This window comes from Pisolithus orientalis, assembly GCF_024613125.1.
Source record: "Pisolithus orientalis strain OTSU chromosome Unknown F5J12scaffold_36, whole genome shotgun sequence".
In the NCBI taxonomy this organism is placed as follows: Eukaryota; Fungi; Basidiomycota; class Agaricomycetes; order Boletales; family Pisolithaceae; genus Pisolithus; species Pisolithus orientalis.
Window position 1 is genome coordinate 200,747 of NW_026260817.1, and position 136,754 is coordinate 337,500.

Genomic DNA, 136,754 nt, shown 5'->3' on the forward strand with positions numbered 1-136,754 from the left:
GAAGAAACGATTTTTTAGTGATCAGATATACATACTTACAATATCACCATTTGTTTACTCAGTACTGCTTGACATCAAATAAATGGGGACGGGATGTTTCATTGAGTCTCTGTCATCATTCATGGCTGTGGTCAGTACTCGTACCCTGAAAATACGGGGAATACCTCTTGCCCAGATCGTACTCACGATACACGGGACTCGTGTCCTCGCTGACACATGATTTGGGTGTCAGTCTTTTGGGTCCCTGCAGCTTGGCGTTCCTGGCAAGTGAACCAAAATACCTGGTGCCACTGAATTCTCTACAGATGACTTCATGCACGGCTTCTGAAAGAAACGCGAAATAGAGGAATGGCAGTCTTCGCAAATGTTCCACATCCTATTATGGTCATGAGCTCAAATGCGTCTTTACTAGCATGGTGTCTAGAATAGTGTCAGAGATGCCTTTGGCCAATACGAAGGGACTGCCGGGGGATGATCATGGCACCAGTCCACACACTTGGGAGAGAAATGCGTGGTTAATGCAGGAGTTTTTTTATCAAGGAAACAGAAAAACCTGGGAGGTCGGGGGCGGATATCAACGGAAGTGAAACTAGTAGTGGTGGATGCACCCAGCCGTCCTAAACGTCCTGTTGTACGACCACACCTTTACCACGCACGAGAACCCCGGGGGGAGGCTACATAGACTGATATGGGCTGTGCCGCACTGCTCCATGATAGGATGCATCACGCAGCAGTCACGTCGAGACCATCCGACAATGAAGGCAATGAGTGCATGAGGGTATCCCCAAGTTGCAATAATTTTTTTCACAGTGGAATCAACAGTTAATGGAAAAATGATGCGCAGGAAGGGTCCTCGATTCTGAGCGATTCTGCCTTGTTTACGCGTTGCAGCAAGAGGTGCAGCTATTCATACTACATGACCGTTCGGAGATCTCATTTGACGAAGCTCTGGGAGCCATGCAGGGGACGTCAGCGTAACTTTTTGAATCATCCTCTGTTTGTGGGGTGAACCTAATACGCTCAGTACCTGCACAAAGTTAGAGCGCACCAGCATGGCACAGGCACAAATCCCACAGCTTGTCAACTCCTGCGTGCCTATTCGTCATTTATATAACCTTTTGTCACTAACTATAATCCGGGAAACAGTGATTCAAGTTACGTTCGCACCGAATGGTGCCGGTGGGCTCTGAAGATCTGATTGGTGGTCCCGAGAGACTCGGAGACCTGCCAAGCGGTTTCCAAATGGGTGTGTGGCAATGATAATCGTTCGAGTACCAGTTGAGCGGCTAGGTTTCACTCTGCTATTCAAGACCCGCTAGTAAGCCCAAATGAGTTGGTCTGATCGCTGAGGGTGTTGGGTGACAACGACACGCATCGATAAGTTGGTTCGGAAGCTTTCCGTGACACAGCCACTGGCATTTTCAAATCTTATCAGACAGATCGGAATGCAAGTCAAACTGTACAGTACTTACACCAGCAACATGACCTCCAAGGACGGTATGTCTACATTTTAGGGAGCACTGAGTACTGAAGTCTGAAGACTCGATTCAGTGCTCATCGGCTGTCATCGGCGGGACCGGTCTGTATCATTTGGATAACCTTACTCTTATGTGAGCGCGATGTTTTTGCCCATCACGCATGCCCCGTACTCATCACATGTAGCGAGACAGTGAACCCAGAGACGGTAAGTGTTTCATCACCGATCGATTTCCTCAAGCGCTGCGCCCAACGACGTTCCACATAGCCATGGGGATATCCCTCCTCGCCGATTGCCATCTGCTCCCTGAAATCTGGCACTAAAGTTGCCTTCGTAGCTCGTCATGGAAGGCATCACAATATCTCCCCTTCTGTAGTCCCATCCCGCGCTAACATTGCTGCGCTGAAATCCCTGGGCGTCCGGGCTATCCTTGCATTTAGCTCTGTCGGATCACTCCGGGAAGAGATTGTACCAGGACATTTTGCGATTCCCACTCAAATAATCGACAGGACCAAAGGTATCCGTCCTGCTAGTTTCTTTGAAGGAACTGCCGTTGTGGCACATGCGACGTTTGGCGAACCCTTCAGCTTGAAGCTTGTTCGTTGGCTCGAAGTCGAAGTGGGAAAGGCACTGAAAGCGCATGGGAATGGCGTCGTTCTGCACAAGGATAAATGTATTATTTGCATGGAAGGCCCTCAGTTCTCCACTCGCGCCGAGAGTATGATGTACAGAAGTTGGGGAGGGGACTTGATCAACATGAGTGTCCTTCCAGAAGCAAAGCTGGCACGCGAGGCGGAGATCAGGTAAGGGCTGAGGTCACAAATACTGAGCTTATGAACCTGACTCGTTCGTCTCACAAAGCTACGCTCTGATCGCTACTGCCACCGACTACGATTCCTGGCGTCCACATTCGGAGGTAGTGACGGCTACGCAGGTCGTCCAGACCCTCCGGGCGAACGCTGATACAGCAAAATTTGTTGCAGCCTCCATCCTAGAAGATTTACACGTAGCAGCACTACAGGGTGATATACTCAGCGAAGAGACGGGGAGCATGAAGTATTCTATAATGCCGACGCACACCGAAGAGAGTGAGGAGGATACCAAGAAGCTGGCGTTCATCCTTCCAGAGTACTTTCGATCCAACGAATTGGCGAATTAAGGACTGCGGGCGTTGTATATTGTGAAAAAATAGTCGTGTAATTATTATGCATATTCTGGATCGCCTAACGAGAGGCGTAGGAAATGCCGGTATGTTGAAACAACGGTTTTCACTGTTCCAAAGTCACGGGCTCACCGACTTGCGAAGTTCCCGGAAAAACAAGCCACGGTCGCGGTCTCTACGGAGCACTTTTGTGGATAAAGTTCTGGCGTGTTTGACGGTACCAATCTTGGTCAATTCTGCGTCTCAATTTCACGGAAGGGCGGACAGTCAAGAACTGCAATACAAATACAGTAGAAAAGGTCGTAATACATACGATTGGGACCGCCAAAATCCAGTGCATTATGAGAATTTTGCACTATCAGTATGCAATTTATCTGTTGGGAAATGATACCTGATCAAATTTTCCCTCAAAACGTTGTGCATTATGTGCTATGATATATGCATTATAACCTTTTCAACTGTATAAGAAAAGTTCGATCCTGGTATTATTCGGGGCCGGTCCTGACCGCACGTAGCAACTTGTCGGTGTATATCATTAGGAGAAAAAAGCTGATACGGAGTCCCACCAAACCCTCGTTTGGAATGAGCAGGGGGGTAATCTGAAGTGCATGAAAGGTTGAGAAGGTTTGACCGGAGCTTGGAATTACATAACGCATACTAGTACGCTTGAACCCCATCCCATCACCCCTCCTCGCACTGCAAAGATGTAGTAACGACTTCGAAGGCGGAGCAACCATCGGGAGTGACGTCCTCTACGTAGGAATTCTATGTAGTGATTGAACGCTTGATGGCCATCACCGGCTGATCCTGATACCCCATTGAATATCGCCGTCCTCATAATTGGCCGACAGAGATCGAGACCAAGCGTTCAAAGGACTCTCTTATCACAGGTCTGCTTGTAAAATGTAGCATGCCATCAGGATTACCGCGAGGCAAACACTCACGGAGGTTTCCACTAATTTGCATGCGGGTCAGTTCTGCTGATGTTTCATCCCCACGGAAGACAGAAGTTTCCGACCACACCTGATTGCTCAGGCATTTAAACTGGAATCCGTCGTGAGCGGAACGAGGCGGGGAAATCCTAAGTTCAGGAACTCTGCATTGTGATGTGTTAATCCCATTCAGTCCCAGTGCGGTCTAAACGAAGTTGCCGATCGGGATCCTTTCGTGCAGCCGGTCGGTGTGCTTTTGTTCCAAATGATATTCCTCGTTTCCATGTGCTGGGCTGCGGGTCTGTTACTTAGTACACCTCGCATTCCATTTTTACATCGATGCTATGCTCTCATCTCTCCCTCCTTGAGGTTTCATTAATCATTGCTGTCACTTTGGGATCAGATAGGCGCTCGAGGCCACATGCAGTCCTCAAATCCTGCGAACGCGCCTATTAGCTACAGCGATCTCCGCCGTCCTAAATACAAGAAATGAATGATAGTATCAACAGGCGAGCGCTCGATCTGGCAGTGCAAGCACATGCTCAAGAAACAGGAATAATCATGTGGGCCTAAGTATATTACCAATAGGGTCTTACGAGTACTTATCGCTGCCATATTCGGCTGTTTTGATGAGTTTTCCGACGATCGTGATTTGTCGGATGCGCCGGTGCACAGATAATCCAGACTCCAGCTTGCTCGGATCCGGGGTTGTACTGGAGCCCCATCGGCTTACCACTATCTGCGATAGCCACAGTACCTTACGTGCCTACGCACTATTTCTTTCATTCTCCTCGTCCGACCTGGCAACGTCACGTAAAGAAGCGTTGACTCTTGGGCGCTCCTGACCTTCGATCCTCTCGTCCGGTATATGACCGCCGCCTTACTCATCGACTCATAGCCATCCGCGCTCGTGGAACCACAGTTGTGATGGCATTTCATAAATCCGCTGACATTTAACAGCGTTGGCAAGGCAATTAGGGAAAGTCCTATGTGGAAGACTTGCACTGGAATGCTACATACTGCGATCTATACACGACGAAGGGCAGATGATGATCAAATGGCAAAAATGGTCCCCGCCGTTCGAGGAATCGAAAATGGGCAGATTGTGTGAGTCAGGGCTGTCCAGGGCTGTCCAATGTCCAAGTACAATCAGCTGTTGCCAACAACTTGCTAGCTCGGAAATTCGACCTCGGGTTTGGAAATCACGGGCAAGTTGATGTTTGGTGTTCGCGCATCGCAGACGTCCTAAGTAAGCGAATCCGCGTTCCATCGAGTCGCTGATTAGTGGCCAAAATGAATCTGACAGCATTTCCCCGGGTTGCTTGAATCGTGGTTGCTGTTTCCTGAGATGTGGTACAGTTACGCTACCTTGAGTCCGGCTTATCAACCTCCATCATGGGTGTCGTACACCAACCGTCGGCGTCGTCGGAGGTGCCGTCGGCTCCGCAGATCGCGATGGCACATCAGGGAGCGGACTAGCGGTACCACCGGTGGTGGAACTGTCGATCGCATCCTGCATTTCTGTGATATCGACATTTCGCATACCATGCTTGACGCATCGTACCGCGAGGCATGGCTTCCTAGGCCGCTTTGGGCGTGGGCGTGGGATGCGTGAGAGGTAGGAGATAACACGCGGCTGGCATGAATAGAACAATTATTTCACAAGCTAGAGAAGCGTTATTTGCGGTATCTAAAGTAATCAGGACTAGATAGACGCACGAACCTGTGCTGGTGGTAATGGAGAGCTGTCCATATCGGGATACGCACGTAATGTAGGTCCGGTGTATTTGTTCAAAATGCGGCAACCTGGGCGATCTTCGCCCGGCATGCGGCAGAGAGCGCCTAGTCGGCTTTGCACTCAAATAGGTGGGGGTTCTTCGGAAGTGACTTCAGTGAAATGTGAGTGTTCATCATAAACTCTAACCACGTTTCAGAGTATATTTTGTGCATTGCGGAAAGTGGTTAAGAGAACAACACGGTCGTACGCAGGCGTGCAGTATCACGGGGAAAACCGAATGAAAGTATGCACGGCCTGTTCCGACGCGCTAGACTCGTTGCAGGCTTCGACAGCGACTGCGGGTGGCATTGGAGTGAGTTGACTTTGATAGATAGATATGCAGAGTGGTGAGAAGCTCACTTTGAGACTTTGATAGGCATGTAGATTTGCTGTGGAGGATGAGCTGCGGAGTCCCAGTTCTCAGATCAACATATAAATGATGGGGATGCCCCCATGAGTAACGACAGGACGGAGCATGATCTTGCAAGTGCTGTGTCATCAAGAACAGGCAACGTATCCATGACTGTTGATTGGACGGGTTTGTGTGTCGTGAAGATGGGTCTATCGTCAACTAGGGATGATCTAGTCAAAGAAGGCATTCAAAGTGCCATGAGGGATATGGATATGGCAGGGGGGAATTTGGTTCGTACCGAGCAGTAGCCAAGAAGGAGTGAATGGATTCCTAACTGATGGCGACAGCGTTTATATCCACGGAGGCAGTAGATGGAGCGTAAAGCATAACGCCTCGGGAGGAAGCCCAAAGCAATGTAAGAAAGAACGTAAAAAAAGCGGCAAGGTCAGCCACCGATGGGAGGACGGGTCTCCGGTACGACGGCAACCAGTTCATTGTCGACTTATGATGGACCTGCGGTGGATGGATCTATTACTGGTCGTGGCAGTGGCACCAGGCGCGAGGGCCGCTGGACCGATCTCCTGTTTCCTGACTACTCATCCGCCCGGGCATAGGAGAAAGAGTCGTGAAAGGGTAGAGACGAAAAGGAACAGATACCTTGTACCCAAATACGGATACGATCTGCCTAATCGGAGGGGACGAGAAGATCGGCGGATATGTAAGAACTCGTGACAAGAAAAGAAAAGGAGGGAAAAGGGGGAGTCACAAACCTAAAAGGCAAGGGGATCAACGCCATTCCGGAAAAGGAAAGAATGACTGCGGTGCGTGGTCGAGATATATCTTATTACGCAAGGTTGAGCGGCCGCCGGGTCCAAATCGGGGATAGGCACTTCTGAACGAGAATGATTTTCAGGTCAGGGGAATACTCGGCAGGACAGCAAGCAATCTGCTGCCGAGAGGGGGGTCAGCCAATCCGGGGAGGGGTCGCGTACAGCACATGCAAGCTAAGACGTTTATCCGCTATGTAGCCCTGAACCTGCCGGCAGACTGACATCCAAGGCCTGGTTGCGGGGCCTTATGGAGCGAACCGAGGTGGACAACGTGTTCTGCTGACGTGATGCGCAAGGATTTGCTCTGGCGGGCGGACATCAGTCCCAACGGGTGTAATTTGGACAGCCCAGTTCCATTCCTGGAAGGACGAGCGGGATCTCAATACTAACCAAGCTGCCGTGCGATCCCATCCATTTCAAGCAATTCTTACTTGGGTATATATAAAAAGCAGCCACCATCCCCCTCACAACACCCCCACCCCATCCTATCCCATCCCTCTGCTTCTCCTCTCCCCTCCTCACTGCTAAATCGCTCCCACATGGCTCGTCCTGTCGTGCCTCTTCCCAGCATACGGGACATATTCCCAGGTGCGTCCTTGTAGAGCGATCGTCCGCATCGCCGAACAGGGGCAAATCTATTTTCCATTAGAAATGTCCATCCCTTCTAATCCATTGCATCCACCTTCAAACCTCCGGGCATCTTCCGCCAACTCTTCCGTGCGTACCGTTTCTCTTATTTTGGCGCCTCTTTCAGACCCTGATCTCTGCTTGGCATCTGCCCGCACAGGACCTTCTGGCTACTCATCCTATCTCTCCAACAAGTGGGCGACCCGCAAATTCACCAGACGCCCGCCATCCTAACGCCGCCATCTCGTTCCAACATCCCCAAGTACACTCTTCATCCCCATCCATCAGCCCGAATGAAGTTGCCGCCCGTCCATCGCAACTCCTCGAGCCACACTCACATCCGTCTCCACGCCACATGAATCCACCCAAGTGTCCTCCGAGTTATTCATTCAACGTGCTGCGCGCAGATCCCGTTACGGCATCCCTAGAGCACGTTGCATCCAGCACCACACTTCGTCATCGCGGCGTAACAGGTAATTCTCCTACGGCACAGACAGGTGCAGGCGTCACCAATGGATCTGCACCTGCTTTCCGTGTGGCAATGGCACCCATGGATCAGCGTCCCTCCCATCGCCACAAGCTACCCATGCAACCTATCATAAGAAGCACAAGAAATCCACCCAGTCCAACCAGTCCCCGAGATCCAGACCTTCTCCTCCACATACGTCCTCACCACTCTTCCTCCGTGTTGTCCTTTTCTGTCTCAGACCCCCCTAGTTCCGCTTCCACGATCATGAGTCATGACGGGCGTAGATCATACCTTCGGTCTTCTGAAATCATGACAGCACCTCTCTCAGGAGAAGGCCGAGGGAAAAAACATCAATGTCCTCACTGTGGGAAGCGCTTCAATCGTCCCAGTAGCATGAAAATTCATGTCAATACCCACACGGGTGCCAAACGTGCGTACTTCCTAGACTTTTTTCACACCTCTTGGGCTTTCCGCTGCTCTCTTATGAGGCCTACCCTGTTCACATCCAGCGATATATGACCCTCTGCTTTTGATTTTTATGATCATCTCCGAATCGCCAATCAGGGCTGATGGCACTTCGACAGCATATCGGTGTCCCTTTCCCGGCTGTGGCAGGGAATTTAACGTTAACTCGAATATGCGTCGTCATTGGCGAAACCATTCGAGGAGCGGGGCGGGAGGCTTAACCGATGGCGGTGATATACCATTTGATGCTTATTCCCACACCGCGGTATACCAAACAGGTCAGCCTCGGACACTACAAGGTGGGTCGGGTACACATCCTTCTTTGATGTCTCCGCCAGCAACGAACTCGAGCTTGAGTGAGTCAGAGGAAGACGATGAGGAAAGCGACTCGGATGAGGAGGGCTCACCGCCTGTCACGGATGGTGATGGTGATGTTGTTATGAGTGGACACAGTCGCAGGCGTCATAGTATTGCTGGAGAGGCTCGCTTTGCTGTGCCTGGCATTCCAAACTGGGAACGACCGGTCTCCTCGGAGGTTACTCCTGTATCCACTAGGGCCGCACATGGTCCCTCGTCCCACCCTTCCGCCGCACACGCCAAATCCCCCCCTCACTCTTCGGCACATGCCCTCCATGAAAGTCCTGGCTCGCAGTCAGAATTCATTTACAAGCCATCATTGCCAGCGTATGCGTTGTCGTGTACAGACACGCGGGTATCTACCGTCTTGAGGCCTGCCTTCACGCAGAGTGTTGGCCGTTGGGCCATCCCAACAGACACGCGCGTGCGTGGAGGATGATCATCTTAACCGACAGCAGCGCAGTCATTACGCCGTCAATGACGCGTTGACCCCACAAATGACACAGCGGATTCTCCATCATCTTTTCCCTTCTGGTTAAGGACATCATCCATTCTCTTCACGAACACAACGCATGTTCTCATGACTAGAATTGTATGTCTGCTACTCCCATATCTTGTTTCGCGTCCAGCAGGCTACGCCCATGTACTACTGTATACGTACTCATTTAAATTACTTAATCTAAACACTATGTAGTTCTACATACACACCATGCATACATACCTATATCTATATCCATTGATCGAGTGTGCGTGCACAGGTATACTTTTCATTCATTCATTAGCTTGTGTATGCGATCCGCAATGCTGTCAGCAGGCGACAATCCTGCACAGCTCTTATGACGCATGCATGCAACCGTCCCCGACGCAATGTTGAAACCACGTACCACATACCAGGTGATGGTGGCCAGCGACAGCCCCGTGTTGGCGGTGGTTTGATGGGTAGTATGGGTGCTTTTTCAATAAGTGACTATGAATCGTTCGCAGTCCCCGTCATTAGACGTCAGACAGCCAAGCTGGTGGATATGGAAAGTGCTTCATTGCAAGTGCCATTTCCCAAGGGGGATATCCGTGTTTTCTACCTGCCGCGGAGCCGCCGTGTTCAAATCAGATGGACAAAGACCCATCAACCTACTACCGTATCCACAAAGCCCTCCGGCACTAAAGCCTACCACCATACTACAAGCGCAAAGAGGACAGCTGCCGCTTGTCGTTATTATTGACCGTCAGAGAGCTCTCCTTGGGCGTGGTGCTAGTCTCCGACTCTCCGTGGATCAAACGCCTCGTGTTGAAGCAGATCGAAGCGTGGTCGGCTGCCTGCAGGGAAGAAGCCTTCTTCGTATTCCCGGAAAATTGGAACCAGCCTGATCAGCTGCAGCAGGAGTAAGGATGCTTGGAACGACTCCTTGAGGCCGGTAAGCCATGACGCCACGGCAGCGCCACTGGTAGGATTCCCGCACTTGGCGACAGGGGAGCAAGTGCCAAGGTCTGCTCCTTTCCCCGTGTTTGGTCGGCGACTCTTGGCGTGATGTGAGTTTCTCATGGGCTGCAGTGAGACGTACATGAGCTTCAGAAGCTGTGGAGAACCAGGGCCTCCCGAGGATCATGCCAATGGTGTTGACATATGTAGAAGGGTCTGTCCGTTCATAGCGGCACACTGACCGCCATCTACGATCAAAATCCTCAGCCCTCCAGTAGTCGCGGCGCTGCGAGATGGGTGGATCTTGCATCAATTTTGAGTACTTGGCAGGGTCGGTATGTATGGCCAACCGGATGGAGGTTGCCATTCCACGTATATACATACTCCTATATTCGCACCGACATGCACGTCCCGCAAAGTCAGCTTCGCACGCAACGGATTCCAGTATGTAAGTATGTACAAAGTTATAACAGTACACTGTTACATTCGGCGCTGGGCGGTAGGCTTTGTCGAAATCCGCGGACTCCTGAGCACGGTGTGTGATAGCATCGATAACGGACGAAGCTTGTGATGGTGGGTGAATCCAGGTCACTAAAAATCCCAGGACAAATCCACAGATAAGAGTCCATCCCATTCATCCCATCGCACCAAGGAACATCCATGCACAAGCGGTTATACCAACGAGATCTGCCCGCGCACCTGCGCACCGTGTACCCATTCATTCATCCAAAACGTAAACACCCCATGAAGCAGCGACTACCACTGGGCTGTCCGGACCACTGGTGTCTGGTCCTCGTCCATGAATCCAAGGACATCATCGAACTGCTCTGCTTCATCGACGGCGCGTTTGTCTTCTTCTGCCCAATCCCAACCCCTCCCATCACCATCACTTCCGAACCCACCCTCATCCAAATCGCCATCCACAGCCCTACCTATACCACCATCATGCGTTGACGGAGTAGGGAAGGGATACCCCAGTAAAACCCGATATGCCTGATCCTTCGGATGCACCCTCGAGATCCACTCCAAGATGCCTTCTCCCATCATGTTCTTTCGGAGAGCGGACCCGATGCATCTCCCGGCGTAACCGGTCTAAGCCTTCGCCAACACCCTCCTTGAGCGACTTGATCGGTAATGCTGTTGCACCAAAGGATCGCAGACGACCTGCCGTGCCGTTCGGAAACATTGGGATACTCGGTACGCCAGATGGCCCATCAAGTCCTGACGCAATTGCGTTGGCGAGAGGCTCGTCAAATGAAGACGCAGCACGATGGTCCAATCCACCATGCGTACCCGCGACGAACAGTTCATTGGCACCTCTGATAGTACCTTTACCCATGTTCGAAGCTGTGCCACCCCCAACGTAATTCGGTTCCACCTCGCGACGCACAACTACTTTGTCCCCTTTAACACCGAAGTGGAGTCGTCGGATAAGCGCATGATAATCCTCCCCAAGTGTATAGAACAAGAATTGATGTGAGAGATACACTGAACGAGGAACGCACTCCGAGTGCCGGGAAAACGTGGATAGCTCTGCATGAGCAAGAGAACTACAGCAGAAACCCATCGAACATCAGCGATTCTCTCAATCTAAGGAAAGGAACACGATCTCACTCGGAGACTTCAACCCTCTTCCGCTCACTCATCTCACTCGTCAATTGCTTCACCTCACCCCAATCCTGACGTCTCCTCAATTGCCAAGTTGCAACTGTACGCTCCTTACCCGTGAGTTCCATAGAGGCATCAAGGAGCTGCTGCGTCAGCCCTGACGTCTTTCTTCCCTCTTTGGAAGACTGGGTTGGGGGGGAATTACCTAGCCAACCAGTAGAGCCTGTTCCAGGAAACGAAATGCTCGTGGTAAAATTCGTGATCGGACTCGAGATGCCCGGCTCTTTCGGTCGCTCTTCCATAGTGATACGTCTCAGCGACAGAATGCCGGAAGGTGGATCGAACACCAGGATATCCTTATAATTGCGAGACCGCAATGCAGAGGGAAGATGTCCTAAATCAGAACGTGCCGAGGAGGTACTCGGCGAAGATGCTACTGCTAAGGGAGGTGGAGGAGGAAGTAAATTTCCAGGCAAATGGATGTCTCCGGAGAGGAATATGAAAGAAAGGGACCCGTGTGGGATGGATCCAGGCGCAGGGTTTGGTCTTGGAAATCGCAAACGCGCAATTGGGAGTAACTCTGTCGACAACGGCTGCTGTGCCGAAAAAAATGAACATGAATTCAGCTCGCGACACACCAAATGCACACCAGTAACAAGACTGCGACAGGGGGGTTTACAACTTACGGGTTTATCCACATTCCAAATCCTTGCGTCGACATGGCTCCTGTGATCAGGCCGTCCTCCATATGGGTTAATCGGAAAAACGTGCACGGTGCGTTTCCCACTTCCGACTGCGACCCATCTTCCGTCCGGAGATATGTCGATCCCTTCAATGATGCCGGGTGTATGACCACGACGGAGGTTGTATATGTGCCATGGCGCGCCGTCTCCAGCTGTCCAGGATGATAGATCAGTGGGACATCCTCCACCACCTGTGTCTTCTTGTGTTCTCGTTCCCGTCGCATCCGCGGTGGCTCTATTACTATCACGCCTCCCCAACTTCGGCACTGGCCTCAACTGAAACATTCTTATGACCTGCCCATCTATTGGAGTTACCGCCACCGAATTCCCATCTCGGGTAAATGCCAAATGTCTTATCCCCTGTCGTTTCGCAACGACGAACTCAGCGACGGTATCCGGCAGTGCGGATTGGGTACGGTTGAGGAGCGGAGAGAGGTCAAGGACTTTGATGTGGGATGGTTGATCACGTTTGGGTGTCCACCATTTGTCGGCGCTTTGGCCGTGAGATGGGGTGGAATCCTGAGAGAAACCTTCTTCTACACGATGGGGACCTTCATGGGCCTGGCCCGGATGTTCGTGCCCTCCGGCGGGAGCGCTACGGGAAAAGAACAAACTACCAACCCCGCCCGCGACAGACGAAGGGAGAAGAGGTTGGTCCGGTCTAGTCTCGCCCGTGGCACCGCGAGACCCAACTCGAGACCTCGCATACTCAGTTGCAGCACTCAATGCCATACCGCCAAGGGACTTCATTCCACTTAACACCGTGCCTCCCACTTTAAAAGCCGTATTTCCGAAATCCGCCTGCGAAATTTGCGATATTCCGAATGGTAATGTCGACGAGGAAGATGGGAATGAAGAAGAGCGATCGTGAGTACGTGGATGAGATGGTGTACCGTGTCCGTGTCTATGAGGTGCGTCTGGTCGAGGAGGCTGAGAGGCGAACGCGAGAAGACGATGGGAGAGAGCATAAACTGGGACAGGATCGCTCGCTTCCGCTTCTTCCTCTCTTGTCTCCGTCCTTATAGGCTCGTCTGTTTGCCGGTGATGACTAGGAGGGTCTATGTTTGATAATGATACAGTTCGTAATTGGTTGTTGGTATTCTGTTGGTTTTGTACTGCAACTGACGTCATCGACTTCAAGCGATTATAAACCAAGGAAGAAGAAGGAATAGTATGTAAAATGGTGTATGACGCTGAAGATAGAACATGTAAATTGATTGGATTTATTGTGCTCTGGAACAAGAACGTTGCACGTCGGCGCGTCAGCGAGTGGGAGAGGAAAGTAGCGGAGGGCTTACGATGACAGTGAAATGAGTTCCAGAATCGAAGGATGAGACATTGCGAAAGGGAAGGCGCTTCACAATTTGGTGGGATCGTAACGAATAAATAACCATAAAGGATTTCGCTTTAACGTGGCATCTATCCACCACCATCACCCCGTCAGATAACGAAATGCGCGGCGGTCCATAGGAGAAAGACGAACGCACATGACGCCAATGAGAGGACGCAGGCCTTTGAAATGGACGTCGTCAATCCCAGAAGGAGAAGCCAGCACGCCAGCGAATGAGATGCGTCCCCAGGACGAATCTGTCAAGTTCAGTATTTCCGAGACGGATCCTAGATCTGTACAGTCCCATATCTGACATCCGCAGTGATACCCGAGGAACAGGATGCATCTGGACCAAAGTTAGCGAGGAAAAATAATAAGTTGGGGCGGTCTTGCCGAGGGGTGCCCTCTTGTATCAACGTATCCCAACGAGACCATAGTACGGGGTCGCCTTCGCCGACAGTAGGGTACGCTGTAGAAGGTGATGTCGGTTTGGAAAGTGCTACAATATCCTCATCCTCCTCGGATCCGAATAGTGTGTCAGATTCGATGAAGTCGCCACTATAGATCCTTGTCAACCCAGAAGAATGCTGTACCCCGGAAGTGCCACTAGGGCGTCGTCTATGAGGGGGGATTTGAATGTGGCGTTCTCCAGACGGAGCGGCGGAGAATCCAGGGAGAGCGTCAAAGCTACCGAACGAAACGGGCCTCGAGACGCGAGGTGGGGAAGGGGCGGCAGTGGGGATAGAGATGGAAGATGGGACGTAGTTGCGGACCGCGCGGGAGAAGGTTTCTAACATCGTAGGTTCACTGGGGTGGAGAACGTTAGCAGGAACGAAGGCGAGACTAGATGGAGGTCGTGCACGTGAAGCGGACTGGTGTACGCTACAGTGTTGCAGCGCACCAGTTGCAAGGACGAGTAGAATGGACCAAACAAAGGACCACTTGGCGAGCACGTTGCGCCCGCGTTGCACACAGGATGTGATCGACTCACCGAGCAAGGACAGGAGACCTCGTATGACCCTGAGCCGAAGCTCCCGGTTGGGAAGATGATGGGAGGACAACTACGAGTGGCGCAGGTGAAAGTGAGTCACCCTCATGTTTGACGAGGTGCTCATCGTCGTCTAGCACTTTGGCTGCCTCACCAGGAGGGAGGGGCTGATCAGAGTGAGGATGGCTTTCTAGATGAAGATCCGAAGCAGACAAGGGAGAATTATCGAGTTGTATGAGAGGAGTGGTAGGTGTATAGGCAATATGGTCGTGGTCTGGCATGGACTGACGTTGTACATGGCGGTTCCTCCTTGATGGCATCAAAGACAGTCGATAAGGATAAGTTCGGTCGCACAGAAATAAGAAAGAAAAGCCCTGAGAGTGAGACCTTGTAAATAAATACAAGTCTACCCAAAATGATGCGAGTCAGTGGCTGCAGACAGAACAGGAGACCAGCAGCGTCATTCAACCACTCGTCGGCGAGCGAGTCATACTACGATAACGCACGGTGCCGCATTAGGTCGTTCTGGGGTTAGGGTTAACACCCCATCAGCGTGAAGGCTGCGAAACTCATTGCCATTGATAATCGATATTCTGCCGGTCAATCAGCTCAGCTTCCATTCGTTCGTGGGAGTACTTGACTCGTAGTTCAGTGATCATCAGAATGACAGCTTTGCCTCAGCGGTATGGCTGGCACCAGACCAGTACTCGAGCGCCGTCACTCACGTCGCCAAGCCTTGCACAGCAAGATACTACCAACATGGTATCTTTGCTCAGACAGTGAGCCCGATCCATGGATATGGATACCTACGCTCATAGCTGCTACGTCTGACCACAGCAGGTGACCACAGCCTGTCGCACGCTGCAGCATCAAAGTGGGAGCTCACTACTGTACGTGAGACCGGACCATGTACTGGTCTACTCAGCGAGCTGAGACAGGATCTCAAGACCTCACTAGTTCATTGACGGGAGGCTAGGTGATGGAACATTCCAATTGCGCCAGTCAGAATCATGTCCGCACCTCGTCGCCCGAGATATGCCACCTGCACGCGCAAACACAAAGTAAGGGGGAGCCATTGTCGGGATGCTTGGAGCAAGTGTGGTAGCCACTCGGACCTGTGCCTTTACTGTAACAGATGACTACTCGCTGTAACAGTACCTGTTCCTGTGTCGATTCTTTATGGAACCCCTGAGCACTCCAACCCGTTCGGCATTCCGGTTGTGCATACCGGCCTCATTTTTCAATTTTTCAACCCACTTACAACACATCCAGTCACACCCTGAGATTCTGGCTTGGTCCTTGGACTAATAAAAGCAAGCATGAGTTGCTGAGAACATGCAGCAGTGCCTCTGTGACAAACACACATACTAGCCGTGAAGCTTTGGAGCTTGAGCTTGAAATGCCGCAGCTGGGCTTGTGACATGTTGGTGTGTACAGCCAATAATGATGAGAAGGCGTGCATTCAACCCTAAACCTAACCTATTACTGGTATCATGCGGACTACTTTCTACGCCATGCTTTATACCAGGTGTCTAAAATAATACGACATGAGTGCTACTATAGGCATAAGTCCGTGCTTGCAGGATGTACACCATAGTACTGTGAGTTGGCATGGTTCAGATCTGTGAGAGTTCCATATGTACGCACGGATCGTAGAATAGTCCGAGTCGCGCTCCTCAGAATTCACCGACGGCCCGACGGGCCTTCTCACGTGTGAAATACGATGCCGAATCTTCATGCTTCCTGCCAGAACTTGTGCCAGCGAGATCAAGATAGAGGGCAATTAAATAAATATTTTAGCTCCGCGGAACCAAATGGCGACCTGAGGATGCACTCGCCCGCCAGGGACCAATCAACGTCCTATAGCCCTCTTCGCATCGAACTGATGCAGAAATATAACGACTCGATACATACGCTGTGACGCTCCCATGGAGTGCTGAGCTGATATGCTGTGGCTATCAAGTGGTCGATTTGGACTCCATTTAAAATTGGATGAGGACAGCTAATTCACTTATTGCGATACCTTTGACGTATCACCGGAGTGGAATGGGGTCCGGCAGCCCTGGGAATGACATCGGCGCTCGTTTGTTCCCTTGGCGAACTTGTGTCTTTAGGTGCCTTCATGGATCCGTGTTCGTTCACGTCTTCACTGGGTAGAGATTTATCTGGTCTAACATTAATATATATCGGGACAAAGACCCGATACAATGCAGAGACACAAGGACTCTGCTAGTCAAGTTGCCGTGCGTGTTTCAGTCGCTGGGGGTTCGCGACCGGCAGTATTTGAGCTGTGCAAGCACATATGCATGGTATGTGCAGGGCAAGACAAAGATCATCGATCACCTTGTCATTTTATCATTATTGCTGTGTTCCTACCTGTACGTTATTTTGATCAGACTTATGACGCTTTGTCATACACGGGCCAAGAGGAACCTGAGGAATCCCGTGAACATATTTTTATCTTAACTGGATACCATGATCCACTTCAGTTTCAGGTACGGAAGACACTGGATATCCTTGCGCTCATCAGGCGGATATAAAGCGTTCTCTCGAAACACGAACGCATCTCACATCCCCCCTTACATCCCACTCACTATTACCCCGTCATCGATACTATGTCTCATCACTGCCAGGGTTCGATTAGCAGCTCGGATACCGTCACGGCTCACCACGAGCACTCAGGCCGGTTTTGTCCAGTCGTAGGGGACACCCATGCTTACTGCCCCCATCATAAGGGGGATGCAAGGTCCCCCTGTCCGGCGTTAAACACCCTCGCGAATCACGGGTATCTGTGAGTGCCGTATCTGTATATCTATATCTCGTCACGGGTGGAAGGACGTACTGACGTTGTCGATAGGCCGCGCGATGGTAAAAATATCACCATCTTCGGCCTCATACGCGCTCTTAGAGAAGGTTACGGCCTCTCAACCGCCCTCGCTGCAATACTCTCCATCGGCGCCGTGTTGATGCTGGGCCAATTCCGTCAAATTTCGCTCGCAGACCTGGCACGACATAACCTGATTGAACACAATGCGTCTTTGTTCCATCGGAACGCGCGTGACGGGGAGGAATATGCACCGCGGTGTCCAGATTGCAGTCTATTGAAGGCAGTGGTGCGTCAAGGGGGACATTACAAACCCGGCCGAATCACACTGGAGGATGTCGCGAACATTCGGGCTAAAAGGGAGATGAATGATATTCTAGATTTCACCCATGCCGAAATCGCACGTGGAGAGATGGCGATCGCAATTGGGGTGTTGGGGGGTCCAAACGCGGACAAGGAAGGGCTGGATTTTGAGGTGTTGAAAACATGGGTGAAGTATGAACGTCTGCCAGATGGATGGAAACCAGACCATACCCAGGGCTTGTACCACGCTTACAAGATGGCCACGGTCATCAGGAACAGGATGAATGACATCAAGAATGGGAAGCTGGTGAACGTCCTAGAAGAGGAGGACGCGACAGCAGCAGCGTTCGTGATGTCGGCAGCACACGAACCCCAGGTTGCACCGAGTTCCGAGTGATAGGATATTTATTTAATTCGCTCTCGCATCTATCGTTATAACTTGATATGTATTCTGCTACCCTATTACGTATATGTTAGTTACAATCTGTTTTGATTATTAAGTAGCAACCAAAGTGACGAACCAGGGTGATGACTAAGCACATAACCCCCTAGCTCCCTATCTACACCGCGCAGATAGCAGTGACAGAGTCGATGTCTGCTTCACTCAACGGCGTCCAGCCGACGCTCTCCGCTCTCCTAATCGACATCTCCGGCACGTTGCTCATTGGATCGGCGCCGACGCCCGGCGCCGCCCGTGCACTTGCCCGTCTCCGTGCCGCACGCGTCCCCTTCCGATTCTGCAGCAACACAAGCAAGGAGTCCACGCAGGAGATATGTCGGCGCTTGGCGGAATTATCGATGCACGTCCTCCCAGGTGAGGTGTGGACAAGCATCGGCGCTCTCAAGGGGGTTTTGAGGGACACCGGCGTGCGGAGGCCAGCATACCTGTCTGCCAGTGACGGACCATTAGAGTATTGACAAATGTATCGTGACAGGCCTTACACGCTACTCTCGCAATCCGCACGCGCAGAATGTCTGGGTATCGATTCCGGAATGACAAACCATCATTCACAAGATGACACTATAGAGCCATATGACGCTGTCGTCGTTGGGCTGGCACCCTCAGTGTTCGACTACGAGCATCTCAACACCGCATTTCGCATTCTCGTCAGAGAGCATCAAAATGACAAACAGCTTCTCGAGGCGTCGCTGTCGTCGCCTACGTCTAAACCGCCACTCATCGCACTACACAAAGCACGTTACATTCAGGCCTTCGATCGCGCACTGTCTCTTGGGCCAGGCCCATTCGTGGCTGCTCTCGAAGAAGCCTCAGGCACCCGCGCACTGGTCGTAGGTAAACCGACAAAATTGTTTTTCGAGACTGTCATCAAAAGTTTTCGTGACGGCACGGCCGCAGAGATGACCAAGGACGCTGCAATGACTGACGGTGGAGAGGGAGGTAACATTGGTGATGGTGGTGGTGGGAGGATCGCTGTGATAGGGGACGATGTTTCTGCGGACTTAGGCGAGGGTGCCATCGAGCTTGGGTTGTGGAGGGTCCTAGGTGAGTGCTCCGTCCACCCATCATTCATATCGCCCTTCATTTGCCTATTCATCCCTTCCATTCTTTCCACGCGTGCTCGTGTGTGCCAAATAATGTCCACATACTCCACTTGTTTTGCCTGCATGCCTGTCGGCTTTCATTGTACAGTCAAGACGGGAAAGTATCGTGCAGGCGATGAATCACGCGAGGGGGCATATCCCCCAGATGAAGTATGCGAGTCCTTCGCAGACTTCGTCGATCGGTTCCTCGATCAGGATCGTTTTCTCCAATCCACGTTTTTCAACTGCTCCAGGGACGAGACTGAGGTTGGGGCTGTCGGCCGAGGGAGTCCTTTGGAGTAGTGGCTAGGACGGAAATAGAGATACACGTTGAGAGTCTGTATTTGCGAATATTGGCGCCTTTCAATTAGTCTCGATGGACCCACTTTGCAAGCTTATCGGGGGAACATGACTTGTTTGCCGTCGACAAATTGGACAGTTCATTTGACACGAGATTGACACGTTCCGTCCGGTTATATTCGGAGCTTCTGGGCGTGGAGATGCAGTGGAGTAACGTACTAAACAATTTTTCTGCACAGCAATAGGAACAAGGCGTTTCCCGATCGAATAGGTACGAGGCTCTGCTCCCCCGAGCAAGGGAATTTGAAGAGTATACATAGGTATTCAAACACGGCCTATATCCCATCACCACCCGCATGGCAAGCGTACTGCATCGATGATCCATCCATGTTTTCTGGCCCCCAGTGCCAGTCTTTTTTCGGCGCAGGACGAATATGAATGGAGAACGAATCCCTGGCACCAGGTGGAAGCGAAGAAGAAAATAGCTACAGCCCATGCTCGGCGATATATCGCATAATCGTCAAACTAGCTAGTATATCTTCAACAGCCACGCCACATCAGATGAGACCTGAGAGCACATCAAGGAACTGTGACAGCTCACCGACACAGAGGTTTGAATAGGCCTCATGGATAGTGAGAGTGTTCCCTGAGACACCATATACGGCAATGCTTGGTGGCCGAAGGTCGTAATGTGCTACCATGTACCCTTCTGCCGACAAGCACTGGAGAACCAGGGGTCATATGTCAGTGTCTGTAAGCAGAAATGGGACCAGGAAACAGGCGTATGAAATATTAGGAACCCACCGTCCACTCATGTCCATCGATAGACTTATGCTGCCACTTATATTCACGCCCGTCGGAAGCTCTAAATTTTCTCGAAAGTGATCTGGTGAAAAAGGAAGTCCATCATCAACACCCTCATCCTCATGAGCGCTTTTGCATTCCAAACCGTTCACACGCACACGTGCGACGGGATGTTGCTTCTGAACAGCGTCATATATAGGACTCACCCTCCAAAGAACGTGGTTTTCCTCAGATAAGTGTGCATAGGTATCGGAATACTTGACGATGGCGATTGGGTGAAGTAGATAGTCCCTAGTCCAGGACGTGTTTCGCCGAATTCAAGAACGACGGAAGGATGGCGGTCGAGGTGGCGAGTGTCTTTGCGGCGCGTGGAACGGCAGCCCATCACGTAGACGGCTAGTGTGTTCTTGTTTCCTGATGTAACATGAGGGTAGGGTGTGATGCGGAAGAACATGCGATCATATATATCATCGAAATCAGAACGGTGGAGGTCGCCAGTGCGGTCTTCGAAGGTGAAAGGCATCATCTGTGTGTTCCTCGAGTTCGACATGACGGCAGTGGGTTTAGGATTCGAGACAAAGCGGGAATACTGATCACACTGACGGTCCTGGTATGCGAAAGGAATGACCCTTTTATATGGCATGAGTATTGGTGCTTAGACATTTAGGGACTTGTAAGGTTCTCCTTCCTCCCTGGCAAAAGTGCACAGAAGTCCCCGTCAGATTTCGCCATGGTGAAAAGAAGCAAGCAAAGACGAGGAGCTCACCAATTTGGGTCGCGGAGTTGCAAACGGAAGCGGGTGTGAAGTGATGGAACAAAGCGGTCCCAAGAAGTCGATGGTGTCTTATTGCCCTCCTGTTGCTCATTTTCGCAGTGCGTTCGCATCATGTTGTGCAAGGTTCCATGTGAAATGTGAACGTGAAGCAATCGAGAGTTGAATGAGAAAATGCGGATCGCGGCGGGCTTATTGTTGAGTGCGCTGAACTCACAGCTTCAGTATGCCAAACCCGGCCTGTGCGTCGTGCTTAGTGTCAACGCCACTGTCAAATCACAAATCATAACAGCCCTTAGATTCCGGAGTGTTCTACAAGGGCCCACTTTGTCAGTATAACACAGGAGGTAAGGTCGGAGTTCCATGCTCTGATTCAGGATAGTGAGGTGGTACCGCACATGTTTGCCTATGGTGGAGCGTGTGCTGCACGTTGATCTATGGAGAAGGTCACAGATCAAAATAGTTTTGTGGGGATGCAACCTCCCTGAAGTTCGACGAGACAGCAGCGGTAAAAGCCGAACGAGGCGCCTTCTTATTATGGCCAATCCCATAGTAGGTAAACGTGGGGGGTGTCAAGCGACAACGAGTAGCAAGTCGTCGATGACGACAATTGCTGATCATGCTGATACACGAATATGACTCATGGTTATGGGGTAGTGCTGTGCGGCGTGGCCGCTACGCTCAGACCTCGGGCGAGCGTAGGGTGTTAAGTTGTTGGACCTTGGACGTGACTGAGACTGAGAGCGCTGGATCCCAACGTTGTACTCATACTGGTACCTGACAACTGATAGTTCGACGTTTCGATCTGTCATCGGATATGATAAGCATGGGCCATGGTGGAGCCTGTTGGAGCCAACAGTTCCGTCTAGGAGACCCGAGATCATGCACTAGCGACAAAATGGAAGGATAATGTGAAGAATAGAAGGCGACCTGTTAGTAGAAGTGTCTGACTGGCAGGTGTGCGAATATATCCCCAACTTTGGCCGACTCGGACAAATATCATTTCATCGAGGTCATGGGCATTGGTCCGCCCAACTATGATGGACCTATCATTGAAAATGCGCTTATCATTCTGGTGAACGTGGAGCGTAATCAAGGCAGAAGTGGAGCTGGCCGAGGTTGGGAAGAGATTAGATGGACTCACCACCTGTAGCGTTCGTGATACCAATACAGGGAACCTTGTGCAACCATGTATGTGCAAGGGGCCACCCGTGGAAAAAAAAGACTGGAGTAGCAGTTAGATCGGTACATTTAAGGCACTTTGGTATGGCCATGCGGCAGAATCGGTAGCAGCAGAGCACACGCTAACAATCGCAGATATCTCGGACATGTGGCGGGTCAGGGGGTCAACATATTGTCTCAAATTATCAGTGCAGCGACGGATCTACACACATCTTGAGTGGAAAAAAAAAGTTTGCAAACGAAACAAAAGTAGACGGACACATACCATAGCACACTACATCCTACTGCCATCAAATCCGCCCTCTGAGCCTATATTCCTAGCAGATGTTTTTGCATCGAGGAACAACTCGTTCATCTCCCCAATATCTTCCACCTCGATTTGGTTTCTTCCGGAAAGGCCAGCGAGAATGGATGCAGGGGTGAGTAACTGGAGGGCATATCTGGCGAATCGCAGATAGCGCTCAATGTCATCTCAGTGAGGGAATTCCTTGTGACTCACCGCATTGACCCTCTCTCCCCTTCTTCTGCTAACCGATCCAGCACACCTGGGCCGAGCTTGAGTCCCTCAACGTTGGCGCGCAGTTGGACTACTTTGGCAATCTGCTCCCGATTGTATGTATCAGTCTTGACGATCAAACACCTATCATGCGGGTGAGACCTGTTCTTGTTGAAAAGTTAAGAGGAACGGACCGATCGAGCAAATCCACAGGTATACCATGTGGCGAGATAACATCGGTTGTTCCACGGACAACAGCGTTGCCCCTGTTGGTAGCAAGTATGACTGTCGGTGCCATGGGCGACTCGAGAAGCGCATTTAGATACGTAAAGCACTCGATATCCAACATGTGCACCTATCCAGCACGACGTCAAGCTTCCCACAACAAAAGTCCAACAAATTGTACTGCACACCTCGTCGACGAACACGACACCTGGTATCACCTCTGCAACGCCTTGGTCAACGTAACCTTTCACAACTTTGTTCACCTCTTTCCGCAGTTTTTCCGTGACCTCCGTGCGACCGCTTTTCATGAGGCTACCCATAACACTCATGATATCCTGACCGCCCTGCGGTCTTGCGTTAGCCGCATCGAGGTCACCCAGCGTGACATCCTGGACTAATTCTTTCCGCTTATGCACGTCGCCCTTCGGTAGTGGGACATATGTCTCCGATTCAAGGTCGTAGGATGATGCATATGCGTCTGATCGGCCAACACGCTGCACGGCCTCAGATACGAATTCGGATCTGATCCGGGAGAACGCACCTTGACAGCACCTGTATTGGCTTCTATGTAGATAACGTCGCCCACAACGATCTTCTCTTTGAGCATCGCTTCATAGATAGTAGGATCAAGCCGAAGTTGCTTCGTTCCCTTGACCGTTTTCAGACCAACTATGACGTGTGACACGGTTTTTCCATATCCGCTGAGAGGGTTTTCAGCTTCGGCCGGAGTCAGCTCTGTGACTTCGCCTTCATAAACCTCTTTTGTCTCTTTAATCCTCAGACCTGTGAAAATACGGGTGTGAAACTTCATCGAAAATGGCAGTGGATGAATGATTGCTCACCTATTGCTCGTCTGAAAGCCTCCGCAAGGACTTCTGTCTTCTTCACTTCTGCACTGTACACCTCTGACCCGACCATCGGACAAAATGGTACCTTGACTCCAAGTTCGTGGGACACGGCTAACGCAAGCGCAGTCTTTCCCGTCCCAGGTGCACCAGCGAGGAGTAAGGCACGTCCAGAGAATTTGCGTGACTTGATGAGTTCGACGACGACACCACACGCCTAGGATAACTCGTGCTATTATGTATAGCGAATGTCAGACCCATGGCGTCCTGCTCACCTCCCGTGCGTTCATCTGTCCGATAAAACCACCACCATCGGACAACGCAAGCCCTTCTGGGGTCAGTCCAAGACCCTTGATATGTGAATGGGGTGCAACGCGAGATGAACGCGCGCTTGAAACGGCTGATGGCGGTGGCATAGCATTGTGTGCAACGGTCGACGGTGTTGTCGTAGTTTTCATTTTCGACAGTAAATCTTGAAGGAGATGGATTACGTGAGCCGGTGGTTGTTTGTTTCCGAGGCCGCTGCCAAACAAACTTGGCGCGTTACGCTACATACTTACTTCCAAAGTCACCAAGTAGACGACAAAACAGGTCATTAAGTTTCAACAAGTGCCAACGCTTTCATCAAGACGTCAGCAGTCGAGCCATCGTTTGCTAGGACTCTTGTCTCATCCATCCTTCTCTCTATATCCATGAGGTACTCTGCCGCTCCAGACATCCAAGCCACCTCACAGCAAAGCGCGTGAAGCGCAAGAAGAGCGGGGTGGGGAAGAGGGTATGCAGTTGTCGTGGAGAAAGTCACCTTATCGGGAATGCCTTTGACCGTCTTCAGTCCTTGAAAAGCTTCGTGTACACTATATGTGTCCTGTATACCCTGTAGACAGATATTAGGAAAAGCGGACGAGGAACAAGATCCGGTGAACGAACCTCCACAGGTTTAAGCCACAGTATGAGATCATCGAAAGCGGCGTGACAATCGTGCTGCAGCGTCATGATGTTCTCGAGTCGATGGATCAGTCCGTCCGACAGGAGCTCAGGAAGGTCGATCTCGGCGAGCATCGACAAGACCGTCCGGACACCCGCAGAATGGAACTGCTATACAGGTTATTCTTGAGTCGGCAGAAGGAAGACGTCGCAAAAACCCACCTTGTTGCCTTCTTCTCCGATATTTCTATTAGTTGCCTGTGGGATAATGTGCGCAGCTTCTATGTGCCGCCAGCCACCGCCTCGAAAGTCGCTCTCTCCAGTGAGCATGCAGCGGTTGTCGCCACGACACATTGCCTTTTCGAGACATCACATCCAGATGAAATGGTCTGGAGAATTTGCATGGGAACCTACAGTCGTCCAAGCCGTGCCATAATCTATGCCGCCCTCTTGCATTATAACCATGGTATTTTCACGAGCACCTTCCAATGACGGGGGTGAAGGGCGCCCAGACTGTGCGGGCGTTGATCCGCGGCTACCCCTAACTGTGAAAGGACCATGCTGTAAGTGATTCCACAAGGCAAAAACGCTGAGACTCACAAGCCTTGATGAAATTACTCACAAAATGCTTGGCTAACTTCATAAGATTTGCATCGTCCGTCGCTAACGTGATTTCGCGTTCAACCTGTCCTTGGGGATTACCAGCGGGGGCCAAGCGCAACAAGTGCCCGAGAAGACGAACGCACACAATTGGAGGAGGGGAGTCGGGGAGAGCTTGAAGATGTGGTGCCGCAGCCTCGAGGGCGAGGCATCGTTGGTAGGCAACATGGAAGGCGTTTGGCGGAAAGGGATTGGGAGGGAGCGGGCTAGGCATGGAATACCTTGTGCCAATCATTTCACACCGGGGATGGTAGTCATTAATCATTGCTGGTTGACGACCTCAACGAGAATTCACCTCCGGGGCGGGCTCAGGGGCCGTGCGAGTGAGTCCCCACGCGAGCTGTCCCCTAAGAGTAACCCAAGATTATCGCCCGTAGAATAGAATGAAAGTATACGCTAACAGCTGTCCGCTCTTCCTCGAGGTCTGATGTAAACGTCAGATTATCGTAAATTGTTGCTGCCTTTTTTGCAGTTGACAGCAATATAATTGCAAGTGTCCTCGGGACCATATTTACACACGCAAGGGCGCAGTCTCGCTTCCTTGTAAGTAACCCCACTCGCCTCATGGTAAGCTTGCTGTCCTCGTTGCCCTTGCCTGCATCCGACTCGTTGAGCTACCTGTCATCCTTGAAGCCAAACGTTATTTGGCATAGCAAATCCCACGTCATGGCTGAGGAGGCACAACCCGGTTCACTTACAAGGGTAAGGAAATTCAAGGACTGGGTTCATGACTACGGTGGGTGGACGTCGCTTTCCTCGAGACGCCCACTCACCATATCCACGCACACCAGTCTCGTTTTCACCATGGATATGCTCCTTTATCGATACGTGAGTACTTCAGTTTCCCTCTCGCTCTCGGCGATTCGCCACGCCTGTCTGATATGCATCACCTAGCAAACATTTCCAGCGATTGAGATACATCAAACAGCTGGGTGTCTCATACTTCGTCTTCCCTGGAGCTGCCCACAACCGGTTTGAGCACTGCCTGGGTAGATCTCTCTCTCACTTTTCCTCTATATCACTCCTTCTGACCAGCGTGCGTCGAATTCTGATTTGGATACGACCGCAACTTCGGCTACGACAAAGACAGGTGTCGGACACCTTGCAAGGCTCATGGCGGTACACCTCAAGGACTCCCAGCCCCAGCTCGGCATCACAGATCAACATGTGAAATGTGTCGAACTTGCAGGGCTCTGTCATGACCTTGGACATGGACCATGGTCTCATCTCTGGGATAGCATCTTCATCCCGACAGCTCTGTGAGAATGCGCGTCTTGTTGTTGTCTGCTTTTCGTTCATCCATCTTTTCTGACAGCCCTGGAAAACGCTGGAAGCATGAAGATGCCTCAGAAATGATGTTCGACGACTTGGTCGAGACGTATAGGCCAGAAATTACTCCAGAAGAAGTCGTTATCGTCAAAGCACTTATCGCAGGGGACAGAACGCGTTGTCCGTGCGTAGCATACACTCCGACGGATCACATCCACCATGTTTCCACTGACGCCTCACTTGCACTACTCAGTCTAGGGACCGAGAAGCCCTTCCTTTTCGAAATTGTAGCAAACACACGCAACGGCTTAGATGTTGACAAGTGAGCGACAAGCCCATGCTCGCTAGTGCGTTGTTTTATGTTTCCTAGGTTCGATTATATCGCGCGAGATTGCCATGCTGTAGGCGATAGAGGGAATTTGTCCATTTCGAGGTAAGGGCATTCTCTACCACAACAATGTGGACACCTTCATTTCCGTCCATATCAAACAGACTCATCTCGTCTGCGCGCGTGATCGATAATAAGATATGCTATGACATCAAAGACGCCAACCAAATATACGAGCTGTACTACACTCGTTTTTCTCTGCACAAGCGCGTATACAACCACAAGACCAGTAGGTTCAAACCCCATGCATCAGTAACCAGAATGTTCACATACCGTCCAGTCAAAGCCATCGAGTATATGGTCATCGACGCCCTCCTTGCTGCAGAGCCCTACCTGAAAGTCGCCTGCCTGGTCGATAAACCCGATAGATACGTCTTCCTCACCGATAACCTTCTCAACAAAATCGAGGAATCCACCAAAAAAGTAGGCCTTTCCGTAGCGTTTTCCTTGCCGCCCCAAGTGATGAATCCACCTTTAATACAACCAAACAGGAGCTCGAACCCGCACGCGCTATCATAGAACGTCTACGTACACGTGATCTCTATCGACTTGTCGATTACAAAGTTTTCTCATACGCAGACCATGACATGGTGCGCCAAAACGTTACCCCTGCTCGCATCGTCGAAGTCGCAAAATCCGGATTGCTGGAAGGTGTCGACGAAGAATTAGTGTCACAGCTCACGCAGGAATGTGTAGCAGTGAACGTGTCAGTGCTGCACTATGGAAAGGGTCCAAGTAACCCGTTAGACGATGTGACATTTTACTCGAAGCAACAGCCTGATGGTGAGTATGCGTTCCCGCGCTCTTCCGATGATAACCGTCAGTGACCGCGCCCCATGGTACGTATGCACGCACAGTTGGTCGCAAGGCAGACCGTAGCGACATCTCCCTTCTTATGCCTTCCACGTTTGCGGAGGTATGGCTCCGGGTATACACCAAAGACTGCCAGTTCTTCGGGCTAATTCAAGCTGCCTACCGGCAAATTCTAAAAATGCTCCAACCGTCCGAAGGCGTAGTTGCTTCTGACGAGCAGCAGCATGAGGACGAAGTTGCACCCGAGGACCCCGAAGTGATGGTAAAATTGTGGACACCTTCAACTTCTCTTGACTCACCCTTATCAACACCCCGTACGTCTTCGCGGAAGGCAAGTGCCAGCTCATTGGCTGAACATCGTCCCGGCCCTGGCGCGGGCCCATCTCCAAGCATAGGCTCTCCTTCGGCTCCCGGTGCAGGCCCAGGCAGTGACCAACTCCGTCGTCCATCCACGCCTCTCTCATCCAACACTATGGGCAACAATCGTCGTGGTCGCGCGTTTGGCCGGACCCCAAGTTTTTCCGACAACGCGTTCACGACTGTGCCTCCGAATTTCAGGGACGTATCGCCTTCGAGGAAGCCAAGAAGTAAACGTGCGAGGGAGGGTGAAGAAGGTGGGCATGCGCCTACGAAAAAGAGTCGTATTGATGGCGTGGGTTCGTCCTGAATCGGAGAGTGCCATTCCCGAATGAATACTTGGACCGAATGGCTGGCTATTTTCTCGCTGCCTCGTTCTGTTCTGTTCTGTTTTCTCTGCATTTCATACCCGCCTGACTGAGAAGGTTACTTACTAATACGCATGTGATGGATACCATGTCGCATACTTTGGAATGATCTCATTCATGCTGCTGACGTATGTCTTTCGCATCTTATGTCAGGGGTCCAGCTTACATAGGAGCCCAATTCCACATGAGTTCCACCTCCGAATCGTCACATTTGCAGGTGCCCATCAGCAGCCTAAAACTGTATCACGCCCCCTTGGATTATGCCACTTGAACTCGAAGGAAGTTGTCACTGTGGAATTGTCCGTTTCAAAGTATTGAGCAGCACACCTGTGCCATACCAGGTCTGTTTCCACTCTCGTTGACAATAGGAAGTCTTATCTTCTTGTCCGATGCGCGCTATCGCTCTTTGGAATATCCGTAGCTTTGTGTCTGCTCTATATGCCGCAAAGTTGGGGGTGTAGGCGGTTCCATCAATCTGGGTGCCTATGCGAAGACGTTGAATATAGCTCAGGGGAGAGGGCATATCGGGTAAGCTCAGTTCGTCAAGACCCCGCCAGAAATCTCCTTGCACTGTCTTGAATTTGGAAGTCGGAGAACCGACAAGTCTGTTCGAAACAGTGTTTACAAAGCCGTTTTGGACCGCGACACTCCCCACGAATCCATCGCCTCATCTGAGCGTCATTTTTGCACGAAATGTTCGGCCATGCTCTGGCTTTACGACGAGAACTGGTAGGTGTGTTGATTCTAATCCTCCTTCATTAGGGTGGTTCTACTCGGTCAACGCCTGTGACGCTGTAACACCCGCCTTCAGGCCGGATCTCTTACACCCCTTCGCGTCTGCGATTGACAAACCAGAGCTCGAAGCACCCGAAGAGATGGTTCGTACGCCCTTTCCACGATAATACTTTCCGTACCAAGCGGTTCTGACGAATCGACACTAGGTCGTTGTCAAACTCGACTCGAAGCCCGAGTGCGTAAGGTTACCTGAGGGTCCCAGACAGACGTACCAACACTACGGACCCGATTCGATCAAGGAATGGCATAAGAAGCATGGAAAATACTTGGATTAAAGTTGAGAAGTAATGATTCGAGGTTGCATCTGCGTCTTTTGAGAAGGTAGGGGTATAATCCAGTAATTGTTGAACGCCAAGCTTTCAGCATGCCTTTTTAAAGACTGTTCGCCATGCATATTTTATGATGTATAAACTTCAGGGACATTTACGTACCTGAGCGGAGAATCTGCAACGATCAATCATAGTGCTTGCGACTCGCGCGACTCTCGTGGCAGACCAGGACGGACACCTAAACGACTAACCAGGGCCAAGAGTAAAACAAATACGACTCATCATGATGCCAACCTCAGTCCCATTTGGACACTAGGACGCAAAGTGGAGTAGGGAAAAACATGACCTGATTGGTATTCGATCACAGGAGGAAACTATGGATGAAGCAATATAAAATATGCAAACGGAAGGTTCATACTGAGCAGGTTAGCATAGTAGTTGTCCGTGTGTGCGAAGCTCCGCGAATGCAGCATTGCAGTAATGCGGAACGAGTCAGATAGGCTGCGGAATTCAAGCGCTTTGACGTCGCTATCCATGGATAAAACCCGCACCTCGAGGAAGCTATCATACAATGGTTCGAGCAGCTCACCAGGCTTGACTTTACGATGATCATTATTTCCGACACGAAGCAGGAGCCCAGTGCTGGAAACCAAGTTTCCAATGCTACCACAGCAGCAGGTGCCGGTGCCGCAGCCAGCATCCAGAACCCCGCCACGCAGATAAGGGAAGCAGCTGACGCCTTCTCGAGTCATCCAGTACCAGGTGCACCGCAGCCTCCTCCGACGTACAGATCGTACCCACGTCACCAAAGTCGTAGTCTGTTTAGCGCTACAACCACGCCAGCGTACCGTCGGTCACCCTTCTGTCGATTTGCGAAGGCATTCTCCATTGCCTTCGCTCTTTATCTCTTGATTATCACAGCAGCGAGAAGCACCATACACATGGCCTTCCGTTCGGTAGGTGGTCATTCGCCAGACCATTTGTACCATGACCGATATGCATCGTACCAGCATCGGTGCTCAGGACCAATGGTAGGGATACCCAATCCTGAAGATGGCACAATCCTTCATCGCATCGACTCGGCGAATTGGGCACACTACGAATCCAATCCAACATGGCCAACGCCGCCGAGGCCGCAATTCAACTACCCATATGGCGCTCAGACCACGTTCATGCTCCCCGTTGATGCCGATTCCTTGTACCTCATCGCGAGGGGTGCTTATCAGCATGGAAAGGTGAAGTTGAGGCAGTCAGACAGCGTTGAATCGGGAAGCGTTCGAGTGGACGTGAGGGCAGCGTATTACGATCAGAGAGCTCTCGCCCGTGTGACCTTGTGTAAGTTCAGCCGAACGGACAATGAGCATGGTATCGGTATCTACGTGAGTATCCATCTCTCGTCCTTTGTTACCTATCCAGACTCGCCAGGGGCAAGTGGACTAATGGGATTTGGTCGTAGACACCGCAATTAGGTTGGACGGATAATTACAAGGACCAGGTGCAGTTCCTTGTCACGTTCACATTCCCAGTTGCTCCCGTTCCCGGAGTACCGCTGCATATCAGACGTTTCGATGCGGATACAAGCCAGTTTTCGTACTCGGTGGGGGATCTATGGGAGTCGATGTTATTCGATGATGTCGTACTGGGGACCTCGAATTCCCATATAAACGTCACGGTAAGTCGTCCTTCGACGTCCCGCCTGCAGGAGCTGATGGCGTATTCTTTACATGCAGTCTATTGCGCTAAAGAACGGATCCTTTAGGTCGAGCAACGGCTATATCGCCGGTCACTACAATGCGTCAGGCTCGTTGAAGCTGACGACCTCTAACGGCAAAATCAAAGCAACGGTCTCCCTCTTGAATGAACGCACTCTAGCAACAGAATTAGACATGCAGACAACTAATAGGTATGCAGCTGCCCATTGACCGTCCACTACCCGCTCTCGGAACCTCGCTGACTTTATCGTAGCCTCATCCAGTCAGAAGTAACACTGAACACGCCATCAAATACAGGTGGTGCATTCGAAGTTTTTGCACGCACATCCAACTCTCCCATTTCCCTCCGATACGCCGACTCGCCTTTTGACTCTTTCCTTGCTTCGAGTGCCATCACCTCCAATAGTGACGCATGCGTCAAAATGCATAATACATTTGAAGGCTCATTCGAGCTGACCACTTCGAATTCTTCGACTTCGCTGAAGGTGAGACGTGGAGACGTGGACCCCACAGGGCGCGGACGACAGCGCATGGTCGCGCAGCATAAGATTGGGAACATAACTTCCGGAACGGTGTTTTGGGGTTCGGGAGTGCGGTACCCTCGCGGGTCGACGTCTGTAAGGTCGAGTAATGGCCGGGTTTCGTTGGAGGTGTGATGTTTGGTGTGAGGTGTTGGCCGTATGATATGTTCTTTGGCTTTCTTTCACTTGTTGGATGTGTACATTGAATCACTTCTACTCTCCCCGCGATATACTATTCACATTGATTGAAATAGGAATGAAGGCATTTGCTATGAACCCCCGATGTACTTGGGGAGCATCAGACATGCTGGAACGTGTATGGGCTAGGGGAGAGGCAAGGCCTATGCTTTTTCGTACGCCACAGCCTCGTGCCCTCTCTCTCCCACAAACGTCCACCAACCATTGGTCTACTGGTAAGCGCCTCCCGAGTTCTTCAAGCTGTGTGACTCACTCAAGCAGCAAAGCCCGATTTCCTCTCGCCTTTCCAGTCAACTTGCACCTTTCGTATTTATTGGTGAGTTCCTATCGGACCATCGTTGCGTTATATGCATTGAACTGCGTATAACCATTATCCACAGTTTGTGCTTCGTGCCAACACCCAAAATTACCTGCTCGAGACATCGTGTCTTTACCGTGGGATCTTTTGCGCTGCTCGGCTGTGACGAAAGCGGCTTCGTTTAAGTCACACGGGGTTAACACCTCAGAATAATACTGCTTTATTTCCCTTTTCTTTCTCTTTCTTTTATTCTCCCTTTTTTAGTTACTTGTTTGTCTCTCGCCGCACTCTGAACGTATATAAACCGTAGTTACTGATGTACTTGCTCCCTAGTCTACCTCGAACAGAGAATCTTCGGCCAGTTCTTCCTGAGCGACTGTAAGAAACACTCCTACGAGAACGGACTAGAAGGCGCCGTTCACCCTCCAAAGTCGAAGTCGAAAACTTCGACTTCGACTTCGGCAATGTAGTCACGTGATAATTATATAAGCTGTGCACGCCCGCGCGAATCACTGCGGAAACAGGTTTTTAATCAGGTTCGGGGATAGTCGGGTTAGTAATAATAGTTGTGCTATATGTCGAGGGAAGCCAAAGTTAATAATACCTTTGACTATAAGGTGTGCTCAATTGCAGTTGTCGTCCAAAATGTTGTCGGGTCTGTCAAACTTATATTGAGGTTTCTGTCACTTGAAGCGAGACAGGCAGGGCTATGTGAGTGCATGTGAGGTAATGCTGTCTCTGGCTGCTCTGGCATGGGAATGACCAATTAGGCAAGTGGGGAGCTAGTCTCCGATGCCTCTGTGACAAGCTACTGGACTCCGGCTCTGTAGTGAAATTCGTACTAGGAACAACAGATGGACTACAACTTCTACTTAGAATGTGATACTCCAGCTCTTAGTCTCACTCCAGCACACAGCTTCCAGCAACTCTATTCTTGTGATGCTATAACATCAGCTGAAAACAGGCAGCCAACAAGCACGTTCAGCCTCAAAAAGAGGTGAGACTCGTAGATCATTTTCTTACAACTTGCCATCTTGTCTGCCTTCGAGATCTTGCTGAATTTGAGCTCGTTCTCGCCTTGATTCTGCCAGCATGCATGCATGTGCAGAATACAACGCAAGCAGGTCACTGGCGTCCTGTTGTCGTAGTCACCTCGCGCACGGCAGGTGGTGAGCATTGAATGTTGAGATAGGCCTTCAGCGCTTCAGCGCTCGAGTCTTCGTCGATAAGCATTGCCACATCAGTGTTCTTGCCTAAATGGGACTCAGAGCGGCTGGACCCAGCATGACCTCACCTGCACTCGCATAGTCCTGCCTGTCTCGCTTCGAGTGACAGAAACCTCAATATAAGTTTGACAAACTCAATGGCTTTTTGGACAACAACTGCAATTGAGCACGCCTATAGTAGCTAAGTGTTCTTGTTTCCAAGCGTTGTCCCAACTCGATTCACAAACTTATCACCATGGTAATCCTGACAATGCAGATAATATTCAGATCGGATTTGAGTGTGGTTATAGACTATGATATTGAGTTGCATCATATTAATATTGATGATCCTCTTGACTTCAGTTGTGCTTTTCAGAATAGTAACATCAGATTATATTTGGTGTGCTCGCTATGATGACTGCTTCGAAAATGCTTTCCTGCCCCTTGCCCCTGGCACCCCCCGAAAAAAAAGTGTCCCACCTGTGTGCTTACTTGCGCTCACCTCCTTTATACAGCCCCTGGGGGAATTATAATTACAAATTCCCGACCATAATTTGGGGGAAATAATGCTGGGAGTCGATAGATATGTCCATTGGGATGTCCCAGGTGAAATTTGAATGAAATTGGTGGTCGGAAAAAAAATCTACAGGGGGTAGAAGGATGGTCAGACCACAAAATGGTATCTCTTTGGAAATACTTCTGGGAGGCTGGAAATCATTTCCATTGTCTTCAGTGGCATTGATAACACCCAGGACATCCATCCCTGGCAAGCTGGCACCCCCTCCTGATGTTACTAGATCACCATCCCTGGGGTATGAGGAGGGGATCAGGTATGTGGATGAAACAAATATGGGGACCTTTGTAACACAATTCTGATGGTCTTGTAATGTCATACCCATGGGTTAGACATGATTCAGATAGCTAGATCAATCTCTGAAATTGTTTTGATGGAGTGAACATGGGGAGAGCGGGGTAACATATCTTACATAGATATTCTGACACCTAGAAATGCTGCAACCATTGTCATCATCCATTGTGACTTTCAGGCCCTCCAGGACAACCATTCCTGACAAGCTTTCATGCTTGCTAAACTTTACAGGATTAGCACCCCCAGGATAAGAGGAGGGGAATGACACATAGGGTCCTTTCTGGCATGATCCAAATGGTCCTGCCATGTCATTCAAGTGGCACAGACATGGTATGGACAGCTGGATTGATCTGGAATTGTTTTGATGGAGCAAAGCTGAAGAGGGGGGTTCACATTTGGGCCAGGTATCATCCCAAGATGCCAAACATGTTGCTACCTGATCAGACTACACTAGGCAACACTGGGATTCAGTTCCACAGGAATGGGAACCACAATCTACATCAACAAAGGTCTGGTTCAGAGTCCAACTCTGAATGGCATCTTCCAAAGATGTTGGCTCTGGTTTTCCCTCTGAACCTCTCAGCCTAATAATCTACTTTCCCAACCCTGCCCCAGGGTCCGAGTGCACAGAGTGTGTAGGGAGTGCATAGACCAAGTGTGCAGAGTGCACAGAGTGTGTAGGGGGTGCATAGACCAAGTGCACAGAGTGCATAGGGAGTGCATAGACTGAGTGCACAGAGTGTGCAGAGTGCATAGGGAGTGCATAGACCGAGTGTGCAGAGTACACAGGGAGTGCATAGACCGAGTGCGCAGAGTGCACAGAGTGTGTAGGGAGTGCATAGACCGAGTGTGCAGAGTGCACAGAGTGTGTAGGGAGTGCATAGACCGAGTGCACAGAGTGCATAGGGAGTGCATAGACTGAGTGCACAGAGTGTGCAGAGTGCATAGGGAGTGCATAGACCAAGTGCGCAGAGTGTGCAGTGAGTGCATAGACTGAGTGCACAGAGTGCACAGTGAGTGTGTAGTCCAAGTGCACAGAGTGCGTAGACCAAGTGCATAGACCAAGTGCATAGACCAAGTCCACAGAGTGCACAGTGAGTGCATAGACCAAGTGTGCAGAGTGCACAGTGAGTGGTGTGCAGTGAGTGCATAGACTGAGCATGTGACAAGCATAGTGAGACTGAGTGACTAGTGGTGACTGACTAGAGACAATATGCAACTGGTTGATTATCTGGGGCAGAATGGGTGAAAAGCAAAAAAGGGGACAAGAGCCTAGTGATTAACTAGCAAAAGGTGAACTGCCATATTCATTAGGCTAAGTTTAGAGTAGACTACCAATCAGAGGATCCAAGTGAAACCCAACAGTGCATACATATTGTTCTCTTCATGCAAAAATAAGCAACTGGTTGCTTATCTGCATGTAGCACTGAATGTGCTTGAGGGGATGCTTATGCAAATGACCTCCAACTATCTGACCCATGGTTGCAATCAAAGTTGAAGTCACATCTAGCCTAGGTCACTACATGGAGCCTGGCCCTCACACAAAATAAGCGACTGGTTGCTTATCCCACCCATGGTTGTGAAATGAAGAAGCTTAGTCACCATATAGAGCAATCCATATGGGGTTATACTGTATATGGATTAATCCAAATGGGGATGTACTGTATATGGAAAGTATCTGCCACATATATATAGGTATCACTGTGGGAAACCAGCCACATTGCATCTTGAACTCCTACCACCACCATCATGCCTATCTGCCCTACCTGCCAAGAGAGCTTTGCCAGTAGAAAGGAATACAGCTCCCATGCCAAGAAGTGTGTCCAAGAGGCCACCATTAGGCTGCCTCACATCAACCAGACCATCAACCTGAAAAGGGATGAGGAGGGGAATTTCATTTGTCATTGTTCTGCCATGGGGTGTCCCAAACCCTTCAAGTATGCTAACAGTATGAGAACTCACATCATCAAGGCTGGCAGTAGGTGGAAGGGACAGGTCAGTTGTGGGAAAACATTTCCACATTTGGAAGTATCTCTGACCATGTCAGCAGGGCAATCCATCCATAGGAAAACTTGACTTGGTGAGTAACTTTATCAACCAGAAAAATAAGCAACCAGTCACTTATCTTCCCATCACAGACCCATGGACAAGGAATTGTAGCTGGACCCAGGAGGAACTTGGCAAGTGGCTTGCTCAAGCAGAATAAGCAACCAGTTGCTTATCTGCTCAATGTCATTATAGCATGATGAGATCAATGAGAGTAGCAGCAGTGATGAAGGTGAAGGTAAAGCAGGTGGTCCTAGCAGGGCCAGCAAGCACTTGGTAAGTGGCTTTCCCAAGCCAGAATAAGTGACCGGTTGCTTATTCTGCCCAATGTCATTGTAGCACGATGAGATCAGTGAGGGTGACAGTAGTGACAAGGGCAAAGCAGGTGGTCCCAGCAGGGCTAGAAAGCACTTGGTAAGTGGCTTGCCCAAGCCAGAATAGGCTACTGGTTGCTTATTCTACCCAATATCATTACAGCATGATGATATCAGTGAGAGTGACAGCAGAGATGTGAGTATCGTGCATATAGCTATTGGTGACAAGAGAATGATGGATGGTCATGGTATACCAGTTCCATCAAGCATCCATTGGATCACCAGTAAGTAGATGGGGGTGCATCTGTCTGTCCTTACCCTGCAGTGCTAAGCAGTGAAACAGATAGCAGAGGATTTGGGTCAGATCCCATCTCCTAACTGGTCAATGCCACAAGATGGAATCATGCATTCACCACCACCAGCAGTGAGTGTCAGTGCTTCCCCACAATAAGTGACCAGTCACTTATCCATGGACTGCAAGATCATCCAGGGTGATGTGAGGATGGTGTCACCTACAGCCCACAAGTCAGTCCCTCCTCAAAAATCCCCTCAAGCACCAGCACCACAATTGCCATCTCTCATGGTGAGTCTATCAGAGTCAACCTGTGAACAACCAGACTCAAGTTCTCTCAGTCAGAAATCCAAGCCCACAACCAGAACACTGGCAATGTTGTGCCCTCTTTAGCACAAAGGTCATGGCAGCCAAACTTGCCATTGACCACAGCCCCAGGACTCATCTCTGACAAGTTTCTGGATTCATTGAACCTTGCAGTGAATGCAGAGTTCCACTTCCTGACATGCCAAGTCTGTGAAATGGCATTAAGAGCAGGAGAAGTCAAGAGCCATCTGGCAAAGATCCATGGCAGACAGGCAACCTACAGTGACATGACCTTGAAGCTTGCCATGGCATCACTGGAGGTGACAGAACAGCTGCCCACTGGTATTACTGGGCCTAGAACCATTGTCCATGGTCTAAAAGTCATTGAGGCCATGGCTTGCAGTCACTGTGATTTCTTGTCCAGGTCAACAGAGCATCTGCAGAAACATCACTCCAGAGATCATCCAATGGAAACTAGACCAAAACATTGGAGAGCTTGCAAGGTACAGCATTTGAAAGAAAGCTCAGGGGAACTGCAGGCATTCTGGGAGGTTGAGGATGGAGACAAGCAGAGCCAACCAACAGCCAGACAGGTACTGCTCAAAGAACTGGAGCCCACACTAGAGGTGGTCCAATCACCACCAGATGGTCACATGGTCAGCCCTTGGTTGTTGACAACACAGTGGCATGAACACCTTGCTGGCAAGAACATCAAACAGCAGTGTGGCCTGGTCATGTTACCCAAGGCAGATGATGGTCTCATTCCTGGACTGAAGGAGGTGGTTCAAGCATACTATCAAAAGGCCCTCAGTCTGCTGGAGCACACAGGAGAGATTGTCCAGAAAAGGTTGAATTCCCCCAATCCCATGAAAAGGTAAGCAGCCATGCATGCACAGATAAGCAACTGGTCACTTATTCCTTCCCAGTGGCCTGTCCAACACACCCTTCCACAAGCACCTGTATGAGTCAACCATGAAACAGTACATCATCCCAGTGGTGATTCTGCTGGCAATGTTGATCAGACAACAGTACAGTGGAGGGCCATTCTCTGGTTCAAATCCCAAGCTGTTAGATCTCTTGGCAGTGCTTCGCATCGGTCAAGAAGACACAGAAGCATTGTCACTCATCCATGAGTTGCTGTTCCAGCTCTGGAGCACAGCATGGAAGCATCAAGGAGACAGGGACATTGTGGACCCCACTGAAAGGTGTCTTGCCCTGATGACTCTCAGAGAAGATGGTGCCTTCAAAGAGCCACATCAAGTCACCCCGATCATAGCCAGGTTGGAGTACTGCATGCGACTCACCTTTCTCATGGAGATCCACAGTCACATGGAGTCAGACCCACAGAAGGATGAAGAGGAGCACTGTTCAGACCTGGAGAGCTTCTTTGTGGAGAATACCCGATATACTTTCTCCCATCTGTGTTCCCTGCAACACAGAGCAACTTCCCTGGCCTTGGACACCATGAGCCTTCCTTGAGTGTGGTGGACAGACACCAAGACCTGGAAGACCATGTTGTACAGAGGGGAGCAGGTGGACTTTGCTGATCTCTGCAAGGTCTTTGAAGGGACAGAGGTCAAGCTGGTAGAGGCATGGGAACAGGGGATCCTGATGGGCCATGACATCAGAGCAGACTATGACAGGATTGCAGAGGACTTGGTCAACAAAGATGTTGGCTACTCCTTCCTTTCTGATGTCAGAAATCCACAGCTTGCAGGTAGGGATAGGCTGGTGAAGCACTTCCTAGAAGATGAGGACACATTTGCCCACTTTGCCATGATCAGGCAGGGAGCCATCATATGGAACACTGGTGCCCTTCAAGCATGGTTGAAGAAGTATGCAGAGCTGCAAAGCTTGCTACTTTTGCGAGCCCAGATGCTCAGTGGGGCTCCAAGTCATGGCACAGAACTAACTGCCATGACCTATCGCAACACCCAGACCCTGGCCAACTCGGAACCTGGCAGTACTGGGAAACCATGTCTCTCTCCTTTGTCAATACCTCAAGACAACAGCATTGACAGGGAAAGACAAGCTGATCCCTCATGCCCTGGATGGCATCACCAGTGACATCTTGGTCTTGGCACAGTGCAAATACCCTAATACAGAATCTAATCCAGGGTCTGGTACAGATGATATGGCTTCAGAGTGTGGTACAGGATCGGATGCAGAGTCAGAATAGAGTGCAGCAGGACTGGTGTGTATCTGGGATGCTGGGTAACTGATGAGCCACACAGGAGGTGTGGGAAAATGATCACATGATCATGTACAGTTGTTATGTAAGCAGCAGGAATAAGATATCAATGTGACAACTGAGATGGAGTGTGATGATTGCCTCTTAACCTGCAACCACTACCTTCCTGATTAAGGGCTGAAACAAACAAAACCAAACAAGATGAACACTCAGGTGAGATTGGGTTGGGCTGTTGAGAAGTGACCGGTTGCTTATTTGCATGGTTGGTGACAGAGCATTGGCAAGATGACCTTTGTGTCACATGCAAGTCATTTGAACTTGAGATGGAAAGTAGTGGAGTTGACTGAAGGCCTTATGGAACTATCATCACCCACACCACAGCCACTAGGACCACAAAGAAGACAAGGAAAGGGAAGGGAAAGGCCAAGTCCAATAAGGGTAAGGACAAGGTAAGGCATCTTGCATGGACAAGCAACCAGGTCACTTATCTGTGAGTGACATAGGCAGAGGACCGAGTGCCATTGCCACAGGGTTTTGATGATGGGGGATGTCATGAGGAGGTGGTGGGTACTGGATCATATGTATTTGTGGATTCTGACAGAAGCCAGAATGGTACAGGCTATGACCAAGAAGGCACCTGACCCCTCCCCCCCTTTCTATATTTCACTAGACCATGTTCCTTGTTGTTCAGCATGTCCCACCCACCTTTACTGATGTAATTAAGGCCATCTAAATCACTTGGATCTAGTTTGCTGCTTTCGTCCATGATGTGTTCTGCCTATTATGCCTACATGTGTTTTCCATGTCATAATCCATGTAGAGGGGCCAGGTGCTATGGTGCTGACAGTCTGAAAAATCTTTGAAATATCACATACTGGTGCATGATCCCACCACTGCTCTTTATTCAGTTCTACCACAGCATCTGACACTACCAATGCAGTATTTAGCCTCCTGATCATCACCCTGACCTCTTCCAATTCCTTTCTTTCTGTTCAGTGGCTGGCATTTGTTCAGGTCAGGGTTCTACAGCCAAGAAAGAGCCTACATCATATATAACACTCTCTGCCTTCTGCAAAACAGAGGGAGCATCAATAATATACATATGACTTCTGTGCCTGTTGGAGCAGGTCACTGGTCATATGATTTTGTAGACCAGTTTCAACCTCCTGTCTCTGCCTGTTCTGTGCTGCTCCAACCTCCTCCCACATACTCATCATAACCTCACCATTGCCCACCACACCACCCTCATTTCTCCTGCATATCGGAATGCACAGGACATGCACCTGAATATCCTGCAGTGAGAGACCTGTCCCATTTAGGACTTCCTTTGTGATGTCCAGGGGTCTGGTGCTTCCCTTTGCGAGTTTCTGTAAACAACTGCAGTGGAACCAATTTTTGCAGGTTTGACAATACCATTGTTGAGCTTTGTCTGGGTTATATGGTTTTTCACAGACAGAGCAAGCATGGAAGGGGCCCTGATGGGGTGTAGTTTATGTCAGGAGTTTTTCAAAAATCAGTGTCATGCCATTCATCCGTACCTGGATGACTTGTTTACCATGTGTGCTCATGGTCCACCATGTATACATATCCTTGGGTCCTATCAGAGGACCAAAACACCTTTCTGCACTGGAAGATGTGATGTCTGCTGGCGCTATGCTCTCTGTGAGCTTCCAAGCTGTATACAAAATTCAGGGATGACTTATACATGATGGCCTCTGGTTCAATGATGCCATTGTGGTCTGATAGAACCAGCTCATTGTTGCCAATGTATTTTCTCATGCTGTTTGTGAGTGAGTCAAAGATACAAGGAAGTTGATCACAGCTGGCTCACTTTTTGTCTCCTATATCGCTCCTGCTGTAGTACCACTGCACTTCAACCCATGCCTTCTGTACTGCATGTCAGAAGGGTGGACACCCATGTGGCACTGGAAGTCTCTTACATTACTTTTCTTCAACTGTTGGACTCTGATGTCCTTGATCACAGCATACCACAGGCTGCCATCATTGCCATTTACAAAGATGCTAATTAAAGCTTCCATCAGCAAATGACATACCTATCCAGTCTTTTCTTACTTATCACCTCTTTGGAAGGTGTGGGTCATGTGTTCTGGAACTTCCTCCCTTCCATCCAGGATGTCTTCACCTGCACTGGTGAGGTTCTTCACTGGCTGGATGAGCTTAAATGACTGCTGGTGTCTAATTGAGACCTACCACTTAGCTTGGAGGATGATGGAAGGGAAAGAAAGGTCTTGTTGGATGGAGGGGCCATGTTGGGTTGGGAGGCGAAAGTAAAAAGTCAGAGGGTAACCCATGATGTCGCTTGCAATTCTTGGTTAGCCAGGGCAGATCCCTAAAAAATTTTCTTTGGATTTGGCGTGGCATTATGTGTTTGGGATCGGCAAAGAACCAACATTCCACTGCCATGGCACCCCAGACACATTCCCAGAGAGCCCTCAGAGCTGCTTCCAATGCATCCTCCACTGATGAAAGTGAAATCAGACTTGCATTTGACAATGTCATGAAGGCCATTTCTCCTCCATCTCATCATTCAGACTCAGCATGCTCTTCTCCTCTGTCCCCATCCTACAGTGTAATAATGGGTGGTCTCCTTGCAAGAGCAATGACTCCTCCAGAAGATCCAGAATCCTCTGTTGATGAGGATGAACTAAACCAGATATTTGAGAAGTGCCAGGCCATGGTAAACCACTTGAGTGGGTCAGAAGAGGAGCATCAAAGCAATGCCTCTGACGATTCCTTTGTGAATGTGCATGGCCCATCAGTTGCACCATTGCATCCACCCCATCAGGACTTGAGTCAGGAGTCAGGGGTGGCTTCTGTATGTGATATCATCAGTGAGTCTCTTCTGTACTCTTTCTCTCCATCCACTTATGATCACTTCTGAAAGTGTGTTCCATGGCCAGGCCTACCACATGGGCAATGGCCTACCAGACCCTAGGGACACTCTGGTATGAAACTTGGATTGATGCCAACATCCTCAACTTTCATCTCCTGTCCCAATGGTATGCTGTCCAGGGCAGGACGCATGTCTGCTATGCCGACTTGTTCTCTGTCATTCCATCTGTCAGTGGGGGCACCCATGCCTTACCAGATGCACAGGAGATTCAATTTTTTTGTCAATGCCATCTCTTCAATTCCCATCCTGCCAATCCATCTGTTCCCATTGCCTTTGCAGTCATGCACAACAGTCACTTCTTTGTTGCAGTCTTTGACTATTGGTTGAACCTTGCATTCATCCTTGGAAGGTGCATCAAACGTGTCCTGGAAACCCCCCATCCCTACTATGACCCACTGCATAATGACTGGAACACATGGAATGGCCCTTTCTACTGGACATGCATAGCATCTCTTCATGGATTTGATGCTGTCAACCCAACCCAAGTTGATGTGCAGGTGTACAATTGGTCACAGAATGGTTTTGACTGTGGGCCCATTGCATACTTTGTCATGGAGTCACTCATGAGAGGAGGGCTATCTGGTGATTGCAGGCCTACCACCCACATCCCTCCAATTCCTTGTGGTCATTGTCTCTGCCTTGGAATGCTTGTCATGGTGAAGGAGGGCTGTCAAAGGTGCTGGGAAGACTATTGTTACTTGTCTACAACCACCCTTCCCCCTGGCCACATATGGACACAGTGGGATGACACTGAAGCCATCAGTGAAGACATCCTCATGGATGTGGAAAACCAATCATCTGGAGAGCAACATGCTACCATCATCCATGAGTTGAATGTCATTGGGGCCAACTGCCTTCACTTCCAAAGGGGGGATGACTCTGGTGATGTAGTGAACCCCAATGTGCACTCTGATGGTGACTTTCCAACTGACACTGAAGATGAAGGTGAAGACCATTGTTTGCCTCTGGACACCAAGTCTCAGCATCTCAGGGATCTCCTTCAGCACTACCCTTATGTGAGCAGGGCCAGAGCCAGGGATCAACTTCCTCCTTGGGCTGCCCATGGTCACCAAGTTGAAGGGGAATCCACTCCAGATGATCCCCTTGAGATCATCCAGTGATGCAAGGAAGTCAAGGACTGGTCAGCTGGAATGATGTATTATTTCCCACATCCAACTCCACCAGTCATTCCCTACAGTTCAACACGCCACTGCCCATCCACCTTGGTCCCATCATCAAGGAAAAGGCTCCTATGCACAAGCACAATCATGTGTATGTCAACATCCTTGTGCCTCAGTCAGAGGCAGATTCCAGTGCCATCAGAAGCTGTACCAAATGGTTGACCATGGCATTTCCTCTGTGTGGAGTACCTCACACAGTGTTTGGTGCCTTGAGCAATGCTGCTGGCACCATGAATGTCTGTTGGAGTTTATCACTTTTACCTTACTTGTGGTTCACCAAGCACAGCATTACATAATCCAAAAGCGGACACTTAGCAGTTTGTTTTTTCCTTACTGCACCTCAGCTTCAACCAACTTGAAGTCTGAGGTGGGACTCCTTCCATTCATTATATTGGAACACTTACTTACCTACCTACAGTATATTCCTCTCCATAGGTAGTTAATTGTTCAGCTTCAACCAACTTGAAGTCTGAGTATATTCCTCTCCATAGACTTGACAATCCTGCAGCTTGTCATCCTCCAAAAATGTCTTCATTTGCTTCCCCAGGATGATCCACAGGGATCAGATGACACACAGGCATGCCAATTGCATCCCAAAGGAGGTCCTCAAGTTTTTCTGGGAGCATGTCCAACTTCCAGCAATCTGTGCACATGCAGATGTTTCGAGTGCACCATACATCTCTCTCACTCTGAAGGAAGTGCAGTTCAAGGCACAAAAGGGTGGCAAAACCAAGAAGGCTGGTTGGCCAAAAGCAGTCCCCTTTTCTATGCAAGTGTTGAAGCAGATCCAGAAGACCATGGAGGCAATCATCTGAGAGGACCCTTTACAATTTGCAAACTATGGTTCCTTCTTCTTTGTCCTGGAATGCAAGGGAATCAAGTTGTGGACGACAACCACCCTGTCAGGAGTGGTTCAAATGCTGGTCCAAGCTCTCCTCCATGGACTTCCAGCTCTGGATTGGTCCCACACGGTAGACAGGGCCAATGGGGAGCTCTTGGTCAACTTGGGAATCAGCATTCACCCCACATGTAACGAAAAGCTCATGGGATTGTGGAGACCAGATGCCCTGGAAGCTTCCTTTGGGGCAGGTGGATATTTGCAAGGAAATGCCCACCACACTTGCATGCTTGGACAGTATGGGGGGATTCAAGCAGAGATGTCACAGGAGTGAGCAAGGCAAACTCACATTGCATTCAGAAGTGCTTATAATCTGGCCTATGAGGTGATCCAACCCAATGACAACAGCCCCACCTTTGTCATGGACAAGGATGCTGATGCCCTGAACAATGACTTCATTGGGGAATGCATGCAGGCCATCAACATGTATTCTGGAGATGCAAAGAAGAGGTCATATGGGGTGCAAGACAAGTACAGGATGAGTGGGGCTGCAGTGGAGCAGGCAATACTGGTGGTGCCACAAAGGGTGATGCATTTCCAAGTTCAATCATGCTCATATCTGATGCTTCCATCTTTGCAGATGGAAGAGCTTTTAGCCTCCAATCCCATTCTCTGGATCCTGACCAAAGTCTGGTTGGAATTTATGGCTAGACACATCAGGGCCCTCCAGTTTGCTCAGATCTCTCTCAAGGAACTGGAACCACCCAACCTTGGGATTCTGACCAGCATCATCTGCCACATGATTCAGTGCACGTCCACCACTGAAATAATCCTCAACTTCCATGTGAGAGAGTCCATGGCCCTTCTGCAGGTCTCCAGGGTGTGTGAGCGGTTGGGAATGTTCTTCCTTTTGGACCTGGACTTGCATCATGTCCCCCATCTTCCAGAAGTTCAGGATCATGATGACTTGGAGGTGCTCAAGCTGATGGAGGGAAAGTTGAAGAGGGGTGACAGACAACCTGCCTGGCCAAGGATTCCCCCTCTGGACAAAGTGGAACAATTTCCCATTGGCAGTAGACCAACATGGGCCAAATTGACAAGGACCATCCAACTGCAGCCTTGGTTGATCATGCAGGACTGGAAGTGGTCAGCCCAACTGTCCAGTCTGGGGCCAGTGGTAGGGAAACTTTTTCGTTCTGTTTACCTGTCAGCTTTGGATCCAGTTGGATGCGACTTGGCTGACAGGCTCAGAGGGAAAACCAGAGCCAGCATCTTTGGAAGAAGCCATTCAGAGTTGGACTCTGAACCAGACCTCCAGGACAATACATGCCTGCGAATTCAAGGCCTGCAATGCAGAAATTGCAGGGAGTGGAGGGGCTGGTCGCTGACAGTCAAGCTTTGCAGAGAGGGTCAACCTGTTTTTCCCAGGACCCACAGCAGGACAACCTTCATGGAGGTCACCATGGAATGTCTTCTGGACAAAGCCTGGCTATATTTGGGAGTATCACCAGGTGATGAAGAACAGGATGCCCCTGGAGGAGTTTGAGGTGCTGGACCACCTTGGCAGGATATTTTCTGTCCTTCAGACATTACCTGATGTGACCAAAGGGAGTGAAAAGAGTCCTGGGAAGACATGGTGGGTGGAGGGTGAGAAGGTGGTTCTGGTGACAAATCCCAAGTTCTACAAGATCAAGGGTATCTCCACCAAGAAGGAACAGCAACAGGCCAGGAGATGAGCATCTTGAGTGGTAAAGCCCAGGAATGCACTGCAGATGGAGCTCCTGGAGCATGCTGGATATGATGAAACTGCTGGCTAGCAAGGCCCTCATCTTAGAAAGGCAGAGGCTGAAGAGGCACAGACTAAGAAGTCATGAAAGGCAAAGAATGCTTGAAAGCCTTCAGCAAGAAGAGGCAAGGCCACCTCATAGAGGGAAGCAGAGGGATGGCAAGGGGGAAGGCAAGGGTATGGGTACAGAGGGAGACAGTGATGAATTCTGTTCATCCAGTTCCCCATGTATCAATGATGTGGTGCCAACTTGTGGTGCACTCTGTGCACTCGGTTGATGCACTCTGCGCACTCAGTTGATGCACTTCAAGGGGTCCAGCATGCTCCAAGGAGGAGTGGTCAGATGGGAACATTGGTATGTTATAAGATGGATTGTAGTTGTATTACCAGACATGCAATAGACATAGGAGAGTCAGGGAAAGATGGTTAGTGCACTGGAAACAGGTCTCAGGGTGTCCCAGTCAATGTGGACAGGGGCTTTGGTCCTGGATCAATGTTCATTGGTGTTTGTTGCTGTTTGTTGGTGTTCATTGGTGTTTGATGGGGTTCATCCTGCTGTATGGACCTGTGGATGTCCAAATTAGGTCAATTGAGGTGGTCTGAGGGGGGGCAAACACCACTTCAAGCAATCCAGCATGCTCCAAGGAGGAGTGGTCAGATGGGAACATTGGTATGTCTTAAGATGTATTTTAGTTGTATTACCAGACATGCAATAGACATAGGTGAGTCAGGCAAAGATGGTTAGTACACTCAAAACAGGTCTCCAGGTGTCCCTGTCAATGTGGACAGGGGCTTCGGTTCTGGATCAATGTTCATTGGTGTTTGTCAGTGTTTGTCAGTGTTTGTCCTGCTGTATGGACCTGGGGACGTCCAAATTAGGTCGACTTTGGTGGTCCTAGGGGGGACAAACACCACTTCAAGGGTCCAGGCATGCCATGATGGGGAGTGGTCAGACAGGATCATTGGTATGTTATATCATGTATGTAGGTTGTATTACAAGACATGCAATTGACATAGGAGAGTCAGGCAAAGATGGTTAGCACACTCTAAACAAGTCACAGGGTGTCCCAGTCAATGTGGACAGGGGCTTTTGTTCTGGAACAGTGTTCTTCAGTGTGTGTTGGTGTTTGCCCTGCTGTACAGACCTAGACATGTTCAGAACAGGTCAATTGCAATTGAGCTAGGGGGGATGAACACCATGTCAAGCAGCCCAGCATGCTCCAAGGGGGAGTGGTCAGATGGGAACATCAGAATGTTATAAGATGTATTTTGGTTGTATTACCAGACATGCAATAGACCTAGGAGAGTCTGGGAAAAGTGATTAATGCATTCCACACAAGTCGCAGGGTGTCCCAGTCAATGTGGACAGGGGCATTGCTTCTGGAGTGATGTTCATTGGTGTTCATTGGTGTTTGTCTGGCAGTATGGACCTGTAAATGTCCTAGCAAGGTCAATTGCAATTGATCTAGGAGGGACGAACACCACTTCAAATGGTCCAGCATGCCATGAGGGAGAGTGGTCAGACAGGAACATTGATATGTTATCTGATGTATTTTATTTGTATTACCAGACATGCAATTCGACCTAGGGGAGTCTGGAAAAGCTGATTAATGCATTCCAAACAAGTAAACAAGTGCTCCAGTATGTTTACTCAGGGCCATCCATGCTGGACTGATGTTCACAAATGTTTGCCCATGTTCATCAGTGTTTGTCATGGTGGACGGACCAGGACATGGTACTACAAGACCCATAGCAAGTGGGCCTGTATGGATGAACACCATTCCAAGTGGGCCAGCATGCTCCTGAGGCAGGGTGATCCAGTGGGCATACTGGTATACTATCTGATGTAGATTCTCTATTTCATTGTAATACATGCAGTAATATAGACATACAGGAATCTGGGAATGATGATCAATGTGCTTGAACCAGGTCCCAGGGTCTCCCAGCATTTGGACATGGTCTGGATAGGGGCTTTGGTAAGGGGTTGATGTTGCCTGGTGTTCATCTGTGTTGTCTGTCATTCCCCATATTGTATGGACCTGTACCTATCAACCTGAGAGCAGGGGAAGAGGTTTCCATGGTATGAACACCATTTCAAGTGGTGCAGCATGGTCTCAGCAGGGGTGGTCAGGTGGGCACACTGATAGAATATCCAATGTAATTTATTTGGATTACATGAAAGTCCATTGACCTACCAGAGGCTGCAAATGATGTTCCATCTGCTCCAAAATGAGTGACAGGCTGTCACAGTCAATTTGGACAGAGGCCATGGTGCTGGCTCGATGTTTGCTGGTGTTTGCAAACAATTTCCCATTAGCAGCAGACTGACATGGGCCAAATTGTCAAGGACCATCCAACTGCAGCCTTGGTTGATCATGCAGGACTGGAAGTGGTCAGCCCAACTGTCCAGTCTGGGGCCAGTGGTTGGGAAACTTTTCGTTCTGTTTACCTGTCAGCTTTGGATCCAGTTGGATGCAACTTGGCTGAGAGGTTCAGAGGGAAAACCAGAGCCAACATCTTTGGAAGATGCCATTCAGAGTTGGACTCTGAACCAGACCTTTGTTGATATAGATTGTGGTTCCCATTCCTGTGGAACTGAATCCCAGTGTTGCCTAGTGTAGTCTGATCAGGTAGCAACATGTTTGGCATCTTGGGATGATACCTGGCCCCAAGGTGAACCCCCCTCTTCAGCTTCACTCCATCAAAACAATTCCAGATCAATCCAGCTGTCCATACCATGTCTGTGCCACTTGAATGACATAGCAGGACCATTTGGATCACACCAGACAGGACCCTATGTGTCACTCCCCTCCTCTTATCCTGGGGGTGCTAATTCTGTAATGTTTAGGAAGCATGAAAGCTTGTCAGGAATGGTTGTCCTGGAGGGCCTGAAAGTCACAATGGATGATGACAATGGTAGCAGCATTCCTAGGTGTCAGAATATCCATGAAACATATATTACCCCCCCTCCCCATGTTCACTCCATCAAAACAATTTCAGAGATTGATCTAGCTATCTGAATCATGTCTACTCCATGGGTACTACATTACAAGACCATCAGAATTGCATTACAAAGGTCCCCATATTTGTTTCATCGACATACCTGATCCCCTCCTCATACCCCAGGGATGGAAATCCAGTAACATCAAGTCAGTTGCAGTGTCAGGAGATGGCACCAGGATTGTGTCTGGCTCTCATGACAAAACCGTATGTCTGTGGGACACAGAGACCAGAGCACAGCTGGAAGATGCCCTAGAAGGCCACACTGGCATGGTTTACACAGTCGCTTTTTCACCGGACGGCCACATGGTTGTGTCAGGTTCCAAGGACAATACTCTCTGCTTATGGGATGCACGCGCTGGCATAGCAGTTGGTCATCCTCTGATAGGACACAGTGGGGCAGCGAATTCAGTTGCATTCTCGCCGGATGGAATGTGGGCAGTATCAGGCTCTGTAGACACCAATGTTTTTCTGTGGGATGTTCACACAGGTGTTCGGGTGGGCACAGCTCTGAAGGGGAATGCTGGATCGGTTCATTCCGTTGCGTTTTCACCGTATGCCAGGGAGATTATTGCAGGGACTGAGGATGGGAGTATCTGCCTATGGAATGCAAGAGTACACTAGGTGATTGTAAGCATTCGCTTACCTTACCACTTACCGCTTGCCACTCACACACCATATGCACCATTCATGCTATTGCTTCATGTCGTCACATCTCCTATTCCCTCGGTCGTGCCCTTGTCTGGGCATGCAGATCCCTCCTGCTGTGTTGTACTGTTTGGACCCCAGGGGTATATATACTGGTGCTGCATGTATGCACAGGTCGTCTCTTCTTTTCTCTCTTTCCTCTCACTTGCTCTGTTGAGCATCTTGTATCAGCATATATGCTTGATTGTCTAATCCCCACACGCCTGTCCACGTTCTGTCGTCATTGTGAGCCGTTCTGAGTGTACTCACCCCACAGTGGTGAGTTCCAGTGATCCAATGCTGTCAGAAGATAGGGTTGGAATGAGGTACATATAGTATAAGATATCTGCATGTAGAACCCTAGAATCTTGCAAGTGGCTCATCGGGCTAGTCCACAGACTAGTGAGCAGAGGGCTAGACTAACATGTTCTTCTGCTCCCCTGTTTGCAGCGTCTGCAGGCTATACGAGAAATTGGATCTCCTGTAGCATCAGCTCAGGATTGCCACCTGCCCCATCATCGATCATATCTCTGGTCACCATATCCGCTGATTACATAACTCATTATTTTATCCACTGGCAGCCATCTCTTGGGAAATTTATATTTTCTCACGAAACCCATACACAACATCAATTGTTACACTTCGTGACACATGAGTACAATATCCAACTAGTTCACTTCACTCTTGTGCTAGGTCAAATTTGAATCAACTGCACAGGGTTGATCTTAGCAGGTATAGGGTATGATGGTGGACCAACGATGCTGAGAGGCTGAAGGAGAATCTGGGAACATGTGAGCATGACTGCTCTTGGTGTTGGAGAGCTCCCATCAGGTCATACCTGCAGGGGATGAGGTTTTTCTGGGCCGAGGTTTGGAGCAGTCCATGCCAAACAGCTCTCATCCTTCCTCTCGATGCTAGGTATTGACATATCATTATCCAACCATCCCATTGGTCGCAAACACCAGAGACTTACGTATATGCTCTCTCGTGTCGCCTGAAAGTAATAACCCACTCCGTAGTACTGTCATCATTGAAAGCAACGACGCGGTCATCTAAATCATGGACCATGTTCCTATTGACCTTGATGGTGTAGGTGTTGACCTCGTTGCCTTTTGTGACAGGTAAACTAGACAACATGCAAAGGTCAGTCAACTCATTGTGCATAGCAGAGGAATGAGAGTAACTTTGGGAGGCAGAATATCTTCATAAAAGATGACAATTGGGTAGGGAGGGAGCACACCACCAGCCTGGTCGTCACGAAGGTATTGCTTATATTCCACAGAAGCAATGTGGTACTCACTGGAACTGTTTTGAGTGGGAGTGGAAGACATCTTGTACATCGTGGATAAGAGTTGAACTTTTTGACTGATGGAGGACCGACAACTGGTTGCCTTTTTATCCTCCAGGAACTACATACCTGTGAGGCTCCTCGGAAGCTCGCATGGGCAGGTCATGCAAGTATTTTCATATGACAATATAACTCAGAAAGAGCAAGCTCTGATGGAATGTTCTGTGAGTACCAGTGAAGCAGCTTCCAAGTATAGAACGATCGAGTGACCAGAGCTTTCCATGTCTACACCCCAAGTCCCAATTGGATTGCATCAGTATTATGAAAAGGACAAAGTTAGGGTGCCAACTCGGATTGCATAATTGCGGAACCCTGGAGATTAGACCAAGGATTAAAATCAATCCTTCCAGGTTCAAATCCTACTAGACGCATGCTCTGCACATTTATCAGTAATTTGCTCTGTTCAGATCTATCAACAGTAGGTACTGGAGTTGACCGAATTCTGCTCATATGAGATTTGGTGGTCCCATGCATGCCAAATGCACGGGAACGTACCACAGCAGTCGTGTTACAGCCTCTGAGCCATCTGTGAGAATGCAGAGATAAGGATGTGTGGGCCTAAGTAGGTGACATGAATCCATCGGTTGAAATGGGCCAAGCATTGCTGCGGTGCAGGCACATGCAGGTTGACATATGCTGGTGTCTCTAACTAAGAAAATGTAGTCCATATCAAACCTGTCCAAGCTGCCAGATTTGCCATTTCAGACTAGAGCGGCAGGTCACCATTGCAACTCCAAGGAACACAGGTAGCCTCATTGTGCAGTAGATAGCAAGATGATCGAGATAGTGAAGTCGTCGTGCTAGCGAAGATGCTGAATGTAAACTATCGATAAATGGGTGTAAACAGCAGGTTCGAGGTTACTGTATGTAGTTCAGCACAAGCCTGTCCATGGCCTGCTACATGCGGAATCAAAAACTCAATGACAAAGGTCACTTACACTAATCTCGAGGACGTTAGGATTTGTCACCCTATGTTTAACATCTTCACCGAAGTCTGCTATCTGGGGGACTACCTGGGTGCGCAGGGTTCATCTTCATTTGAAAGGTGTGTATTCCACATCAGATGTAGCAAAGATCTAGAGACGAAATTTTTCTTTGTGTCAACTGGATGGAACTGCCTACGAGCGTCTAATTGTTCGTGTTGGAAATTCGGTTGCCACATTCTGGGCTCTGCGAATCGCACAAATCTACAATATGAAAAGAAGAAAGTTACAGCGCCAATTCGGATTGCAAATGTGCAAACACGAGACACGGTTGAAGATCTGAAGGGGGCATAATCCAATCCTACAGGACGCACGTTCTCCCACGAGCCGGACAGGGGGACAACTATTTAAATATCCACCTGGTACCCTGAAACGTGGTGCAGACATGTAAGGCTAAACTCACCCTCTGGGAGTACATCTTATAGATGCTAATACCATAGGTTTCTGCCTGTTTCTCATGCCCGAGAGATGGTGTGGGCACGAGACTGCCAAATTTCGTACCAGTAACAGGTCAATCATGGTACCTATGATCAGGTTAATGGATCCAAGTGGAAGAACTGGCGCTGAGCAGGATTCTCCAGAGCTGAGGAATGACAGACCACTGATCTCCACATTGAAAACATTGCCAGATGTCCTTGGAAGCACATGCAGACTTGGGGATGTATGTACGAGAACAATCATGTTTGACATCATTCGAATCGGAAATTTCAGAGTGCTGACAGGGATATGGCTGACTTGACAGCGAACGTTCTTTTTATGGGTTTTGAGTTTTCCATGCCAATGAAATCGGGTATCGAGTGCTGGACTGACTCGCCTGCTGACTCACAACTTCCTTTACCTGACTTACATAATTGCTCCCATGTATTGCACCCAAGTCTGAGGGGTGTTGTCAATGACGTGCGAAAATCGACAGTCTGCACTAATTGCTTCGCTGGAATCTTCAAACTAGCACAATCGTCTCGAGCTATGTGGCCGGCCTTTTCCTCGTATGATGTGGCGCAGAATACTGCTAGTCCTCCCTGTGGTGGGTTCTGTAAACCTTTTCCCAATGCCCTGAAGGCTGAAGCGTGTTCTAAACATTTATGGTTGAACTCACCTTACCGTAGAAGCAATCTGAATTGGTGCCCTAATTTTGTCCTTTCCAAAATTACATTACAGAATATCATTTTAACTCCAACATAGGCGAGCTTACAACACTGATGATTGGGGGTGCATCACGAGCACCCAACATAAGAGCTTCCTCCAGCTGGTGTGTTCAATGCGCCAAAGGGGGAATCAAGGTTATGTGAATGACACATCGGATGTCTGGCAGGAGCAGTTGTTAAAGCGCAGGTTACGCGTTATAAGCATATGGGTTGTATGTGGTGGATATCCCTGGCATTACACAAGAATGTGAGGAGGAAGTCATGGAATCCAGCGACATCGACATACCTGTTACTGGTCCACAAATCCAATATCACCATTTATTGGGTTCAGATTCACTCTCAAACACTTTCCCCATGTGTACAGAGGATATCTTCGATGTTCTTGAGTTTCCCGTTTTCGATGGTATCCTTCCGACCAAACAAAACCATGAGCGATAGGATGCCTAGCCATCGTAGATGTTAGTTCGATACACCCTGGCTTTCAGAGAAGAAAGAAGTGCCACACCAATTCTTACACTTGAGACAGTGGATGATCATGATGTCACTAGGGTGGGAAGTGTGCAGAACGATAATTAGGTGATTCTACACGATGGACAACTGCAGTTCAAGTGGGTCAACATCGGACTGTTTTGAAGTCAGTGATGAGGTAGGGCAGAGTTTCGTGGGGTCTGCATTAGGCGCCTGGTAAACAGCGGAGGTTGACCGAATATCTGTGAGTCATAATGTTGGCTGCACAACCACTGATGCCCTGGCCAACACTGCACTGCAGTGTTCTTGAGCCATCTAGAGGCCAGCATCATCGACGGTACATTTGGGTTGTGTTTGGAGTAGAGATCGAAAGGAAGTGCTGCTGCATAAGCTTTACGACTTGCGATGAATGCGCGGCCAAAGTCAAGAGTGCTTTGGAGGTGCCCAAATTGCAGTTCAAACCATTGGCAGAGAAGGTCGAGAGGATGGCGAGGGAAGCCAGGGGCAAGGACAAGGCGATGGATAGTAGAGAGGTTACTCGAGTGCGAACTTGTACCACGCTAGCAATAGGGAGAAATTGGAAGGGTCCGTTATGCCATGGGAGCATGCAGAAAGTATCATGCACAACGAAGGAGTTTAAGTGAGTGGGAAGCTGCAAGTCTGTTAGGGGCCCGATGGAGGCAGGCATGTGGGTGTATGATACATCAATCTCGGCTGCGGAGGTCAACGAACCTCACTCCACTGTGGGAATTACACTTCGACGAGAGGCGACAGACAGGCCCTTTAGTCAAGACCGTCATTAGTGTGGTTGGAAGGAAATCGCGTCCGTGACCCAGTGAGGAGAAAAGTGAGAATTGAGGTTCTTATTCCTCGCGACAAGAAATCACAAAGTTACGTATCTATTTGCCTGGGTGATCAACATTTCTCTCATGCCAGAATGTTCGAAGCATGAGAGAGCTTTCATATGACTGGAAGAATATCCAAGGAAGTGGGAGACCGATAGAATTGGTTGATAATTCGAGTGACTTGTAGTTTGGTCGAGATGGCATGGGTAGGCCCGAAGATCAGTAGGCCAGGTAGCAGTACTGTTGGACCAGTCTTTGTCCCCAGCGTGTGTGGTCGTTATGTGTGAACTTCAGGTGGTCTGTGCTTGCAAACGTTCTTGCCAGGAATATCGATCTCATCAGCTCGAAGGTTTCCCATACTCATGATTTTTTCGAAATATGCAGAGCTGGGGGATTGAAGATCCATGATCACCATCGAACCATTCTTCTCGATTGTCGATGTACTATTCAGGGCTCATGTGGGTCTGTGGTTGAAGCCGGCTTCTGTGCTCCTTTGAGTGATTCATCACATGTAAACTTTGAATCATCATGGTGATCAAAAGCCTGGGACAGTGGTGCGAACTTTGTGAGGACATGCATGGGTACTCAGATGAAGGTGTAGCTTGTTATAGATGTCCAGTCACCTCGCTCACATTCACTTCTTTGATCAAATCACCCTTCTCGTTCCCGCAGCAAGACAAATGTAACCACAAAACACCAGGTACCGCAGGTCTGAGAGCAGAGAATGATTGGCTCAGACTAGGATGGATGGCCCAGAAGAACTTAGGAAAATACAATGGACACTCAGACAACCAACTACAGCTCAATACGACACCTATTGTTACATTTTGCATCAGTACCAAATCCACCTTGTTTGCTTCATGCTTGTACAAGCTCAAATTTGAACAGCTGGGTAGGGATTAATAGAGGAGGATATTGCTCGGTGGGCAGATAGGTGAGAGGCTCAAGGAGAATCTGGAGACATGTCAAGATGATCATCCAAAATGCGAGAGAACTGCCACCGGTCGTACCTGCAAGGGATTAGTAGGTTGTTCCGGTCCACACGTGGGAGCAGTCCATGCCAAACTGCTCTCAGCCCTCCTCTCGATGCTAGGTATAACCATCAGCCAACCATCTCATTGGTCTCAAACACTGCAAACTTACGTATATGCTCTCTCGTGTCGCCTGAACGTGATAACCCACTCCGTAGTAATGTCATCGTTGAAGGAAACAATGCGGTCATCTAAATCATGGACCATGTTCCTATTGACCTTGATGGTGTAGGTGTTGACCTCATCACCCTTTGTGACGGTAAACTAGGCAACATGCAAAGGTCAGTCAACTTATTGTGCACAGCAGAGGAATGAGAGTAACTTTGGGAGGCAGCATATCTTCATAAAAGATGACAATTGGGTAGGGAGGGAGCACGCCGCCAGCCTGGTCATCATGAAGGTATTGCTTATATTCCACAGAAGCAATGTGGTACTTGCTGGAACTGTTTTGAGTGGGAGTGCAAGACATCTTGTACGTTGTGGATAAGAGTCGAACTTTTTGACTGAGGGAGGACCGACAACTGGTTGCCTTTTTATCCTCCGGGAACTACATACCTGTGAGGATCCTCGGAAGCTCGCATGGGCAGGTCATGCAAGTATTTTCATATGACGATATAACTCAGAAAGAGCGAGCTCTGATGGAATGTTCTGTGAGTACCAGTGAAGCAGCTTCCAAGTGTAGAATGATTGAGTGACCAGAGCTTTCCACATCTACACCCCAAGTTCCAATTGGATTGCATCAGTATTATGAAAAGGACAAAGTTAGGGCACCAACTCGGATTGCATAATTGTGGAACCCGGAGATTAGACCAAGGATTAAAATCAATTCTTCTGAGTTGGAATCCTACTAGACACATGCTCAGCACATTTATCAGTAATTTACTCTGTTCAGATCTATCAACAGTAGGTACTGGAGTTGACCGAATTCTGCTCATATGAGATTTGGGGGTCCAAACCATGCCAAATGCACGGGAACATACCAAAGCAGTCGCGTTTGCAGCCTCTGAGCCATTTGTGAGAACGCAGAGATAAGTGTGTGTGGACCAAGGTGACATGGATCCATCGGTTGAGCTGGGCCAGGCATCGCTGCAGTGCAGCCACATGCAGGTTGACGTATGCTGGTGTCTCCAACCAGGAAGGTGTAGTCCAGGCTGTCATATTTGCCATTTCAGACTAGAGTGGTAGGTCACCATTGCAACTCCAAGGAACGAGGGTAGTGGTAGTCTCATTGCACAGCGGATGGCGAGATGATCAGGATATTGAGCATGGTGCTAGTGAAGATGCTGAATATAAAGTATTGACAAATGGGTGTAAACAGCAAGATCGAGGTTACCATATGTGGTCCAGTACAAGCCTGTCCATCGACTGCTGCATACAGAATCAATTACTCAACAATGAAACTGTATGTTTAACGTCTTCACCGAAGGCCGGTATCTTGGGGACTACCTGCATGTGTGGGGTTCACCTAGGTGGGTGTACTCCACTGGTCGAACGTAGTGAAGATCCGGAGACGAAAGCTCCCCTCAGGTCAAGTGCATGGAACGGCCTACGAGCGTCTGATTAATTGTTGTGTTGGAAATTCAGTCGCCACGTCTCGGGCTCTGCAAATCACACAAATCTACAATATGAAAAGAAGAAAGTTACGGCACCAACTCGGATTGCAATTGTGCAAACACGAGGCATGGTCGAAGTTCTGAAGTGGGCATAATTCAATCCTGCATGATGCATGTTCTCCCTCGAGTTGACCGGAGTGGGAGGGCAACTACTCAAATATCCAACTGGCACCCTGGAACGTGTTGTAGACATGTAAGATTACTAGACACACCATCTGGGAGTACATCTTATAGACGCCAAGTCACCACCTTCCAAATGAAGACGAACTCTGTGCATACAAGTAGCCCTCCAGATATCAAACATCAGTGATGAATCCTAGTGTCGTGGAGGTTGCTGTGAGTCCCTGATGTTTGTATTCATCTATCAACACTTTCCATTCAGCGTTTATCATGAGCAGAGATGATTTCACTGTCATGATTATCTCGCCATCTGCCTTGCAACGAGGCTGCCCTCATTCCTGGGAGTTGCACTGGTGGCTTGCGGCTTACATCTGAAATCACGAATTTGACAACTTGAGCTATCAGTACAGGTGGTGCAAGGGGTTGTTCAACATTTCTTCTGGGATATCTCCATATGATAACAGGTGGTTAGACTTGCTGCTGCATCCATGAAGCCGAAATTTTAGGGGTTATTTTCATCGTGCTCCACGCCATCACTTAGTGCCCTGGAATGTGTTTTAGACACTTATCGTTGGACACCCAGAGACTGCCTGTTTAGTTGCTCCACTGAAATCTTGCACCTAGCACATAGCAAATGGGTGGTGACTTTCTGCTAATTTCTGGCATCCATCATAGAGACATTTCACATGTCCTACAGGTGAGTTCAACCGTAAATGTGCCCAGTAGGATTCCATCCCAACATTCGTCCAATCTCCGGATCCCGCAATTATGCAATACAAGTTGGCGCCCTAACTTTATCCTTTTCATAACCGATGAACCTGATTGGGCCTCAAATGTGTGCCTCATCAATCGTGCTTCACTGGTATGCACAGAACATTCTGCCAGGGATTGCCCTATTTGAACATTAACAACTCCATCACCTGCCCACGTGGGCTTCCGAGGATCATTGCAGATATCCTGAAGGATAAAAAGGTGGCCAGTATCGGTCCTCCCCCAGTCAAAGAATTTGACTCTTATCCGTAAGATGCCTCACCCCCTCACTGATGCTCGAAATGGTTCCAGCGATTACCACATTACTTCTGTGCAATACGGGAAATATGTTCGTGATGTCCAGGCCAATGGCGTCCTTCCTGCCTATCCAATTGCCATTCTTCTATCTGGGGATGATGTTAACCCTCCAAAAGTTGTTCTCATCCCTCATACCATGCATGAGTTGACCAACCTTAGTATGTTGCCTAGTTTACTGTCACAGAAGCCAATGGGGACAACACCTACACCATGAAGGTCAATGAGAACACCATCCAGGAACTAGATGACCACGTCTTTTCCTTCGAAGATGGATGTACTGAGGAGTGGGTTATCATTTTCAGGGAAAGCGAGAGAGCATATACGTAAGTTTCTGGTGTTTGAGACCGATGAGATGGTCAGATGATGATATGACAATACCTAGCATCGAGAGGAAGGCTGATAGTCCCAAAGCATGGACTACTCCCTTGCTGCCCATACAGAAGGTGGATCATTATCTGCAGGTATGACTTGATGACACCCCTCTCGCATTTTGGACAATTGTTGTGACATTTGCATAGATTTTCCTTCAGCCCCTCCACGGAGACCCTCCTCATTCCCCTGACCAGCTATTCAAATTTGATCTCGTAGAAGTGTGAAGTGAACAAAGGTGGATTGGTACTGGTACGAAATGTAACCATAGGTGTTGTGTATGAGCAATAGTCAGTTGTCTGAATGTGCATCGTGCTTTGCCGACTTTATGAACATGACATCTCACAATCACAACTGACATCCATCTTGGGAAAGCATACTGTGCGAGGGTTTTCATCTTTGATGTACCGAGGCATTGGATATACCACATTTATAGGCTACTCGTACTTGGCATCATAAGCACTTAGCAAACCAGACAAAGGTGGTCCCCAACGACTCAAGGCAACTTGGCTCGCCTGGTAGAATAGAAGTTAGAGAACTGATTGATGGGGACGAATTTCATCTTACCTCCAACATGGAAAAAACTTTCTCAAGGCGGGCTCTCAACCCTGATGATCAGGGTGGGTCACTGGTTTTTGTCATGAGGACGGGGTGAGGAAGTCAAAGTTGTACAAATGACATATCGCGTATCTGGCGGGAGCAGTTACATATAACGCAGATTACATATTACTGGTATATGTATTGCGTGTATTGGGTGTATGGAGGACATTGATGTTTTTGAGTCTCCCATCTTCCATGGTATCCTTGAACCAACCAAGATCATCAACGATGAGATGCCTAGCCATCGCTGATGTTAGTTTGACACGCTCTTCGGAGCAGAGAGAAGTACCACACCGATTCTTACAATTAGGACACTGGATGATCATGATGCCACTAGCATAGGCACGCTTGGTGAACAAATGTGCAGAATGATGGTTACACCTCTCCACCATACAAGTAAAGGTAGTGAGCAGCTGTGGTTCAGGTAGGTCGACATTGGACTGTTTTGAAGTCACAAGGAGGAGGTGGTGGAGAGTTTCATGGCATCTGTGTTAGGTTGTTCTGGTCTTGCCTTGGAATCATTTGACTGGAAAAGGGACTGGAAGGTGGGCGACATGAACGAGGTTGCTTGTTGATCGATTGACGCATCCCCCATGTTGATGAGGACATCGCATTTTATGACGAGGTTACCGAAGACCAGTGCAAGAGAATTGTTTGGGGAAGACTGCAACTAAGATGACTTCATCGCCAACGATGGCATGAGTGGTCATGTGGACGATGGGATGGATGATTGGGTTCACGACCATGTGGGCAAGGACAAGGAAGACGAAAAGATCACACATGTAAGTGTGCCAATTACACATAATTATTGATCGAGGCATAGTGGGGATTCATCCAGTCACGAAGTCAAAGGTAACATCCAAGGCTCCACTCCCACCTATCTCGTTGACAAAGTGAAAGATAAATCTTGTGGCCATGGGTGTCGACATGTCTTGCTGTTGGCGGTGTGCAACGTAAGTTTCTGTTATTCCCCAAGGCTTACATGTTTGTTCGATAGCTTCCCCATTTTCCTAGCAACCGGTGGTGACTTCCAGGTGATATACTGCAAGATGAAGTACCATGATCAACACTGTTCGCAGATTCATCTGTACTGCTTCTCCTCCTTGCCATTAGGACATACCAGTGGACCGAGGCAAGTTGTGAGTCACTCCTGCACCATCCAATTTGCATCATTGGGTCCTGGAGCACCATCGTGGGGTCTGTCTCGGATATAGGTACCACCTTTTAGCTTCCACTTGAATTTGCAGAAATGCTTGATTTAACCCCAACATCTCTGTCTGGTCCATATGCCAAATGTGCTTCTGAAGCAGCTGAATTGTTTGACATATAGGTATGCGATCCTGCCATCCCAGCAGTATGTTAACGTCTCTACTTGCATGCTGAAGAAGCACCAAGAAGTATTAAATGACGACTTGCTCCTGTCAGTGAGTCAAGTCAAAATTCAAGAGATTTTTGTCTGGAAGAGGATCGCGAAGTTCACATGCTAATCATCGTAATTAATCATGCTAACATGTGGAGTGTGGATTACCTCCTCACTACTCATCAGCAAGCAGACTGATTTGTCCCTGATCGTCCCCCACCTGCTCCGTGATCTGCAGTGCTATCAAGGATCGGATCTCTTGTAGCGTCAATGCAGGATTGCCATCCGCCTGGTCCACGTTCCCGGCTGGTCAATTGATCGTGCTCCACTCAGTAATTCATTTTCCTAATGGTCTGTACTGTATCCTGCTCCAACCGTTTTCTCGAACGACCCTTCAATTTGTGGACCCGTTTTTCTAGATATAGCCTCGGCAATCTTGCTGAGGACTAAATTCCCAGGGCCGAGGGAGGGCAGACTACTGATCTCCACATCAAAATCACTGCTCGACAGTCTGCAGACTTGGGAATTAGTGTGGGAGAAATCATGGTCGATATCATTCAGAAAGTCCAGGTTGTTACCAAGGATATGGCTGGGTTGATGGCAAGTGTTCTTTTCATGTGACTTTGTGCCAGTGAAATCAAGTTTCTTGTGCAGACTTGAATGGCTCCACAACACATCCCCACCTAATTTAATTGCCCTCGTGCATCCTACCCAAGTCTGAGCATGTTTCTGAGGACATGTGAAGATGAATGGTCCTGCACCTCCCCCGAGACTGCTTGTTCAGTTGCTCTACTGAAATCTTCAACCTAGCACATTTGCGGTGTGCATTGTGGCTAGACAGGTAAATAGTGGGCCCATGCTCGCACAGTACATGCTTGCCTTGCAGCGAATCGGTTTTCCAAACCTTCATCCAGTACCCAGGAGGCTGGGTCGTGTTTTAGATATTTATGGTTGAACTCATCCGGCGAAGGGCATGTGAGATGTCCCATAGATGCCAGAGACCTTCTGCAAAAAGGTTGCTGTCCATTTGCTGCGCTCGCGATGTACTATGGGTACCAAACTGGTCTTTGATGCGCCATCCACGATGGAGTAGGATCTCAACTTAGAAGGACTGATTTTAATCCTTGGGCCAATCTCCAGATCGCATAATTATGCAAGCCGATCGAGCTGGCACCCTAACTTTGTCCTTTTCATATTCATTATTGATGAATCCAATTGAAACTTGGGGGCATGGCTCTGGAGGCTCTGGTCATTCGATTGTGCCACATTGAGAAGCTGCTTCACTGGTACTCACAGAACGTTCCATCACAGTTTGCTCTATTTGAGTGACATTCACATTCGAAAATACTTTGCATGACCTGCCTGCTGCAATCCATGGGCTTCTGGGGATCCTTGCAGGTGCGTAGTTCGCAGAGGATTAAAAGGCGACCAGCTGTTGTCCACTGGCCATCCCTCAGCCAAGAATTCGACTCTTCAAATCCACAAGATGACTCAAAATGGTTCCAGCGAATACTACATTACTTCTGTGGAACATCAACAGTTCCTTAGTGACGCCAAAGACAATGGCGTGCTTCCTCCCTACCCGATTGTCCTTCATCTTCCTAAAACTATGCCCCCCATGGCTATTCTCATTCCTTGCATCATGCATGGGGAGTTTACTGACTCTTTGTGCATTGTCTAGTTTACCATCATAAAACACGAGGGGGTCAACACTTACACCATCGAGCTCAATGGGAACACCATCCGGAACTTAGATAATTGTGTCAGTTCCTTCGAAGATGGACATACTGAGGAGTGGATTATCACTTTCAGGGAGGCCCATAGACCATATACATAAGTTTCTGGTGTTTGAGACTGATGAGATGGTTGAAAAATATAACAATACCTAGTGTTGAGAGGAAGGGTGAAGGCGGTTTGGCACGGACTGCTCCCCAGCTCGAGCCAAAAAAACCCTAATCCCTTGCAGGTATGACCCGATGTCAGCTCTCTAGCACTTCGAATGATTATTCTGACATATCTCCAGATTCTCCATGAGCCCCTCATCAGTAATCTATCAGACCCTCCTCAGTTCGACCCTGCCCATCTGTTTAAATTTGAGCTTACAAAAGAGTGAAGTGAACAAAGTGGATTTGGTACTGGTGAGAAATGCGACGATGGGTGTTGTGTATGAGCTATAGCCAGTTGCCTGAATGAGCGTCGTGCTTTGCCAATTTTATGAATGTGACCATCTCACAATCACAATTGACATCCATCTTTTAAAGCGTGCTATGCAAATACTGGTGCAGGTTTTCATCTTGGATGTACCCAAGCATTGGACATACTGCACTTATGGACTACCCATACTTGGCATCTTAAGCACTTGGTCAACCAGACAAAGGTGGTCCTCAACAACTCGACGCAACTCAATTTGTCGGTAGGACAGAGATCAGAGAGCAGTCTACTGGGCGCAAAATCCATCTGACCTCCAACACAAAAAAAACGTTCTCGAGGCGGGCTCTCAACACTGATGATTAAAGTGGGTCACTGGTTCTTGTTACGAGCAGCCAACATATGAGTTTCCTCCAGTTGGCACATTTGATGGATGCGAGGGAATGAGGAAGTCAGGATAGTATGAATGTCACATCATATATCAATGTATGTATTGTATATAGTGGGTGTCTCTGGCTCTGCATAAGAAAGTGAGGCAGACGTCACGGAATTTAAAGACACCGATGTACCTGCAAGTGGTCCACAAATTTGATATCACCATCTGTCGAGTCCAGTTTTGCTTTGCAAATGCTCTCCCCACATACATGGAGGACATTCTCGTTGAGTTCTCGAGTTTCCTGCATTCAATAGGCCCATTGAACTAACCAAGATTATGCCTTGGCCAGTTCCACACGGTACAGCGAATGTGGTTGCATAGCGTTCTTGAGCCACCTTGAGGCCAACATGGTTGTTTGGGTTGTTTTGGGGGCAGAGGTTGAAAGGAAATGGGACATGCGCTCAAGTCACAAGTCACAAGTAAGAGGCGACTGGAGATAGCAGAGAGATCCCACAGAGGTGACAAGCGAGCTTGTCGATCGATTGACGCGTTTCCTAGACTGATGAGGACGTTGCGTTACATATACCACAAGATCAGTGGAACAGCAGGAGGTGGCCCCGCAAGCAAGGAGCTGAGTGATCTGTACTCTTCTCCTGCTTGACTAAGCATCCCTCCCCTCCCTACTCCACCAGTACAAGAGTATCGTGCAGAGTTGATGGCAAACAGTATGTGGGTCTCGACTCTTGAGTACTTCTGGCTCTATGCCCATCCTCTCACTGCATTGAAAACCTTCAAGGGTCCAGAGATCCTTACACACACATGTGAATTGGCAGAAAGTCTGGTCCTACAAAATCACTATATCGGTGACCCCATGGAGTCAGCCAGTCCTGATGGTTTTTCTGGGTCATATACGCAGATACCAATTCCATCTTCATCAATATTTTCCAACGTCACAGAGCTCTTGGAGTGATTTTTTTTGACATTTGGCCGTGTGCTTACCTGTGAAGCAGTGCAAATCATTGATCAATATGTGATGTAGCTTTGGGAACTGCCAACATTACAAGTAAATAAGGACGGTTTGAACTTGGAACATCAGGGCGACACTGGGAAAGTCACGGGACTACTGTCATATCGACGGTTTGCATGCCAGGTTAATCATCGAACTCATCTCACTGCAGCGACCGTGTCACTAGGGACACTGTGACCCTGTGCTCTGGCGATGAAGTTGGCCCTTGCACCAAGGTCATCTAAAAGTATGTTTGACATTGGACTTGTTTTTGGTAGCGCCATGGACTTTCTGAATGATGCTGAATACGATGGTATGTAGATGAATTTCTCAATTCTTACTTGCTGACATCTCCATCTCAGCACACGTACAGGTGTCTACAATCGCAAAGTTCCGAGGACCTTTGAAATGCAAGGATCAGAAGTTCCGTGTTTCCCTCCATTCAAAGATGCCAACCTAGTACAATCGTAGATACCATCGCACTGGGACTAGATGGGCATTTGGTTCGTACGATATAGTAGTTTCGTACCCATTCTATGCCACGGGAAAGGCACTGGTGTGGCAGATCAATCGCTGGTGCCTATACGATCCCCAAGAGGTAAGTTTAAGATCTCCAGGACACGTGCCAAGTCATGTAGTAATTTCTTGGATAGGATGTCCTTCACATTGCAAACTTGTGTGACGGCATGAAACATGATTTGGTTACAACTTACACCGGATCTAGGACAGATTTTGCACCTTCGTTCTGTCTTCGGCTTCCACAATATGCAATACACGTTGGCGCTCAAGTCCTCATGCATGGTGCCGTACTTCTGGCTTCCCATTGATTGCTCTATCTTGGTATGTTGTGAAGATACTTCCTCGGTATGTGCAGAACATTCCATAGCCCTGACGGGGTGGAATCCACTCCCGTTTGTGAATGCATACACATGAGCCACCAGTGCATGACATTCATGAGAGAGTCGGATACTGATACAATGATACCTAGCTCCGAAAGGAGGGTTGGACTTCTTACATGAAGAGCCTGAGCCTGAGCGTCAGGTATGGTCCACTGCTTCTCCCACACGTGGGATGCCTCTGGGAAGACTTTTACGTTGGCGGCACGAATAATGTTTGTTTTCCGTGCTTGTGCAAGTTATACACTCAATGGAAATCAGCATAAACATGGTTGGTCATCCCCATTGCCCAAGCTAAGGTGGCCCATCCCTCGCCCCGACGACACTTCATTGGATGATTTGCTACACCCAATCTCAGACAGATTTTGTGGCTTCGTCCCATCTCTGGCCTCCGCAATGTCCAATGCAAGTTGGCGCTCAAGTCCTCCTGCGTGGTGCTGCACGACTGGCTTATCGATTACTCCACCTTGGTGTGTTGCTTCTTCTGTACTTGCAGAACATTCCATCAGAGCTTGTTCTAATGGAGTAGTTCGAATATGAAAGTAGTCCCATGACCTGATGGGGTCGGATTCAAGGGTTTCCGAAGACCATGAGGGTACCCAGTCCTCAGAGGATAAAAGGGCGACTGACTATCAGTGCTTCCCCCAGTCAACGTACTCGACTATTATTTTCAACATGATGCACAGGCTCCATCCTGGCATGTACCAGATCATCTCTGTGGCATACAAGGAAGACCTTGGTCTTTCCCGATTCACAAACCCCATTTACCCCCCACCTCCTGTTCCAGTTGTAGTCCTTCCCGATGGAGTATTGCCTCCTAAGGTAAATCTGATCCCGGTATTATTTACAAGGAGTTGATTGATCTCGATTCACCCAGTTTATCGTCGAGCTGGGCATAGATGAGCCGGAGACCTATCTCATCAAGGTCCAGGAGGACATGAGTCCAGTAATCAAGAACACCTGCAGTGTTCCCGGTCCAGAGGATCCTCGTCTACTTGATCCTCGCATCTTCGCCTTCGAAAATGAACCTGCTGAGAAGTGAGTTGTCCTCCACAGAGAGGATGATGAGGATGATGACATATACACGTAAGTTATTAGTGCTTAGTATTGACGAGAGAGTGAGATACTGATACAGTAATCCCTAGCATCGAAAGGAAGCCTGGGTATGGAAATCTTGCATGGACTGCTCCGCAGCACGAAGAGCCCAAGCCCAAGCGTCAGGTATGATCCACCGCTTCTCCCACATGTGAGACATTTATCCATAGCATATTTCCAGATTCTCCTCCATGAACTGATCGTCAAACCAACTGACCCTCCTACTTTCGATCCTTTCGAGCTGTTCAACTTCCAATTTGTACGCCCAGTAGTACCCCCAGCATGACGTGCAGATGGCAATTATGTACTCCTGTCCGAAATGTAACAATATGTGACCAGTACTGCCCAAAGAATGCTGTGTGATGACTTGATTGTACTTTGACTCCTGTGTGTGTCGAACCACTAGTGGTCCCTCTTCACGGTGCCTGCCTTTTTGTGATCACTCTCCACCTAGTCTCCCATAATAGGCAGACTACAGACTCGATGGAAGACAATCACTCCCAGCCATTCCCCCATTCTGGAATTCCAAATCATGACGAAGCATAATAACCACGATTGGCATCCATCTGTTGACAGCGTACTGTGCAAATGCTGGTGCAGGTTTTCAACTTTCTGATGTATGCACCCAAGTATTGGACATGGCAGATTTACAGGCCACCCATACCTGGGCCAACATTCTAAGCACTTGGCCTACCAGACGAAGGTGGTCCCCCATGACTCAACACGACTCAGCTCGCATGCTAGAGGACCTCCAACACGAAAAGAACCTTCTCACAGCAGGCTCTCAGCGCTGATGATGAGGGCGGCTCGCTGGTTCTTGCCACGAGCATCCGACATATGAGCTCCTTCCCTCCAGTTGGCGCATTCAATGGATGCAAGGGAGTAAAGGAGTCAAGGTTGTATGAATAATGCATCACGTATCTGGCAGGAATGGTTTTTAAATGCAGATTACATATTATAGCGTATGTATGGTTTGGGGTGAGTGTCTCTGGGCACTGCGAAAGAAAACCAGTCAGAAGTCACGGAATTCTGGGAAACCGATGTACCTGCTAGTGGCCCATGAATTCGATATCACCATCTATTGAGTCCAGTTTCACCTTGCGAATGTTCTCTCCATGTGTACGCAGGATATCCTCGATGTTCTTGAGTTTCCCGGCTTCCATGGTATCCTTGAACCAACCAAGATTATCAGCGATAAGATGCCTAGCCTCGTTGTTGATGTTAATTGGATACGCTCTTCAGAGCAGAGAGAAGTACTGCACTGATTCTTACAGTTAGGACACTGGATGATCACGATGCCACTAGCATAGGCACGCTTCGTGAATGAGTGTGCAGAACAATGGTTACATTTTTCCACTGTACAGGTAAACGCAATGAGCAGCCGTGGTTCAGGTGGGTTGGCATCGGACTGTTTTTGGGTCGGTGAGGAGGTTGTGGAAAGTTTCGTGGTGTCTATGTTAGGCTGTTCTGGTGTTGCTTTGGAAGCAATTGCCCGAATGCTATCTGCAGGCCGTAGTCTTGACTGTGAAGATACTACTGCCCTGGCCGATGCTGCACGGTACAGCGAATGCAGTCGCACAGCGTTCTTGAGCCATCTTGAGGCCAACATGGTTGTTTGAGGTTGTTTTTGGGGGCAGAGGTTGAAAGGAAACGGGACACGCGCTTGTGGCGTGTATCTGTGGCTGTAACTGGCAATATGGCAGAGCGATCACGCTGAACAAAGGGAAATACAGACAAGTTTGCAGCGTACAAACATGCATGAGAAGGTGGGAAAAGGGACTGGAAGGTAGGCGGTGTGAAGGAAAGAGCCTGTCGGTCGATTGATGCATCACCTAGGTCGATGAGGACGTTGCATTATACGACAAGGTTACTGAAGACCAGTACAAGAGTATCGTGCGGGGAAGATTGCAGGAGGACGATTTCGTCGCTGACGATGGCATGAGCGGTTACATGGACAACGGGATGGACGATTGGGGTCACAACAATGTGGACGAGGAGGAACGATCACACTTGACCAGGAGATGTAAGTCTGCTACACGATGTGGTCACTAGCTATTGATCGAAACGTGCATTACAGCCAAGAAGAGAACTGGGGATGCTGTCACCAAGTCAAAGGCGAAATCAAAGGCTCCACCTCCACCCGTCGTGCAGCCTTCGATCAGCATGTATCGTCCAGCTGTATCCACCGAACAGGAAAATGATTTTATGGCGAACCTTCCTGAAGGCATTGAGTCAGATCCAAGTCTCACTCCAAAGAGGACAAAGAAGAGGAAACCCTCGCTGTCGTCTGATTATGACAACGTGAAACCTGTTATTGATTCCTTGCCTGTTCTGTACAGAGAACAGAAGAGTTCTAAGAACTTTAACTACGACCCTTACTCGTCTGATGGTATGCCTGACGACCTAGGTTCATCTAACCCACCCTCCAGTGACCTCATCTCCGAAGACAACATCGTACATGTGCCAGCAGAATTTGCTGCAGTGCTTAAGAACCTCTCAGCAGTCCTTGGGGCATGGGCCCAGGGAGACACTAAGCATGGTCACTGCACGACAACACAACCAATCACTTCAAAATGTGCCACCTCGCAATACCATGTTCAACTCGAAGGAAGTTTCAGTGGAGAAGGAGGAAGTCAAGAGCCATATGTTCCCACTATCGGAACGTTACCCTTTTACTTTCAAGCTTATGCTGCACAAACTTTACGATTTAGACGAGTGGGTGGCCAAAGTCAAGAACGCTTTGGAGGTGTCCAAATCGCAGTTCAAACCATTGGCGGAGAAGGTCGAGAGTGTAATGAGGGAAGCTAGGGGAAAGGAGAAGGCGATGGATCGTAAAGGGGTTACTCGAGCGCGAAGTTGTGCCTTGTTAGCGACTGGGGGGAAGTCGAGGGGCTCTGTTATGCCACGCGAGCATGCGAAGAGTATCGCACACAACGAAGGGGACCGGGCGCTGAATAAAAGGTGTGTGAGGAGACACAAGTTGGTCAGTGGCCCAATGGAGGCGAGCGTGTGGGTATACGATGCAGCGATCTCAGCTGTGGAGGTCAATGGACCTTGTCCCACCATGGAGATTACACTTTCAAAGATGACAAATAGGCCCTCCGGTCAAGATAGTCATATGCGACATCAGTCATTAGCGGGGTTGGAAGGGATTCGTGCTTGTGACACAGTGAGGAGAAAAGTGAGAATTGAAGTTCCTATTCCTCGCAATGAGGATCACAAGGCTGCCTATTCACCCAGGTCACCAATGCAAGACGTGGTCTTGCTCGTGGAACGTTCAAAGTTTGAGAGCGTTCATGTGAAGGATATCCCAAGGAAGTGGAGAGTGATGGAGTTGGTTGACAATTTGGGGGGCATAGTTCGGCCAAGATGGCATGGACATGGACACGGACATGTGGACCTTTCATGAGCTTGTTGGACTCTTCTTTACAGTGTATATCTTCTGTTTTATAACTTACTTCTTTGTTGTAATGCTGTGTAGATAGTACTGTAGATACGTGGGTGTGGCCCTCATGATTGTGGTTGAGAGTGAAGTTTCGCATGTGTATTCGGTTACGGTCAGTTACATGTTCAGTCCATCTGAGTCTCCGAATCACACACAACTTGTCACCACCATCTCCTGCTCAGGTTTTCCAACTCGTTTGGTAGCTTGTAGGTCGCCCCACCTCGCCAGAAGACTTGGAATATTGGATACCATTAGGTACTGCAGTGCCTATACATATGTATTAGTTCAGAAGGACTTCACAGAAAGGTCTTGTCAGTTGGCCTTCTGCACTTTGCACTTCCGTCCAATGGGAAGAATTGGTCGTATACAAACTTTCAGCTCAAGCACCACCAGGCTCATCATTTCAACAGTGTGCGTGTCTTGAACAACATAGCTAAGAACTTGGCCCACTGCAGAGAAATACTATTGGCCTGGGTAAACGAGCGTGAAGATGTACTCGACAGTCGAAAGAATGCGAAAGGACTACCTACTGAGGTTTTGGAAAGCCATTCCACCGTGTCGAAATGTGAAGGTCTACAAGTTCTTGTTAGAAGCGGATCCTTTTGGACTACCTACTCACCAGCGAGAGTTATGGTAACTAACGAGTGGTTTATCTTGGGGGCACATTGGTTCGCCAGAGCGCTTGTTGGCATCCCTGTTCGCATAGTCCCATGATGCCTTATGTCCACGAGGTCCTGGGGCTCTGGGCGACTCGGATTCAGACAGGATTCGAACAGGACACAGCGTGTTCACCCAGTGACCTATCAGAGCAGCACTGTTTCCTTGCTAGCTTTAGGATCGACCTGATGGATCCATCCTCTGCGCTCCAGGAGCTTGCTATTCAGGCAGTCCCGATACAGCATCAATCTAAATGGCGAAATCAGTCTCAATCAGGGCAAGATACCTCTGCGGGGCAAGTACCTGCCATTGTTTACAAAGGTACTTTGACTTCAGGGCAGTATGGAAGTGGCAGTCAAAACCTTCCATGGCACACCCCCTGGGGATCTAGATCCTCTCAAGGTATTGAATGAGTTCAGTGGAGGTTGAGCACCTTCGGATTGACCTTTCTATTGCTATTTAGCATATCCTTCGAGAGGTCCACCTTTGGTCGAAGCTCCATCATGACAATGTTGTCCACATGATTGGGATTTCTATGGAATTCGGCTCCACGATTTCGATAGTATCTGATTGGATGTTGTCGGGCTGATGCCCATTCTTATGTTCAAAATAAGGAGAATGATCCTTCGCCCGTTGGTGAGTCGAGGAGAGCGTTCATTTGCATAGCACTTTACATGTGTTTTTAGCTCATGGATATCGCAAGTGGCCTGTAGTACCTCCATAGCCATCCTCTGGGGCCGATATTCCATGGAGACCTGAAAGGTGCAAGTATGGTCATTCTCAGTACCTGCAGCTGACAAATCTACTTGATAGCTTAATGTACTGGTGTCCAGTGATCGTCGAGCACTACTTAGTGACTTTGGTCTTTCCACCCTCCAAAAATCTACCTTCAGCATGACAGGTTGTTGCTCCTCATGGAGGATTCATACCCTTGGATGGCTCCGGAGCTCCTGGATGACTACAATGCGTCTACAGAAGGGGACGTGTGGGCATTTGGAATGACTGTTTTGGTATGTTTCTATATTCTTGTTCTGCAAGAAGTTCATTGTCTCTGTGATGAAGGAGTTGTTTACTCGACTAATACCTTTCCATGATTGTCCGCATTTTGCCAATGTGATGCATAGGTTAGTGATGGGACGACTGCCACGTTCGTCCCTCTGAGGAATCCACCCTTTCCCGCATGACAGATGCATGGTGGGAAATATGCACATCGTGCTGGCGACGTGAACCTTCAGCACGTCCCTTGATGAAGGACCTGATAGAGACAGGTCAAGGGGAGCTACGGTCTGTGCTTCGGCACAATCAACCAATTTCTTTGCATTCTGACTGAGTTTGCAGTACCAAGCTGGTTCCGTTTTGATGCCTCCGAAAGCCTCTCTCCCCATAGTGCCATTCTCAAAAGATGTCATGGTCTGTCCGCTGCAATCCCTGGAAAATATTATCAGTTCTGACCCATTGCTTCAGCCACATCTGTCACCCCTTCGAGATAGTCAACCTTGGCGATCAACTTCAGTTATGCTTCACGACTTTCTACCATCAGTGTACTGGTGAGTACATTGAGTAAGTAAACCTACTGGCACACCGCTCACACAGTGCTGGGTGCTTTTTTAGGTGCTGAAAGGGCATACTGACAAGGTTTTGTCAGTTGCCTTCTCACCTGATAGAAAACAGCATCGTGTCGGGTTCTGCTGACAACACAATTTGTCTGTGGGATATGCAATCTGCACACACAAATTGGCTCTCCGCTCAAAGGCCATGCAGGGGTGGGTGCGGTCAGTTGCATTCTCGCCAGACGGGGAATGGGTTGTGTCAGGTTCTTATGACAAGACTGTTTGTCTGTGGGGTATGCGCAGGAGCATGCCAACATGCTCACCTCTCTGAGGGCACTCATCGAAGGTCTTGTCAGTTGCAGTTTTCATCGGATGGGAGGATTGTGGTCTCTGGTTCTACTGACAAAACAATTCGTTTATGGGATGTTCACGTTGAAGCCCCATCTGGCTTGCCACTTGAAGGCCATACTGGTGCATGTGCAGTCGGTTGCAGTGTCAGGAGATGGCACCAGGATCGTGTCTGGCTCTCATGACAAAACCAGTTCGTCTGTGGGACACAGAGACCAGAGCACAGCTGGAAGATGCCCTAGAAGGCCACACTGGCATGGTTTACACAGTCGCTTTTTCACCGGACGGCCACATGGTTGTGTCGGGTTCCGAGGACAATACTCTCTGCTTATGGGACGCACGCGCTGAAATAGCAGTTGGTCATCCTCTGATAGGACACAGTGGGGCAGTGAATTCAGTTGCATTCTCGCCGGATGGAATGTGGGTGGTATCAGGTTCTGTAGATACCAATGTTTTTCTGTGGGATGTTCGCACAGGTGTTCAGGTGGGCACAGCTCTGAAGGGGAATGCTGGATGGGTTCGTTGTGTTGCGTTTTCACCTTATGGCAGGGAGATTATTGCAGGGACTGAGGACAGGAGTATCTGCCTATGGAATGCAAGAGTACACTAGATGATCAAATCCAGAAAATACATATGTGGAAGGGTAATAGGTATATATATCCGTGCATGCACATATTCTGCGCATGGGGTTATAAATGTGATTCCAGACGCAGAACTTCTGGGTCATGTTCAACCGTGTCTGCACCTGATAGTGACACCTACATGTATGGCGTGCCACACTATCATTCTTATTGCCCCATCACAGTACGTCCCCATCCGCGCTCGGCTCATATCTCCCCTTGAGCCGAGCATCTTATAAGATGTCTGCATGTAGAACCTGTAGAATTTTGTGAGTTGCTAATCACCAGGCCGGTCACTAGACTAAGCAGGGGTTTATTCTGGATGCCAGCTTGTCTAGTACTGGAGCTTGGGTGGCAAGCTGCTGATGACGGGTTCTGCTAGCAGGCGGTTTCCTCATCCGAGCCAAGCTGTCGCCTCCGCTTAGTCAGCGCCTGCAAACCTGTTTTTTCAAGCTTCTAGATTTTAATCCCGTCAACACTAAGACATCCTATACCTGTGATATTAAGACCCAGACACATGTTAAACCCGTCTTCACATATCAAGCCCTCCAGTGTCTCCCCATTTCCAATAGTTAGAACAATTGCATGCACAAGTGGATGTGGAGGTGGAGTGTAGAGGAACGGGTTCCTGCTGATGCGATCCTCACAGACCTTGTCGAAGTGGGCACTAAGGAACAAGTTCTGGCACTTGCTGTATTGGTAGCAGTCAAATTAGAGCATGGAAACCAAAGTATGTACATACGTATCCATCAAATTGAGTGTGGTTTCGGTTATTTCCCAAGGCTTATATGTTAGTTGTCTAGCTTCCCCATTTTCCCAGCAGCCGATGACTTCCAGATGATGACTCACATACTGCATGAGAAGTGTTGTGGTCCGCACTTACTTTTCACGGATTCATCCCTGCATTTACCATTAGAGTATGCGATTGGACTAGGGCAATTTGTAAGTTACTTCTGCACCATCCAATTCGCATCTTTAGGCTCGAGATGCTGTCGCCGCAGGGGTCCCTTCAGGTACAGACACTCTGACTGACTCCCTCCTCTGGTCTATGGTAAGTATGTTACATAACATCTCCACTTGTACATATGCTAAAGAAGTGCTGAGGACCACTAAACGACTAGTTGTTCCTGTTAAGGGCAGGAGTCAAGTGGGAATGGAATGCGAGAGATAATGTCTAGAAGAGTTCGTTGTCTACTGTGACGCTGTAGTGGAAGTAGGGGAATCGCGAAGTTCATATGTGACCGTAAAACAATCACACTGACATGCTCTCCAGCTCCATGGTCTGTAGTGCCTGCAGGCCATATCTGGAATTGAATCACCTGTGGCGTCATTCGCCGCCTGCCTCATCATCATATCCACTGATTGACTGTTCCGATTTGATCATGCTTCACTTGATAATTCATCCACTGGAAACCATCTCTTGGGAATTTTACAGCTTTGCTAATGGCCCTTACTGAGTCTTGCCCTAACTGTGTGCCCAATTGGGTTTGTAATTCGTGCGCTGGTTCTTCTGGACATAGCCTCAGCAGTAGCTGAGGACCACACTCGCCATCGCAATGCTGGAGTCAGATACTAACATCTAGACTGCAGGAAATATGTAGAGCTGGGGAATCCAAGATTCATGACCACCATTAAATGACTCTTGTCACTTTTTGGGTACTGGTCATTTCATGTTCTACTCATGGCACATGCAGATTCGTGCTCGAAGCAGACTTCCTCGCTCATGCAAACAATTCATTGCATGTAAATTCTGAATGATGATAGTCAAAGGGTCAGGGGTCGGGTCAGTAATGCAAATCTGATTATGGACTTGCATGAGTACTTGGAGAAGGACTCCACATCGTATTTGTAACTTCACATGGATGTCGGGTCACTTTGTCCACATTCACTTCTTTGGTTGCAGTCGAGCATATCATATCACCCTTGCGTTATTCCCCAAGTGGGAGAAATGTAACCACAGAAAGCCAGGTATCATGAGTTCGAGAATGGAGAACAACTGACTCAGACTCTGGATGGAAGGTGCACATGGCAAATTGCAATCCACATTCAAACAACTGACCATAGCTCGACACAACACCTATTGTTACATTTCTCAATAGTGCTGAATCCACCTTTGTTCACTTCACTTTTCTATGACTCAAACTTGAACAGCTGGGAAGGGAGGAACTGGGGAGGGATTGAATATGTACAGACGAGGGGCTTGAGGAGAATCTGGAGACGTGTCAAGATGATCATCTGAGATGCGAGGGAACTGCCACCGGGTCATACCTGCAGGGGATTAGAAGGTCTGTCCGGCTCGAGCTCGGGAGCAGTCCATGCCAAACTGCTTTCAACCTTCCTCTCGATGCTAGGTATAATCATCAGCCAACCATCTCATTGGTCTCAAAGACCAGAAACTTACGTATATGCTCTCTCGTGTTGCCTGAAAATGATAACCCATTCCGTAGTACTTTCATCATTGTAGGAAATGACACGGTCATCTAAATTGTGGACCATGTTCTCATTGACTGTGATGGTGTAGGTGTTGATCTCATTGCTTTTTGTGACGGTAAACTAGGCAACACATAAAGGTCAGTCAACTCATTGTGCATGGTAGAGGAATGGGAATAACTTTGGGAGGCAGAATAGGTGTATCAAGAAGGACAATTGGGTAGGGAGAGAGCACGCCACCAGCCTGGTCATCGCCAAGGTATTTCTCATGTTGCACAGAAGTAATGCAGTACTTCGCTGGAACTGTTTTGAGTGGGAGTGGGAGACATCTTGTACGTCGTGGATAAGAGTTGAATCTTTTGACTGAGGGAGGACCTGACAGCTGGTTGCCTTTTTATCCTCCTGGGAACTACATACCTGTGAGAATCCTTGGAAGCCTGCATGGGCAGGTCATGGAGGTATTTTCATATGACAATATGACTCAAAAAGAGCAAGCTCTGATGGAATGTTCTGTGAGTACATGGTGAAGCAGCTTCCAAGTGTAGAACGATCGAGTGACCAGAGCTTTCCACATCCACACCCCAAGTCCCAATTGGATTGCATCACTATTATGAAAAGGACAAAGTTAGGGCGCCAACTCAGGATTGCATAATTGCGGAACCCAGAGATTAGACCAAGGATTAAAATCAATCCTTCCAGGGTTCAAATCCTACTAGACGCATGCTCTGCACATTTATCAGTATTTTCTCTGTTCAGATCTATCAACAGTAGGTACCGGAGTCAGCTGAATTCTGCTCATATGATATTTGGGGGTCCAAAGTACGCCAAATGCATGGGAACGTACCACAGCAGTCGCATTTACAGCCTCTGAGCCATTTGTGAGAATGCAGAGATAAGTGCATGTGTGGACCAAGGTGACATGGATCCATCAGTTGAGCTGGGCCAGGCATTGCCCGCAGTGCAGGGCACAGTGCAGGTTGACATATGCTGGTGTCTCTAACTAAGAAAATGTAGTCCATATCAAACCCGTCCAAGCTGCCAGATTTGCCATTTCAGACTAGAGCGGCAGGTCACCATTGCAACTCCAAGGAACACAGGTAGCCTCATTGCGCAGTAGATAGCGAGATGATCGAGATAGTGAAATCATCGTGCTAGCGAAGATGCTGAACGTAAACTATTGATAAATTATGGGTGCAAATGGCAGGTTCGAGGTTACCATATGTAGGTTCAGTATAAGCCTGTCCGTAGCCTGCTACATGCGGAATCAAAAACTCAACAACGAAGGTCACTCACACTAATCTCGAGGACATGTTAGGATTTGTCACCCTATGTTTAACATCTTCACCGAAGTGCTGCAGGGTTCATCTTCATTTGAAAGGTGTGTATTCCACATCAGATGTAGCAAAGATCCAAAGACGAAAATTTTCTTTGTGTCAAGTGGATGGAAACTGCCTATGGGCATCTAATTGTTCGTGCTGGAAATTCGGTTGCCATGTCTCAGGCTCTGCAAATCGCACAAATCTACAATATGAAAAGAAGAAAGTTACAGCACCAACTCGGATTGCAATTGTGCAAACACAAGGCATGGTCGAAGTTCTGAAGTGGCCATAATTCAATCCTGCAGGATGCACAGTTCTCCCTCGAGTCGAACTGGAGTGGGAGGGCAACTACTCAAATATCCAACTGGCACCCTGGAATGTGTTGTAGACATGTGAGGTTAGACATACCATCTGGGAGTACATCTTATAGACTGCCAAGTCACCACCTTCCAGATGAAGATGAACTCTGTGCATACAAGTAGCCCTCCAGATATCAAACATCGGTGATGAATCCTAGCATCGTGGAGGTTGCTGTGAGTGTTGGTCTCAAACCTTTGCTCTCGAGCTTCTGATTCCAATGCAGCCTGTCCGAGACAGTCAGGCTTGTAGTACCCAACTACGGTAACTATGACCCTGATGTTTGTATTCATCCTATCAACACTTTCCAGTTCAGCATTTATCATGAACAGAGATGATTTCACTGTCATGATTTTCTTCGCCATCTGCCTTGCAACGAGGTTGCCCTTGTTCCTGGGAGTTGCACTGGTGGCTTGCAGCTTAAGTTGAAATGGCAGGATTTGACAACTTGGGCTATCAGTACAGGTGACGTGAGGGGTTGTTCGACCTTTCTTCTGAGATATCTCCTGTATGATAACAGGTGGTCAGACTTGCTGCTGCATCCGTGAAGCCGAAATTTTAGGGGTTCTTTTCATCATGCTCCATGCCATTACTTAGTGCCCTGGAATGCGTTTTAGACACCTATCATTGGACACCCGGAGACCACCTGTTTAGTTGCTCCACTGAAATCTTGCACCTAGCGCATAGAAAATGGGCGGTGACTTTCTGCTAATTTCTGGGGTCCATCATAGAGACATTTCACATGTCCGACAGGTTAGTTCAACCATAAATGTCTAAAATACGTTCCAGATGGACCTTCACAATGCATAAATGCACCAAACGTATGCCCAGTAGGATTCCATCCCGACATTTGTCCAATCTCCAGATCCCGCAATTATGCAATACAAGTTGGGGCCCTAACTTTATCCTTTTCATAACCAATGAACCTGATTGAGCCTCAAATGTGTGCCTCATTGATCATACTTCACTGAGAAGCTGCTTCACCAGTATGCACAGAACATTCCGCCAGGGATTGCCCTATTTGAACATTAACAACTCCATAACCTGCCCACATGGGCTTCCAAGGATCATTGCAGATATCCTAAAGGATAAAAAGGTGGCCAGTATCAGTCCTCTCCCAGTCAAAGAATTCGACTCTTATCCACAAGATGCCTCACCCCCTCACTGATGCTTGAAATGGTTCCAGCAATTACCACATTACTTCCATGCAATATGGAAATATGTTTGTGATGTCCAGGCCAACAGCGTCCTTCCTCCCTATCCAATTGCCATTCTTCTGTCTGGGGATGATGTTAACCCTTCAAAAGTTGTTCTCATCCCTCATACCATGCATGAGTTGACCAACCTTAGTATGTTGCCTAGTTTACCATCACAGAAGCCGACAGGGACGACACCTACACCATGAAGGTCAATGAGAACACCGTCCAGGAACTAGATGACCTGCATCTTTTCCTTTGAAGACGGATGTACTGAGGAGTGGGTTATCATTTTCAGGGAAAGCGAGAGAGCATATACGTAAGTTTCTGGTGTTTGAGACCGATGAGATGGTCGGATGATGATATGACAATACCTAGCATCGAGAGGAAGGCTGATAGTCCCAAAGCATGGACTACTCCCTTGCTGCCCATACAGAAGGTGGATCATTATCTGCAGGTATGACTTGATGACACCCCTCTCGCATTTCAGACAATTGTTGTGACATTTGCATAGATTTTCCTTCAGCCCCTCCACGGAGACCCTCCTCATTCCCCTGACCAGCTATTCAAATTTGATCTTGTAGAAGCATGAAGTGAACAAAGGTGGATTGGTACTGGCATGAAATGTAACAATAGGTGTTGTGTATGAGCAATAGTCAGTTGTCTGAATGTGCATCATGCTTTGCTGACTTTATGAACATGATGTCTCACAATTGACCCCATGTAGTCCATTTAGTCACAACATATAGGTAGCCTGCATGCCAAAATGCCAACACTTATATAGACCCTGCGATGGGCCCATCTAAATAGATTAGCCATGACACATGGACAGGCCTGAGGGCCTATAGTGAGAGCAACATACATATGGGCCTGTAAATGCAATTCCACAACATATGGGAGGGCCTGTGGAGGGTAAGGATGCTGCAACATATAGACAGGCCCATGACCAAGTAAGTATGCTAAGCTACTGTAAGACATGCATGGGCATGCCTATTGTATCATGAAGAAGGTTGCAACATATGGATGGTGTTACATTTTACCCTTACTTACTCTTTTCTTCCCTTGTGTTTACCTTATGCTCGATCCATTGGACTGTTCTTTCCTTTTTGAGCTGTCTTCTCGTTGATCTGATGACTCCTTATTTCCACCAGTAGCATTATCACCTCATTACATGTGTAGAATGTGTGTCACCATTGTTCAACCAATGGTGTAGTTACCTTGTTACATGCGGACCCCTCATGGTTTGCCTCTTGTACAGTATTTAGTCTGCCAGCTCAAGTCCTGGAAACCCAGACTTGAGCTGCTCAATCATACACAGTGTTCTCAGAACTTCACCCTCAGTATCCCTAACCCAGATCACTCTTACCAGCATTGCCTCAAATCCTCTGTTGTTTACAAAGGTTACTGCAGCTGTTTTCTCAGTAGAAACCCATTGTCTGCATTTGAGCTCTCCCTACATCTTGACTTCAGTCAAGTGTAACAAAAGCTCAAGTCTGCTAGCCTTTGGCCAAATTGGTCACTGTTTAGTGCACCACCACAAACCCCTGAAACAATTGATGTTGGGCACCATTGCAACCCACTCATGAAGAATCGTCATCTGATGAAGAACAGGAGAGCACTGTCACTGACACCTCCTCCAACAAACCTGAACAACTGGATAGAGGATTTACCTCAGGTATCCTCTCAAATCTTTTCACCCAGTCTCTTGTTACACTCGGTACTCCCATCCCACCAGTACCCACCACCACTTTTCCTACACCCCCACCTTTACCACTGAATATGATGTCTGGTTCATCATTGAAGGCAACAGTTGGCACTGTTGCCACCAAAGCCACCAAACTGAAGATTGGTGCTCCATCTGATTTTGATGGAGACCAGAAGAAGGCCATGAGTTGGCTGTACTCTGTACAGACCTATCTCTTGGTAAATGAAGAAATTTATGACAATGACACCAAAAAGGTTGTCTACACCTTGTCATATATGAAGAAAGGAGTTGCTCGTTCATGGGCAGCTACCTTCCAGAAAACCTCTCTGGAAAAGAACCCCCTGAGTTTTGGCTCTTTTGCTGATTTCATGAAAGACTTTAAAAGTTCTTTCACCTCCTCCAACACTGCCAGTGTGACTATCACCAAGTTGTGCACCATGAAACAGAAAGAATCAGTGGAACAATACATCACTGATTTCAGAACCACTGCTGCTGATTCAACCATCACAGAAGATGTCACATTGATTGAGTTCTTCTCACAAGGACTCAAGCCCTTCATTGTGAACTGGATCCATATGATGGAAACCACTCCCACCAAGATCACTGAGTGGTACACCCAAGCACAAAAGTTTGATGCCAAATGGAGGAAAGTGAATGAAATTTCTGGAAAGAAAGAGAAGAGGACATTCTACCCCAAGAACAACCTCATTGAAGAAAAAGATCCAAAAGCTATGGACATGGGTGGAGTGAGATTCTCCAAGGAAGAAAGAGACCATCACATCAAGGAAGGAAGATGTTTCAGTTGTGGAAATAAAGGACATCTCTCTTGAGAATGTCCTGAAAGAGGGAAAACCCCTCAGAAGAAAGTAAAGAAGATCCACAAGGTTGTGGAGATTGAAGAAAGCAATGATGAAGAAAAAGTCGCTGGCCCATCTGTCGCCCTGGTAAACATTGCCAGAGCACTTGGAATGGGTTTTTAAAAGGGAACTCTGCATTGATGCCAGAAGTTCCTGAAACTAAGGACAGTCCTGTTTCTGTTGCACCTGTACTAGTGTCTTCCACTCCAGAACATACTATGCAAATCCCAATTTCCCTATATGCATCAGAAACAACTGAAAAAGTCATCAAAACCACTGCTCTGGTCGACTCTGGGGTGGAAATTTCTTGTATTGATTGGGGATTTGTACGAAAGAATTGAATCCCTACTCAATGACTCGCCAAACCCATCCTTGCAAAGAATGCAGATGGAACTCAGAACTCCAAGGGAAAGATCCTGTTCTCCACCACTCTTTATTTCAAAGTTGAAGAGGTCATCCACCAAGCCTTCTTCCATGTCATCAATTGTGGAATGGAAAATGTCATCTTAGGTCTCCCTTGGCTTCAGGAAAACAATCCTGTTGTTGACTGGAGAATGGGAACCCTTTCCATCAATGAAAAGACTGATAGGTTGAAAGAATGGAGACAAAACATCTCCATTGCTGTTGAAGAACCAGTTGTGAAGCTTGTGTCCCTGACTGAAAAGAAGGGAATAAACAAGTTCATGGACTATGAAGAACCTGAAGATGAAACCATCCATGCACACTTTGTGATGTCACTTGGGAAACTAGTAGAAGAAGCAAAGAAGATCAATCCAAATAATAGTCTTCTTTGAAAGATCACCATGGCCACAGAGTTGGCCCAAGAAGAACATAAAAAGAAACCGAAAGCTGTCCTTCCTGAGAACTACAAAGAGTTCACCTCAGTTTTCAAGAAACCCCCCAAAGGGGTCCTTCCTCCATCATGACCCTATGATCATACAATCAACCTTGTTGAGGACTTTGTCCCCAAGGTGGCTAAAGCATACCTGCTCTCTCCCTCTGAAAGAGAGTCTGCCAAAAAGTTCATTGAAGAAAACCTTGAGAAGGAAAAATCTGTCCCTTGAAGTCCCCTCAGGCCACACCCTTCTTCTTTGTAGGAAAGAAAGATGGCTCCCTCTGTCCCTGCCAAGACTACTGATATCTGAACAAAAATACTGTGAAGGATGCCTATCCCCTTCCCCTTATTTCAGATCTTGTTGATAAACTCAAGGGAGCATCAATCCTTACAAAAATGGATGTATGATTGGGCTATAACAATGTCTGTATCAAGGAAGGGGACCACTGGAAGGCTGTGTTCATCATGCACAAAGGCCTTTTTGAACCAACCATTATGTTCTTTGGACTGTGTAACTCCCCTGCCACCTTGCAGTGTTTTATGAATGACTCGTTCAGAGACATGATCACTGAAGGTTGGCTGATCATCTACATGGATAATCTCCTCATCTTTTCCACTGACCCTGAAAAACACAAATGAAGAACTTGCTGAGTTCTTGAATGAATGAAGGAACTGTCACTTCCTCTCAAACTGGAGAAGTGTCACTTTGATCTAACTGAGGTGGAATACCTCGGAATGATCATCAAAGAAAATACTATTGCCATGGACCCCATCAAGGTCCTAGGTATTGCCAAATGACCCATCCCAAAGAAGGTCAAAGATGTGTGATCCTTTTTAGGATTCACAAACTTCTACAGAAGATTTGTACCTTACTATTCTGACATCGCCCACCCCCTGATTGACCTCACCAAGAAAATGGTCACTTGGAACTGGTCAAAGAAGTGTCACACTGCCTTTGACATCTTGAAACAGATCTTCATGGCGCAACCAACCCTTCTGATGCCTGACACATCTCACCCATTTCGCCATAACTACTGATGCGTCCAAATATGAAACAGGATGCATTCTCCTTCAGGAAAACTTGAATGGCCAATAGCAACCATGTGCCTACCTGTCCCAGTCATTTAACCCCACTGAATGAAACTACAACATCTATGATAGGGAGTTGCTAGGGGTCATTAGAGGTCTGAAAGCCTGGAGACATTATCTCCACAGTTCACCATTCCTGGTGAAGGTGTTCACTGACCACAAAAACTTGACCTATTCCAAAGCACCTCAGAACCTAAATCATCACCAGGCACACTGGCTGCTTGATCTCACAGACTTTGATCTGCAACTTGAACATGTCCCAGGCAAAGACCTGGCCGCCCCTGATGCATTATCATGCCAACCCGACCATGTTCCTGATGATGATGAAGATAACAAAGGAGTAACCCTCCTCCCTCAAACACTGTTTGTCAACCTCATTGACATGAACCTCACCCAGAAGGTAGAAAACTCTTCTATGAAAGACCCTGTGGTCCAAATGGCACTTCATGCCATTGAAAATGTTGATATGCCACTCCCATTCAAATCCCATCTCTCTGATTGGCATTTTGATAACAGCATGTTGCTCTATAAGAACTGGGTTTATATTCCAGACAACCCCTCTCTCTGCTGAACTGTAGTGTCTGGTCACCATGACCACCCTTCCACCAGACACCCAGGTGTCCTGAAGACTCGCCAGCTCATCTTGTCTGAGTACTGGTGGCCCAGCCTTGCTTCCTTTGTCTGCAAGTATGTTGAAGGCTGTGCTGTATGCCAACAAAACAAGGTTAACACCCACCCAACAACACCACCCCTTATGCCCATTCCCTTGACCTTGACTCACCCCTTCCAACAGGTCTCTTGCAACCTGGTCACCGATCTTCCCCTTTCAAAGGGCTATGACTCTCTTTTGGTTGTGGTAGACCATGGGCTTACAAAGGGGGTAATTTTAACACCTACAAAGAAAACTGCCTCTGCTGTGGATGTTGTGACCCTGTTTTTCAAGAAGGTCTATTCCTGTTTCAGGTTGTATGACAAAATAATATCTGACAGAGGACCTCAGTTTGCCTCTGTGTTCACAAAAGAACTCACCTCCCTCCTTGGATACTCCCTTGCCTTGTCAACAGCATACCACCCTCAGACCAATGGAGAAATGGAATGTGTCAACCAGGAAGTAGAGACCTATCTCTGAATCTTCTGCCAGAACGATCCCACTTCGTGGGTGGACAACCTTCCCATGGCAGAGTTTGCACATAATCACCACCCTCACTCCGTCACAAATCAGTCCCCATTCTACCTCATGTATGGGTATGAACCAAAACCGCTTCCATCCCTTATTGCAGAAACCCACCTTCCTCCTGCCAAGTCTGGACTCAACAAACTCTGAAAGGCTAGAGAAGAAGCCCTAGTGGCACATGATCTAGCCAGAAATGTAATGAAGAACCACTCATCATGACCCTTTTCCCCATTCCAAAAGGGAGATAAGGTTTGGCTTGAGGCCTGGAACTTAAAATGTTCCAATGAAAACAGAAAGATTGCCCCAAAATGAGAAGGACCCTTTGTCATTTCTGACATCCTGTCTCTGATCACCTATCATCTCGTGATTCCTGCATGATGGAAGATACATAACATCTTCCACACTTCTCTTCTATTGCCCTATTGTGAAAATGGCATCCATGGACCGAACTTCCCAACCCCACCTCCTGACTTGGTTGATGAAGAAGAAGAATACGAAGTAGAAGCAATAGTTGGCCATAAAAGGTCCAGCCAAGGACATGCATTCTTAATCAAATGGGAGGGTTATCCCTCTTCTGAAAACTCATGGCAAAAAGAAGCACACCTTGAACATGCAGATGATATGCTCTCCACATATAAGAAATGATTCCCCAGAGACTTTCCCCCTCAGAAACAACCCACTCGATGAACTACTCATACTGTCAGAAAACTCTCTGTTGAAATGCCTCCTCATCGTTACACTTACCCTCGAGAACCCTCTCGCCATCACACTCTGTTTGTTCATCATCATCAACAGCCTGCTAGCAATCGAATGATCGCTTCATACTGACTCTTCATTGCTGATCCTGCTGTCATAGGGACAGTCTACCATGAGGTCGACGAGAACTCTCCTCTCAACCTCATCTATCATGCTACCATCCAGGCTCTTTGGCTTGAAGAGTTGTCCAGACCCTGCTCGCACCATCCTCAATGAAATCACTTATGAACAGGTGCCTTTACTCCTTTGACATTTTGATATTCTTGGAGGAGCAGATCTTATCTACAATGTTCATCAATATCCTACCCTGATTGCCCCTCCCCCTCCTGGGTCTAGAAGATCCCTGTCCACAACCTCTCCCCCAGTCTCATCTGTGTCATCTTCCCCTCCAGCATTGTCACCATCATCCTCCCATTCCTCCCACTTGTCTCACTCTCTTAGAAGAGCTGATCATCCTCATGCCTGTTGTCTGTCAGGTACTGACCCTGGACCTTGCAAGTCTCATGACTCTCTGTCTGAAGTGGACCCTGAAACTGCTTTTGGCATTTCTAGAGCTGAGCTTGACTACACTTTGAACATTGTTGAAACTCTTTCCCAATTACCCCCATCTCCAGTTCTAAATGCTATGGCTGAGGTTGATCATCCTCTCACCCCTTCCGATCCACATTACTGTCAGATGTGTTATGTCTGTTGCAGACTCAGGCACATTTGCATTAACTGTGGACTTTATGAATGTCCCCTTTGTCACGCCACTTGCCCTAGGACATACCCAAGCCCAGTGCCCTTCTCTGCACCCTTGTCACACCTTACATGAAAGAATTTCCACCCCTGGAGTGGTGGATGATTGTACCCTTGTTGGGAGTGAGGATGATGACTTATATGATAATAACTTCGACTTTGACGACTCCGCCATCAGCAACATGACTGGAGAACCTTAGGGAGAATAGGTTGAAGTCGGAGACTTCAGGACTTAACAGGGGGGTAATGTTACATTTTACCCTTACTTACTCTTTTCTTCCCTCATGTTTACCCTATGCTCAATCCATTGGACTGTTCTTTCCTTTTTGAGCTGTCTTCTCGTTGATCCAACAACTCCTTATTTCCACCACTAGCATTATTGCCTCATTACATGCATAGAATGTGTGTTGCCATTGTTCAACCAATGGTGTAGTTACCTCATTACATGTGGACCCCTCATGGTTCATCTCTTGTACAGTATTTAGTCTGCCAGCTCAAGTCCTGGAAACCCAGACTTGAGCTGCTCAATCATATGCAGTGTTCTCAGAACTTTGCCCTCAGTATCCCTAACCTGGATCACTCTTACCAGTGTTGCCTCAAATCCTCTGTCATTTACAGAGGTTACTGCAGCCATTTGCTCAGTAGAAACCCATTGTCTGCATTTGAGCTCTCCCTACATCTTGACTTCAGTCAAGCGTAACAGACAGGCCTGCCCATCATATGCTTTATAGGGTCACAATGTAAAGAGGGGCCCATCTATGATAGATTACAGAGTTGGCAACATATGGAAGGGCCTGTCTTTGGGATAATATACCCCTGTCATAACATATAGATGGGCCTGTCCATAGCAAGATGTATGCCTGTTGCAACATAAGGGATGGGCCTGTCAGTAATATCATTGACAGCATCACAACACATAGATGGGCCCATCTAGTAAGATGCATCCCTGCCACAACATAAAGATGGGCCCATCAGTAATGTCATTTATAGCATCACAACATATGGACAGGCCCTTCTGTAATACCATTTATACCATCACAACACATGGGCAGGCCTGTCCATAGTAAGATGTACCTGTCACAACATAAAGACAGGCCCTTCAATATATATCATTTACAGGGTCACAACACATGGACAGGCCCATCTAGTAAGATGCACCCATGTCACAACATAAAGATGGGCCAGTCAGTATTATCAATTACATTGTCACAACAGATGGATGGGCCCATCTAGTAAGATATGCCCCTGTTGCAACATGAGACGGGCCCATCAGTAATATCAATTACATGGTCACAACACATGGATGGGCCCATCAATAGCAACATGTATGCCTGTTGCAACATAAAGACAGGCCTGTCAGTAATATCATTTACAGTGTCACAACACATAGATGGGCCCATCAGTAATATCATTTATAGCATCACAACATATGGAAGGGCCCATCTAGTAAGATATGCCCCTGTTGCAACATGAGATGGGCCCATCAGTAATATCAATTACATGGTCAAAACACATGGATGGGCCCATCAATAGCAACATGTATGCCTGTTGCAACATAAAGACAGGCCCATCAGTAATATCATTTACAGCATCACAGCACATAGACGGGCCTGTCGCCATCCCATGATATCAGCAGTCTGCTTCAGATGTACAGAGGCCACCTCAATCTGGCATGCCAAGTAGAGGATACCCATCTCTACCACAGACTGGCAAGATGGGTGTGATTGGCTGGTGATGAATGGCTTGGGACAATTTTCAAAGGTGGAATGTGGATAACAAATGACTTCCATCAAATCAAGCATATTGACAAGTCAAAGGCCCTGAGAGGCTGCACCATACTGGTCCCTTGCAGCTGTGCCCAATTCTCTCACAATGGCATTTGCAGCCTGCACAAGGTGCCTATCAAGGGTGGGATTGAATGGCATGTTGCTGGGAGTGGTGTTTCTGTGGTAGTGAGATACTGCAGCATGTAAGGCACACAGGACTAAAATTATCAATGTCAAAGGTGTATCAGATTAAGCTCATGCCCATACCTTGATCACATTGTGGAACAGGTGCCAATCCCCATTGTTCCATTTGAAGAGATTGCTGTGCAGATGGAAGTTCACCTACATAATTGATGGATATCACTGATCACATGAATAGAGCCAAATAAATGCTCACCATTGCATATTTCCTCGAAAAGATCCCTCATTTCTGATCGTTTGGGCATGCCAAAAGTCAAACGGTTTGCACCATTGTCCTCATCCACTGCCAAGTCAAAAGATTTGACAGGTACATTTGAAATGAGTGGGGGAGGTGTTGGTTCCCTCATATCCTGCAATTGAGCAAGCAGGTTAGTCAGAGAATCAGGTCAAGGAGATTGGTCCCTCAGATTTGATGATTTGCAGGTGATGGGCAGAGGAGATGGTTCCTGCACATTCAGCAATTGCTCAAGTAGATCCACATTCATACCATCTGCTGGGGGAGCAGTTGGGTCCTGTTCATTCAGGAACTGATTCATCAAGTTGTCATGTGGATCTATTACTAGAAAATTAGTTTGTTTGTTAGCTTGAAGGGCAATTGTGCCAACTCGCTGGCTGCGATTCCACCCTCTGCCAGAGCAGTTGGCTCCCTTTCCTGCAGGAACTGATCCACCAAGCTTTCACATGAATCTATAGCAAAAGAATGTTTGTTGTTTAGCTTGGAGAGAAATCATGTTCACTCACTGGCCATGATATCCATGTTTGACCCTGCCATATCCACCCTTCCACTTGAGACAATTGGTGGAGGGGTTGGCTCTTGCAACTCACGCAGTTGTACTAGTGTCTCCTCCAGATTTTTGGACTGCTTCACATGGGAGCTAGATTGCCTTGGCTCAATTGGTCTTACATTAGCTGTGGATGGCTTAGGTCACTGGATCCAACAATGAAGACAACCTCACCTTGATGACAGAAATGAACTTGGCAGGACTGTTTGGCAGACATATTCAACAATGATGGGTTCACTGATAGGTCAATGATCAATCAAGATTTAAACTTGTAGGAACAATGGCAAGAATATCATTCACACCATGGGAAGCAAGGTTGGACAATGGCAGACAGAGCCAAATTTTGGGTAACAGCAATACATGGGAGATGAGCAGAAATATTCCCTACATAGATAGCTACCAGTCGCTTCCACATGGCCAATACATAGACCTGTCCCACTCAGCTCTCTGCTCAATTGTCATGCTCAACTGTCCTGCTTAACTATCCCTCTCTCTGATATCAAAGATGCCTCTCACAACCACCATGGTGTCATGAGCTACTGTACATGCCATACACTTGTATTCTAATGTGTCATACTAGGCTAAGCCCTCTAGACCATACATGAGTTCCAAAAAAGGTTTCCACTCTGACTGTTTGAGGGATTCAACAACTGCTTCTGCTTCTGATTGCTGCCTGTTTGCTTGCACAATCTCTTTGCATCAGGAGATGGAACATCTGCATCTGGCCTTGCAGGGGCCTTTCTGACATGAGGTGACTTCCAGGTGCTCCCAGGGACACCCTGTTTCACATTTGGGGATGCTGCATTGGTGGTCACAGATCCATTATGGTTGGACTTGGATGAGTATTTGGCCCCAGGTCAACATTGATTCATGTCTGGCTCACTAGATTCTGACAGAGCCTGCTTAATATACAGCACAAACTTGTTAGCCATAACAGCTGATTCAACATGACTGAACTTGCCTGGTGTGTGTGCTTCAGGGCGGATTTCAGCTTTCCACCTTTTTTTCTGCTCATTGACCCCTCCTCAGTTGGGTGGTCAGGTGGTCAGTGAAAGGAATGCTCTCCAATCCATCTTCATCCGCATATTCTGAGTGGTCCTGTAGTTCAGTTGTGTACTTGTTCCCTGAGTGCAGATCAGGGTTTGCTGCAAGTACAAGTTACAGCAGGAAGCTCACTATTCAGGGATGTTGCCATTTTCTTTGAAGTGGATTGGGTGGGCAAATAAGTGTCTTCATCAGCTTCATCATCGGAATCATGGCCATTGCTTTCCCACCCATTATAGTCAGTTAGCACTTTATTTCATGGATGATGCACTGGGGTCTTTGCATGGGCTGGAGGTGCAGAGAGCCACTCACTATGGGAACCATCAGCTGGTGGGGGATTTGAGTGGGAATGAGAAGGGAATGGTGTCTTGGCATGGTTTTGCCTCCTGCCAGATACCTGAAGACCAGAATCACATTAGTGCTGATCTGTCATGCATGAAAATCACACATGGTACACCTTTTTAGTGGAGGGACCATCTGTTCCAACATTGCTTGCCTCAGCCTCACTGTGATCATCCAAACTGTCATCTGCGCTGTTGTCCATGCTATCATCTGCACTATCATCTGCCACTCCCTCTTCCTGCACTTTACCCTTGCCCTTGACATTTTTCCTTCTGGGATTCTTTTTGCATTTTGGGGCAGGTGTCTTTTGGTATTTCCACTGCCTCACAACCTGGAGGGGTGCCAAAGTTCTATCCACTGGTGGCTGCAGCTTGCCAGATCAATTGATCCATTTCTGAAATCCAAACACATCATTTGGATGGGATTCCTGTTGCTTGCACCAAAAGGACAGCAGCTGCATAGCTGTTGTCATCCACATGTGACTTGGGTCATGGTCAAAGGTAAATCCTTCAGGAAGATGGTGGGCTGCTATCATTTCTGCTTGATGATGACCAAAATTCTTGAATGGCACTGCTGATGAGGGATTTCTGCATGCTAATCCTGATAGCACTCATCAGAGATTGAGGACACTAAATACTCTGGCCACTCACAGTAGTGAGCAGTCACAAATCCATGAACCATTTTTTGTAGTTGGTCCCAGCTAAGGCCCATGATTTCTCCTATCCAAATCTCTCCATTGGCATTTTTCACCAATTTCATGGAGTCAACCTTGCTGGTCCTCATTGCTTTGGCCACTGTCTTTTTCTGAGCACATTCAGGACTTGACTCACCATCATGCTCAGGCAGTGTTCCTGGTTCTTCAAATGTTTCCCCAAGGCACTCTCGCCAGCTTCCTTCCAGTGTGTGGACATCATTGAAGGGGATTCCATCCATGATTTCATTATTGAAGTCCATACTGTCATTGCATGAGTCTTACCTAGGCCTAGAGGAGAATATTGTGGACTCACATGCATGCCTGTATAGTTCCCTCCTCATTTTTCCACCCAGCCATACACACTATGTACATTCCACAATACCTCCACATCTCCATCACAAAGTTTCAGACATTCTTGTACCCATACTTGGCTGCATTCCTGGGAACCAGGATAAATTGAAGACTGGGAAGTTGACCTCATACAATTTCACCTTGCTTTTGTCTCTGGTGTGGGGCCTTCCCACCCATTCCACCTTTCCACTATATCTTCAGCTGCAGCCAATTGTTCCTCCATCAGGTCATCCTGAATAAAAGCTGTCAATACATTCTGATACTGTTGGATCTGCTTGCTTCCATGGGTATTGCCTTCTTCTACTTTCTTTTTGCAAGCTTCTCCTGTATTTGCTCTTGGTACAATTCACAGACCACTGCCTGCACAGAGTATTTGTAACTGGATCTAAGGGTAATGTGGGGCTTCTTTGACCAGAGGGGCTTTTTCAACCAATCTTGTATTAGCTACAAGGGTGCTTTGAATTGTGAGCATCCAAATCAGAACTTTTAGAGCATACCTTGCACTTGGTCTGGACTTTGCTCCCTCTCAACTCCTTGTTCCTCTCCAATCACTGCATCTCCTCCCATATGGATGGCAGAACTGCATGCTTCTTCTTCTTCCCTGCTTGCCTCCATTCCTGGCATCAGTGCCCAAGGATCTCCAACTCTTCCACTTCAAACCTTTCTTCCTCCCTTTCCCCCACACCTGATGGTTCTATGTCTCGCTCACCATCAGCATCATCTCTTTCCATCTGATCCCAGGTGTCTGATTTGTACTGGGACTCCATGGAGTATGATGTGGTATGATGTATAATGGTGTATAATAGATGGTTGGCTACTAAGCTTTTTTGCGCCCTTGTTTGGTCTCAATGCATTTCAGTACTAGTGCAGTCATGCCAAGGAATTTGTTTGGACCTCTGTGAAGTGACTGAAATATCCAATCAGGCCAATCTCTTTGACAGGATCCTACCTAGAGGTGGATTAGCTCCTGGTTTGCATCCAGGCTGTCAGTTGGCTGGCCCAATCATATCCATACTTATATTGATACCAAACATCTCATTTCACCTTCATCAGCTAATATAGCATCCAAATTCACCATCATAATCCAGGCAAAGTGCCCAGGTAATGTTGCAGCAGAAAGGGAATGTGCAGGCAGGGATTGAGCAGTAATAAGAAGGCAGCACCATGCATTGTGCAAGGCCAGTGTAGTTGCAGTTGTATTTATGGCCTACATGTTAAGGTACTGACATCAATAGAACTAAATGATAAAGCAACTTGCACTAGCAGTAGCATTTCTAACAACTGACCTCATACTGTGAAATCAGCAACCTCCAGATGGCCAAGGGAAGCACTCAAAAGGGTATGAGAATGATTTGTCCTACCCTGGGCCATTGGGTGAAGCAGCTGGAAGTCAAGACTTGGAGAACTGGAGGTAGATATAGATCGTGATTGGTAGAAGTCATGATCAAACAGCCAGATCCAACAACCCCTGTCCATTCTCCCCAATCCTCACCATCCAAGCATTCAAGGTCTCACTCCCACAAGTACTTTGATGCATGGGCAGATTCAGCCTTTGACAGACATGAAAGCATGAGCCCACCAGTCCAGCAACTGATGTTACTGCAGAAAAAGGTATGCAGCAGTTTGCCAACCTGAAAGTGGACTTCACATGGTGTGTCAGATGCAGAATGATTACATCTGCAAATGGGTTCCACAGAAGGGTGAGTTCTTGAAGATACTCCTGGAGCTGGAAGCCTCCCCAGAGCCAAGGAACTGCACCTGATGTGGCAATGATGGGGTATACAGATTTCTGGATTGCTTGCATCAGCCCCTATTCTGCACAGAATGTTGCCAGAAGAGTCATGAGAGCCTGCCTTTCCACAGGATCCAACAGTGGACAGGGGACTTCTATGAGGAATCTGCCCTCCACATGGTGAGAGATCAGTTGGTTGCTCAGAATTACATTCACATCAAGACCCACAGACTGGTGTTCAGATGCACCTAGGACATGGCAGAGCACCCTGTCCCCATGTGATTGCACAAGCCCAGCAAGCAGCAGGTGAACCTCTGCCCATGGGTGATCAAGAATGGGAAGATGTGGAAGATATCAAAGAAAACCCAAAGCACCTCCATCCTCCAGCAGGGTCAAGATATCTCACCATCATGGATGTCACAGGTGTTCATTTCATTGTAGTGAATTGGTGTGAATGCAAGACTGCAGAAACCTGATACATACAGTTACTCAGAGCCAAACTATTTCCCTCAATGTTCAAGAAGCCAAGCACTGCATTCACATTCGCAGTTCTGGATGACTTCCTGAGGGACAACCTGGAATGTGGAATGTCTGGTATGAACTATTACAGCAAGTTGCATCGGATCACATCCAGTGTGCTTCCACACCTCATTCCAGTAAGATTTGGTATTTTGGTTCCAAGTGTTGGAATGTCTGAAGGGTCAATCAGGATAGATACCATGAGCTTCTATGAGTTGCACAGAAATGGCAATACCTCAAGCTACTTAAATGGAATGGATTCTGTGGGACAACCAGGTCAGCAGAGAAAGGCAGACTGGCATTATTTTGTGCAGCATGCCCCCAGCCTGGAATAAATGTTGATACTAATGAGGATTTGGACCAGTAAGCAGCTCCAATAATGCAATCCTCATATGCTGACCTTCTCCAGCTGGCAGTTCACCTGCACAGTAGTAATGGACAGAAACTTTAAAGCAGAACACATGCATGAGTGGAAATCCAAAGATCAGGTGTGGTTGATGGACAGACTAGGTTATATGGTGACCAATCTGCACTATGTGGACTATTTGAAGGCCACTCCACATATTGCAGAGGTATGAATTAATTCAACCCATGCAAAACATGATCTGAGCTCAGGCACAGAAATCCACCTGCAACAACCACAGAGCTATCAGTCAGGCAAATGCAGCCTGGGGAAAGCTTCATGCAACTGGAATTGGGGCAACTGCATGCACATGGCATGGATGCTTTTATCTGCATTGTGTTATTGACTTCCAAAAAGGAGAAAGGTATGAGGTTGAATTGTCGATTTTGACACCTGCTGATGGTGCTGCAGACAGTTGAACATGGACTACTCTTTGGCAAATGCATTGGGATACAATATGGAAGGGATCAAACAAGTGGTTTGCTTCTATGACATTAACTGCTCCTACATGATGAATCTGCAGAAGCATGTGGGTTGAAGTGAGATGATTGATATCCCATCATCACTTCAGATTATCCCTGGAATTGGCATATGGGATGTGCATGGGCACAAGAAGGAATGTTATGCATGGTATTTTGGAGGATGACAAGCTGCAGGATTGTCAAGTCTATAGAGAGGAATATACTCAGACTTCAAGTTGGTTGAAGCTGAACAATTAACTACCTATAGAGAGGAATATACTGTAGGTAGGTAAGTAAGTGTTCCAATATAATGAATGGAAGGAGTCCCACCTCAGACTTCAAGTTGGTTGAAGCTGAGGTGCAGTAAAAAAAATATAAACTGCTAAGTGTCCGCTCTCGGATTATGTAATGCTGTGCTCGGTGGACCACAACTAAGGTAAAAGTGATAAACTCCAACATGGTATGCCCCACTGTTCATCAAGGGGGCCAGATGGGTAGATGGAGAAATCACTGAAATGTTGTGGTCCATCCTTAATGTGGCATTGACATCTGCATGTGGGATGACCTCACCACACCACCAAGAACTGCTGGATTTCCAGATGAATGATTCCAACTTCATGAAGATGATTCAGATTGGTTAGTCTGAGGATCCACTTGCAGTGCACTCTCTGATATCCAAGATTAAGTGGATAGCCTATCACAGAAGCTCAAAGCAGCTCAAGCAGCAGCGCCATTGGTGAGGCAGGCATATATAAAGCTAGATGAAGCCTTGACTGCAGAGCAGTGAAACAGCTGGTGAATGCAAGAGATTCATGCACTGCATGATCATGTTGATGACCCATCTGTCATGGACATCTTCAAAGTTCAATTAAGGGCAGGTATGGCATCCACCTTTTTGGATAAATGCAAAATACTGACATATCACAAGAAGCACCAACAGTGCATGCCATCGAACTAGTGTTATTGGAGGAACCAAGACCCAGAAGAAGCCTACATGGAGCAGCTAGTTGGCTAGTGCACAGTTTATGCTTAGAAGAGGCCATAACCTCACTTCACATGGACAGAAAGGACATCAGGGAACAGGCATCAGAATGGAAAAAATTGGCTATGGCATGCTGTGCTGATCACATTGCATCTGAACAATTGGGTTTTATCATGGATGCTGCGATTTACTTGAAGCTGCACCTTGAAGTGGGCTCCAACACTTCCACCAGTGAATCTGTACAGCAGACCACATTTCTTGACACAAATTCAGAGCAGGATTATGCTTCATATGATGGTTGGCTGGACAATGTGGGGGATGAGTTGCCCACATCAGATGGAACCCTGGCAGGACTGCAGGACAAATTGCCACTTCCATCCACTCTTGGCATTGATGCATGTTGAGCTTGAGGGCTTCAAAATCTTGCAGAAATGGAGCTGAAGCTTTGCACAGGTCAAGCTAATGATGTGCTACATGGCCTCTGTCTTACATTGGCAGACAAGGTGGCTGTCTTTTGGGGGGTGGTGCACACAGCTAAGAGCTATTCTGTGAAAACTCAGGCCTGGGATATGATCTGCACTATCAATGTCTCAGTAAAACAACAGGCCACGATTTATAATCAATGCAGAGATGCCATGGTTGTACTTGGCACAGGTGCAGATATCTTAGGGCGTTATCAAGGGCTTCATAAAGAAGACCTGGCTGTGCAGACAGCAGCCTTCTCCCAAAATGCACAGGAGCACTGCAGAACCCATCTTCCATGGTTTTAGTTGATCAACATCCCATGGGACACAGAATCAAAGAGTTGGATGTCTGAATGTATGTTGACCTTACTGTTCAACAGTGCTTTAAGGTTGATGAACTTTCTTCAATTAGTTTATTGCATTCATTGGCTCTGAGCAAAATCCATCAAAGATTGTTGGGAAGAAGAGGAAGAGCTTGTAATATCAGAATTTTAATGGGCTATAAGTTTCTTCAGATTTCGAGCAAAAGAATGGCATAAGATACAGATGGGAAGCAGTGCTATTGGAGCTCCTGGGGTGCAGTGTTATGCAGTGAGGCAGAGGATGATGTATTCAAGGTTGGCCAAGCATGCCGAATGCAAATGGCAGGCCATGAATGTGACTGATATTCAGTTTGTTCTGGAGAAAGATTTGTAGTTAAATGTTAGCTTAATGTGAACCTGCAGTTTCCATTCCCTGCCCTTGCATTCTGCCCTGTAGCTGATGGGCAGGTCAGCAGGTACTTCACAGGAGATGTCCAGTGGCAAGCTAGCCCATTCATTCACCTTTTGCATGTTTTATTTCCATTATGGATATGTCTGGTATGACATGAGTATGTATGTTGTTTGTCTTGAAAGGCTCATGTGTCTGCAGGCTGAGATGAACAGCAACAAACCATTGTTAGGAAACAGAATACTCATTTCTCACTACAGAGGTTGAATTGTTCACTAGTGACTGGCTGAATGCCCTTGGTTGTATTTCCATCTGCAGAGAAATATTTATCTGCTCATTTGCAAAGCTTCTGCCTATCGAAATACATTGGCTCCTGCAATAGCAGAATGCAACATTTTCCCTGAATTGAACCTTGTGAATCTCACAGTCTGCTTGTTTGCACATGTCCCACCTGTGGGCATACCTTGGATCCTACATTAGCACAATGAGAATATTGCTTTGCATTTGCATCCAATGACTGATTGCTCTCAGCCTTGCATCTTGCACAGTCCACTCATTTTGAAGGGTTCTGTCTATCAGGATCCATTGAATGCCATGTTAGCAGGTTGAGACAGTCCATATCAACCTTGCATATTGCACAGGCCACTCATTTGGAAGGGTTCCATCTATTGGGATCCATGGAATGCTGTTTTCGCAGGCTGACATCTTTCTTTGCATTGTTATCCTATTATTAGCCATTATCTTGTTTTGTAACTCTCAAGTGAATGCTGTAAATAGCATAGCCCACTCATTCGCCAGGTGTCTGTCTATTTGGATTCATCAGCAGCCATATTAGCAGACTGAGACCATCCCACTATCTCATTTTTTAAGTTTCAAGTTAACTATTCTATGTCAAAAAGCCATGCATTTGCTAAGCTTCCACCTATCGGGATACATTAGCAGTTGTTTTAGTAGAATGAGATTATCCTTCACAATTCTGTTGGCTGTCTAGCCATTATTGTCTTTTTCTCACTCTTAAATAAAGGTTGAATATGTGATGTGGCATGAGTGGTCAATTAAAATGGAAATACAAAATGACATTGTTTGTACCATGGAGGAGTAAAATGATAGATGGCCTTGTTCACCCTGCTGTCCTATCTGCCCTTGTCTCATCTGCCAGAGGTCCTAAGAGATCAATGAGATTGTCACCCAATGCTCGTCCATATACCCAAATATGCAGAGCCTCTAGCTTGTGAGCCATCCTGTCCAGTGTCTGCATGGTTTCATCCTGTTGTATTTGGAAATCATACATTCAATCCTCATAGTATTGGCAGTGGGCCTCAGCATTGTGGAGTCGACATTCCAAATCTTCGATTTGCTCTTTGATTGTGTTGGACATTTGTGACACCTCAGTGATTGGGGCACAGATGGGTGATGGTGTGCTAGGAGTTGTAGCAGTTGTGAGTTGGACAGGTGCTGCTGTTGTCGATGGGTGGGTGTCTGCTTTGAATACAGGGGTTAACTGCAATAATTAGCATAAATGTAGATTGATTAAATGTACCTGCTGCCATAGATCCCTTACCTCCTGCACAATGGATGGGCCAGCCTCAACAATCAAATCTGCTTGTACAGTGGCTGGGATTGGGTGGGAATCCCTGCATTTGAATGCAGGAATACAAATCTCTAAATAAAATTTGAGTCAGTGTAAATACATGAAATTGTGAACATACTGAGTGAAGATCCCTCAGGGATCATCTCTCCCTAGTTGGAGGGCCCAACCCCAGCATTGATGGCTTTGGAAGCCATTGAAACATGTCGCTTTGGGGGGCATTGCTTTGGACTTTGGCATTCTTGGGCCTCCATTGTCAGGGACAGACTTCAAGCTTGCTTTTTTCCCCTGGCTCATGATGGATTCCATTGAGTTGGAGCAGCAATCCCACCTTTGGCATGGCTACATCAAATTTTGCAACTGTCACATAGGAAGCAGGACTGCCTGGGGTTCTTGTAGCATCAGACCTTGCATCTGTGGCATGAGTTGCAGGAATGGGGGTCATGGGAAGGTGTCCTTCTGGCAGCTACAGCAGCACGACCATATAGTCCATCTGACAGTGGATGAGGTTTGCATTTCAATTGGCCTTGAGTGGGAATGTCTTTGTCATCATCAGTTTCTGCTGTTGCCTTCCTAGAGCAGGATCAATGTCTGGATTGATGGGACATCGTTTTCATGGCAGCTTTGCACTTCTGCCTGCCTTGTTCTGGTTCTTCCTCATCATCCTCCTTCTCTGGCACCTCATCTTCACCCTCATTGTCCACCTCCATCCTGTGTGAGCTATCTGCTATCATTTGCTCCACCTCTGCCTTGGTCACTTTCTGTTTTCCTTTGTTGCTCATAGGCATTTTGGTCTCTTGAGCAGGTGGTGTTGGTGTTAGCACAATGCAGGGCATAGGGAGGCCAAACCAGTGGTAGTCATATTGACACTCGACAATGTTGAGCCACTTGTGGTTGGTGATGTCGGTTTTGGAAGGGGATAGGGTGGTCTTCCACTCAGGCCATGGGTGCTCGATCAAGCTGAGGTCTTCATGCCACTTTAAGAACGTGTCAATGCCAATGAGGGTTGTCAGAATCTCATCCATCCTAGTGATGAGGTTGCATACAGCATCCTAAATGCATCAGTTAGTGAAAAAAATGTGATGATGCTATGATGCACTAGTTCATCATTTATTGCCTTGATGGCACCTCTCCACTTCGCAATCTTGTCCACCTTTCCCAGCTTGCTGCTTTCCACGATATCCTTGAAGTAAATTTGAAGGATGCAATTTGCCGCAGCATCGGGCTCAGGCAGTTTCTTGAAGAGCTTGCAAGACAATGACAACTACATGTTTCTGATGATGACATGATGGAGTAGTTTGATGGTGAGAGTGGTGATGGTGATTGGAGAGTGGAAGAGTCAGAGGTTAAAGACAGATGATGAGATACACAGATGTCACATTTTTTATCCTGCCTATGAATGATTCCCACAGCATGATGGCAATACCAGTACAAGTCAATAATCCTGAATGCATATATGAAGCAGAAGCTCAGATAAAAATATGATGCATTGTTCTGGAATAGCATTGCTGTTTGTTTTGCATGTTTCCTGTCTGCTCCAATGGTGGAGCCTGGCTCACAGCTACATAGACCAGTGCCTGAGATTCCAACTAAATAGGCAAATCATCCAATGTGAAACACAATTTATAGTGGGAAATTCAGATACTCTATAGTGTGAGAGGTTCCACTTTCTTCATTTCTTGTCTTCCTGGGCCCATCTTATATTGTGACAGGGGGATAACCCAATTATGGATAGGCCCATTCATTTGTGGTGAGCTATCTATGATATGATGGATTGGCCTGTCTTATACAGTGCCAAGGGTTTGTAATCCTGCAATGGATGGATCGGTCCTTCTTATGTTGTAACACTGGTTTTTGTTTTCCCTTATCTGCTGCCTGAGAATACCATGGATGGGCCCATCCTTATGTAGATCCCTTTGATCTCCCTTTCTGCTGCCTGAGAATGCCTTACATGGACCATCCTTATGTAGATAGCTTGGATCTCCCTTTCTGCTGCCTAAGAATACCATACACAAACTCATCCTTATGTTGTGACAGGGGTGCATCTTGCTAGATGGGCCTGTCCATTTGTTGTGATGATATACATGATACTACTGAAGGGCCTGTCCTTATGTTGTGACACTATTAGATGATATTACTGATGGGCCCATCCATATGTTGTGACAATAGAAATAATACTACTGAAGGGCCTGTCCATATGTTGTGATGCTATGCATGAGATTACTGATGGGCCTGTCTTTATGTTGTGACAATATCAATAATATTACTGAAGGGCCTGTCCATATGTTGTGACTCTATTAAATGATATTAGTGATGGGCCCATCTTTATGTTTTGACAGGGTACATCTTGCTGGGGCCAGGCCCACCCATATGTTGTGATGCTATGCAAGAGATTACTGACAGGCTCATCTCTATGTTGTGACAATATAAATAATATTACTGAAGGGCCGGTCCATATGTTGTGACTCTATTAAATGATATTAGTGATGGGCCTGTCTTTATGTTTTGACAGGGTACATCTTACTGGGGCCAGGCCCACCCATATGTTGTGACAATATAAATAATGCTACTGAAGGGCCTGTCCATATTTTGTGACTCTATTAAATGATATTAGTGACAGGCCTGTCTTTATGTTTCGACAGGGCGCATCTTGCTGGGGCCAGGCCTGCCCATATGTTGTGACGATATAAATAATACTACTGAAGGGCCCACCCATATGTTGTGATGCTATACATGAGATTACTGATGGGCCTGTCTTTATGTCTCATCAGAGGTACATCTTACTGTGGACAGGCCCCTCCATATGTTGCATAATACTACTGATGGGCCCAACCTTATGTTGTGACTCTATTAAATGATACTAGTGATGGGCCTGTCTTTATGTTTCAACAGCAGTACATCTTACTGTCAACAGGCCCATCTTTATGTTGCGACAGGGGTATGGCTTATTATGAATGGGCCTGTCTAGATGTTGTGACACCATAAATGATATTACTCCCAGGCCTGTCCATATGTTGCCAACTTTGTATTCTAATCATAGATGGGCCTGTCCTTATGTTGTGACCCTCTCCATGTTATGATAGGCAGGCCTGCCTTGATGTTGCAACAGGGGGGTAACCTACCAGGATGGGCCCATCCATGTCTTACAGCAACTCAGTATACTTAATTGGTCACAGGCCTGTCTAAATGTTTCAACATCCTTGCCCACCACAGGCCCTCCCATATGTTGTGGTAATGCACTTACAGGCCTGTACATATGTTGCTCTCACTTTAGTCCCTCAGGCCTGTCCATGTGTACTGGCTAATCTATTTAGGTGAGCCCATCTTGGGGTCCATATGAGCATTGGTGTTTTGGCACACAGGCTGCCCATGTGTTGTGACTAAATGTGACTACACTATGTGCACAATCACAACTGACATTTGTCTTGGGAAAGCATACTGTGTGAGGGTTTTCATCTTTGATGTACTGAGGCATTGGATATACCACATTTATAGGCTACTTGTACTTGGCATTGTAAGCACTTAGCAAACCAGAGGGAACATGTGGAAAGTATCATGCACAATGAAGGAGTTTAAGTGAGTGGGAAGCTGCAAGTCTGTTAGTGGCCTGACAGAGGTGGGCATGTGGGTGTACAACACATCAATCTTGGCTGCAGAGGTCAATGAACCTTGCTCCACCATGGGCATTACACTTCGAGAGGCGACAGACAGGCCCTTTAGTCAAGACCATCATTAGTGTGGTTGGAAGGAAATCGCATCCACGACCCAGTGAGGAGAAAAGTAAGAATTGAGAGTCTGTACAGTATGTTCACATATTCTTGCTACACAGTTGCTTGCCAGCTTTGGTATTTTACTTTGTTTGTGATCCTGGCAAGCCACCACTCTGCCATGCTGTGGAGTTTGTATTTTGAACCGCTCTGATGATGATGGATAGTGAACCCCTGGAACCCCTCCTACCAATTATTGCAGCACTAGCGACACTCGTTGGTGAGTATTGCCTCAAGCTAGTGACTGAAGGTATGCCCTCCGATAAGGATCGAGCCAACTGGACTGAGGAAGAGAAAGAGGCCCTTGTCACTTTTCTTGTCAATGAGAAAATCGCTGGCAAGATGGGTGATGGGTCATTCAAGTCTGCCACTTGGAGTGCAGCTGCTGCCCACATAAACAAGAAATTCCCAAAACAAAAAGGTGTGATGAAGACCTCTGATATGTGCAGAGGGAAGCTCAGTAATGTGAGTATCCTGTTCCCTCCCCAGCACCTGTGTAGCCTCATCAATCATTATTGGTACAGCTCAAATCCATACTGAGGGATATCAACTTATGGCGAGGTCGTTTTGGAAAGCATCGGGATAATGAAAATGGGGCGAATATTATCTCTGGGAGTGAGGAAAGTGACTTCAAGGAGTGGTTAGCAGTATGTGTCCATCATCTTGGGTCCATTGCTTGACATCGATAACATCCATCGACAGGGCCAACCCAGGAATGCTATGCGCCAGTTTAAAAATGTCAGTTGGCCCCTGCTTTCAGTGATGGAGTCGCTGTTTCCAAATGACCAAGCCTGTGGTATGTGCGCCTACCATCCTACAACTTCTGTGGCATTTGTATCCAGCACCAGTGGTCCTGGCCTCTCCATAAACCCGTCTAGCCATACCTCCAGTGATCCGGTGATGATCCCATCCACGTCCTCCACTGCTTTACAGTTCGTTACTCCTCAGGTTGGAAGCTCCACCAGCATCATTGAAGATGATGCAATCGATCAAATGTCTGTCGACAAGGTAGCTCCTGCTAACAGAATGAATGTGCAGTCCCAGCTATTTTCAATGCAATTTAATCCACCCATGCCAACTCTCACTTCCCCTATGACATTACTTAGCTCATATCCCCCCTCAACTACCAGCTCTATGCCATCAAGTAGGAAGTGTACACATGCAGACGCCAACCCTGCTTCACCCTCTGTTGAAATTCCATCAGTGCAAGCTGCGCTCCAGTCACTCTCTATCAAGGACAATGCAGAACGCTCTTCAAAGAAGTCAAAGAAGAGCAAAGAAAGGGCTTCTGAGGATCATTGCAGATATCCTGAAGGATAAAAAGGTGGCCAGTATCAGTCCTCCCACTTTACTTGTCGGTGTACAGGGTTCCCTTTCATACCTTGGGTCTGTTATCAGTTCGTCATCTGCAGTTTCCACACAGCAAAGGTGTACTGAGCATATGCATGCCGCTGTGGAGATGCTCACACAGCAAGATGATGACCTTCCCCTGTTAGCTAACACAGCCCTGATGGAAGCATTCCATATGGATGGGGGGGCGATCGATTTATACCTCATGTTGGATGATAAAACCCTTCGTAGAAACTGGATTCAGACTTGTCTTCATAACCAGAAACTCATTCCAGATGACCTTGTGTTGTAGTACCTCCATCATGTTTGTATCCCTGCTTGCAATTTATCTGACCCAGTGTTTTGTTATGCAAAGAATGATCCAGAGATATTCATTTAGAAAGTGAGAAAAGTGTACATAAAACAATCTCTATGATCAAGTTTGTCCTCACTTCCACAGATACTCCTGGTAGTCATGCCACATTGCCTCAGCAATAGAATCACACAACACCCTGGCTGATAATTCTTGAGGGACATTGTCTCCCTCATCATCCCCTGATAGTGCGCTTTCTTCTTGCTCAATGTCGCCAATTTCCCCAGTACCCCCATCACCTCCGCTATCCCCCTCCAGCATTTCTCCATCAGCATCTGGATCCCGTTCGTGCGACATAATTAAATTGTGGATAACACATAGGGTGACAGGAATGAGCGCCTGGATCTCGATAGGATATTCTGGAGGGAGAAGAAGAATTTGGAAACGACACTTGATGACACCAAAGATTCATTCAACAACATTCTGTGCAGATGAGTGATGCAAATTGAAAAGCTCTTCTTTGTTTGCAGGCCTGTAAAAGAGGAAGTAAATGGATATCAATCACACAGTAAATGCATACCTTAATGATGCTTGTCACCACTCTGCCAGGTGATAGCATGTGCGGCGGTAAGGTACAAGGACTCCTTCTGACAATGGGAAACCAGTGTCACCAAGGAGATACTTTCCTTGGGGAATATCAAGGCTTGATGCACACGCTTCCTGGAAAATTCGTGCATCTGTAGCCAAACCCTCCCAGCCAGTCAATACATAAGTGAAATTCATGCCAAAATCACAGGCGAACATGCAATTCTGGGACATGGTGCCCTTTCAGTTGCAGTATGCAGTGCAGTCATGAAGTGGCAGGGAAGCAGGAATATGACTGCCATCGATGGCACCGATTGCATCCTTGAAGTACAGCCAGAACCTATGACTCTGCATGATTTTTGGGTGGACAGTAGTAGTTGAAGAAGCGAATGGGAGTGATACATGCTTTGAATAGAAGGGTTCAGAAGCAAAGATTGTAACCATTTTGTGGAAGTATCTAAGTACAGATGCTGTTAGAAATGGGTGCAGAAAAGCGAATCAAAACATACCTCGAGATTGTATCATTGGATCTCTGAAAACATTCTCCAACATGTCTGATTGGTAGGCCAGTGACAGATGTATACAAAAAAATTGCGAGCTGTTCTTCAAGAGAGGTGTGCTTCAAGGCTTGGTAGCCATGGTTGTGGAGTTCAAGAGTAATTTCTTTGAATGTGTGTATGCTCATACCTAACTTGCAACATATATGGTCTGGGTGACCAAGGATCAGTTCAACCAACCAAGCCTCTCCAGAAAGCGCAGATGTGTGGTATGGCCATATATTCCTAGGGATCTCTCCAGAGAGGAGATCAACCATTAGTTTGGTAAGAATCTGGACAATGACAAGGACCTTCTCTTGTATGAGCTCTCACGATTGATGTGCTTCTTCATCATCCATGGCTGTGCGCCAAGCATTGATCAGCAATATGAGCACAATATGAGCATCGCAGCTGGCAGTCAACTTTCAATTTCCGACCATTCTTACTAATCACCCAATATATCTCTGTAGAATTGTCAAAGAGTGTAGTGAGACTATGCAAGCATACCGTATGGACTCTTAATTGGAGGGCATATCTTCAGTCACTAGCTCGAGGCAAGACTCACCGACGAGCATCACTAGTGCTGCAATAATTGGTAGGAGGGGTTCCAGGGGTTCACTATCCATCATCGTCGGTGTAGGAAAAGTCCAAGTAGCTGTATAATATGAGCTAGATGACTTAGATAACAACAATAAAAAAATGAAGGGAATGAATTGCTCGTCCCAAGGGATTCTGGACTGTCAAGACTAGAAGGTGAGACCTGGTGCTTTGTAGTGGTAGTGGTTCATGACATGTGTGGCATGGTCTGCGGAATAGTACTGGCGATGCGAGTGGTGCGAGCGGTATACATAGTTCATGCATGGCGGAACGCGAGATGTGCAGTATAGACAAAGTGTAAAGGAAACTCATGGTGACCTTCCGAGTGCCAAAAGGTATCATTCTGTACCTATGTACAGGGCTTTATAGTCTGGACAAACCCGGAACCTAAGTAAGACAGGGTACAGTAAGGGAAAGCTGCACGACAGCGCATACACAGAAGACAGGCCAAAACAGAGGCCGAGGGTATACTACAAGCACTAAAGGAATAGAGACCATGATAAGAGAAAGAGTCCGAGGAAAAACAACAACCGGAGCACAGTGGCCATGGGTATAGCATCGCATGAGAGGGAGCAAGGGTGTGGGAAGGTAGCGCATGAACAACAGTGAATGTGAGAGGGGAGCAGATGTAACAGTAGTCATGGAATGGTTAATGATAGGGCTTACACATCCAGGGAATGCAGATTCCTCACACCTGTGGGGGACTTAGATGCTGACCATCCCTGGTCAGCCACATGGTGCAGAGGACATAAATAGCTTGCTGCGTGGTGATGGCAACAGTGTGGTACCGAGGGTTCAAGAACACTGGTGAGTTCTGCATAGAAGCAAAGGAAGCATAGAGTCAAGGGACACGAGAACACTGTTGAATGCTGCATATAGGCGTCTGGACCGATGACATAAGCGCCTCATGGCCACTAAGTATATAATTGTTAGTGCGTGGCTCAAACCTTCACATTGATTTGATTCTTTCCCCCTTTATCATCAATCCCCCCATCGCTCTAACCATGTCAGCTAACTGTGCCCCTTGTCTCTCCCAACTCATATGCGCAGCCACCCCTGACCTGGTCGAAGCGGAGAAGGCCAACCTGCAACAGCAAATCACAGCTGCATCGGCTATTCTTGTGGCTGAAGCAAGGTGTTTCCCTGAGGATCGTGAAGGAATGCAAGAGGAGAAGACAATGTGGCTGCGATGCTGGGAGGAGAAGACAGTGAGATGAATGTGTGTCAGCAGTACGGTAGCATGGAGGCTGATTGCATTTGTTTCTAGGCTATGCTTATGCCGTTGGTCAAGCGTGGGAAGGAGCTCGGTGTCACAGTAAGGGTGGACGCAGCAGAAGTGCCTATACTGGCCGAAGCAGACAATGTCTACGAGCGGTGGACAGTGGAGGAGGCTGAAGTGCATGCAAGGGCCGAGCAGGATGTCCAGATGGGGGATGAGAATGTGCAGGAGACTGGAGGGCTGGGTGCAAGCATCGCAGTGCCTGTGGCAACAGAGAAGATGTTGCACGTAGAGGTGGTGTCCCATCCGGTGTGGAAGGTAAGTGCGCAGATGGAAGGTTGTGGTAATGATTGACACTGGAGTCCAAAGCGATCACAGCAGACTGTTGCAGAGAGCAAAGATGAGGACGAGCCCAAGATTGTCATTCCTCCTGGCTCAATCCTCCACAAGGTCCCATGCACACAGTGCACAGTGAAGAAGACAGCCTGCATCAGACCCATTGGGCAGACATGCGATGGCTGTGCATGAATGAAGCAGGGGTGCGAGAAGTCGACAAAGGCCACAGGAAAGAAGGTGCAGGCAGGTGCATCGGTCAGTAAATAATGACCCCACCTCAGGAGGTGCAAAGTTAACAGCTAGCAGCACAGGCCTCGAAGACTGCGAAGGCAAGCTTGTCCAAGAGAGTCATAGATGACGATGATGATGATGATGAAGTCAAGGTGGTCAAAAGCCACACACGTGCGAAGGGGAAAGCACCAGTGCATAGCCAGCTCGATGCCAAGGTCATGGCCGACCTGTCGCAGTTGCTGAGGCTGCTTCGTGCTGAGGCCATGGAGTCACAGGCCACATACCTTCGCCTGCAGGTGCGCATCAATCAACTTGCCGAAGCTCTGGAGAAGATTGGGGTGGAATAAGAATGTTTATAGTTAGTTCAGATTTATTGTACCATCCCATCTGCATGTCAGCGCATACTGCGCTAAATATACCGCTTTGGTTGCTTCTGTGCGAAGTTGCGAACAACTGGACATGCTTGAAGATGAGCTGCAGGGAAGTGCGGCCATGGTGAGATATGGTGCGCGGGGTACTGCCTGACTTGTCTTCTTCATGCGACTTTTGACTTCTCTCAGCAGTATGTCCTCATGAAACAATCTTGATGGTAGGATGTGATGGATTCTTGAAGAGGAAGCGAAGGGACTGTTTATTGGGTAGCTGGGACAGTCTTTGTGTATCAATTGTAAGGAGACGGAAGGAGAATTGAAAGAAAAATAAATCAAGGGGCACACGCTGACTGTGCGATCAAAGAGGAAATGCATGGGGTGGCTGCAAGTATATGCAGTATAGAGCAGCTGAAGACGGTATCAGCGAGACTAGTAAGAGAGATAGGAGAGACGTTGTTTTGGCTATATACTTATTCAGTGTTTTGTTATTTTTCTGGACAGTTTTGGACTTTTTGTAAGCAGTTTTTATGTTTTTTGAGTGGGGACTAGCTATCAGTAGAATCACCGGACGAAACCCGGGTGGAATAGAGGTCTCTGGACGAAACCTGGGGTAAAACAGATAAAAGGAAACAAACTATGTCTGATATTGGGTGGATCAAGTGGTATGCTGGTCACCCCTGCAGGGGACTTTGAACGCTGACTGTCCCCAGCCAGCATGGGAGAAGGAATGAGTGTAGTAGAAGAAGCTGCAGGGAGGCAGGTGAGGCCATGGAAAGAGGTATGGGTATTGTGGGAGAAGAGGGTACAGGGGAATAGCGTGATGGACAAACTGTGGATACTGGAAGGGACAGATAGTCAGCTGTTCATGGAAAAAGCCTCCACATCATCATCAGTGGGGTCATCCTCAGCTTCCTCAAGCAGGCAGTCTAGCTCCTCATCATCCAACCCAGTAATGCAAGTCACGGTTGTGCGGGTCTGGGACTGCAGGTGGTAGGGAAGTAAGCAGAATGCAGCAAAGCGGAGTTTGGAGATGGAGCCATCCAGCTCAGCCAGCAGGTATGAACCCCCAGTGGTCCAACAAAGGACGACCATGGGACCAGTGTACCATGGCTTCGTCTTCCAGTTCAGCTCTTTCTCTATGTGGGAGTTGCGAACGAGCACGAGGGCACCGGGAGCGAAGTTATGGTCTTTAATGCGATGCTGAAAGGCAGTTTCGAACTGCTGGATAGACTGGAAGCGTGTGTGGAGGACGTTGCTGCAGACCTGGTCTAAGTCATCCTGACGCTTCTGTAACTGGTGCGCTCGCCAAGCTATCAGTTCTGTGGTAGTCAGTGGTGTCGCATCATCGCAGGACAGGGGTAAAAGGAAAGTAGCCTCGGCAAGGTCGAATGGGAACAGTGGTTCGACACCATGTACCATGAAATAAGGGGATAGACCCATGGATTTCAAAGTGGTGACCCACTTGGCCCAGAAGATGGAATGCGCAACGGTGTGCCAGTGGTGATCATCGTTCTCACAGCTCTTCATGATAGCCTCGTGAACATCATAGTGGCAATGCTCTACAATGCCATTAGCCTGAGAGTTGTAAGGAGAGATACAGATGTGGCGGATATGATATTGCATGGCTAGGGCATCTAAGGCTTGGACAAATGCAGGACCATTGTCAGTGACAATCTCAGTGAGTGGACCCCAGCAGCATAGGACATCCTCGAAGATGAAGGACGCAAGCACAGTACTATTTTCTGCATGCAACATACACCATTCAGGATAAGAGGTGAGCATGCAATGAGCCTGTACTATGTAGCAGTAGCCGCCGGCTTTGGGCATCAGCATCATGTCAATGTGAGCTTTATGAAACAGGCCCCCTATCATGGGTACAGTGGGGGGGATATGAAGCTTCTGTGTCTGGTGGATCTGGCATTCATGACAAGTGCAGACATACCACTTCACATCCTTGACAAGAAGAGGCCACCAGAAGCAAAGGAGAAGGCATGTGTGGACCGTGAAGACACCCTTGTGTCTGAGGTCGTCATGCACTTCTTTGATGAGACAATACTGCTTGGATTCATCGATGACTAGCTGGTGCCATCCATGCGGTTCTCTACACCATAGATTTCCATCTAGGAGGAAGAAGCAGCTAGCCGAGTTGAAGAAAGATGAGTACTGCGCATCAGTAAGGTCAGGTGGTCACTCACGGGTCATGAGGAATGCGTGGATCATTTCTATCTTCGCTTCGTGTGCCCGAGCCTTTGTGGATCGTGGAATGGCAGGGTCGTCAGGGGTATCGGAAGGGTTATTAGCATTAGCAGTCGTAGAGAATGCAAAATAGAAGGATGCAGGTGGTGGGAGGCTCGCCCGATGGTAAGTGGGTGGCAGTAGGGAATGGTGATCTTCATTGGAAAGTGACATAGGAGTTGGGCAGTTGTTGACAACCTGTGTAGAGAAAGAGTAAAAATGGTCTAGCCAATCCTCATGGTCATCATCCTTGGGCGGGTCAAGCTCTGACTGTGGATGGCAGGATAAGCCATCAGGGCCGGCATGCCTGTCTGCAGGAATGTGGATGAGTTTGAACAAGAAAAGGAGGACACCAGCGATCCAGTGATTGATCGTCGTGTTAGGCTGCAGATCTGGGTTATTTATCATGCCCTTAATATACTTCACATCTACCTCCACAGTGAAGTTAGTGAGACCGAAGATGTATACACGTACTGTGTGCAATGCATGGAAGAGACTGTACAACTCAAGCTTGGCCTGGGAGTAACAGCTTTCCACTTTGTTGAGGGTGATGGATCCAAAGCAACTTGGGTACCATCTGCCATCTTTGCCGAGCTGGTAGAGGATGTAGCCAACTGCGATGACTGATGTGTCTACTGTGGGGGACTTTACAATTTCATCCTTGAGTCATTGCATGGCAGCACGTTGCAGCTTGTCCCATGTGAATGGTACATCTTTCTGCATGAGTGTGACTAGTGGCCACATGATCTTGGCGAAGTCTTTGATGAAGATGCATAGCACACTGCAGACACCGAGGAAACTGTGAACCTGAGTCAGGTTGTGGCACTCGGGCCAGTCGCAGATCTTCTGCACTTTGCTTTCTTCAGGAATGCGACCTTCAAAGGTGCACTTGTGGCCAACAATCACTGTGGACGGAGCGGCTAGTATGAACTTTTTTGCTGAGATGGTGGCTCCGACATTCTGCAAATGCTGAAGGATATGGTTAACGACTATACAGTGGTTCCAGATAAATTTCCAAATCCCAGGATTCTCCAGGATAGTCTCATAGGACCTGTCTGCATGCTGATAGCAGGTGGTCTCGGATTTTACAGGGATGTCATCTATGAAGGGCAAGGTATGATGTGGGATCTCATCCTGGAGAACAAATGCAGTATCTCCCTGGTATACCTGGACTGCGTTCACATGACCTTGTGGCAGGGTAGTAAGCCAGTGCAGCCTGAGCGGGGTACCAAAAGTGGTGAGGTCGCAGGAATCCACATGAAGTGTGCGCTGGTCATACCCGGAGTAGAGGTCCATCATCACATATACCGCATACCCAGCAAAGGATTCTGCAAGATGTTCTACAAAGGGCGGAATGGACGTGTCGCAGATGGTCACTGCATTCAGGGGCTGTAAGTCATGCACAAGGCGAAGAGACTCTCTGTCTTTCTTTACTACGCAGAACCAGTGGGAGCGGTAAGCTGCTGTAGAAGGTTCATACATGCTGGACTTGATGTGATCTTTAATCATGTCTATGACTTGGGCATGTATCGCATTCGGGATAGGGATATTGCATTGGACCCAAGGCATGTGCAGAATCATAGGAATCTTTACTGGCAGAAAATAGTGTTTGTCTAGGTGTCCGTGCTCTGTAATGTCCCAAGCGAATGTGAGCTCATGGACCGAAACGAGCCAAGTTACGAGTTTAAGTTCTTCTGGCCAAAGCCAATCTGCAGGATTGAGGTCAAGTTCCGCAGCCCATTCAGCAGTGAAGCGGATGCCCAGAGCGAAGTCTGGTGGATGGGTTGGAAGTGGTTGGAGACCAGCGAGTGGGTTGTCAGGCAGGCTGCGCACGATGCAGTATTCTTCTGCCATTGGGGCAGGTACCATCCAAACCTTCTTGGCAACTGGCTTGTAAACAAGAGTGCGAACCGCAGGGTCTAGTTGATAAATGCTGCCGAATGCAGCTATAGCAGAGGGGTTTAGTATTGTCTGAGTGGAAGAGAGGAAAGCGAAAGCAGGCAAGGGTATTCCAGTGGGTATGTTCCATGGTATGATTGCCATGGGCGAAGGGAAGTTTGTAGAAGTGAAGGCTAGTGACGATACTGTAGGACTGAGGAACAGATAACAGCGGCTAAATAGGAAACAGGACGTTTTAGTAGGCTCTCCCTGACTGCTTGGTGGATCATTGATATTCAAAAACCCCATTCAACTATACTCTGGTGACTATGGCAGTGCTTGCTGCATTTGCAGCATGGACAGCCCTCACGCCACAGGCACATGGGCACAGTGTACTCACAGCTGTTGTTCGGGTCTCAGAGAGTGATCCGCTGTCCACTGTCAGGATAATCATTTGTTACCACACTCATAAGGCAAATGAACGGATGTCCGAGGAGCATGTTGAAGTTGGCACGTTCGATTACTTGAACCTGTAGCATGACTGGCCCGGCACCAAAGTCGAGTTTCAGGTTCTCTAGTACACCTACAGTAGTGTCTTTAGACATGTTAGCAGACATCATAGTCATGAGATGATTGCAGCGCAATGGAAGCCCGATCTTTTCCCAAATGTGCCTGGGCATGGTGACAATTTCTGAACCAGAATCTAGTATGCAGTTGATTGTGACATTGGTCCTGGGGACCTTGGCTTCGATGCAGCAGAGCAGCAGAGTGTGGTGAGCTACGATGGGGCCATCATCACCGTGGATAACACGGTCTCCATATTCGTGCACGGTTCTTTGAGGATCACGGCTGGTCAGTTCATTCACTTGTACTCCTTCTTCATTGTTGCTACGAACTACCTCAATCTCATTTGTGGTGATGCATTTCACCATGGTGATGTCTCTGAACTGTTTGCAAAACTCTGGGGCTACTGCAAATAATTCTTTGACTGGCATGGCAACACTGGTTTCAAGTATGTGCTCCATGATACACTTGGGCATGGCTTTATCTTCAAGTGGGAACAAGTAATGATACTGGTTTTGATTGCGAGCTGCTGGGTACGGTGTCTACGACGGAACAACTGCCACAGGAACGGGATCCTTACACACAGGCATTGGAGCTGGACTAGTTGGAGGAACATATGGTTTCGTAGTGGTGGACGTTGCTGCAGGTGTAGAGGGATTGGATGCCTGGCAAGCAGCACACGAACTTTGAATGCCAGGGGAAATGATTTCCTCTTCTACAGTGGCTGCACATGGGTCAACTCGTGGAGGGTTGGCAGGATGTGGGTCGAGCTGTGATTTCAACTCCATCGAAGCGGGCTTTCTTTCCATGGGGAATGACTGCTCCCTTGTTACCTTTATCCACTTGGTAGGTAGCCCAAGCTTGAGCGACATATGCTTGGAAGTCAGGGTTGGCTAAGTCTGCGACAGGTTCATTGGCATCTTGGACGGTGTTTAAGAAGGCAGAAGGCAGGATTTCCAACTGCATGTCAATTTCGGGATGAGCAACGCAGAAGAGGTTAGCGGTGCCTTGCACGGAGCAGCAGGAGTCGCAGCATGTGCACTGGCCTGGTCTCTGTCAGCCATGATGTGGTCAACAGCCTCTCTCAGTGAGTTACATTCAGGGAAATGTGGGATTCAGCTCCTGTCCACCAGATAGAGATGGTTGTCTGTACCTCTCGTGATCTTACTGGCACAGATATAAACTTCAATGAGTGCGCACATCCTTGTCCAGTGGTTGGGGTCTGCACAGAAGCTGCAGCCAGGTCTGCATTGCTGTGGTGGAGGCTGCGTCTGGAAGTTGTATTCCTGTTTAATGACAGTACCAGCAGGTGGCACCTGTGGCATGTAAGCTGACAAGGGAGGTGCAGCTGGCGAGGCTGTGGTACCCATCGTTAGTACCCTGCTATGAAGAGCAGATCCTGTCAGAAGGAACTTGGTGGCTTTGATGACTTCTGGGAGCAGGTATGGATCATCAGGGTGGAGGTCGGTGCGGACTATAGAGAGTCGATGACAAATATGATCTGCAATGGCCCTCAGGAAGCCATTCAGGAACATGGAATCCCGTTCTGTCTCTGCAAGCCTTTTAGTTTTAATGAGCAGGGCAGAAATCTTAGCAAATTTCCGCTGGTATTCTCCAAGGTCATCCTGGTTCCACATAGGCTTGGACTGATATTCTTTGACGAGGTACTGCAAGTCTGCACAGCAGTAGCAGTCATCACCCTCGCAGCCAGGGTACAAACCCTTAACAGCTACTATGAAGGCATCCCAGTTGTTGGCTGTGGGAGCGGCTTCTGGGAGCATTTGCCAGACCTTGGCTTCTTCGAGGTCAGCATAGCAGATTGCAGCTCTGATCTTGCCATGGTCATCAAGAGCAGCAAGAGTACCGAGGAAGTCGATGTCTTCAAGGTAGTGTGGAAGCTGTGTGGGAGAATCTCCACTAAATTTAGGTGAGTTTTGTGTTCTGCAGAGCAGCATCTGAAACTGAGGATTAGCCATTGGTGGGTTAACCTGTGGTGGCAGTGCCAGATTGGTAATGGATGGAATGGGTATTGGTTGCGGGTGCGAAGCAGTTGGTATAGTGCATGAGCGAGCTGGCAGAAGCATTGGCAGGTTACTAATTGGCTGATGGGTGGTCTGCAACCAGGTGAGTGGTCGCAGCAGTGTGGCAGATGGAACTGAGAGTCTGGGTATAGATTCAGAGGCGTCAAAGAGATGGGAAAAAGAGGGTGTCAGTGATGGTGAATCAGATGATGTGATGGGTGTTAAAGGTGATGGCGGGGTTTCAGGCCTTCGGGGAGTTGAGTGGATAAAGCCACTGGGAAAATCAGGGGCAGTGAGATCTAGGCGATCCGACATGGCGGATATCTGATCTGCCGAGATATCAGGAGGAGTGATCACAGGTAGTACCCACAGAATGTCAGCAGGCAATTGCATGTGATCCAGCATTATGGGTGAAACAGGGCGGAAAATGTAAGAGTCTTCTGACAGGTTGAGATTGCGAAAGTGCAGGCATAAATTTTCTAGTTCGGTGCATTCGGTGGTGTGCCTGAGCGACCTTCTGGAAGCAACAGCAGAATCCCTCGTGGTGGGCTCCAGTTGTAGGAAAAGTCCAAGTAGCTGTATAATACAAGCTAGATGGCTTAGATAACAACAATAAAAAAATGAAGGGAACGAATTGCTCATCCCAAGGGATTCTGGACTGTCGAGACTAGAAGGTGAGACCTGGTGCTTTGTAGCAGTAGTGGTTTGTGACATGTGTGGCATGGTCCACGGAATAGTACTGGCGATGCGAGCAGTGTGAGCAGTATACATAGTTCGTGCACAGTGGAATGCAAGACGTGCAGTATAGACAAAGTGTAAAGGAAACTCGTGGTGACCTTCCGAGTGCCAAAAGGTATCATTCTGTACCTAAGTACAGGGCTTTATAGTCCGGACAAACCTGGAACCTAAGTAAGACAGGGTACAGTAAGGGAAAGCTGCACGACAGTGCGTACACAGAAGACAGGCCAAAACAGAGGCTGAGGGTATACTACAAGCACTAAAGGAATAGAGACCATGATAAGAGAAAGAGTCCAAGGAAAAACAACAACCAGAGCACAGTGGCCATGGGTATAGCATCGCACGAGAGGGAGCGAGGGCATGGGAAGGTAGCACATGAACAATGGTGAATGCAAGAGGGGAGCAGATGTAACAGTAGTCACGGAATGATTAATGTTAGGGGCTTACACGTCCAGGGAATGTGGATTCCTCACACCAGAGCAGTTCAAAATACAAACTCTGCAGCATGGCAGAGCAGTGGCTTGCCAGGATCACAAACAAAGTAAAATACCAAAGCCAGCAAGCAACTGTGTAGCGAGACTATGCAAACATACCGTACGGACTCTGAGGTTCTTATTCCTCACGACGAGAAATCACAAAGTTACATATCTATTTTCCTGGGTGATCAACATTTCTCTCATGCCAGAATGTTCGAAGCATGAGAGAGCTTTCATATGACTGGAAGAATATCCAAGGAAGCGGGAGACCGACAGAATCGGTTGATAATTCGAGTGACTTGTAGTTTGGTCGAGATGGCATGGGTAGGCCCGAAGATCAGTAGGCCAGGTAGCAGTACTGTTGGACCAGTCTTTGTCCCCAGCGTGTGTGGTCGCTACATGTGAACTTCAGGTGGTCTGTGCTTGCAAACGTTCTTGCCAGGAATATTGATCTCATCAGCTCTAAGGTTTCCCATACTCATGATTTTTTCGAAATATGCAGAGCTGGGGGATCGAAGATCCATGATCACCATCGAACCATTCTTCTTGGTTGTTGATGTACTATTCAGGGCTCCCACAGGTCTGTGCTTGAAGCTGGCTTCTGTGCTCCTTCAAGTGATTCATCACATGTAAACTTTGAATCATCATGGTGATCAAAAGCCTGGGACAGTGGTGCAAACTTTGTGAGGACATGCATGGGTACTCAGATGAAGGTGTAGCTTGTTATAGACGTCCAGTCACCTCGCTCACATTCACTTCTTTGATCAAATCACCCTTCTCGTTCCTGCAGCAAGACAAACATAACCACAAAACACCAGGTACCACGGGTCTGAGACCAGAGAACAATTGGCTCAGACTAGGATGGATGGCCCAGAAGAACTTAGGAAAATACAATGGACACTCAGACAACCGACTACAGCTCAATACAACACCTATTATTACATTTCGCATCAGTACCAAACCCACCTCGTTCACTTCATGCTTGTACAAGCTCAAATTTGAACAGCTGGGTAGGGATTAATAGAGGAGGATATTGCTCGGTGGGCAGATAGGTGAGAGGCTCAAGGAGAATCTGGAGACATGTCAAGATGATCATCCAAAATGCGAGAGATCTGCCACTGGTCGTACCTGCAATGGATTAGTAGGTTGTTCCAGTCCACGCATAGGAGCAGTCCATGCCAAACTGCTCTCAGCCCTCCTCTCGATGCTAGGTATAACCATCAGCCAACCATTTCATTGGTCTCAAACACCGCAAACTTATGTATATGCTCTCTCGTGTTGCCTGAATGTGATAACCCACTCTGTAGTACTGTCATCGTTGAAGGAAACGACGCAGTCATCTAAATCATGACCATGTTCCTATTGACCTTGATGGTGTAGGTGTTGACCTCGTCATCCTTTGTGATGGTAAACTAGGTGACATGCAAAGGTCAGTCAACTCATTGTGGACAGCAGAGGAATGAGAGTAACTTTGGGAGGCAGCATATCTTCATAAAAGATGACAATTGGGTAGGGAGGGAGCATGCCGCCAGCCTGGTCGTCACGAAGGTATTGTTTATATTCCACAGAAGCAATGTGGTACTCACTGGAACTGTTTTGAGTGGGAGTGGAAGACATCTTGTACGTCGTGGATAAGAGTTGAACTTTTTGACTGAGGGAGGACCAACAACTGGTTGCCTTTTTATCCTCCAGGAACTACATACCTGCGAGGATCCTCGGAAGCTCGCATGGGCAGGTCATGCAAGTATTTTCATATGACAATATGACTCTAAAAGAGCGAGCACTGATGAAATGCTCTGTGAGTACTGGTGAAGCAGCTTCCAAGTGTAGAACGGTCGAGTGACCAGAGCTTTCCACATCTACACCCCAAGTTCCAATTGGATTGCGTCAGTATTATGAAAAGGACAAAGTTAGGGCGCCAACTCGGATTGCATAATTGTGGAACCCGGAGATTAGACCAAGGATTAAAATCAATTCTTCCGAGTTGGAATCCTACTAGACGCATGCTCGGCACATTTATCAGTAATTTGCTCTGTTCAGATCTATCAACAGTAGGTACCAGAGTTGACTGAATTCTGCTCATATGAGATTTGGGGGTCCAAACTGCGCCAAATGCATGGGAACATACCACAGCAGTCGCGTTTGCAGCCTCTGAGCCATTTGTGAGAACCCAGAGATAAGTGCGTGTGAACCAAGGTGACATGGATCCATCGGTTGAGCTGGGCCAGGTGTCGCCACGGTGCGGCCACGTGCAGGTGATGTATGCTGGTGTCTCCAACCAGGAAGGTGTAGTCCAGGCTGTCATATTTGCCATTTCAGACTAGAGTGATAGGTCACCATTGCGACTCCAAGGAACGAGGGTAGTGGTAGTCTCATTGCACAGTGGATGGCAAGATGATCAGGATATTGAGCATGGTGCTAGTGAAGATGCTGAATGTAAAGTATTGACAAATGGGTGTAAACGGCAAGATCGAGGTTACCATATGTAGTCCAGTACAAGCCTGTCCATCGACTGCTGCATATGGAATCAATCACTCAACGATGAAACCATATGTTTAATGTCTTCACCAAAGGCCAGTATCTTGGGGACTACCTGCATGCGTGGGGTTCACCTAGGTGGGTGTACTCCACTGGTCGAACGTAGTGAAGATCCGGAGACGAAAGCTCCCCTCGGGTCAAGTGCATGGAACAGCCTACAAGCGCCTGATTAGTTGTTGTGTTGGAAATTCGGTCACCATGTCTCGGGCTCTGCGAATCGCACAAATCTACAATATGAAAAGAAGAAAGTTACGGCGCCAACTCAGATTGCGATTGTGCAAACACAAGGCACGGTTGAAGGCCCCTCCACAGAGACCCTCCTCATTCCCCTGACCAGCTATTCAAATTTGATCTTGTAGAAGTGTGAAGTGAACAAAGGTGGATTGGTACTGGTACAAAATGTAACCATAGGTGTTGTGTATGAGCAATAGTCAGTTGTCTGAATGTGCATCGTGCTTTGCCGACTTTACGAATGTGACGTCTCACAATCACAACTGACATCCATCTTGGGAAAGCATACTGTGCGAGGGTTTTCATCTTTGATGTACCGAGGCATTGGATATACCACATTTATAGGCTACTCGTACTTGGCATCATAAGCACTTAGCAAACCAGACGAAGGTGGTCCCCAATGACTCAAGGCAACTCAGCTCACCTGGTAGAATAGAAGTTAGAGAACCAATTGATGGGGACAAATTTCATCTTACCTCCAACATGGAAAAAACTTTCTCAAGGCAGGCTCTCAACCCTGATGATCAGGGTGGGTCACTGGTTTTTGTCATGAGGATGGGGTGAGGAAGTCAAAGTTGTACAAATGACATATCGCATATCTGGCGGGAGCAGTTACATATAACGCAGATTACATATTACTGGTGTATGTATTGCGTGTATTGGGTGTACGGAGGACATCGATGTTTTTGAGTTTCCCATCTTCCATGGTATCCTTGAACCAACCAAGATCATCAACGATGAGATGCCTAGCCATTGCTGATGTTAGTTCGACACGCTCTTCAGAGCAGAGAGAAGTACCACACCAATTCTTACAGTTAGGACACTGGATGATCACGATGCCGCTAGCATAGGCATGCTTGGTGCACGAATGTGCAGAACGATGGTTACACCTCTTCACCATACAAGTAAAGGTAGTGAGCAGCTGTGGTTCAGGTAGGTCGACATTGGACTGTTTTGAAGTCACAACGAGGAGGCAGTGGAGAGTTTCATGGCGTCTGTATTAGGTTGTTCAGGTCTTGCCTTGGAATCATTTGACCGGAAAAGGGACTGGAAGGTGGGCGACATGAACGAGGTTGCTTGTCGATCGATTGACGCGTCCCCCATGTCGATGAGGACATCGCATTTTATGACAAGGTTACCGAAGACCAGTGCAAGATCGTTTGGGGAAGACTGCAACTAAGACAACTTCGTCGCCGACGATGGCGTGAGTGGTCATGTGGACCATGGGATGGACAATTGGGTTCACGACCATGCGGGCGAGGACGAGGAAGACGAAAGATCACACATGTAAGTGTGCCAATTACACATAATTATTGATCAAGGCATAGTGGGGATTCATCCAGTGGCGAAGTCAAAGGTAACATCCAAGGCTCCACTCCCACCTATCTCGTTGACAAAGTGAAAGATAAATCTTGTGGCCATGGGTGTCGACATGTCTTGCTGTTGGTGGTGTGCAACGTAAGTTTCTGTTATTCCCCAAGGCTTACATGTTTTTTCGATAGCTTCCCCATTTTCCTAGCAACCGGTGGTGACTTCCAGGTGATATACTGCAAGACAAAGTACCGTGATCAACACTGTTCGCAGATTCATCTGTACTGCTTCTCCTCCTTGCCGTTAGGACATACCAGCAGACCGAGGCAAGTTGTGAGTCACTCCTGCACCATCCAATTCGCATCATTGGGTCCCAGAGCGCTGTTGTGGGGTCCATCTCAGATATAGGTACCACCTTTTAGCTTCCACTTGAATTTGCGGAAATGCTTGATTTAACCCCAACATCTCTGTCTGGTCCATATGCCAAATGCACTTCTGAAGCAGCTGAATTGTTTGACGTATAGGTACGCGATCCTGCCATCCCAGCAGTATGTTAATGTCTCTACTTGCACGCTGAAGAAGCACCAAGAAGTATTAAATGACGACTTGCTCCTGTCAGCAAGTCAAGTCGAAATTCGAGAGATTTTTGTCTGGAAGAGGATCGCAAAGTTCACATGCTAATCATCGTAATTAATCATGCTAACATGTGGAGCGCGGATTACCTCCTCACTACTCATCAGCAAGCAGACTGATTTGTCCCCAATTGTCCTCCACCTGCTCCATGGTCTGCAGCACTATCAAGGATCAGATCTCTTATAGCGTCAATGCAGGATTGCCATCCGCCTGGTCCACATTCCTGGCTGGTCAATTGATCGTGCTCCACTCGGAAATTCATTTTCCTAATGCTCTTTACTGTATCCTGCTCCAACTGTTTTCTCGAATGACCCTTTAATTTGTGAGCCTGTTTTTCTAGATATAGCCTCGGCAATCTTGCTGAGGACCAAATTCACCATTGAGATGCTAAAATCAGATACTAGCATCTAGGCTGTAGGAAACGTACAGAGCTGGGGGATCCAACATTTACGACCACCGTGAAATCACTCTTTTCGCTTTTTGTGTGCTTGTCATTTCATGTTTTCGATGTGCTACTCATGGCAAATGTGGGTTTGCGCTTGAAGCAGACTTCCATGCCCACTGAAACGATTCAGCGTGTGTAAATTCTGAACGATCATGGTCAAAGACTCAGGACAGTAGTGAAGAATTGAGTAGGAATGTGTGTGCGCACTCAGACGAAGGACTCTGCATTGTATTCGCAACCTGACATGGATATCCTGTCACTTCGGTCACGTGGTCACGCATATCATCCTCCCGTCACTCCTGCAGTGGGACAAATGAAATCACACAAAGCCATGTACCGCGAGACTCAGACTCTGGACAGAGGGCTCACATGGCAAAGTACAATGCACATTCAGTCAACTGACTATAGTTTGACACAACACCTATTGTTACATTTCGCACCAGTGCCAAATCCACCTTGTCCGCTTCACACTTTTACATGCTCAAATTTGAACAGCTGGGACAGTAAGTTCCCATCCATTGGTTGTGTTCGAGGCATGATGTGGGTATGGGACTGCCAGATTTCGTACCTCCAACAGGCTAGCCATGGTACCAATGATCAGCATGAGGTTGATGGATGCGAACAGAGGAACTAGCACCGAGCGGGGTGCACCAGGGCCGAGGGAGGGCAGACTACTGATCTCCACATCAAAATTACTGCTCGACGGTCTGCAGACTTGGGAATTAGTGTGGGAGAAATCATGGTCAATATCATCCAGAAAGCCCAGGTTGTTATCAAGGATATGGCTGGGTTGATGGCAAGTGTTCTTTTCATGTGACTTTGTGCCAGTGAAATCAAGTTTCTTGTGCAGAATTGAATGGCTCCGCAATACATCCCCACCTAATTTAATTGCCCTCGTGCATCCTACCCAAGTCTGAGCATGTTTCCGAGGACGTGTGAAGATGAATGGTCCTGCACCTCCCCCGAGACTGCTTGTTCAGTTGCTCTACTGAAATCTTCAACCTAGCACATTTGCAGTGTGCATTGTGGCTAGACAGGTAAATAGTGGGCCCGTGCTCGCACGGTACATGCTTGCCTCGCAGCGAATCGGTTTTCCAAACCTTCATCCAGTACCCAGGAGGCTGGGTCGTGTTTTAGATATTTATGGTTGAACTCATCCAGCGAAGGGCATGTGAGATGTCCCATAGACGCCAGAGACCTTCTGCAAAAAGGTTGCTGTCCATTTGCTGCACTCGCGACGTACTATGGGTACCAAACTGGTCTTCGATGTGCCATCCATGATGGAGTAGGATCTCAACTTAGAAGGACTGATTTTAATCCTTGGGCCAATCTCCAGATCCCATAGTTGTGCAAGCTGATCGAGCTGGTGCCCTAACTTTGTCCTTTTCATATTCATTATTGATGAAGCCAATTGAAACTTGGGGGCGTGGCTCTGGAGGCTCTGGTCATTCGATTGTGCCACACTGAGAAGCTGCTTCACTGGTACTCACAGAACGTTCCATCACAGTTTGCTCTATTTGAGTGACATTCACATTCGAAAATACTTCGCATGACCTGCCCGCTGCAATCCATGGGCTTCTGGGGATCCTTGCAGGTACATAGTTCGCAGAGGATAAAAACGTGACCAGCTGTTGGCCACTGGCCATCCCTCAGCCAAGAATTCGACTCTTCAAATCCACAAGATGACTCAAAATGGTTCCAGCAAATACTACATTACTTCTGTGGAACATCAACAGTTCCTTAGTGACGCCAAAGACAACGGCATGCTTCCTCCCTACCCAATTGTCCTTCATCTTCCTAAAACTATGCCCCCCATGGCTATTCTCATTCCTTGCACCATGCATGGGGAGTTGACTGACTCTTTGTGCATTGTCTAGTTTACCTTCATAAAATGCAAGGGGGTCAACACTTACACCATCAAGGTCAATGGGAATACCATCCGGAACTTAGATAATTGTGTCAATTCCTTTGAAGATGGACATACTGAAGAGTGGATTATCACTTTCAGGGAGGCCCATAGACCATATACATAAGTTTCTGGTGTTTGAGACTGATGAGATGGTTGAAAAATATAACAATACCTAGTGTCGAGAGGAAGGGTGAAGGCAGTTTGGCACAGACTGCTCCCCAGCTCAAGCCGAAAAAACCTAATCCCTTGCAGGTATGACCCGATGTCAGCTCTCTAGCACTTCGAACGATTATTCTGACATATCTCCAGATTCTCTGTGAGCCCCTCATCGGTAATTTATCAGCCCCTCCTCAGTTTGACCCTGCCCATCTGTTTAAATTTGAGCTTGCGAAAGAGTGAAGTGAACAATGTGGATTTGGTACTGGTGAGAAATGCGACGATGGGTGTTGTGTATGAGCTATAGCCAGTTGCCTGAATGAGCATCGTGCTTTGCCAATTTTATGAACGTGACCATCTCACAATCACAATTGATATCTGTCTTTTAAAGCATGCTATGCGAATACTGGTGCAGGTTTTCATCTTGGATGTACCCAAGCATTGGACATACTGCACTTATGGACTACCCGTACTTGGCATCTTAAGCACTTGGTCAACCAGACAAAGGTGGTCCTCAACAACTCGACACAGCTCAATTTGCCGGTAGGACAGAGATCAGAGAGCAGTCTACTGGGCACAAAATCCATCTGACCTCCAACACAAAAAAAATGTTCTCGAGGTGGGCTCTCAACACTGATGATTAGAGTGGGTCACTGGTTCTTGTTACGAGCAGCCAACATATGAGTTTCCTCCAGTTGGCACATTTGATGGATGCGAGGGAATGAGGAAGTCAGGATAGTATGAATGTCACATCATATGTCAATGTATGTATTGTATGTAGTGGGTGTCTCCGGCTCTGCTTGGATAACATCGACTGGTCGAAACGCGAGAAACGGATATTCCTCAAACACAGCTTGGAAATCCGTCTCGTCTCACTGTGAGTCTTGCCATACATATATGCCTGTGCATGTATTTCTCATACCCACTTAGCCAGCTGGAAGTTTCGCAGTTTAAAGCTGCTCTGACATGGATACAATGTCCTAAGCTGCACTGAGCTCAGGGAGGGCTTGGAGCAAAGTATATTGATGATAGACAAGGATAAGCAAAGTAGACAATAGTTAGACCCTTAATAAAGTCTCAACTATCAAAGCTGCTGAATGAATTACTGAGTGATGATAAAATGTGAGCAAGAGGGGCTCTCTGATGTCTTCTTTTTATTTTGCTATCTAAGTACAGTGATTTATATACAGTACAGGGATGTTGCCCTTGGAAAACAAGGTGCAAACACTTGGTAAGTGATTGGTAACTGATGAGTAAGGAATGTAAGCAATGGGTAATCATCTTGGAAAGAATTGGTAAGCACTGGTAAGGATTAGCAAGCCAAAAAGCAAAGAATCAGTAAGCAAAGTCAAAAGATTGGTAAGTATTGGCAATAGGTGAGTCAAAGACAGTCAGAATGTCAAAGTATGAGTCAAGTGATGTCAGGAACTGGGAAAGCACACTGGAATCACATTAGGGGGAGGCTGTGCATGTCACATCTCAAAGAGCTCACTTCTAGGCCAAGGTGGGATGGCAGAGAGGCAGTGCTGATCTGATGCCAATATAGTACATCCAAAAGTGGACAGGGTGAGTCAGGTGTCAACAGGGGTCAAGCTTTGGGGGTCTGTGGGGTGACAGGAGCATAGTGGATTGCAACTTTCCCCCCAAACCATCCTCTCAGTGAAGCAAATAAAAACTTCATGAATGATGCTCTGTTGGAAGAGAGGATGAAGGGGGAGTGTCTTCTGCTGTATCTTGCAACAAGGAGGCAAGATGTGCATCATACTCATCATGGATGTGATCAGGGAGAGTGGAGAACAGTAGATTATACTGTAGCTGTCGCAGTCTTGGAAGAATGATGGATGAGACTGGTATGAAGACATTGCAGGGAGCAGGGAGGAAGGATCCATAAGCTTCTTGGACTGGAGAGACTGAAATGACCACATAAGACCTTTCCAAGCAAATGACAGACCTGAGGTGACCAAAGAACATCCTCCTAGAGGTCATACTGACAAAAAGAACATGCTGTCCAAGCTGGATGGGCTGAGAGGGCACAGATGAGGGTGGGATGTACCAGGATGCTTCAGGATGGAAGCTGGTAGGAACTCCTGGTAGGTATGGTCCCTAGCAAAGGGGACAAGCAAAATGATTGATGTAGAGGCAGCCATATCAGAAGAATTTAGTGAAATGAGTGTCTTTTGGAGGGAGTGCTGTAGAAACATGTGGAGTGTGCAAATCCTTTCCAATTTTGGAAGGTAAGATTGTGTGGCTGAGCACTACAAGCGAGTGTGGGAATGCTCTCTGTATCTGCAGAAACAGCAGAGATATGTCAAAAACTAGAATGCCATACATGAGTGCTTAAGAACTTTAGCCAGTGCTGAACTTGCTCCCTTTCTTTTTCTCTGGCACTGATGACTTGTTCTTGTGTGAGGGATGACTGCTGACATCTCTGGCTGTCCTTCTTCGCATGAGGGCTATGGTCTTCATCTCCATTCATCAGCTGTATCCATGTCCACCTCACCAAACACCTTTGGTGTGTGACAGTGAGGAAGCCACAGATGAGACTGATGGCCAGGATATCACAGCCAAGGAGATGGCAAACCTCAAGGCAGATGGTGGGGACACAGAGATCCACCACACATCAAACAGGCCAGAACATGAACAACTGGAAAGGGCCAACAATGAAAGGCTGGCCAGGATTGTTGAGGTGAAAGCACTACCAAGCATTGGAGCATCCAGCTACCCCCAAACTCAGAGAACAGAGCTCAAAGGGGAGTGGGATGGCAGGTGTGCAAGCAGTGGCACAGATGTGCCACAACACTATGTAGACAACCCCAGCAGCAACACAAAGGACACAGGTGGCAGCACAGATACACTGCAACACAATACAGGTGACCCTGGTCACCATGCACATGAGAGAAGCACACACATGAGTGCCCAAGACCCACCAATCAGTCTCCAGACACCAGCCAAACACCCACAGGAGGGAGTTGGCACTACAGCTGCTAAACAGCATGCAGTGGGGGAGATGAGCTGCAAGGAGTCAGATGGGCATGCTGAACCCAAGGTCATGGCTGAGCAATGCAAATGTGAGGCTATTGAGCCAGTGCCAGACCTAACTCTTCAAATGGAAGCGCACACTGCCAAGAATTTACTATGAATGCCTACAGAGCACAGTCAACCTAAACCCCCTATGACAAACTACATACTGGAGTCACCAACTGAGCAGGGACAAGTACTGCTTGAGGGGGAGTATGGTGGTAATGTGAGCAGCTATGCAAATGGCCAAAACACCAGTGGAAAGGATCTTTGAGATCACACAAACAAGTCAGCTGGTAGTGAGAGCCATCAGTGCACAATTACAAAGATGCTGGAAGTATCAAGGGTCAGCAACAGAACAGTTGAGAATGGGAGGGATGCACCAAAAGTGTGAGTGCAGCCAGTCAAGGCTGAAAATGACCAGGACAGCAGTAGTGGTTGCAACACTGGCTCACATGGAGTTGAGGATGCATCACCACCCATGGCTGCAACTCAGTACACCTATGAAGACACCCTCAACATGCCAGAGCTGCACAGCAGTGCACCTGGAGGTGCAGGACTGCACATCGAGCAGGGTTGCACATTGGCAATAACAAACAAGACCTGTAGGTGTCAGTACACACCAGAGGAGCACCTGAAGGAAGGAATTGGTACTACAGCTGTTGAACAGCACACAGTGGGGTCCAGTGAGATGCAAGAGGTCAAGACACTGTGAAATGAGTGCAACTGTGCACTGGCAAGACCACAAGAATTCTACATACATTGGCACATGCTTGAGAGCACACCTGAAGACAGTAGAGAGCCAGAAGTGCACAGAGGCACTGAAACTTCCCAGCCAGTCAGTGGAGATGTCAAAGGGAGCACAACAAGGCTGGAGACAGGGCCTACCAGCACTAAGACAGCCAAGGCATGAGCATGCCTGCTGGACACAGAATCAGGGCCAAGGGAGGCCAGTGTTGGAGTGAAATGACCCCTGTCCATACTTGGACTTAGGCACGTGATCATGTCGCTTACATAAGCGATTAGAGCGCACACATACACTAGTAAAATTTACCTAGTCCCTCAGTAGCTTGACAGACTACTGAGGGTGAGTACACTTCTACATAGATAGAATACCCTTACTAACTTGTATAGTTCCCTACAGGTACTATACTCAATATAAGTAGCTTGACAGACTACTGAGGTTCCCTACAGATTCCTCTCTGGGTTTCCCCTCTGCAACCCCACAAACTTCTTCAGATAAAAGGGTGGTGGGGTCCCCATGGAGAGCAGCACAAGTAAGTTCTCATCAGAGGGCTGCTGCTACTCTGACTGTGACCCATCCCAGGCCAGATATTTGAGCAGGTATTAGCAGGACTATCCATCAATGATGGAAGTTGCCCTTACCCCAGAAGGGTGACTGATGAGGCACAATGCTCATGGTGCTCAATATACATGATTTAGGAATAAGGTAAGTGGGGGAAGAGTCAACAGTGTGCACCCTGGCTCATACCAGTGACCAGCCCTCAATTGAGGGGGGTACTCTTCTGTATATCCTTGGGACTGTGCAGCACCTCCATTGCCATGTGTGACTTCAAGGCAAAGTAGTAACACTTGCCACACAGGCACAAGAGATCTTCCTTAGAACACACTACATGGTTATCCAGACATTGTGGTCTGTATTGATGTAGGGAAGGAAGTCCCCTTATCTCTATGTACTATGAATCCCTTTATACTGTAGCAGACAGGTATGAAACCTCAATGCAGATGAACAGGCCAAGTAAATCAGAAAGATAAATGAGAAACAAATTGGATCTGTCAAGTGAACGAACATCTCTTGGGAACATACTGTCAATCGTCGGTCTGAAACCCTACATTCCCCCCTCCAGGGTACAAAGTACCCTCTCCAGTCATACTTGCAGTAGCACCTTCCTTATGTGGACTTCCCTGGGGGTTTTCCCACAGTGAATCCCTGTGCATCCTCATGACTGGCCATGTGTTCTGGGCTAACCACATCATTGTCCTCCCCTAAAGCATCCTTGTCCTCCCCTAAAGCATCCTTGTCCTCCTCAAAACCCTCATCCCCAGTCATGGTGTGGTTGATGACGAAGGTACTGGGACCAGAAACTAGCTGTCCAGGTGCATAGGAGTTGCAGACATGAGGATTGGTGTTAGCATTTGACTTGTGTGATCTCTGGTTAGGCCTTGAGGATTGGGAGATGCGAGGAAGGCAAGTGTTGCAAGGGAGGGGATTACCATAAGGCTCAGCCTCTCACTTTTGACTGTCTCATTGCTCCCAGCAGTCGACATAACCCTGGTGAGCCCTCCGCTGTTGCTTCTTGACTCGCTCAGCAGTATCCCACAGGAGGGCATTGATGGTATCCATCTGAATGCTACTGAGCATCTGTCCACCTGTGACCTCTTCTTGGCTGTGTAGGTCCGCATCATTCCCCAGTACCTCCTGTCTGGTTGGGGATGGTCCCTCAGCCACCACAACTATGTTCCTGCTGTCATCAACTTCATAGTAAGCAAACCTCACCTTGGACTTCGCTTCGCAGCTGTGCACTTCTCTGAACAGATGATAATACCCATGGGGGTGTCCAGGGCGACCTCATGTTTGTGTCGAAGTGAGTGGTTGTACTCAAAGTATGTCTTAACCTGTTCCCTGTGAATTACCACATGCTCATCTCCCTGTCCTTCCTCATCAGGGTTGCAGACCAGGAAAAGGTCGGTACTTTGTCACTTGATGTTTTTCAGTTTTGCATATGGTGGACATGAAGTTTGGTCTGGTATGAGCAGGTAGGGGACAGGTCCTGAATGATAAGTTTTGTAAGTCATTAACGACTTCTGTGATTGTGTGCTTAATAGGTTCTAGGTCCCTCTTGATGATGTTACTCTGTTCACCTCACCCTTTGCACCAAGAAGATGGTTGAATTTGGTAAGGATGTTTTTTGTTAGGGGTGTTAGAAGCAGGATACTTATCAGTGATGTGCTTGGTGCCCAGATCTCAGTTCTGTCAGCAGGTGCTGGCATGAGGGGCAGCCATACTGTAAATTGTTTGGGAGGTTGTTGAGGAAACAGTGCATGTGGAGTGATGGCGGGGAATGTGTGAATGGTGTGTGGAGCGAAGTGTTGTGGTGAGGTGGACAGGGCGATGGGGTTGTCCTTGGGGCCTGACCATTCCATCTCATGCATGGGCAATTTTTATGGCTTCCACACAGATGTGGTGCCAAGTATCCAATGAATACCTGGGGATCATCATCCAACATGTCCCTGTCACCCACATCCCTCAAATTAGTATCTATTCCATCAACTCTGATTACCTCGAAATAATCACTTAGTGCCTTCAAATGAGCAATGTCCTTGTATGGGAGCCAGGTCCTGATCTCCTGCTGTCCACTGTACTTCAAATGTCAGTGTCAGCATGACTTCCATGGTGCCAGATTATACAATCTATGGCCCATTCATGGTTGGTCCCTCTGAACTCAGGTATCTGGTCATCCTGTTGACCTGGGAACTTTCAGTCGTCATTCGGGATGTGGATCCTTAGTAGGGAAGAGTGGAACACATCATGCACCCCCCTCTGCTTCAGGTTATCTGGGAGCTTGATCCAGAAAGAATAGTTCCTGAAATCTTCCAGTATTCAGTAAGGTCCCATGAATTTTGGTATGAGCTTCCAAGATGTTCCCTTGGGGAGACTAATGTTCTTTGTAGACATGTATACAAGATCCCCTTTGACAAATGGGCAATCTCGGTGCTTTTTATTAGCACTGATGGTCTGCTTCACATGTGATTTCATTATTGTGTTGTGAGCATCCATCATTGTCAGTTTCATCTTATTGGCAAAGGCTCTGACACTTGGGTACTTGTCCTTTGTAGGCATGTCCCATATCATTTTTTGAGGCATCTGTCCAGTATTCAGGAAGAACAGTGCATAGCCTGTCAACTTGGACATCGCACTGTTGATGGTGAATTTGATGGCAGGTAACCATGACACCCAATCCTTCTGGTTATCACTGATGCAACATTGCAACATTTGCCTAATGGTCCAATTTGCATGTTCAGTGGCTCTGTCCATTTCTGGATGATATGCACTGGACATTTTCTGTTTGATTCCAATCAAGCTATTAGGGTGCATCCAGAACAGGCTTGTGAATAGGATGTTGTGGTCACTGACTATCACCCTAGGTAGGCCATGGCATTTGTATACCTCAGCAAACATCAATTCCATGACCTTGCATGCAGTGTAGGTTGTTTTACTTGGTACCAGATGCACCATGGATGTTAACAAGTGGATGATCACAGTGATCGAATTGTAATTTCCATTGTGGTCTTTGGACTCAGGTAGGGGGCCTACGAAATCGACCCCAATCACTTCCCATGGTTGTGAAGGGATGGGCAATGGGTTGAGCAGTCCAAACAGCTTGTGTGTTGGAGGTTTGCTGTGTTGGCAGGTTCAGCAGGACACACAGAACTCAGTGATGTCCTTCACCATAGTGTCCCACCAAAGGAACTCCCATATGTACAAGACTGTTTTCTTCATGCCAAAGTGGGTGAGGATAGAATGCACCTGATTGATCACAGCTTCATGAAGTCATTTACCTTTTACCTCGATGTTAGGTACACAGAACACCATGCGATCTTGTAGCTTCAGTTTAATGAATCCATCCAGTGTGACTTCAAAGTTTTTGAATGCCTTTGGATCACTCAGGATTTGCTTAAAGAAAGGGTCCTGGTCGTATTTGTCCTTTTCTGCCTCCAGTAGGCCCTCATGTCCTGGATATACTACTAATGGTACACATGTCATTGTGCTCTTATCCATGCTGTCTGGGGCAGCAGCAGGTTGATCTGTGTTTGTCACATGTGCATTCTGCATATGGTCCTGCAATGCAGATGTGGTGGGGTCATTCTCAGGTGAGGCAGGTATGTCTGTACCCTTCCCCCCCTTCTTTCGCTCACCTGGGCCCAGGAGAGTGAAATGATTCTTCATGTGACTTGCAAATTCCATGCCAGTCTCCAGGCGATCTGTCTCTGCTGGAGGAGGAGGATCCCATCGACTATGAGACTTCACCATCAGTTTACCTGTCTGCATAGCATTGACAGACTGGTCCTGTGGTTTTCTCAGTGGCCTAATTTGGATTATCAGTCAGGGCACACTTGATGATGATGACAATCCTTCAGGTGCATTCACCAATCCACTCCCAGATGGTTGATCTGTTGACATTCCTCATTCATTCGGGGACATGGCAAGTGCTTCGATTCCAATGTATACAGGCATGGTAATGATCTGCTCAGTGTGGTCTCGAGACATGGAGTCGATTTCCACATCATGATGTAGGTACTCACTCAGGGTGCAGATCATTCCTGGAGTATAAAACTCATACATTCTTGACAGTGCATCTGGGAGAACATTGTCCTTGCCCAGGACATGCTTTATCTCAAAATTGAACTCTGCCAGTTTTTCCAGCCAGTGTGCTTGCCATCTGGAGAGTTCCTTCTGGTCCAGCAGGTATGTCAGGTTTTTATGGTTGGTCACCCAGGTGAAGTGGATGCCCTGCAGAATATCCTTATGCCTCAGCATCGTTTTGACACCTGCAAGCAACTCCTGTTCATGGACAGGGTAATTGCACTGTGCAGATGACATCTTTGCTGAATAGAATGCAGCCACTTTGGAGGACTTCCAATCCAGTCCCTGAGCAATAACACCACCAATACCATTCCCACATGCATCAGTCATCACCCATATGGGATTGCAGTTGGGCCCATAGCTTAGCAGTACTTGACAGTGAGGTGCACACACTGTGACATATTGCTTCACCATATCAAACACTCATTGTTCAGTATATGTCCATCTAAATGGACAGGTTTCCACACTAGCTTCTGCTAGCACTCCCAGGGGTACATGCACTTTGTAAATGTCTTCAGCGAGGTAACCCACTGACCCTATAAAACCCTTGCACAGGGTGTGATTGGAAGGAACCTTCTAATTGTGGATCTGGTCAACTTTCTCTGGGTCCATTTTAATGCTGTCATTGGTGACAATGCATCCAAGGATCTTTGTCACAAAGGAACCACAATTTCTTCTTGCTCAGGTACAACTTCTCTCAAGTGAGAACCTGAAGCACCAATTTAACATGGCATACATGATCCTCCAAGGTATCAGAATAAATGATAATGTCATTGAGATAGATGTCCATGAAAGACCAAATGTATTCCCCAAAGATATGGTTCATGAGTGCCTAGTAGGTTGCTGGGGCATTACAGTCTCCTTGCTGCACAATGATGCTGACCATATTTCCATCAGGGGTTGTCACCACAGTACACTCAATATGTTCCTGGACTACTTGTATCTGTTCATACACATCAGCCCTGTCTATTATCAATCAGTAAGGTTTCCAAGCCATGCATTGTAGGATGCTGTCCATGTCAGGCATTGGGGACAACAATTTCCTGGTGTTCTTATTGCATTCCCTCAAGTCAACTATGACTTGCAGTTGTGGAGGATCCCCTGCTTTGGGGATGAGCAGCATAGGGCATGTATTGTGGGCAGCTGTAAGTTCCCATTGACCCATTTTCAGGTAAGCATTCTTTTTCTCAGTCCAGAGTGGTCGTAATGCTTCAGGGCATTTAGATGGTCTCCACAGATATATTTTCTTCTCGTCAATCAGAGGAATCTCATGGTTGATTGCATGGAATTGGGGCAAGGCTGTTGAACCAACCATTGAACAGAGTGGCTTTGATAGTTCCTGAAGATATTGGTGTGCTTTCTCAATGCTGTAATTGTACACCTTGGTTGCTCAGGATTCCAGGACCAAGACCTGAGGCCTTGGCCTTTTCATTTCCATTGGTGTTTTACTTCTGATTACCATGCATGGTGAGTGCAATCCTACCAGTACCTGATGTTGGTAAAGGAATGGCATTCCTAAGATCAGGTCATAGTTCTGAATGTTCATCACATCAAAATGACGCTTGCAGTCTATTCCCTGGTACTGGAAGCATACCTTTGCCCCGAAGTTCACTTTTGATTGCAAGCCTTGGACAGCCAGCTGAATAGTGAGGGGCTTTTCCAATGGGATTCTCTTTATGTTCAATTGTTCAGCACACATTACTGACATGAAATCTGCCAGGGAACCAGTGTTGATCAGGGCTCACACAGGTTGGCCATTGATATGCACCACCACAACTAGCAGCTTTGGAACCTTACATGTGAAATCTTTTGTGATTGCAGCATTGTGCTGCAATGTCAGGTGGCCATCTGCCTTGACAATGGTGCCATGTGGGTGGAGCATGTTACATGGTATGTTCTTGAGCTCACATCCTTCATCATTTGATGCATCGTCATCTTCTTGGAATAGGTGAGATAATCCCAGGTCATCATCCTCAGTGGGATCAGACCCAGCAAGACTTACACATGCATGGAGCAATCTCTTCATGTGCCAATGCACAACATCAAACTCTTCTGATTTTAGTTTGCACATGGGGAGCTCGAAGCACAAGGCTGTGTCATAGTCATAGACCTCATAAGTCAAGTCATCTGTAAGGATGCACACAAAGCATCCCTGATTCTCTCCTTCAAGTACCTGCAGGCTGTACATCTCCAGCTTGGTCTCTATGGCCTCTTCAATTGGGCATCCCATAGGTGCATATCACTGTGTTCAAGCTCTATCCCATTGACATAAGTCAGACTTTGTCATTCTGGCCTGCTCATCCTTCCTGAACCAGTACCAACATCAGTAAATCACTTTTGCTGGCCAGAGCTGTCCAGAGCTGTCCAGCACTGGACAGATTCCCTAGGACTGCCAGCACACAAAGTGGTTTACTGATGAAGAGTCTAGTCTGAAGGCAGGGTTCATCAGCAAGCTGGTTTCAACAGTGATGGCATCTGCAGGACCTAAGACATCCTTTTGCTGTCAGCGATCATATGCAGACCATCTCCTATGTCATAGACTAGGAACCAGGTGTCCATGAATGTACTCAGTGAGTTTGAGTCATCACCTGGATAGCATATGCCTGATAACTGTTCAACAGCCCATTCTTCCAGGGGTTGCCTGAGTGTGGGACCTGTGGAGCAGTGACCCAGGAATTGGCTGTGAGAATAGACATGAACTTGTGTTCCTTCTGGTAAGTTGTCATTCTCCATTGTGATGCTGTTTCCAATGTTCTCACTATTGTTGTCACTCCAGACACTTTCCAGGTCCAGGATATCATCATCATCATGGGTGGTAGGTCCTTGCACATGGATTAGATTCAACAATACCTCAGTGTTGTCATTCAAGGATTTGGCTAATTGCCATTGACATTCAACATCACTGAAGCCCACATCTATCCCAAAGCTTGTGACTCTGGGGGGCTTGTTTGATGAGGACATGGTATGTCTTGTTGGACAGTTTCAGGAGAAGTGTCCCACCTGATGACAGATATAGCACAGTCCCTTGGCCTTGTGCCCCTCCTGCTCATCCTTGCTGAGCTTAGGTGTGTCACATTTCCACTTTTCAGGAGGCCCATCATGTTTTCCCCTGGGCTTATGAGCATCCATCGGTGCCACCTCCCTTTGCTGCTCATAATCCCTGTGCCTTCTCCTCTGGTGATGTCTCTGTTCATGCTTGGAGGATTCAGGTTCCTCTGGGGAAGCAGCTGCACTGGCCATGGCTCACTTTTTGCTTTGTTGTCTTTGGGACTTCGGGATATAATCTCCAGTTACAGACTGGGCGATCTTGAGTACCTCCACACTTGCTATCACTCTTTTCAACAAAGATATCTCCATGTTTAGCTTCTCCTGCCACAAGTCTTGTTGGAGCTCCTTGCAGAGGCCAGACCATAGTTTATGGACTTTAGCATGTTCATCTGTCTCCCGAATCATGTTCCAGAGCTTGTTCAGCTCATACATGTAATTTTTTACAGTTTTGGAGTTCTGGTAGCAAGCCTGCAGCTTTTCTTGCTGACATAGCTGGACATTGATAGGGAAGCAATAAGTGAAAAGCTCCATAAAGAAATCTGACAACCTCCATTTGTAGGGGTCCCCAGATACTTCACACATGTAGAACTTGTACACCTTGCCTGTCAGGTAGTGAGACAACATGAAGGCATGTTTCTTTGGGGCCACTCAACCATCCTCAACATACACAGTCCCTTTGGTGAAAAAACAATGGTATGAGTGTGCATCATCTGACCCATCATATTTACTAGGTGGAATTGGTTTCAGTGTTGTCCTTCATCATGACTTGGACCGCTTCTTTGCATTAGAGCCTGTTCAGCAACCAAACACCTGACATCGACTAACATGTGTGTTGGTTAGAGTGAAGTGGAGAGGTATTGGAGATTTAAAATAGTTATGCTTACTAATTGATATGAGCCTTCAGCTTGTGGCTGCTTCACAGCCTCCCACTACCACCAGTGTCACACACCAAAGGTGTTTGGTGGGGTGGACATGGACACAGCTGATGAATGGAGATGAAGACCATAGCCCTCATGCAAAGAAGGACAGCCAGAAATGTCAGCAGTCATCCCTCACACAAGAATGGGTTGTCAGTGCCAAAGAAAAAGAAAGGGAGCAAGTTAAGCACTGGTTAAAATTCTTAAGTGCCCAAGTATGGCATTCTGGTTTTTGACATATCTCCACCATTTCTGCAGATACCGAGACCATTCCACACTTGCTTGTAGTGCTCAGCCACACAATCCTACCTTCCAAAATTGGAAAGGATTTGCACACTCCACACATTTCTACAGCACTCCCTCCAAAAGATGCTCATTTTGCTAAATTCTTGTGATATGGCCACCTCCACACCAATCATTTCACTTGTCCCCTTTGCTAGGGACCATGGATACATATATCTACCAGGAATTCCTACCGGCTTCTGTCCTGAAGCATCCTGGTACATCCAACCCTCATCTGCACCCTCTCAGCCCATCCAGCTTGGACAGCATGTTCTTTTTGTCAGTATGACCTCTAGGAGGATGTTCTTTGGTCACCTCAGGTCTGTCATTCACTTGGAAAGGTCTTATGTGGTTGTTTCAGTCTCTCCAGTCCAAGAAGCATATGGATCCTTCCTCCCTGCTCCCTGCAATGTCTTCATACCAGTCTCATCCATCATTCTTCCAAGATTGTGACAGTTACAGTATAATCTACTGTTCTCCACTCTCCCTGATCACATCCATGATGAGTATGATGCACATCTTTCCTCATTGCAAGATACAGCAGAAGACACTCCCCCTTCATCCTCTCTTCCAACAGAGCATCATTCATGAAGTTTTTATTTGCTTCACTGAGAGGATGGTTTGGGGGGGAAAGTTGCAATCCACTATGCTCCTGTCACCCAACAGACCCCCAAAGCTTGACACCTGTTGACACCTGACTCACCCTGTCCACTTTTGGATGTACTGTATCAGCATCAGATCAGCACTGCCTCTCTGCCATCCCACCTTGGCCTAGAAGTGATCTCTTTGAGATGTGACATGTACAGCCTCCCCCTAATGTGATTCCAGTGTGCTTTCCCAGTTCCTGACATCACTTGACTCATACTTTGACATTCTGACTGTCTTTGACTCACCTATTGCCAACACTTACCAATCTTTTGACTTTTCTTACTGATTCTTTGCTTTTTGGCTTGCATAATCCTTACCAAGTGCTTACCAATGCTTTCCAAGATGATTACCCATCACTTACATTCCTTACTCATCAGTTACCAATCACTTACCAAGTGTTTGCACCTTGTTTTCCAAGGGCAACATCCCTGTACTGTATATAAATCACTGTACTTAGATAGCAAAAAAAAGGAGACATCAGAGAGCCCCTCTTGCTCACATTTTATCATCACTCAGTAATTCATTCAGCAGCTTTGATAGTTGAGACTTTATTAAGGGTCTAACTATTGTCTACTTTGCTTATCCTTGTCTATCATCAATATACTTTGCTCCAAGCCCTCCCTGAGCTCAGTGCAGCTTAGGACATTGAATTAAGTTGGCATCCATCCTTCTGTAGGCTGACAGCAGTCTACCCTATCCGCTTTCTATTGCATTCTTGCTCCCTCTTTGTCAGGAGCACCCACAATCCTCAGCACTCATGCTTGAGTGTTGTAGCTTGCAAAAACCCACCCAAATCAAAGGTTCTACCATCTAGGTACTGCATAGGCACACCACCACTCACTCTTTGTCTTTTGTGTTGGTTTTGGTTGGTTTTCACCACTGAACCACACTTTGACTCACACCAGCAGGGGTGGGAAGAGTTTTAAAGGGAAGAGCTGCATCCAGCCCACATTTCAAGCCAAGTGGTACAATTTGATATCACATATTACATATGTACACAGTTACAGATCATATGTTCAGATGTCTAAATACTTCAGGCCAGACTACATTGCTTGTATTGGTATCATCCTGACCTTCTCTGAATAGAACCTTTATCCTCCTGGGATGAGTACAATGTGAAAGAGCCACATAAAGCTGCCCATGAGAGAAAACTGCAGAGTGCAAGTCAACCCCCACATTCTTTGCTGACTGCCCTTATGACTTGTTGATGGTCATTGCATAGGCCAGGTGCACAGGGAACTGCATTTGATGAAATGGCACAGGGGAATCCTCAATGCCCAGTGTCAAGAGAAACCCTGGGGATCAACACCATATCTCCTTCTCCATCCTCCTTCAACACTCTACACTCCAAGATCCATGTGTGTGGATCTCACCAGCCTCAACCTAGTTCCATTGTAGAGTCCATGGATGGGATCCAAGTTG

General features: G+C 47.7%; 31 protein-coding genes across 31 annotated transcripts; 17 read left to right on the forward strand and 14 right to left on the reverse strand.

Moving 5' to 3' along the window:
• The first annotated feature begins 1,317 nt into the window (after positions 1–1,317).
• Positions 1,318–3,035, forward strand: F5J12DRAFT_853135 (nucleoside phosphorylase domain-containing protein). Its single transcript, XM_051746594.1, has 6 exons — positions 1,318–1,385; positions 1,440–1,497; positions 1,541–1,610; positions 1,663–1,684; positions 1,745–2,280; positions 2,339–3,035. Exons 2-6 carry the CDS (start codon positions 1,446–1,448, stop codon positions 2,634–2,636), a joined length of 978 nt encoding a protein of 325 aa, XP_051596688.1. The 5' UTR covers positions 1,318–1,385; positions 1,440–1,445; the 3' UTR covers positions 2,637–3,035.
• A 3,012-nt stretch (positions 3,036–6,047) lies between these two features.
• Positions 6,048–6,517, forward strand: F5J12DRAFT_853149 (uncharacterized protein). Its single transcript, XM_051746595.1, has one exon. It carries the CDS (start codon positions 6,205–6,207, stop codon positions 6,430–6,432), a length of 228 nt encoding a protein of 75 aa, XP_051596689.1. The 5' UTR covers positions 6,048–6,204; the 3' UTR covers positions 6,433–6,517.
• Positions 6,518–6,989: 472 nt separating this feature from the next.
• On the forward strand, positions 6,990–9,220 carry F5J12DRAFT_351826 (uncharacterized protein). The gene is made up of 4 exons (XM_051739004.1): positions 6,990–7,118; positions 7,180–7,247; positions 7,318–8,056; positions 8,211–9,220. The coding sequence occupies exons 1-4, from the start codon at positions 7,070–7,072 to the stop codon at positions 8,885–8,887; spliced, it is 1,533 nt and encodes a 510-aa protein (XP_051596690.1). The 5' UTR covers positions 6,990–7,069; the 3' UTR covers positions 8,888–9,220.
• A 1,030-nt stretch (positions 9,221–10,250) lies between these two features.
• Positions 10,251–15,012, reverse strand: F5J12DRAFT_853155 (uncharacterized protein). The gene is made up of 8 exons (XM_051746596.1): positions 14,538–15,012; positions 13,940–14,353; positions 13,704–13,892; positions 13,515–13,635; positions 12,160–13,449; positions 11,480–12,069; positions 10,850–11,415; positions 10,251–10,797 (listed from the first exon to the last, which is right to left on the reverse strand). Exons 1-8 carry the CDS (start codon positions 14,852–14,854, stop codon positions 10,622–10,624), a joined length of 3,663 nt encoding a protein of 1,220 aa, XP_051596691.1. The 5' UTR covers positions 14,855–15,012; the 3' UTR covers positions 10,251–10,621.
• Positions 15,013–16,869: 1,857 nt separating this feature from the next.
• On the forward strand, positions 16,870–18,179 carry F5J12DRAFT_351983 (Chloroperoxidase). The gene is made up of 2 exons (XM_051739005.1): positions 16,870–17,325; positions 17,392–18,179. The coding sequence occupies exons 1-2, from the start codon at positions 17,150–17,152 to the stop codon at positions 18,056–18,058; spliced, it is 843 nt and encodes a 280-aa protein (XP_051596692.1). The 5' UTR covers positions 16,870–17,149; the 3' UTR covers positions 18,059–18,179.
• A 73-nt stretch (positions 18,180–18,252) lies between these two features.
• On the forward strand, positions 18,253–19,506 carry F5J12DRAFT_725592 (HAD-like domain-containing protein; the record flags this gene model as incomplete). The annotated part of the gene is made up of 4 exons (XM_051741650.1): positions 18,253–18,548; positions 18,597–19,000; positions 19,055–19,165; positions 19,313–19,506. 4 exons carry the CDS (start codon positions 18,253–18,255, stop codon positions 19,504–19,506), a joined length of 1,005 nt encoding a protein of 334 aa, XP_051596693.1.
• Positions 19,507–19,787: 281 nt separating this feature from the next.
• On the reverse strand, positions 19,788–21,148 carry F5J12DRAFT_352021 (uncharacterized protein). Its single transcript, XM_051739006.1, has 6 exons — positions 21,074–21,148; positions 20,911–20,999; positions 20,514–20,833; positions 20,308–20,389; positions 20,105–20,225; positions 19,788–20,041 (listed from the first exon to the last, which is right to left on the reverse strand). Exons 2-6 carry the CDS (start codon positions 20,968–20,970, stop codon positions 19,989–19,991), a joined length of 636 nt encoding a protein of 211 aa, XP_051596694.1. The 5' UTR covers positions 20,971–20,999; positions 21,074–21,148; the 3' UTR covers positions 19,788–19,988.
• Positions 21,149–22,535: 1,387 nt separating this feature from the next.
• Positions 22,536–24,285, reverse strand: F5J12DRAFT_896111 (RuvB-like helicase 1; the record flags this gene model as incomplete). Its single annotated transcript, XM_051747911.1, has 7 exons — positions 22,536–22,701; positions 22,761–22,901; positions 22,952–23,112; positions 23,171–23,476; positions 23,524–23,765; positions 23,825–24,044; positions 24,103–24,285. The coding sequence occupies 7 exons, from the start codon at positions 24,283–24,285 to the stop codon at positions 22,536–22,538; spliced, it is 1,419 nt and encodes a 472-aa protein (XP_051596695.1).
• Positions 24,286–24,307: 22 nt separating this feature from the next.
• F5J12DRAFT_853206 (uncharacterized protein) lies at positions 24,308–25,869 on the reverse strand. Its single transcript, XM_051746597.1, has 6 exons — positions 25,707–25,869; positions 25,352–25,632; positions 25,166–25,296; positions 24,974–25,108; positions 24,755–24,919; positions 24,308–24,701 (listed from the first exon to the last, which is right to left on the reverse strand). Exons 2-6 carry the CDS (start codon positions 25,623–25,625, stop codon positions 24,423–24,425), a joined length of 984 nt encoding a protein of 327 aa, XP_051596696.1. The 5' UTR covers positions 25,626–25,632; positions 25,707–25,869; the 3' UTR covers positions 24,308–24,422.
• Positions 25,870–26,077: 208 nt separating this feature from the next.
• F5J12DRAFT_725607 (uncharacterized protein) lies at positions 26,078–28,548 on the forward strand (the record flags this gene model as incomplete). Its single annotated transcript, XM_051741651.1, has 11 exons — positions 26,078–26,147; positions 26,203–26,239; positions 26,306–26,400; positions 26,502–26,670; positions 26,727–26,864; positions 26,934–27,002; positions 27,051–27,113; positions 27,173–27,297; positions 27,349–27,491; positions 27,560–27,851; positions 27,926–28,548. 11 exons carry the CDS (start codon positions 26,078–26,080, stop codon positions 28,546–28,548), a joined length of 1,824 nt encoding a protein of 607 aa, XP_051596697.1.
• Positions 28,549–28,707: 159 nt separating this feature from the next.
• On the forward strand, positions 28,708–29,853 carry F5J12DRAFT_352063 (Mss4-like protein). The gene is made up of 5 exons (XM_051739007.1): positions 28,708–28,947; positions 29,028–29,134; positions 29,225–29,335; positions 29,418–29,484; positions 29,548–29,853. Exons 1-5 carry the CDS (start codon positions 28,867–28,869, stop codon positions 29,674–29,676), a joined length of 495 nt encoding a protein of 164 aa, XP_051596698.1. The 5' UTR covers positions 28,708–28,866; the 3' UTR covers positions 29,677–29,853.
• A 422-nt stretch (positions 29,854–30,275) lies between these two features.
• On the forward strand, positions 30,276–32,038 carry F5J12DRAFT_896114 (uncharacterized protein; the record flags this gene model as incomplete). The annotated part of the gene is made up of 4 exons (XM_051747912.1): positions 30,276–31,049; positions 31,127–31,342; positions 31,401–31,573; positions 31,636–32,038. 4 exons carry the CDS (start codon positions 30,276–30,278, stop codon positions 32,036–32,038), a joined length of 1,566 nt encoding a protein of 521 aa, XP_051596699.1.
• A 4,183-nt stretch (positions 32,039–36,221) lies between these two features.
• F5J12DRAFT_785376 (uncharacterized protein) lies at positions 36,222–39,609 on the forward strand (the record flags this gene model as incomplete). Its single annotated transcript, XM_051743230.1, has 12 exons — positions 36,222–36,467; positions 36,523–36,552; positions 36,714–36,794; positions 36,858–36,932; positions 36,996–37,028; positions 37,090–37,116; positions 37,176–37,256; positions 37,314–37,415; positions 37,457–38,304; positions 38,357–38,851; positions 38,954–39,393; positions 39,452–39,609. The coding sequence occupies 12 exons, from the start codon at positions 36,222–36,224 to the stop codon at positions 39,607–39,609; spliced, it is 2,616 nt and encodes an 871-aa protein (XP_051596700.1).
• Positions 39,610–42,043: 2,434 nt separating this feature from the next.
• F5J12DRAFT_896118 (uncharacterized protein) lies at positions 42,044–43,656 on the forward strand (the record flags this gene model as incomplete). Its single annotated transcript, XM_051747913.1, has 2 exons — positions 42,044–42,473; positions 42,527–43,656. The coding sequence occupies 2 exons, from the start codon at positions 42,044–42,046 to the stop codon at positions 43,654–43,656; spliced, it is 1,560 nt and encodes a 519-aa protein (XP_051596701.1).
• A 1,319-nt stretch (positions 43,657–44,975) lies between these two features.
• F5J12DRAFT_896119 (uncharacterized protein) lies at positions 44,976–46,290 on the forward strand (the record flags this gene model as incomplete). The annotated part of the gene is made up of 3 exons (XM_051747914.1): positions 44,976–45,140; positions 45,195–45,627; positions 45,959–46,290. 3 exons carry the CDS (start codon positions 44,976–44,978, stop codon positions 46,288–46,290), a joined length of 930 nt encoding a protein of 309 aa, XP_051596702.1.
• Positions 46,291–47,947: 1,657 nt separating this feature from the next.
• On the reverse strand, positions 47,948–48,610 carry F5J12DRAFT_785378 (uncharacterized protein; the record flags this gene model as incomplete). The annotated part of the gene is made up of 3 exons (XM_051743231.1): positions 47,948–48,181; positions 48,233–48,385; positions 48,536–48,610. The coding sequence occupies 3 exons, from the start codon at positions 48,608–48,610 to the stop codon at positions 47,948–47,950; spliced, it is 462 nt and encodes a 153-aa protein (XP_051596703.1).
• Positions 48,611–50,721: 2,111 nt separating this feature from the next.
• On the reverse strand, positions 50,722–51,367 carry F5J12DRAFT_785379 (uncharacterized protein; the record flags this gene model as incomplete). The annotated part of the gene is made up of 5 exons (XM_051743232.1): positions 50,722–50,808; positions 50,866–50,941; positions 51,001–51,153; positions 51,268–51,274; positions 51,328–51,367. 5 exons carry the CDS (start codon positions 51,365–51,367, stop codon positions 50,722–50,724), a joined length of 363 nt encoding a protein of 120 aa, XP_051596704.1.
• Positions 51,368–51,883: 516 nt separating this feature from the next.
• Positions 51,884–53,589, reverse strand: F5J12DRAFT_785380 (uncharacterized protein; the record flags this gene model as incomplete). The annotated part of the gene is made up of 9 exons (XM_051743233.1): positions 51,884–52,024; positions 52,051–52,198; positions 52,238–52,272; positions 52,314–52,388; positions 52,762–52,843; positions 53,206–53,234; positions 53,279–53,411; positions 53,455–53,495; positions 53,551–53,589. The coding sequence occupies 9 exons, from the start codon at positions 53,587–53,589 to the stop codon at positions 51,884–51,886; spliced, it is 723 nt and encodes a 240-aa protein (XP_051596705.1).
• A 2,085-nt stretch (positions 53,590–55,674) lies between these two features.
• F5J12DRAFT_896121 (uncharacterized protein) lies at positions 55,675–56,316 on the reverse strand (the record flags this gene model as incomplete). Its single annotated transcript, XM_051747915.1, has 4 exons — positions 55,675–55,770; positions 55,827–55,905; positions 55,960–56,111; positions 56,170–56,316. 4 exons carry the CDS (start codon positions 56,314–56,316, stop codon positions 55,675–55,677), a joined length of 474 nt encoding a protein of 157 aa, XP_051596706.1.
• Positions 56,317–58,604: 2,288 nt separating this feature from the next.
• Positions 58,605–59,244, forward strand: F5J12DRAFT_896122 (uncharacterized protein; the record flags this gene model as incomplete). The annotated part of the gene is made up of 4 exons (XM_051747916.1): positions 58,605–58,806; positions 58,833–58,971; positions 59,031–59,109; positions 59,167–59,244. 4 exons carry the CDS (start codon positions 58,605–58,607, stop codon positions 59,242–59,244), a joined length of 498 nt encoding a protein of 165 aa, XP_051596707.1.
• Positions 59,245–59,778: 534 nt separating this feature from the next.
• Positions 59,779–60,039, reverse strand: F5J12DRAFT_706716 (DNL zinc finger-domain-containing protein; the record flags this gene model as incomplete). The annotated part of the gene is made up of 2 exons (XM_051740574.1): positions 59,779–59,854; positions 59,912–60,039. Coding segments are annotated over 2 exons (204 nt in total), but the record flags the coding sequence as incomplete, so codon positions are not given.
• A 286-nt stretch (positions 60,040–60,325) lies between these two features.
• Positions 60,326–60,980, forward strand: F5J12DRAFT_785383 (uncharacterized protein; the record flags this gene model as incomplete). The annotated part of the gene is made up of 4 exons (XM_051743234.1): positions 60,326–60,399; positions 60,435–60,570; positions 60,697–60,756; positions 60,948–60,980. 4 exons carry the CDS (start codon positions 60,326–60,328, stop codon positions 60,978–60,980), a joined length of 303 nt encoding a protein of 100 aa, XP_051596709.1.
• A 6,504-nt stretch (positions 60,981–67,484) lies between these two features.
• Positions 67,485–68,107, reverse strand: F5J12DRAFT_957791 (DNL zinc finger-domain-containing protein; the record flags this gene model as incomplete). The annotated part of the gene is made up of 2 exons (XM_051749890.1): positions 67,485–67,701; positions 67,761–68,107. The coding sequence occupies 2 exons, from the start codon at positions 68,105–68,107 to the stop codon at positions 67,548–67,550; spliced, it is 501 nt and encodes a 166-aa protein (XP_051596710.1). The 3' UTR covers positions 67,485–67,547.
• A 1,038-nt stretch (positions 68,108–69,145) lies between these two features.
• Positions 69,146–69,697, forward strand: F5J12DRAFT_696025 (uncharacterized protein; the record flags this gene model as incomplete). Its single annotated transcript, XM_051740436.1, has 1 exon — positions 69,146–69,697. A coding segment is annotated over one exon (552 nt), but the record flags the coding sequence as incomplete, so codon positions are not given.
• A 582-nt stretch (positions 69,698–70,279) lies between these two features.
• Positions 70,280–73,518, forward strand: F5J12DRAFT_853277 (WD40-repeat-containing domain protein). Its single transcript, XM_051746598.1, is given in 16 exon segments — positions 70,280–70,899; positions 71,314–71,373; positions 71,414–71,501; positions 71,576–71,610; positions 71,663–71,728; positions 71,763–71,868; positions 71,988–72,139; positions 72,194–72,199; positions 72,222–72,275; positions 72,362–72,443; positions 72,483–72,501; positions 72,530–72,627; positions 72,653–72,691; positions 72,711–73,387; positions 73,403–73,404; positions 73,450–73,518. The coding sequence occupies 14 exon segments, from the start codon at positions 70,657–70,659 to the stop codon at positions 73,106–73,108; spliced, it is 1,446 nt and encodes a 481-aa protein (XP_051596712.1). The 5' UTR covers positions 70,280–70,656; the 3' UTR covers positions 73,109–73,387; positions 73,403–73,404; positions 73,450–73,518.
• A 1,665-nt stretch (positions 73,519–75,183) lies between these two features.
• On the reverse strand, positions 75,184–76,134 carry F5J12DRAFT_352389 (uncharacterized protein). The gene is made up of 5 exons (XM_051739010.1): positions 75,966–76,134; positions 75,730–75,904; positions 75,520–75,671; positions 75,387–75,465; positions 75,184–75,329 (listed from the first exon to the last, which is right to left on the reverse strand). The coding sequence occupies exons 1-5, from the start codon at positions 75,989–75,991 to the stop codon at positions 75,249–75,251; spliced, it is 513 nt and encodes a 170-aa protein (XP_051596713.1). The 5' UTR covers positions 75,992–76,134; the 3' UTR covers positions 75,184–75,248.
• Positions 76,135–105,745: 29,611 nt separating this feature from the next.
• Positions 105,746–106,874, forward strand: F5J12DRAFT_896130 (uncharacterized protein; the record flags this gene model as incomplete). Its single annotated transcript, XM_051747917.1, has 5 exons — positions 105,746–105,949; positions 106,009–106,278; positions 106,330–106,431; positions 106,498–106,551; positions 106,608–106,874. 5 exons carry the CDS (start codon positions 105,746–105,748, stop codon positions 106,872–106,874), a joined length of 897 nt encoding a protein of 298 aa, XP_051596714.1.
• Positions 106,875–116,159: 9,285 nt separating this feature from the next.
• Positions 116,160–117,013, reverse strand: F5J12DRAFT_853304 (uncharacterized protein; the record flags this gene model as incomplete). Its single annotated transcript, XM_051746599.1, has 1 exon — positions 116,160–117,013. The coding sequence occupies one exon, from the start codon at positions 117,011–117,013 to the stop codon at positions 116,579–116,581; it is 435 nt and encodes a 144-aa protein (XP_051596715.1). The 3' UTR covers positions 116,160–116,578.
• A 1,194-nt stretch (positions 117,014–118,207) lies between these two features.
• On the reverse strand, positions 118,208–118,510 carry F5J12DRAFT_725572 (DNL zinc finger-domain-containing protein; the record flags this gene model as incomplete). Its single annotated transcript, XM_051741646.1, has 2 exons — positions 118,208–118,325; positions 118,383–118,510. Coding segments are annotated over 2 exons (246 nt in total), but the record flags the coding sequence as incomplete, so codon positions are not given.
• A 5,969-nt stretch (positions 118,511–124,479) lies between these two features.
• On the forward strand, positions 124,480–125,172 carry F5J12DRAFT_896134 (uncharacterized protein; the record flags this gene model as incomplete). The annotated part of the gene is made up of 1 exon (XM_051747918.1): positions 124,480–125,172. One exon carries the CDS (start codon positions 124,480–124,482, stop codon positions 125,170–125,172), a length of 693 nt encoding a protein of 230 aa, XP_051596717.1.
• A 1,791-nt stretch (positions 125,173–126,963) lies between these two features.
• F5J12DRAFT_785389 (uncharacterized protein) lies at positions 126,964–127,645 on the reverse strand (the record flags this gene model as incomplete). Its single annotated transcript, XM_051743235.1, has 3 exons — positions 126,964–127,161; positions 127,339–127,526; positions 127,570–127,645. The coding sequence occupies 3 exons, from the start codon at positions 127,643–127,645 to the stop codon at positions 126,964–126,966; spliced, it is 462 nt and encodes a 153-aa protein (XP_051596718.1).
• Positions 127,646–136,754: the final 9,109 nt, after the last annotated feature.

Bases quoted from the DNA above. Each gene is read 5' to 3' on its own strand.
- F5J12DRAFT_853135 (XM_051746594.1), top strand. From the start codon at position 1,446: ATGCAAGTCAAACTGTACAGTACTTACACCAGCAACATGACCTCCAAG. The intron at 1,498-1,540 runs GTATGTCTACAT...TGAAGTCTGAAG, and splicing joins CAACATGACCTCCAAGGACG to ACTCGATTCAGTGCTCATCG. The intron at 1,685-1,744 runs GTAAGTGTTTCA...CGTTCCACATAG, and splicing joins AGACAGTGAACCCAGAGACG to CCATGGGGATATCCCTCCTC.
- F5J12DRAFT_853149 (XM_051746595.1), top strand. From the start codon at position 6,205: ATGATGGACCTGCGGTGGATGGATCTATTACTGGTCGTGGCAGTGGCA.
- F5J12DRAFT_351826 (XM_051739004.1), top strand. From the start codon at position 7,070: ATGGCTCGTCCTGTCGTGCCTCTTCCCAGCATACGGGACATATTCCCA. The intron at 7,248-7,317 runs GTGCGTACCGTT...CTGCCCGCACAG, and splicing joins CATCTTCCGCCAACTCTTCC to GACCTTCTGGCTACTCATCC. The intron at 8,057-8,210 runs GTGCGTACTTCC...GCACTTCGACAG, and splicing joins TACCCACACGGGTGCCAAAC to CATATCGGTGTCCCTTTCCC.
- F5J12DRAFT_853155 (XM_051746596.1), bottom strand. From the start codon at position 14,854: ATGCCATCAAGGAGGAACCGCCATGTACAACGTCAGTCCATGCCAGAC. The intron at 13,636-13,703 runs GTGCGTTCGTCT...GGTGGTGGATAG, and splicing joins CGTCCTCTCATTGGCGTCAT to ATGCCACGTTAAAGCGAAAT. The intron at 13,450-13,514 runs GTAAGCCCTCCG...TTCTTGTTCCAG, and splicing joins GAACTCATTTCACTGTCATC to AGCACAATAAATCCAATCAA.
- F5J12DRAFT_351983 (XM_051739005.1), top strand. From the start codon at position 17,150: ATGTCTCATCACTGCCAGGGTTCGATTAGCAGCTCGGATACCGTCACG. The intron at 17,326-17,391 runs GTGAGTGCCGTA...CGTTGTCGATAG, and splicing joins CTCGCGAATCACGGGTATCT to GCCGCGCGATGGTAAAAATA.
- F5J12DRAFT_352021 (XM_051739006.1), bottom strand. From the start codon at position 20,970: ATGTCTAAGCACCAATACTCATGCCATATAAAAGGGTCATTCCTTTCG. The intron at 20,390-20,513 runs GTGAGTCCTATA...CTTTTTCACCAG, and splicing joins AAAACCACGTTCTTTGGAGG to ATCACTTTCGAGAAAATTTA. The intron at 20,042-20,104 runs GTGAGCTGTCAC...TGGCTGTTGAAG, and splicing joins CTATTCAAACCTCTGTGTCG to ATATACTAGCTAGTTTGACG.
- F5J12DRAFT_853206 (XM_051746597.1), bottom strand. From the start codon at position 25,625: ATGCCTAGCCCGCTCCCTCCCAATCCCTTTCCGCCAAACGCCTTCCAT. The intron at 25,297-25,351 runs GTGAGTCTCAGC...GTCCTTTCACAG, and splicing joins GAGTAATTTCATCAAGGCTT to TTAGGGGTAGCCGCGGATCA. The intron at 25,109-25,165 runs GTAGGTTCCCAT...TGTCTCGAAAAG, and splicing joins ATGGCACGGCTTGGACGACT to GCAATGTGTCGTGGCGACAA.
- F5J12DRAFT_352063 (XM_051739007.1), top strand. From the start codon at position 28,867: ATGCCACTTGAACTCGAAGGAAGTTGTCACTGTGGAATTGTCCGTTTC. The intron at 29,336-29,417 runs GTAGGTGTGTTG...ACCCGCCTTCAG, and splicing joins TGGCTTTACGACGAGAACTG to GCCGGATCTCTTACACCCCT. The intron at 29,485-29,547 runs GTTCGTACGCCC...AATCGACACTAG, and splicing joins TCGAAGCACCCGAAGAGATG to GTCGTTGTCAAACTCGACTC.
- F5J12DRAFT_853277 (XM_051746598.1), top strand. From the start codon at position 70,657: ATGCCTTATGTCCACGAGGTCCTGGGGCTCTGGGCGACTCGGATTCAG. The intron at 71,869-71,987 runs GTCAAGGGGAGC...CTCTCCCCATAG, and splicing joins GAAGGACCTGATAGAGACAG to TGCCATTCTCAAAAGATGTC. The intron at 72,276-72,361 runs GTGTCGGGTTCT...AAGGCCATGCAG, and splicing joins ACCTGATAGAAAACAGCATC to GGGTGGGTGCGGTCAGTTGC.
- F5J12DRAFT_352389 (XM_051739010.1), bottom strand. From the start codon at position 75,991: ATGCAGGCTTCCAAGGATTCTCACAG. The intron at 75,672-75,729 runs GTTATTCCCATT...TGTGTTGCCTAG, and splicing joins CACCTATTCTGCCTCCCAAA to TTTACCGTCACAAAAAGCAA. The intron at 75,330-75,386 runs GTATGACCCGGT...ACACGTCTCCAG, and splicing joins GACCTTCTAATCCCCTGCAG to ATTCTCCTCAAGCCCCTCGT.